Raw genomic sequence first — 125,779 nt, 5'->3', positions numbered from 1 at the left:
CCCTCTTACACATGGCTTGATACTTGGTCCCCACACCTACTTCCACTTTCCCTCTACCACTATTAATCAGCAGTGTTTTCTCAGATGTTCACTTCATCTAGATATATTGCTCTGTCCAACAGATCCTGGTTGCAGTTATCTACTGACTGTCCCTTGTCGCCACTCATCCCCTTCTAAACCTTAATCTCACTATTCACCTTCAGTCCTATTTGCATTGTAAGTGCTACTGGAGGAAATCATACCGCTTGGTCACTGGGTCCACTACAGATTGGTGGTTCTTGTGCACCAATTCTTCACTCTTCCCTGTTGACTTTATCACATACCCCATGTGTGTTGCGAACCTATCCACAAGCTACCTATGCTCTCTTCACTCCTCCTAATGTCCCCCTCCCATCACAACAAAAGATCTTGTCTCTTAATTTACTGGGCGGAAATGAGCCTGTTTCAGGCTCCCTCTCCTGTACCTCATCATCTCTACCCATTCCCATATCCCCTGGTAGATTGCCTCTTGTGCAGTCCTCTCTCTGATTTTCAGTCTGCTGCTTCCCTTCTTTCTATAGACGTGTTCTGACTCTGTCATCCTTAATCTTCCCTCAATAATACCATTTCCTAAAACTGTCATTTTATACCTCCTTTCCACTGCCAGACTCCTAAAAAAAGCTGTCTGTGCTGATTGCTTCTACTTCCTTCCTTCCTACACCCTTCTCAATCTGATGGTTTTCAACCTGCATAGGTTCTAAAACTGCTGTCTTCAAGGTTATGAGCAGTCTGAATTGCTAAAACTGACTTTTCTTAGTCCTCATCCTTTTAAAAAAAATTTTTATAATTTTTTTCAAATTTTTATTGATAATTTTTTTCACATGACCATTGTCCTTTCCCCTCCTCCCTCCCAGAGAACCCTTCCATATAATAAACAATATTTAAAGGGAAAAAGAAAAAAAAATAACTGATTGATACATTAAAAAAACTGAAAATAAATACAATATACCATACCCGTAGACCACTCTTATCTGCAAAGAAATGAGGTGGAGAGGTCATATCTCTTCTGGAGCCATGCTTGTTGTAATTTTGCAATAATTCACTTTTGATTGTTTTGTGATTCTTTCCATTTACATTGTTGTAATGTATATTTTTGGGAAGGGCTGCATACTTTACTCTGTATCAGATTATATAAATCTGTCCATACTTCTCTGTACTCAGCCAATTTGTAGTTTCTTACAGCACACAGTACATTCATATACCACAGTTTATTTAGTACTTTGTTTGCAAAACTTTGTTACCACAAAAAATGATGCTATAAATTTTGGGGGAGACTTCCTTATCAATGAACTCCTTGGGGTATAAGCCCAGTTGCAGGATCTCTAGGTCAAAGGGTATGAACATTTTAGTCACTTTATTTGCATAATTCCAAATTGTTTTCCATATTGGTTGTACTGCCTCACAGCCCCACCAGCAGTACCCTGGTGTATCTCTGTTCCTACAAACCCCTCCAGCATTGTTCCCGTTAGTGTTGAGTTTTGTGCTGTTGCTTGGGGTTCTTTTGATTGCATTTCTCCTATTAATCATTTGGAGCAATCTTTCATCTGGTTGTTAATAGTTTGCAGTTCTTTTGAGAACTATTCTCAACCTTAGACTGTTTATTGGGAATGGTTTTTGGTCTTTTATAGAAACAACGTATTCATACATATATTTGTGTGTATATGTGTATACACAGATATATAGATATATATAATATTAATACCAAACTTTTTTTCTGAGGAATTTGATACAAAGATTTTTTTGCTATTTGCTTTCCTTATCCTGATTACATTAATTTTGTTTGGCAAAATGAGGGAAATCTCTAAGAGAAGGAAAGTGATGAAAAATGACTCATAATTTAGAAGGTTATGCTCTTTCAAAGTGAAGGTAGCCTTTGACTTGGGCCTCTAAGTATAGGCATAAACTGCAAGATAGAAAGTGGAAATATTCTTCAGGTGGGCTTTGGGAAGTTGCCTGAGTGGCCTTTTCCATTTGATGTGTTCATCTACCTCCTCTTATCAATAAGTATTAATGATGTCTTCGCTGAGTATATTTTTAAGGTATTGACATTGATACAGTGTTGTTGGATTAGTGTTGATTAATGCTTCCCCTGTAAGTATAAAAGTCCCCAGTAACCATCAAGCACTGGCTCTTAGAGCAATGATGTCATGAGACATGTTAGTCTTAAAGTCTAGAAACTTGAATTCAAATCCCACCCCTGAGACCTTAGCTGTGTGTGATAGTGTATGTCCCCTCATCGCTACAGTGGGAAGAACACCTGTGTTAGCCATATCACAGAATTGTTGCATGGTAAGCATTTTCTGAACATGCTACAGAACTATAGTGGCTCATTCTCTACCCTTCAGCTGTTTCCCTCACTCTTAATCCACTTCGATGTTGTTGCATATTATATAGTATCTATGTATGTATTCCCTTACCAGACCTTAAGCTCCTAGAAGGCAGGGGCTGCTTCTTATCTAAAGGGAGTATTCTATCCCCACCCCACCCAGTACACTGCACAGCTGTTTGATAGAATCATAGAGCTCAAAGGGATCAATCAGTTTCCCCCTTAGGGTTCTTAGTGTTGGTAGAGATTCTCAACCTTTTTTTGGTGTGTGTCCTAGCCCTCTCTGGCAGTCTGGTGAAGCCTGTGAATCTCCTCAGAATAGTGTTTTAAAATAAAAGTACATAGGATTACAAAGGAAATCAATTGTATTGAAATATTATTTTATATGTATTTTACATATATAAAACATTTCATCATAATAACTGAAATCTACAAAGAGTTTTAAAGTTTCTAAAATGCTTTGCATGTCCTGTCTTATTTGCACCTCCTAACAATCCTATGAGGTAAGTATTACAGGCTTCCCCAAAGGGAACTTAGGCACTGTTGACACAAATATCTACTTTCTCATCTCTATAATATTTGTTTAGAATGGTCTCCTTATTCACCTCTGCCTGTTAGAAACTTTGGTTTCCTTCAAGACTCCTCTCAAAAACCATGTTCTGCAGTATGCCTTTCCCCATCTCCTAGTTCTAGAGTCTTCCTGTCTAAGGTTATTGGCCATCTATCAGACTTTTTCAAAAACAAATTTACAGTTGTCCTTCCCTGCCTCCTTTTTCCCCACACACACACTCGAGGGTAAGGACTATCTTTTTTTAAAAGTTGTATTATTCCAATTACATGTAAAAACTATTTTAAACATTTTTTTCCTTAATTTTTAGTTCCAAATTCCCTCCCTCATTGAGAAAGCAAACAGTTTTATTTAGGTTATACATGTGCAGGCATAATAAAACATATTTCCATTTTAGCCATATTGTTAAAGAAAAAGCCCCCCCCCCAAAAAAATTAATAAAGTTTAAAAAGTATGCTTCAATCTACATTCAGGCTCCATTAGTTCTTTCTCTGGAGATGGATAGCATTTTTCCATCAAAAGACCTTCAGAGTTATCTTGGATCATTGCATTGCTAAGAACAGCTAAGTCATTCACAGTTCATCATCGTACATTATTGCTATTACTGTGTTCAGTGTTCTGGTTCTGTTCATTTCATTTTGTATCAGTTCATGTAAGTCCAGGTTTTTCAGAAATCACCCTGCTTCCATCACAATCCTATACCTCAACTTGTTCAGCCATTCCCCAGTTGATAGGAATCTCTTCAGTTTCCACGTAGAGACTCTCTTTTGCCTTTCCCTGTATCCCAGGGGCTTGTTAAGAACCTCCGAATTAAGGGATGATAGGTCTCCACATTTCCTACCGCATCTAATACTAAGTCAGCCTCTTAGTGATGTTTAAATAGTGCTTTTATAGTTAGGAACTCTTTTGTATGCATTTCTATATATGATATCCTTTGACCTCCTAGTAAAGTCATTACTGCAAATGGCACCTCCATTTTGCAGGGGGAAATGTCCATTCTTTATTTTGGAGAAATGAAGTAATTTGTCCAAACAACACTGTACTATTCCTCACTGACGCCATTCTGTCATACTTGGTCAGCTCGGGGCCCTTGCCTTCAAAACCCACCTCAAAATACTTCCAAGGAAACACCTGACAGATAATTTCTTTACCTATGATGTGGCCTCTTAATAGGTCCACATTAATTTTCAGATAGGCAGCTAAGTGTCACAGTGGGTAGAGCACTGGACTTGGAGTCAGGAAGACCTGAGTTCAAAACTTGGCTCAGACTTAGTAATTGGGTGACCCTGGGCAAGTCGAAACCTTTCTCAGAGTCGGTTCCCATATTTGTAAAACTTCACAGAATTGTTAAGAAATTTTAAATGTGCATCAAGTTCTTTGCAAACATTAAAGTGCCATTTAAATGTTAATACGTTATTTTGTTCAAAGATATTTCCCCAAAGACATTAAGCTGGGAGATAGTTTCTTCTTTTCTATGTCATCCCAGTGCCCTAATCCCTTGCCAAATGCCTAAAAGAGATTCTTCCTTACAGTCTCATGATTTTCACCAGCTTTATTCAGCGGCTTATAAATAGGAATGAAGGAAGCAGATGAAGGGAGTAATCCGAGGTTGGGGTTTAGCAAGGCATGAAGGACAAGAGTCTGAGTGTAGAAGATAGCATAGAGGGATATCTACAAGGAGGAGAATGTAGTCATTACTGAGGTGATAGCGTGGGGAAAAATTGAGAGATCAGGGGAATGGAATGAGGATAAAGAACAGGGTTAGAGGTCATAAGGTATAGGGGAAATGGCATGACAGAAGGTTATCAGATAAAAGAATTAAAGAGCTTGCGAACGCTAACGTAGAACACTCATGGTAGTGAAATCACCATCTCTGTGTGTAGCTGACGGAAAGTGTGTGGGAGTAGAGTGGTCATGGAGATTTGTGGATTAAGGGATTGGGAACCTGGTTATTTGAGGGAACAGCAAATATGTCTGTTGAATTCCACTATTACCAGGGCAGGAGTTTGGGTGGAAAAAGAGACTGGGAGCCAGGCACTGAACTCGTTGAGGAAGGAAGGAGTATGTCCTAGGTGGTCAATAGATAATGGCCATCAGGTCTGGATGAGGTGATGCGTTTGAATAGCTCAAACCTCAAAAGAGAAGTTGCTGAATGATGCTGGTGGAGGAAGAATCTGGAGATGTCATTGAGAAGCCAGGAGTATTCTGACTCCCCCTGACCTCCATGACCAGCAAGTTGGGAGCATGAGTTAAAGTGCAAACTGGTGCAGAAAAGGGTTGTCTAGGGATGCAGTGACACCAGGAGGGAGCCAGATCTCGGTGAAAGCCAGAAGATAGAGGGAATGAGAAGAGAAAATGTTCAGGATGAAAGCTAAATCTGCACATCTCATGTTTCTTTTGAGCTACTTCAATTCTACTTTGCTTTTCTAAGGGCACCCCATGCCAGGCAGTCCTGTGACAGTGTTTCCTATATCCCACAATCAATTCCAAAGTTCTTAAGAGAGAACTTGAGAGTGTCCTTGTATCGCTTTTTCTGATCACCATGTGAACACTTGACCTGTGTGAGTTCTCCATAAAATGATCTTTTTGGCAAGTCAGTGTTAGGCATTTGAACAACGTGACCAGCCCATCGAAGATCTCTGCAGTAGAGTTGGAATGCTTGGCAGTTTAGTTTGAGAAAGGAACAGGAGTACTGAAGGAATATTGAACTTTGGAGTTAGACCTGGGTTTTAATCTCATCAGAGAGCCCTGTGATCATGAAGAATCACTTCCTTTATATGAGTCTTAGTTTCCTCATCAGTGAAATAGAGTTAGTAATGCTTGTATCTCACAGGGTTGCTATGAAAAAAAAAAAGCATTTTGTAAAACAAAACAAAAAACTATGTAAGTGTGAATTGTGATTGGAAGAGCATCATGGGTGGGGAACATGTGGCACTCTTAAGTCCTCGAGTACAGCCCTTTGACTAAATCCAAACTTCACAGAACAAATCCCCTTAATAAAAAGATTTGTTCTGTAAAACCTGGACTGAGTCAAAAGGCTGCACCCAAGGACCTAGAAGGCCACATGTGGCCTCGAGGCCCCAGGTTTTCCACCCTGGAAGGTAGTGGTCTTAGCATCTGAAGACCTACATTCAATTCTGGGCTTGGATATATACTAATAATAGCTAACAGTGCTCTGTGGTTTATAAAGTATTTTGTACATTCTATCTCAATGGAGCCTCCCAACAGCCTTGTGAGTGCTATCATTACCGCACGTTACAGATGAGGAATCTGAGACCACTTGCTAAGGTCACATAGTAAGCATCCAAAGCAACATTTGAATTCAGTTCTTCCTGACTCCGAAGTTAAGCACCACTGTGCCACCTAGCAGCAAGACTTGGAGTGCACATCATTTAACCTCAGTTCCAATTTCTTCACCTGTAAAATGGAGATAATAATGCTTGTATCATCTACCTCATAGAGATGTTGTGAGAGAATGCTGTATAAATCGCAAGTCAGTCCAGATGACAGATGAATTATTGGAGGTTTTTGAGAGACTTCTAATTTATCCTTCTGTGTTCTGGCCAAGATACAGTTAAAATATTTCTGACTGATGTGAATCTATCTCCCCCCTACCCGCTTTTTTTTTTTTCCAAAAAGAGGATGTTTCCCTTCTCCATATTTTTGGATAGTCATTTCTAACGTTTCCTGACCCTCCTTGTCAGATCCTATCTGAAAGGCATCTTAGACAAAGGTCTTGGAAGAACATTGTACTGGTAGTTGGCTTCTAATGCTCATGATCCTTGCTTTGCCAAGAATTTAGATCATAGTCAAGGGGGCTTAGAGATAGATGGTTCAGTCCAAGCCCCTCATCTTGGAAATGAAAAATATCAAAACCCAGGGAAGTTGTGTCTTGTAGGAGGTCACATAGGTGGTAAATAACATACCCAGGACTCAGATGCAGGTCCTTTTTTCTACTATGACATGATAAATGACTTGGGGTAAATCACTCCTCTCTCTGGGTTTCAGTTCCCTCATCTGTCAAAATAAATTGGACCTAGCTGTTTCTCCAGCTCCCAGTATTTTCACTGGCTGTCCCCCATGCCTGAAATGTTCTCCCTCCTCATCTCTGCCAACATTCCCTGGTTTCCTTCAAGTCTCAGCTCGAATCTCATCTTCTACAAGAATCTTTTCCTATATCCCCTTAATGCTAGTGACTTCCCTCTGTGGATGATCTACAATTTGTTTGTATGCAGTTGTATGTTGTTGCTCCTCCCCTTTCCCCGTTAAACTGGGAATTTCTTGAGAACAGGGATTGTTTTTTGTTTGTTTTTGCCTACTTAGCATAGTGCCTGGCACATTCTAGGCCTTTAATAAATCCTTGTCTATTTGATCAGATGAATTTGGAAGATCTCCTCCTGTCTCCCTTGATGGTCTCATCAGCTTCTGTGGGTTTAATTATATCTCCAAATGATTCCTAGATCCATATATCCAGTCCTAATCTTTCTCCTGAGCTCCGGTCTCATATCCCTAACTGCCTTTTAGATATCTAGAATCTATTATCATGTCCAAAATAGAATTCATTCTTTCCCTACCACTCTAACCTTTCTCTTTTCCAAACTTCCCAATTACTTTTTTTGTTTTGTTGGCAATGGGGATTAAGTGACCAGGATCACACAGCTAGTAAGTGTCTATGGTCATATTTGAACTCAGGTCCTCTTGACTCCAACCAAGGCCGGTGCTCTCTCTACTGCGCCATCTAGCTGCCACCATTTCTCAATTACTTTTGAGGGTGATAACCATCTTCCTATTCACTCAGGCTAGCCACCCTTGTGTTATCTTCACCTCCTCACTCTCACACACCCCACAAAATCTGATCAGTTGCCAAATCTTATCATTTTTATCTTTGTAACATTTCTTTTATGTATCCTCTTCTTCCTACCCTACTTCCAGCCTTCATCACCTCTACCCTGGACTATTGCAATAGCCTCCCATCTTGTCTCCCCACTACCATCTGTCTTCCACTCAGTTGCCAAAGTATAGGTCTGACCTTTTCAATCTTCCTTCCTTCCTCCCTCAATAAACTCCAGACTCTCCCTATGGCCTCTAGGATCAAATATGAAATCCTCTGTTTGGTATTTGAAGCCCTTTATTACCTGGCCCCATCCTACCTTTCCGCTCTTCATAGGCTTTATTCCCATCCATGTACCCTACCATCCAGAGACATTGGGCCATTCCTCATACCTGGAAGCCTCTCATTCACCAATCCTAACCTTCATCTCTTAGATCTCTGGCTTCATTTGAGACTCCTGCCTTTTGCCAGAAGCCTTTCCTGATCTCCTCCAGCTGGTAGAGCCTTTTTTCTTCTTTGTAGATATCCTGTATGTACCCAGTTATTTACATTCTGGGTCCCTTAAATAGACATGAGCTCCCTGAGGGTAAAGACTATTTTTGCCATTCTCTATGCTTGCCTTGATAAATGCCTGTTGATTGACTGACTGAAGGACTGACTCCAGCCCTAAAACATAGGATGTTTCACTTTGTTTTTGTAAATAAGGGTGAGATAAATAATCTTTTTCCCTTCCCCATAGAGGAGCCTTTGAAGGGTCCATTCTTTGCTACATTTGGAAGTATGTATTCCTGGCATTGATCAGAACAAACCTTTTAAGTCACAAGGGCCATCAACCCACACTGGAAAAAAACAACTTGCCTGTTTAAAGAACTATTTAAAGCTTGGCTTCCAAAGGCAAACTGAGTGCTAAACTCAGATTATTATAAGCATCTTAATTTTGTGTTTTGGGAAGAGTTCAACAATTTCCCACTCTCTGTGTGTGTGTGTGTGTGTGTGTGTGTGTGTGTGCTTTTTGTGAGCGGTAGTTAATTTTTAAATACAGCTGCTGCTTTGGTAGAACTGTTAGCAGCCTGTGGTATGTTACATCTGCCCTTGATATTTCAAATATTTGGCCCAGCTTAATGGAGAACTCTTTTTTTTTCCCCCCACAAACTTTGAGTCATGTATTAAATAGTAGCCTGGGATTAAGCTCTGGAATATGTGGGAAAACAAATATGCCTTCAACTATATTTAAACTTCGCCAGTAGATACAAATGAGAGTCAAGAGGCAGTTACAGAATCCTTGAATGTCACAGGGGTAAATGTCACAGGTCCAATCTCTGCCATGTACTACCTGTGTGACCTTTGAAAAGTCACACTCTCTGGGCCTCAGTATCCTCATCTGTAAAATGAAGGGGTAGGCCTACATGGCTTCTACGATTCCTTTCAGCTTTAGATATATCAACATAGAATGTGACTTTCAGGGAACCTCAAATACATTGAGTCTGTCTCTACATATTTAGGGGGGCTTTGTTTTCTTCGCTTTTTTCAGTGGAAGAGAAAACTAAGATCCAAGAGAGTGGAATGCCCAAGGTCACCCATCTAATGAACACTGGAACTGGAACCCACATCCTGTCAGATTCACAGAAGAGTAAGAAGCCCCAGAATTCATCTATTCCAATTTGTCTGTACATGAACACCAATCTCCTCTAGTCATCTTTGACAAATGATAGTCTTCCAGCATCTGCCTTAGGGATGGGGAATCCACCATCTCCGGAAGCAACTTGTTCTACTTTGGACTCTAATTATTAGGAAGTTATGGGGTTTTCCATAGATCGAGCCAGATCTGACTCTGTTACGTTCACCCATTGCTGCTATATCTACCCTCAGTAAACATGCCGAACATGTCTGATTTTTCTACATGGTAGCCCTTCAGATACGTCTGTTCTTCAGACTAAACATCTCTTACCTGCCCCTCTAATGGCATGTTCTCCATCGCCTTCACTGTCTTGGCCAGTCACTTAGACAAGCTCCAATCATCAGCTCATCCTTCCTCAAATGTAGCATCTTAAACAAAGCGCCACACTCACAGTGCCTTGGCAGAGTCAATCAGAACTGTCTCCTCTTTTTTTCTGGACCTTGGAGTGTTGGAGAGTGTTGGAACTAGAGCCAGGATAATCCTGAGTTCAAATCCAGGCTCAGACATTTAATAGCTGTGTGACCCTGGTGAAGACATTTAACCTCTGTTTATCCTCAGTTTCCTCATCTGTAAATTGGGTACGATAATAATAGCCCCTACTTCCCGGGGTTCTTGTGAGGATCACATGAGATAATATTTGTTAAAGCACTTTGCAAGTCTTAAGATATTATATAAATGTGAGCTACCATTATCCCCTCATTTACTTAGGAGAAAACCAAGACCCAAAGAAGTGACCCAAGTAATCATCACAGGCAGGTTTTGAACCCTGATCCTCTCATTTCGTAGTCCGTTCTCATCACAACACATCCCTTAACAAGTTAGCTTCTTTGGCTACCATGTCACAATTTTAACTTCATTGGAGCTAGGGGTTTACGAAAACTCCAAGATCTCTTTCTTTCAAACAAAAGCAAAACCAATGCCTTTGATTTTCACATCACAGTCAGTCTCCCCACTTTGAACCCTTGTAGCAAAGAAAAGTAGCTAATCAAAGCCAACTGATGTCAATGCAGCATTCTCCTCTTGCAGTTCCACTGACCTCCCACCTCTACCAAGTGGAAGGATATGTGTCTCATTATCTATTCTCTTGGACTAAGTTTAATCAATATAATAATCAAAGTTCAGCTGCATTTCAGTATTGGTTTTGTTTACATCCTTTAGTTACTCTATATATTGTTTTCCTGGGTCTGCTTACTTTACTCTATGTTGATTCATATCATCAGACTTCCCATGTTTCTCTAAATTCTTCATATTCGTCATTTCTTATGGAGTAGTAAGCAGCATGCCATTCCATTCCATTTGTTCAGCCCTTCCAAATCAGTGGGCTCCTACTTTGCTTCTGAATTTTTTCTACTTCAAAAAAGTGCTGCTATGTCTATTTTGGTATATATAGGGGATTTCTGTCTGTGGTACCCTCCTCCTAGGTCTTTTTCACGTGAACTATTATCTAGTTATGTTTCCAAAATCCTATATTTACTAAGTTGTTATATTTTTTAAAATTCAGACATCTTATCCTGCTAGCCTTTGAGATCTTGTAAAATCCTGTCTTCCCTTCATGTTAGCCATGCCACCCACTGTGTCATTTGCAAATATCATAAGCATGCATATATTTTTCTAATTTTATTTTTATTCTGAATTTCATGAATGCCCAAAAAGAGAACATTTCCGCACACAAAGTAGAATAGACAAGGAGGATTATATGTAAAGACAAGAATCTCTATTACACACAGCTTGCTTTTTAAAAAAAAATTAATTCATTACGTTAATTTCAAAGCTCTCCTGTTTGTGTTTCCTTCTGAAATTCCTTCAGTTGTCTTCTGTGCATTTTTTTTTAAAGTATGTATTTATGCCTTCGTTCAAGTCATTGGCAGAATATTAAAGAGCAAAGGACCATGGATTGATCCCTAGGGTGCTAACCTAGAGATCTCCCTTCAGAGTGACATTAATTACCTCCAAGAATGATTCCCCTTTGAGTCTAATCCTTCAGCATCTGCGAGTCCATCTAACCATGCTATCAGCTGGTCCAGATCTCCATCTTGTCTGCTAAGATATTAGGAGAAGCTTATCAAATACCTTGCTGTCAGACCCCATTTCTGCCTGACTCTGGAGTTCATGGCTCTATCCACTACTCCAACATTGCCTCTCTATTCCCCCTCCCTCACGTTACAGATGAGGAAATGGGAAGCATCAACCAACCAATCAATAAACATTTATTAAGCACCTACTATGTGCCAGGCACTGTGCTAATTTCGAGGGATACAAAAAAGAGGCAAAAGACAGTCCCTACCCTCAAGGAGCTTGCTGTCTAATGGAGAGAAGATGAATCGCCAAAGATCACAGCCCGAGCTCCTGACTTCTAGTCCCAATGGTTTCTTTAAGAATTTTGTTGATACTTAAAAAAAACACACCTTAATAATTTCTAGATGCACTGTTCCCCTTTCTTGGCTCTTCCATCATCCTTTAAGCTTCCCCTATAGCAAATGACAAAACTAACAGTTAAGCAAACCCACCCAGCATTGACCCTTTCTGACAGTAAGATGCAACATTCTATACTGATTGTCTACCTATTAAGCCAACCCCCTTTCCTCCCTTGCAGGACTCACTTAAGGAAGAGGGTGTGTTTCCTTGTCTCTTCTTGGGGCCATGTTTACTTATTATAATGACTCATCCTTTTACTGTTCTTTCCATTTGCGTTGTTATAGTCATCATGTCGTTTCCCGGTTCTGCTTTATTTCACTTTTTTTATGTTCACATAATAGCATTTTTTAGAAAACTATTCCCATGTTGATCAGCACCCACTTTGTTTCTGGTCCCTTGCTACCAACAAAAAGTATTTCTATGAATAAATTGACTGATATGGAATCCTTTCAGTTTTTGGTCTCTTTGGGGTATATAACCAATAGTAGGATCCCTGAGCCAAAGTCAGTGCCTTTTATACTGTACAATATTGTCAGAAAAGTGACATAATGGGAGTGCTGAAAAGTTATTTTGGTATTGGGAATCAGGATACCTGGGTTTGCGTTTTGGCTCCTGAATTACTACCTTTTTTTGTTGGTAGGCAACTAACTTAACCTGCTTGGCTGATTTCTCTGAGCCTATTTCCTCACTTATTTGTAACTGGGGCTTGTGTAAAGCTGAGTTTCTAGATTCTGGCTGACCAGATGTGCTGGCTAGTTCAGCATTTAGGTACACTAGGAATAGTGAAGCCCTTACTTGCTGTCAGCCACGTGTGAATCCTTGCTAATGGCTACTTTGACCTTGAAAAAGCAATCCCTTTATTAGCCACTGAGCAGGAAGAACCAATGACTAAGTGGAATTTTAAACGAACTGACTATCCATTCTTTTCCTCCTGGCTACAGGGTATATATGTGAATATCCATTGAGTGCCTCACTATAGGGATGAATGTCCTTTCCCTATCCCAATATCACTTTAAAAAAAAATTATTTCTTTTCAATTCACGGAATAAAGCAAGCATTTCCAAATCACAGTATGATAAAAAAAAAAGATGGCACATGAAACTGCCATTAGTACAGCTTGCTATTCCCTCCAAATATACAGCAAAGTTATCACGTAAATCTTTTTTCTCCTTTTTTTCTTCCCTCCCTTCTCCCTCCCCCTAGAGATGGATACCATTAGACCTAAATAGGCATATATACATATATACATAAAAAATATGTATATGTATATGTATGTATGTATGTGTGTATGTATGTATATATGTATGTATATGTATATGTAAAATTATTCTATACATACTTCTATTTATCAGTTCTTTCTCCAGATGCAAATAGCATCTTTCTACATAGGTCCTTTATTTTTAATTTGCGTATTTATAATAGTCAAAATGACTTAGTCACTCAAAGTCATTCTTAAAATAATATTACTGTTAACTGTATACAATGTTTTCTTGGTTCTGCTCACTTTGCTCTTCATCATTTCCTGCAAGTCTTTCCATGCCTTTCTAAGATCATTGAGCTCTTCATTTCTTATAGCACAGTAGAATTCTGTCACAACCATACACCACAGCTTGTTCAGCCACTCCCCAATTGAGAGGGATGCATGCAATTTCCACTGCCACCACAAAGAGAGCTGCTAAAAACATCCCATTCACATTCAAAGTTATAATTATTATTTGTGAATTTCCTTCCAATTGTCTATCCCGACATCACGGCTATTTCTCCCAAAAGGCACCTAGAACAGAGGGACTCAACCAGGCAAATGTAAGCCTGGGCCCTGGCTACCTTTCCAGCTCTGTGCTTCCTTTTCTGTGTAGGTGACTGAATACTGATCTCAAGGTGGCTGTATATGGGTTTGGAGGTGACCTTATGAGTTTGAGAGGCCGAGTAGTCCTGAGTCCATTGGGGGGAGGTGACTGTTAGCATCAGAGAAGACAACTACCGACAAGAGGAAGGCGCTAGGGCCTGATATGGTTGGCTTGAAGAAATGGATTTTGAGGGAACAGCGTCAAGCCAAAGGGAAACATAAACTCAGCAGTCCTGCAAAGTGCATTATGCTTTATTGATGTCTAAGTCTCGGTCTCTTTGGAGAGTTTGACAATAGTTATGTTAAGTTACTGGATCCTCTTTTTAAATCTTTTTGTCAGTAAACAATTGTGAGTGTTTCTTGTTTATCATTCTTTTGTATGTAAGAAATACCTGTCATACTCGGTATATACTGAGCCCCCATTTTGTCTCACTTTGGGGAGACTCTACATGTGAACTAAAACCTAAGCCTTAAGTGACTTTTCCCCAGAGAGTCAAATGGTTTAAGAAAAAGGGTCTGACTCTTCTCACCTGCAACTGGGTTTAGAGTAGATGGGCCTCTTAGGGGAGAGGGAAATGACAGCGTGCCATTGGGCCCAGCAGTGGGTTCATATTATTAGATATTAAATGGGGACAAGAATATATGCAATACATATCTAACAGAGTTAGTGTGAAGAAACTCCCTATAAACGTGAGTTTCATCATAGATACTGCCTTTTCTGTTCTGTTCTCCCTTTCATACCCCATAGTCACATATTCAAGAGTTTTATAAAAGGTTTCAACTGATCTTTATAGATGGGTTGGAATGGTAGGCAAAATGTTGGGATCCTTGAATTCCTTGAGGGCAGGGACTGAGTTTTAGAATTCTTTTCAATCTGCCACAGCACCTAGTATAGTGCTAGGCATTTAGGAGATGCTAACTGGTTGGCTGATGGCTTTAAAGCATTATTGAACCCATGAACTAGCAGCCTAGCACCAGACCTACAACTATACCTAATGGTCTATTAGGATTGAAATGAGGGAAGTCTAAAACTACTAATATGTCTTCTTCTTAATACATGCTTATTGATTCATTGGCTTGTAAACTCTCAGGAACCTTTTTTTTGGCCTCTCAGGCATAAAATATGCCAGTTTGATCCTATTTGTTTTAGGACCTTGGCAGGGAATCATCAGACAAATTGATTACATAGAGGCTTCAGTGGGGTCTTATCATTAAAGATGACTCGGGATATCAGACCTAGAAGGAATTTTGTTGAACATTTACTCTAGCTCCCTATGATGATGAAGTGGTAGAAGTGCCTTGTCCACATTCACTGAGAAAATTAGTGGCAGAACTGGAAGGAAAACCAAAGGTTATTTCTTTCCAGAATTTTTGTTTTAAAAGAGGATGTTTGGAGAGGCCATGGCTTCAGCCCAATGGCCAGATGTAAAATGATAGAATTTTAGGTCCAGTGTCCAGCCAGCTGGATGGGAAAGTTATTTTGGGGAAAAGAGACCGCTCAGCTTTCCTCCCATCTCATTAATTCAATTCAGCGAACACATTCAATGCTTACTACAAGGCATCTTGGTATAGTGGAAAGACCAGTGGAACTAGAGTCAAGAGAAAAATGCTTTCAAATCACTCCTCTGCCATTTGCTAGTTTATGACCTTTAGACAAGTAATGTAACCTCTCTACATTGATGAATGAAAACCTCAAGAGACAGAGTTTCTGGGTAATTAATAATCAATGTATTAATTAGCCTAGCTGACAATCAATAAATCAGCAGTTAGTAGTTTTTCTGGGTAAACAAAGCCACCGAGGTAGATCCTGAAACACCTTAAATCCCTTCTGAAAGGGAACTCCCCTAACAAGTACAACTTGACCCACTGAGGAAGTGGGCTAAAAGTCTTCAGTATTGCCTGTAGAATGTGGCTTAATCATCAGACTCAATAGCCTCCAGGCATCTAGGCAGAGGGAAATCATCTCCATTCAGGCCCCTCTAGATAGTTTTCTCCTTGTTAAGCTGAGTTGCCTTAAACTCTAATGGAGGGGCCTAAGGACAGAGGGTTCCCCTTCCAGCAAAGGCTTGCCTGGCTGGATTCTGTTTATACTCTAAACTGAAATTTGGTCTTCCAGTTCCTTGTAGGCTAGGAACAAATCTTATCACTCAGCCAAGCCCTTCAGAGGCACTGACCTTTTCAGGAGATAGGTTTTTAACAGAAATAAGAGGGAAGAGGATGGATCACAAATTAATAATTATTAATACAATAATATAATATCAATTTCTCTCACAACCTCAGTTTCCTTTTCTGTAAAGTAGGGAAAATAATATCCATAAAACCTATTTCACAGGGTTCAGATGAAGTATTATATGTAAAATGTTTTCTGGAAGAATGTACTTGAGGGCAGGGACTATTTTTTTACTTTTATCCCTGCCACTTAGCACTGTGCCATGCATGCAAATCCTTGTTGAATTGAAGGCACTCTGTTAGAAACAGAATAGAAAAGTAGACATAATATAGACCCTACCACTCTCTAGGAGGTCACAACCTAATAGGGAGGATGAGACAGTGACCAAATGACTGTTGAACAAGGAGAAATGAGAAAAATGCAAAAGAGAGAGCCAAAGTATTATGAGAAACTTGAGGAGGAAAAGATCATTTTTCACCCTGGGGGAGAAAATGGTGAAAGGATTCTTAGAGGAGGTGACATCCCCACTCTTTGGCAGGCCTCATTTCCCATTATAGTTAGCTCTTAATTATTCAGGCCAGTAGAGAAGAACTTGGATGAGTTATACCTTAAGTCTGAACTTTTAAATTAACCTTCTAACCGGTCTCCCTCTCTCCAAGTTCAACAAATTAGCCTTGCTAAAACACTGTATCATGAATGCCACTCCCTTCATTGGCTTCCCCAATGGCTACAAAATCCAAAGTTCTTAGTTTGGAATTCCAGGACCTCAACTATCTAACCCCAACATGCTTTCTCAGGTTTATCTCTTTCATGTCCTATACCGACTCTTCCGTCCAGCCAAACTGAACTACTCACTGTCTTGTGAGCTCCACAAATATTCCTCCTTCTACCTCTGTTCTGCCAGGATTAAGATACTCTTAATTGGACATTTACCAAGTTCTAACAAACATTTGTTAAATCCAAGGTGCTGGAGATGCAAAAATAAAAAATATCTCAGTCCCTGCCCTCAAGGAGCTTACGTTCTCCTAGGGAAAAGAAGGGATCTCAGTGGAGAATGGAAATACAACATCCATACAGGTAAGTACAATACAAGGCACAGAGAGACAGGTACAAAGGAGAACCAGGAAATGTGTCCTAGGACAATAATGAGAGATACAAATTAAAGTAATTCTGAGGTTACACAAAGATGACCAAAAAAAAAAAAGGAAAGGAAAACTACAGCTATTGGAGGCGCTAAGAAAAGACAAGCATGCCAAAGCATTGTTGGTGCAGCTGATCCAACCACTCTAGAAGGCAATTTGAACTATACCCAAAAAGTCACCAACCTGAAGCATATGGCATTGTTGTGATACTGCTACTAGGAATATACCCCAAAGAAGTCAAAGATAGAGAAAAAGGACCCATCCTTACAAAAACATGCAAAGTAGAATTTTTTTTTGTAATTGCAAATAACCGGAAACAAGAGATTATCCCTCCATCCAGTATATGAATGGAATGGAATGTTAATTATGAAGTGACAAAAGGGATGGATTCAGAGAGAAGTGAGAAGACTTGTTTGAACAGATATTGAATGAACTGAACTGAACAGAGCCAGATGATCACATTATACCATGACTACAATAATGTAAAGGAAAACAACTTTGAAGGACTTGAGAATTCTGATGGATGCAGTGACTAATCACAATTTCAGAAGACCAATGATGAGCCATGCTTTCCACCTCTTGGCAGAGAGGTGATGGACTAGAGATATAGAACTGAGACATCCATTGTTCAGAAATGATCAAGGTGTGGATTTGTTTTGCTTAATCGTGCTTACTTGTTACAATGGAGGGCTTTTATACGAGGGGAGAGGAAAGAAAATTGTCAGGAGGGGAGTGGATAGGTAATGAAAGTGATGCAAAAAAAAAATAAAGAAGAAAGAAAAGAGCATCAATGAAACACTAAAAATAGGAAAGAGCAAAACGAGGTTCAGAAGGGGACATGGAAAAGCAGGGCAATGTTGGTCTGTCATTTAAATTGAATATATACTTTTTAAAAAGCTGTACATAAAAGAGATTCATGGTTTCATATATAATCCCCTTCTGTTCTTTGTACATATAATATTCATGTTCATTGATGTTAAGTTCGTAAATTTTTTTTTTTTAAATCAAATGCTCTAGGACAATATGAGGAGCGGAAGGCCATTTTCAGGTTATTATGGAAGGTGTTGTGCTTCATAGATTATATAGGAACTGAGCTAAGTCTTGAAGGAAGAAAAAGATTCTTAAAAACAGGAGATGAAGAGGAAGGGCATTCCAGCCACAGTGGATGGAGTTGGAGACTAGAGTCATCAGGTCAGTACCTTGGTTTGGTTGGAGCTTAGCCTGCATGAGGGGAATCACGTGGGGCCTACTTCCCTGATTATCTGAGTCCTACTTATCCTTCAATGCCCAACTCAAGTCTCCTATCTTCCTAGGAAGCTTCTCTGGATCATTCTAGCCCACAGTGAGCATTTTTTCTGCTAACTTCCTGCAAGCCACTCATTGGTCACTCCACATATGCCACCTAGATTTCTTGTTTTTACCCACAAAGTCATGGGACTCCTCCAGAGTGTCTCCATTACAAAAGCAGATTGACTGGATTTGTTCTGAGTCATAAGAAAGTGAAAGAATGTCAAACTAGGAAATCCCAGCAAATTAGTGACAGTTTCCAGGGAATATTCAAGTGCAGAGATGATAGTGAGTTTATCCTGTCTCATTATCATTATTCTTAACATTTAGATGGCATTTTGAAAGTGATACCCTTCTTCAGTCCTGGGAGTCAGGGAGGGCACATATTGTCCCCATTTTAAAGATAGATGAACCGAGATTCAGAGAAAACAAGAACTTGTCCCTGGCCACATAAATAATCAATAGCAGAGTGAGGCCTCAAAGCTAGGCTATCTTATTCTATCTGTATTCTATGAGATTGTAAGGTCCTTGAGAGCAAAGACAGTTCTTTATATCCCAGGACCTTAGGCACAGTAATTTTCACACATGTTTGGTTGTTTTTCAGTTATGTCTGAATCTTTGTGACCCCATTTGGGGTTTTCTCGGCAAAGGTACTGGAATGCATTGCCATTTCCTTCTCCAGCTCATTTATGGATGAGGAAACTGAGGCAAACAGGGTGAAGTGACTTGTTTGGGATCACACAGCTAGTAACTATCTGAGGCCAGAGTTGAACTCAGGAAAATGCATCTTTCTGACTCCAGGTCCAGCACTCTATCCATTGCATCACCTAACTGCCCTGTTTGCACATGGTAGGTCCTCAGTATGAGAGGTTAAGAATGTTGAAGAAGATAGAAAATGGTTCTGGAGTTAGAGTTTCACCCTGACCCTCACAGCTGTGTGACCTTGAACATGTCATGAAACCACCTTCTGCCTCAATTTCCTATTTCCTAAAATGATGATAAGAATCCCAGTACAGGTAGTGAGGGTTAGCGGACAGAGAGGCAGCCTCAAAGTTAGGAAGACCTGGGTTCAAGTCCTGCCTCTGACATAATGACTGTATGACCCTGGTCAATAGTACTGGCCAATGCCAAGCTCAAATAGAAAAAGAAACAGCAAAATTGAACATGAGGATCCTTGTGGGCCACATATTGACTTAGAAAACAACATATTAACATTATGTATGTCTTACTGTATTTTGTTTATTTAGTTAAATATTTCCCAATTACATCTTAATCTGGTTCAGGCCACATGTTGGTCACTGTTTGACATCTCTGGTCTTGGCAACTTTCTAAGACTTTTTGAGAGAAGGTGTCCACTTGCATCAGTAGAGAGAATTTCATCACCTGTGTAGAAGATAATACCGTACCTTTTAGTCTAGAGCTCACCAGAAACAATTTTATCCATTTAAATTAAACTAATTCTAAACATGGGCAGTTAGGTGGTGCAGCGGATAGAGCTCTGGGCCTGGAGTCAGGAAGCTCTAAATTCAAATCTGTCCTCAAACTAGCTGGATGACCCTAGACAAGTCACTTAACTCTGTCTGCCTCAGTTTCCTCATCTGTAAAATGAACTGGAGAAGGAAATGGAAAACCACTTCAGTATCTTTGCCGAGAAAACCCCAAATGGGGTCATGAAGAGTTGGACACAACTGAAAAACAACTAAACAACAAATTCTAAACATTTCAAGGTGGGGAGGGAGAGTGGGAAGGAAGGAGAGAGGGAAGGAGAGAAAGAGATACAGAGGAGGGGGAAAGAAAGGGAGAGAGAGAGAGGGAGAAGGAAAGAGAGGGGAGAGGGGGGAGTGAGAGAGAGAGGGAGAGAGACAGAGACAGAGACAGAGAAGGGGGAAACAGGGAGGAAGAGGGAGGAAGGCGAAAGAGTTTGAAGGAGAGATAGAGCACAGTTTCCATATGCCTTTGAAAAATCTAACACAAGTCATTTTGGAATGGCAGCTTATAATATTCTCAAACAATAGACAAAAGTCCACAGTCAAGATTAGTAAGGGATCAGAATTCTCAGAACAATAGTAACTCAAAATGTCAGTGTGCCCTGAAGCGCACTGACACGTTATACTAAAACTTCTCAATCCTTCCTTTCGACCATTACTTCTAAGGACTTTCCTTTACACCTCATCAAAGGTGAGCTCAAGAGATACTTCCATTAACTGAAGAAATCAAAGATTTATTCCTTCTAAGAGCAAGGATAGTCAGCTAGACAATGTAGTGGAGAGAGAGCTATCTTTGCCAAAAAAAAAAAACCCCAGATGAGGTCATGAAGAGTCAGACACAACTGAAACAACTGAACATCAGCAAAATTATTTTAGAATATGTAGCCTAAAGAGGTAAAGGGTTGTGTGTGTGTGTGTGGGGGGGTGTCCCTGATGCTCCACATTTGGGAATTCCCTCTATCCATTAAATCACAGGTCCAGGCCCTAATCTCAAATGCCTGTAGTACCTACCTCACAGATTTGCTATGAAGCTGAACTGAAATAATATCTATAATGCTTTTTGTAAACTTGAAAGTGCTTTACAAAAATCAGCTAAATATACGTATGTGTAACCCAAGTCCCAAAGCCCATTGGTATGGGACTCTCTCCACACTAGAGACTTTGAAATTTTCCCCCTGGGTGAGGTCTAGGAGCTCTCCCATTGGGAGTGAGGTAATAGCTCAACCAAGAGAGAATCCCATATTTTACCTAAGGGGAAAGTTCCCTGAAGTCTCTAGTGTATAGCAAGTTGTAGACAGGGACATGATGGAGAATGCCACCTCCTCTTATTATCAACTTTTTCCCAGAATCTTATTCTCTCAGCAGCAACCTAAGTGGGTTTTGGCATCTCCCATCTTCTCTTTCAAAGCTGGAAGCCAGAAGCACCCAAAGTGACCATAGACCTTGAATTGATTCAGAAGACTGGAGCCTCTTTCCTTCCACTCTCAACTCCAACCCCTAATGATAGCACAAAGCATTGATCCCTACCAAAGAGAGAATCCCATAGTAATGAGCTTTGGAACTCAGTTTACATATGTTTGCTGATGATGATGGCTCTAGTTTATCTAGCACTTTATAATTAAACCTTTTGCCCGCACAGGCCCATTTTACAGATGAGAAAATAGAGTCAAAAAATTTTTGACTTGTCCAAGGTCATACAGCCAGTAATCATAATGTCTAAGTACTTCAAGGATATGTGGGTCCTCCTCCCACTGAGACAGATTGCAACTCCTCTATGACTTAGAAGATCATCCCTGAGAGCTGCTGTAGCCAAAAATTCACCAGACTGGTAATGACCCCTTTTGAACTTCACTAGATTGATCCTGGGACAACAAAATGCACAGTACGGTTCTGAGCCAATACTCAAAGTTATGTCCCCAACCAATCATTATTAAGGCAACAAGCATTTATTAAGTGCTTGTTGTTGTTGTTCAGTCATATCCAACTCTTCGTGACCCTATGGACCGTAGCACACCAATATTGTCCCTGGGGTTTTCTTGTCAAAGATACCGGAGTAGTTTGCCATTTCCTTCTCCAGTGGATTAAGGCAGAAAGAGGTTAAGTGACTTGCCCAGGGTCACCCAGCTAGTAAGTGTCTGAAGCCAGATTTGAACTCAGGTCTTCTTGACTCCAGGTCCAGTGTTCTATCCACTTAGCCACCTAGCTACACTATTAAGGGTTTACTATGTGCCAAATATTTGTACTTGTATCCCTAGCTTTTTACTGTACTAAGCACAGGGAATACAAATATAAGCAAAAATAAAGACAGTTCCTGCTCTCAAGGAGCTTATGTTCTAATGGGGAAAAACAATACACAAAAGGGAGCCAAGAAGCCAGAAGGGGGGGAAAAGGTATCCAAGTTGGGGGCTTATGGTGAAATAATGGAAAGTCCAAAATAGGGATAGGATGGGAATGAAGATTGTGGGGCCTGGGCACTTCCCTCAAAAGAGAACCCCGGAGCAGCTTACCGTTTGGAGAAAGCAGCCGGCATGGCAGAGAGATGTTCCAGGGTGAGACGGCGGCTAAAAGATCATGATGTCAAAGACTGGAAGGTCAGACGCAGACCCACAGGGTGGAATGAAGGTTGTTCGGTCTGCGTGTCTCCCCAAAATGAAAGCCCCAGGAGGAACTAACTCACCAACGAGAGAAGGAAGCTACCATAGTGGACCGACGCTGTAAGGTAAGGAGCGGCAGGTGCTGGGCACTGGGGGGATGCAAGTATAAAGTATGAAATAATCCCCACAAGGAGCTGATACTCTCATGAGGGAGACGAGTACCTATGAGAATGCAGACAGCATAAATGTGGAGTTACTAAGTAAAAATAGACCAAGTAGTTTGGGAGGGAGGGCACTAGCAGGTGGAAGGGCCTGGAAAGGCATTTGCCAATGATCTTACAGGAAGGTCCTCAGCTGCATCTTCAAGGAGCGGAGGAAAGGGGAGGAGTCAATTCTAAGGATGTGGGATGGCCACTGCAAAGGAACAGAGAAGAGTATGTATTTCATCCCAAGGCAATAAGAAGCCGCCAGAGTTGACTGAGTGGGGGAGTCATACGGTCAGATCTCTGTTTAAGGCAGCAGTGTGGAGAATGGATCGGAGAGGGTAGAGACTTGAAGCAGAGACACCAATTAGAAGGCTGTTGCAATGACCTAGAAGAGAAACGATAAGGGTCTGGACTAAGGTGTCAGCTGTTTGAGGAAGAATGGGTCAGATGTGAGGGATGTCGTGAAGGTAGAAATGACAAGATTTGGTAACAAACTGGATACATTGGGAAAGGGAGAGCGAAAATTCCAGGATAATGCCAAGATTACGGATTTGGGAAACTGCCAAAGTAGTGGGGCCATCAACAGAAATAGGGACATTGAGCAGAGCATTTAGCTCAGTGCCTTCCACAGAGTTGTGAATGGAATTTGTTGAATTTCTAGCTTAAATCTGCCAGAGTTGATGTAGCCTTCAAAAACCCAGATTAAATTCTATACCACCATGAAGCATGACAGGAGGTATTTCAGTGGGGGAATAATGACTCATATTCTTTTGTGCTTTAGGGCTTACAAAAGACTTTCCTCATAATAACCCTGTAAGGTAAGTCATCCAAACCACATAATATAGCCTGAGTGTTTTACAAAACTTAATGGGACTATATAAATGTAGGGTAGGAAACTCCCCCTAACAGTACAAGCTCTGGCACCTGTCTACAAGCCCTAGCATATTCATTTCGTTGATAAGAGAACCGAGACTCAAGTTAGGTGACACTAGCTCCAGTGTTAGAGAACCTAGGTTCAAATCTCATTTCTCATGTTTGTGACCTGTATGACCTTGGGCAAGTTATTTAATTTCTGTGGGCCTCAATTTCCTCATCTGTAAAATTAAGAAATTGGACTAGATGACCTTTGAGGTTCTTTCCAGCTTCAACTCTGTGATCCACTGACTCTACGTTCAGTTTTCTTTCCACTCCACCATGTTTGGCCGACATTGCCTGGCTCCAAATATAGTGAATGTTCTCTCTTACTACATGTAGTAGTGGGTGGTGCAGTGCTTAGAGCACTGGGCCTGGAGTCAGGAAGACCTGAGTTCAAATCCAGCCTCCGACACTAGCTGTGTAACCCTAGGCAAGTCACTTAACCCTGTTTGCCTCAGTTTCCTCAGCTGTAAAATGATCTGGAAAAGGAAATGGCAAGCCACATCAGTATCTTTGCCAAGAAAACCCCAAATGGGGTCATGAAGAGTCTGAAACTGAACAATAACCACCCTCTACTACATCACCGTGATGACCTTGATTAGTGTGAGGAGCACAACTGTGAATGAAACCTACTGAAAATCCCCAAACCTTATCATGGCCAAACTTTAATCAGTTTTCCCTAGAATTCTTTTGATTATCATAGCATTTACATAGCACTTTGAGGTTTGCAAAGTGCTTCACAAATATGATCTCATTTTATCCTCAAATCAACTCTGGAAGATAGGTGCTATCATTCCTATCATTTTACAGATAAGGAAACTGAGGCAGACAGAAGTTAAATAGCTTGTCTAGGATCATACAGCTAATAAGTGTCTCTGAGCCTGGATTTGAACTTGTTTTTTCCTCCTTCCATCACTTTATCCATATTCTTTTCCTTCTCTCTGTAAAAAAAAAAAGTCAAAATGTAGTCTACCAGATATGGTGAAGGAGGGAGACTGAATAAAAGAGATAATCAGAGCTTGAATAATGAAGGGCTGGCTCTAACCCAAGTGAGCAAGAAACCATGAATTTAACATAGAGCCCTGGGATTCCCATAGGGATTGCTGTGGTGAAAAAGTTGTTTGAGTATGTCCTTAGTCATAAGAAAGTGAAAGAATGTCAAACTGGAAAATCCCAACTGATGGGTTTTTTTGGTGGCAATTTCCAGCGCATTTCCAAGGGAGGAGATGGAAAGGGCACATTCTTTCTTAAGGTACAGTTAATTATAATCGCTGCTCAGCTTTGCCTTGGAATTTGACCGAGAACCAGAGGCCCTTTTCCTCAGTAGGTCATGTGGAAACATTGAGAGAGGAAGTCAAGCTGGGCATTTTTGCTAAGTGGCAGTTCTTTCAAACCCTGAAGTGGATTTGTATTTATTCCAATTACATCCTGATTGCCTTGGCTTTTATTTGGTATCCTCTCAAGAGGGACATTTTGGAAATACAAGTTGTTAGAAACCAAGGTTTTCAATATCTGAACATTAAAATCAATAGGAGTTTTCATTTTCCAAGTTTCTTTGTTGTAGTTGTTTATTGCTTGTACTTAGAATCACTGTTAAATTACTTTAAATTGTATTTTAGTGTCTCAACATAACCATCTTTTGCATGAGTGCTAGGCAATAGTCAATAAACATTTATTAAGCACCTACTATATGCCAGGCATTGTGCTAAGGGCTAGAGATACAAATATGACCCCAATCCTAATATAGGCCTATTGATGGTGTTATTGTTACACCTAGCTGGCTTCACGTTGATAGCCTTTGTTAGAACTTTTCATTGATTACTGTGTAGTGTAGATATACATGGACTTCTGAAATATGCATGCATTATGTATCTAGCATAGAGTTAGGCATGCTGTCACTGTGGTATTATCCCAGGTGATGCTTTGCATAATGCTATGTCTATGGTGTGTACTGGTTCTTGTGTTATTTATTTTCATTTTAAAAGTAAGTTTTTGTTGTTATTTTCTGTTTCTTATCTCATCGTGGTATAGCATGTGTCCTTCCTCTCTCCCTCCCAGAAAGCCATCCCATGTGACAAATAGTATTTTTTTAGAGAGAAAAAAGAAAAAAAAATATAAACACATCTGATAGATACATTGAAGAAGTATAAAAATGTTTGCAATATGTCACATCTGTGGAACTCTCCCTTCCACAAAGGGATTGGTTGGGGGTGTCTTCTCATACCACTTCATTTCAGTTTCACTTGATTTTTACAATTTTGTCATATTTACTTTTGATTTTTTTGGTGTGTTGTTCTTTTTATTTGCATTGTTGCAGTTAGTGTATGCTGTTCTCTTTGCTCTGCTTACTTTATTTTGAACCAGTTTATATAAATCTTCCTATGATTCTCTATATTCATCACACCCATCATTTCTTATAGCACAGTAATATTCCATTGCATTCATGTACCACAGTTTAGCCATTCCTCAGCTGATGAGCATCTACTTTGTTTCCAATTTTTAGCTATCACAAAAAGTGCTGCTACAAATATTTCAGAGTATATGGGGACTTTTTCTTATCAAAGGCTTCCTTGGGGTATAAACTGAATAATGGAGTCTCTGGTAAGAGGGAAGGGACGTTTTAACCACTTTATTTGCAGATTTCCAAAATGGTTGTACCATTTTATTCCCCCATCAATGTATAGTGCCTATTTTCCAATAACTCCTCCAACATTAACTGTTTCCATTTTTGTAATTTTTTTTGCCCATTTGTAGGGCGTGAGGTAAAATGTGAGGATTGTTTTGATTTGCACCTCTCTTACTATTAATGATTTGGAGTATTTGAAAAATGTGGTTGCGAATACTTTGTAGTTCTTTTGAGGACTGTTAATGCATATTCACTGACCATTTATCTATTGGGAAATGGCTATTAGTTTTACATATATATTTATATATGTACACACACTCACATAACTTATTTATTTTGAATACCAAGCCCTTATCAGAGAAATATGATACAAGATTATTTCACATTTGACCATTTCCCCTCTGATCCTAGATGCATTAATATGTTTGTACAGAAGCTTTCCAGTTTCAAGTTCTCTCTTCTGCTATAGACAAAGTATTATGTTTTTTCAATTACATTAATCTTTTTTAAAGGTGGACCTGTTCTCACTGATCATGGGGATTGGAGAAAATGTTTAGTCTGCCATCTTGTTGCTCATGTGATCTGGTATTATATGTACTGTCAATATGCATTTGTTTTATGTCCATTTCAGTGGTAGCAAAGGTTGGTTACTTAGGATACCAGAAAAAACCATCCTTGTTGTTTTTAAGCATTGATGCTTATGTTTAGACCATATACTTGCAGATTTTGGACTTGCTTCAGCTGATCTTTGTAAGGGACTGTTTCAGCCCTTGTAAGGGAGTTTCAGCCCTGGGGAAGAATGTAATCCCAGTCCCACAGCCTATTGGTATGGGACTTCTTATTGGTGGAGAAAAGTATTCTGCACCTGCATGAGGTGTGGTACAGAATTAGCAAGAGTGAGAGAGAAGGGAGCTCTTCAGTTTTTTTCTCAAACTTCTAATCCCTTCAGGTCACTTTAAGTCTCTTCAGGCTCCGTAGTCACTTTGAGTGCTTCTGGATTCCAGCTTCAGGAGAGAATATGGCGGTATCCATCATGTCCCTATCCCCAACGTGCTACACCACAGACTTTGAGGACTCTCTTTTTTTCTCTGTCTTCTCTCTGTCTCTCTCTGCCTCTCTCTGTCTCTGTCTCTTTCTCTCTCTCTCTCTCTCTCTGGTAAGCTGAGTTTCTTTCACTCCCAATGGGAGAGCTCCTTCATTCTGTATCATCTGGTATACATACTCCAATTTATGTTTTACTATCAAATTAGATAAATGGGTTTCTTTGCTAAGTGCAATGAGTGTGCATTGGGGAATTGGTATTTGCTGTGAAGGCAGTTGAGCCTTGGATGTAAAGCTTAGGATCCTGCTTCTCCTAATAATGAAACAGTGATCAGAATTTATCTTGAACCTGAAAATCACGTTCCCTAGACTAACAATATTTAAGGAACTAGATAGTTATAATTCTAGCCCTCTGAGGAGATCAGAGTCCATGTCTGATCCCAACCTCCTGCTTTTCCTCCTGACAGGAATTAAAGTCTCCCTTAAAGAAGGGGGCAGGGGAGAAGAGGCTAGAGATGTCTCTTTTGCCTGCCTCTGAGCCATATAATGACACCCCAGGACTACACGTGGGAGACAGCCCCTCGACACAAATAAGAAAAAGTCCCTGTCCTCAAGGTGTTTACAATCTAATGCTGCCTCCATTAGAGCCAACCGAGAGTCCTCCATGCTTCTTATCCTATGTAATTCTTGCCCATGTCCTTCTTTAAACCTTCTATAAATCCTTCAGGGAAAATTTTCCAGCACAGTGGGGACCTTCCTCTGGTAATTTTACTGTTTTATGGATATCGGTGCATCACTCCAGTTGTCTATTACCCCTCACTTACACGACTGCTCCACCTTCCTGGTATTTCTCTTATACCACTTCTCAAGCCGCAGTAGGTCATTGCTGATAATGTGCTCCAGCCTTCTGATTACAGCTATGTTTCTACTCATTGCCCTTTGCTATATTGATTCTCCTGCCATCACAATGTTGCCTGTTTTTCAGCCATATGGAACTATATGGAAAATGTTAAGGCAACTAGATGCAGGTAGATGGCAAAGTGGATAGAGTGGTAGGCCTGAAGTCAAGGAGACTTGAGTTCAAAATCCAGCCTCAGATACTTATCAGCTGCATGACTCTAAGCAAGTCACTTAACTTTTGTCTGTCTCAGTTTCCTCAACTGTAAAATAGGAAAAATAATAGTACTTCCTCCTAGGGTTGTTACGAGAATCAAATGAGATGGCATTTGTAAAGTGCTTAACCCAGTGCCTGGCATATAGTAGTCACTTAATAAATGCTTGTTTCCTTCTTTTCCTCAAGGAGATGGGACCTTTCAACTTTATATTGAAAAATATTCCTGCTACTTATTTTATACCTTAAATTTTCTGTTCATCATTATCTATATTTGTTTAGAGATTAATATTTTCAATTTATATTTTGTGTAACACTAAAATTTATATTTAAAAAAACCCTTATTTACTGCAACCTTGTGATTTGGATAGCACAAGTATCATAATCCCTGTTTTACAAATAAGGAAAAGGAAGCTCCAAAGGATGAAGGAACTTACCCAAGGACACACTTATAGATAAGAGTAGAGCTGGGCTTTGAATCCAGTTCCAAGTACGATGGTCCTTTTTAGAGTGGCCATATCACCCAGTCTCTCAAGTGAGAATGACTGAGTTGTGCCCTGCCCCCCAGAATAGAAGAATTGTCAGATCTAGAGCTGGAAATCATTTTAAAGGACATCTATCCCAACCCTCTCACTTTACAGAAGAAGAAACTAAAGCCCAAAGAAGGGAAGGTTGAAAAAGACTAATAGCATAGATGAACTGGATTGGATGATGAAGCTTAGTCACCCACTGTAGTCCATTTACAAAGTAGGATGCCAGTTCAGAAACAAAGTTATTGAAACATCACACACTTATGTGTGAAAGGGCAAGATACCTCACCTCTCTAAATCTCCTATTTCCTCATCTTCAAAATGGGGCTAGTAATCTGTGTGTCAGGTACCTCGCAAGAGTGTTGTGAAAAAGCGTAAAGAGCTGTTTAGAACTGGAAAGGATCTTACAAACTTTATTGTCTGACCTTTTCATTTTTACAGGGATAACAAATGAGGCACGAGATTTGCCTATCCCAAAGCACTTTAGTGGCAGAGCAGAAACTTTAAGCCAGTCTCCTGAGTCACAGGGCACTGTCCTTTATGTCGTACCACATTGGCTCTCACTTTCTCAAGTTGTAGAGATACTTAATAAATATTCCTGATCTGAGTCTTTCACCACTGGCTAATTCACATGTATCAAGATTGTGGACTCACTCTCCCAACCCACATGGTTACTAGCAGTTTGAGTTTTCACACCTAGACTAGCGACATCTCCTTCTCAGGGTACAAGGGATACCCCTGGGAGGTCAGGGAGTGTCTTTCTAATGCTGTAGCTCAGAAGCCCCTACATTGTTCTCTTCCCACCATGATTATCAGTGCCAGACTTGAGTAGTTTTTGGAAAGGAGTATGTGCTAAGTGGTATAGTAAGAACGTTTGGTACAAACCACCACCCCCCCCCCCCCCCCCCCCGCAGTGGGTTCAAGTTTAGAGAGTTGGAAGGCCTTTTCTCCTTTGTGGGTGCTCAAGAAGAAGTCAGACTCTTTGTAGAGTTGTGAATCTGTATCCTCTCTGTCCTTGGTTCCTGATACAAACCCTGCTGCCTGCCTATCAGGGAGAAGGAGCAGAGACAGTGCTAGGATGCTGATGGAAATATAGGAAGTCCAAAATCCACCCGTCTTCAAAGCTTGCAAAGTTCTCTTCTGGCCAAGGGGTGGGGGTAGAAGATTAAGGCCAAGACTGATGTGCTTCTCTTTCCTCCAAGGGAATCCTTCCTGGGGGATATAAGTGGAATGTCCTCTCCTCATTCACCTCTGAATCACATCTGAATAATACCAGATGCTCAAATCACTTCAGCTCTGAATTGATATTCTGTTTTATATATGACCTTCCCCTTCCCCTAGGCATGACTATGTTTCTTCAACCAATCTAGTTCATTCAAGGACTTTTCACAAAATCTAAAGGCTTTGATTGATTGAGACTTGTTCTTGATTGGATGAAGTATTTGTAAAGCACTTAGCACAGTGCCTGGCACAAAACAATGTTTAATTAAAATAAATGTTTATTCCCTCTGCTCTCTTGTTTTCACAATGTTAAGATATCAGTGCATCTTATTCTGCACTTTAAGTGAATGGGGTGACTTTATTGACTCCTTCCTAACATATAAATCACAGTATGGAAGGTATGTACTATTTTGACTCTGGACATTACCTGTGGTTTGGGACCTCCCTAGAATGCACAGCCATTTAAACTCTGAAAGATTGTGGATTTCTGCTGGAGGCCAAAAAAAAAAAAAAAAGGATTCACGAGTCTCCCCTCTCTGCCCCTAGAAATAGACTTGTTAGAGGTAAAGATGAAAAGGACTCATCAGTTCTGAGTTACTTTTAAAAAAAAAACCAATTCTTGTATATGCCTCCTTCTCTCCTCTGACACTGTCAGCCCCTTCTGCAGAACCTTATCACCTCAAATCTGGACTACTGTAATAGCCCTGGTTGGTCTTCAGGCCATAGCCAGTTCATCCACTAAACAGCTGTCAAAATGATCTTCTTAAAGCCCAGGTCTGACTACATCACCTCCTTACTCAGTAAATTCCATTGGCTCCCTATCACCTCTAGGGGCAAATACAAAACCCTCTGTTTGGCATTCAAAGCCCTTCATTACGTGCCTCTCTCCCTCTACCTCTTCATCTCCCAGTTCTTTTCACCACTCCCTCCCCCCGCATTTATCTCATGTTCTCTGCAATCCAGTACACTGGCCTCTTTACCATTCCTTGCACTAGACACTTTATCCCCAGTTTCCAGGCTTCCCAGCCTTCCTTGAAGTCTCAGCTAAAATCCTTCCTTCTAGAAGAAGCATTTCCCAATCCTCCTTAATTCTAGTGCCTTCTCTCTATTGATTATTTTCAATTTATCCTGTACATATATGTTTGTACATGGTTGTTTGCATGTTGGGTTATTTGAATGTTCTTTGTTTCTGTATTTGTTTATGGACTCCTGTGAGGACTTTGCATCTTATGTATTTCCTCTGTTGGCTGGTTGAAATAAAAGCTTGTCCCATTACCTGATATTCATATTGTATATTGAGTACCTTTCTGGGAAAAAAGAAATTAGCTTTGTTTGATTACTTCGATTTATTTTTAGTTAGATTATAGGATTAGGCTCTCCCCTTTAGGAAGAGCTAGCCCTAAAACTAAATCAGACTTACATAGATAGTCTCTAAAGTCTAGGTTGCCTATAGACTTAGTGACTAGGTAGATTGAGAAGACTTTGTCATTTAGTAGCAGATAATTTAGAAGAAGAAAATAATCATAAGACTATAAGGTTTTTCAAAAAGCTAAGTCCCCCTTTCTAGCAGAAAGGGGAGTTGACCAGAGGCCAAGTTCCCCTTTCTGGCTGCTGAAGAAAGGTGAGCCAGAAGTTAAGCCCCCTTTTATTTTTCTTTAGCTAGATTCGAAGTTGAGCCATGGACTCTGCTAAGGAAGATAGGGGTGGGGGGGCAGTGACTGCTAATCACTGCCTACAAGTTCCTCTTTCCTAGTATACTTTCCGGTTACCTGGAGGAAAGGATTTCTGGCATAGGATTAAGAAAGTCTGGGAGAACTAACTAGTCAGATGACTTGCCTTGTCCAATTGAATTATGTTCAAAACAAGTCTCTATAAGTTTTTTCCAATTCTTCTTTCTTGTTGTAAAAACCATATCTCCTCCTCCGAGGAGTCAAGTGACCTGGTTTGATATGCAAATGCTAACTTTACAGATTAAATCACAGATAGCTTGGTAATTTTGTCCTTGGTTTCCTTTTTATTTTAGATAATTTTAACATGTGGGGCTTTGGGGGCGTGGTGGTGGAGTCCTTTTGTTCACCTTTGGGGAAATCTAAATACAAGCCATACCTAAGCTTTGTTCAGATATACCTGAAATTTTACTCTGGAATGGGGGCATTTAAACAAAAATAGAACCCAACACTCTTGGGATCAGTCCCCAGAATTGGAATGGGGTCTGTGCAAGCCCAGAATCCTTTGAGTCACATTAATGTACAAGTTAATGTGTAAGCATCTATCACAACAGAATTACAAATAGGACCCTGATTAATGTTCTTAATTAGCCTTGACTGAATATTTAGGGAGAGATGACAAAACAATTTCAAATCTGCTGGGGAGTTTCTGTACCTGGAATTTGCCTGTAATAAATTCCCCCTGGATTTTTAAAAAATTAATAAACATTTATTGAGCATCACCCTAACAGCATTATATCAGCTATGTCCCTAAATTCAGTTCAATTCAACAAACATGTATTAGGTACTTTCTGGGTGCAAAGGCATTCTGTTTACTGGGCACTGGTGAGAACAGGACCCCAAGGAAACATATGCCTGCTTTCAAGGAAGATATATTCAATTTGGTTGGGGGCGAGAGGAAGAGGTAGTAAGTTCACTATGTATACGAATAGGTGTATACAAGAAAATTTGAGGAAGAAGAGGATTCTAACAATTGGGGTGATCAGGGAAGGCGTCATGGAGGTGTCACTTGAGCTGAGCCTTGAAGGAAGACAAGGCTTCTGGAAGGAGTGCATTCAAAGCATGAAGTTTAGCTTATGCTAATGCATGGAGGTGGAAGATGGAATGTTGAGGTCTGGGAAAAGTCCATTGTTTAGGGGAGGAATATAAAATAAGGCAGGAAAGGTAGGTGCCAGTCAGGTTTTGGGGAGGCTTTACATGTTATGCCATTGGCAATGAGGGGACACAGGAGATTTTATTTTATTTTTTAGCAGGTGACACTTATGCCTTAGGAAGATTATTTTTGGCAGCTGTTTGGATGCTGGATTGGTGAACAGAGAGACGGGAAACTAGAATATCAGTTAGAAGCATATTGCAAAAGCAGAAGTGAGAGGTGATGAGGCCCTGAACCAGGATAGTGGCAAAAACTGGGAATTTTAAAGGAGTGGCAAGTTTAGTGCGGGAAGATCATGCTTCGGACACACTGAATTTGAGGTGCATGTGTGATTTCCAGGAGGAGATATCTAACAGGCAGTTGATGTTGCATGACTGGAGTCAGATTTGTAGCTCTGGGAATTATCCATGGACAGGTGATACTTAAACTCATGGGAGCTAATGAGATCTATGAGGAAAAGTGCTTAAAGAAAGAAGAGAGGAGGAATGGGGACAGAACCCTGGCAGACACCCATATTCAGGGGTCTAGGAGATGGATGAAGATCCTGTGAAAGAAGAACAAGAAGGAACAAGTCAACCTTCAAAAATCTGGGTTACCCTCATGAATTTTTTCCTGAAGAGTTTGAGTACAGGGTCATTTGCTTCATAGTAATACTAGCTGTGCCATAAGAAATAATGAATATGAGAAATTCAGAGTATTGGGGGAAATATAAATAATGTACTCTGGGTTTTAGGCACAAGTATGCCAGAAACAATTTTTTAAAACTGATCATTCTTCTGAATTGAAGTAATCCAAGAATTTCTAAGAGAGAGAGAGAGAGAGAGAGAGAGAGAGAGAGAGAGAGAGAGGGAGAGAGGGATGGCCAAACCAGTAGTCTCCTCATTCCCTCAGATGCCTCTAACATTAAACATTTTTTAGTAGATGAGATAAATGAGATAACATCTGTAAAGCACTTAGTTAGCATGGTGCCTGGCACATAAAAGACACCATATAAATGTTAGCTATTATTATTGTTATTATTATGAACACTTACAGGAATACAGAAGAAAAATGTCACAATATGATTTAAAAAAACAAGTTTTGGGTTAAGTCTCTATTCCATCTAATTGAACAATAGTCACTAGATCTTTCTGGAGAATCACCTTCTAAAACCACTCATCCATCTTTGACCATTCCCTGTAAAGGTACCTTCAGAATAGGAAAAGAGGGTCCTGCCCTTGGGTGCATCTAATTCACATCCTTTCAGGGAATGGGGAGGGCAAAGATCGTAACTAAAAGGAGGAATTTCTTGTTCAAAGTTTGCTTACCACCCTTAACCCCATTTCCCAGGGCCTTAGCTTTCATTCTTGACCTTTTACATACTTTCTTAAAAGAAAAGAGTGAGGCCTAAGGGAAAGCAGAAATAGTCCAGAAAAGGACTTTAGACTAGAGAAATATTTATTTCTTAATATTTTCATTTGAATTGAAAGGGAGATTTTGAATATACTTCCACAAGAGAAGCATGAGAAGACTTGTATGAACTGAAGCAGAGTGAGAAAAGTAAGTAGACCCAGAAAAATATATGTAATCACTACAATACTGAAGAGGTTAAAGGTAAAAATGAAGATCGTATGGAACTATAGGTTTCTAGGGTCGCTCAAGACCCCAAAATACCTACATGCTGGGTCCTGCCAAAAGAATTCGACTCAAGCCTTCTCAGCCAAGGGAAAAGAGAAAGTTTATTAGGGATTCACCATAATGGGCTGTCTTAAGAAATCCCACCCTTTGTGACGCCTGTTTTCACAAGCGGGCCAGATTCAACCTACTGAATTAGATTGAATCTGAACACCTTCATGGAGGCAAGATGGAGATTATATACACAAAGATTGTAGGAGGGATTGAGGGGTAGTCTAGGGTGACTAGAGGAGGGGTTTAGGGAGGGTCTTGAGGGGAAGTCTAAGGAAGATAAGGTGGGGTCAGAGTCCAGGAACCTAGAGAATGGAATTAAGGATGGGAAATAGCTGAAGGCATGGATACTGATATATCAAGGGTGGGGAAGTAGCTGGACAATAAAGGGTGAGGCTAGGTAGAGATTTGGGCCTAATGATAATGTGAGGCTTGTGGCCTTAGGGGAAGGCCAGATCCAGTTGGAAGATTCAAGGACAGTTCAAGGGGGCTCCCAGAGACTGTATTCCAGATTCAAGGGGGTTCCCAGAGACTGTGCCCTCATCAATACCATGAAGGAAAACAATGCTGAGGCAGTCAGGCTGATTAACCTTAATGACCAAGCTCAGTTGCATAGAACTGATGATGAAATACATCTCCCTCCCCTCAGCAGAGAGGGTAGGGAACTAACAGATATAGAATGTTGTATACAATATAGTCAGTTGTGTCCCTAGGTTTTTCTTAAATATTTTTCCTTCTTAGGAGAAGGCGGGGCTATTGGGGGTAATAGTTGAAGAGGAAATTACTATGGAAGAAAGAGCATTAGAAAAAATCGAAAATATTAATGGCTCACCTCTATGCAATACTTTTTAAAAGCATTTTTCTCACAACAAACCTATAAGAGAAAATTGGAGATTAATGTGAAATCTTGCACTTGGGTTCATAAATCAACTTGCACTAGTATAAGATGTTTCCCATGTACATTCAGTACAATTCAACAAGCACTTGCTATGTTCTAGGCACTGGGGATACAAACATAAAAATGAAACCATTCTTGTCCTCAGAGAGCTTACATTTGTAAGAAATGGGAGGAGGAGTTTTGTTTCCACAGAACTAAAGGTGTGCTTCCCCGCCCTCCCCCACCCCAGCTTTAGCAGAGACCAGGCCTCAAGGTCGGTCAGGTGAGGTCAGAGGCTTGTACGCATGTGCATACATTTTGAGAAGTCAGTCTAGGGAATTAGAGAGACCAAACCCACATGAACCAGTTCAAGTTTATCTAGGGTCTGGTCTTGGTCAAGAATCCAGGCCTACTGATTTGCATAATTTGCATACATTAAAGAGGGAAAGTAGGGGAAGTAAAAGAATATAGTTTAATCCTAAACTAAGACAAGGAAAATCTAATTAACTTCACTTTTGCTTCTGTATCCTTATTATCCTATTTATATAAACTGTATAACCTAGGAAAACTATGTAAAAAACAAAGACTGTAAACTAACCATGACTCTAGCAGGAGTGGAGGGAATGGTTACCCCTGCTCCTGCAGCTATATCGGTATGAGTGGTTTCATGAGCACTGTACCTGCTCTCTCAAGGAACATAATAAAATGCTTTTCTCTGCCCACTTTAATCACCCGTTCTTTGGGTGAAAATGGGCAAGTCACATGGATTTTCCTAAGGTGAAGTGCCCAGATCTTGTCTTGGGGTGCCCTGTGATCCCTGCTGCAATGTTAAGGGGGCTACCACTCGGGATTCTCTTGGGGAACCCTGTGGTCTGCATGGCCTTCATAGGGGGACATCACTTGGGACTTTCAGCTTCCAGCCCTGTCTTGGGAGCCTTGTGATCTTAATTGCCCTCCTAAGGGGCAATCTCTTGGGTTCTCCTTAGGGTCTGACCCCTAGGAGGCCCTGTGGTCTCCACAGATTAAGGGGTAGCTACCACTTGGTCTTCCTCAGGGAGTTCTGTGGTCTGTACAGCCTTCCCTAGGGATTATCACAGGGTTCTTCCTCAGGACTTTGGCCCTGCCTAGGAAGTCCAATGATCCCCAAAGCTGTGTGTTCTCACAATTTGGGGAAGTCCAGTGATCCCCAAAACTACATTTCTCACACATTAAAATGGAAAGACTAGCCAGTAGTTTGAAAAAAGATCTGGGGTTGAGGTGGAGCCAAAATGGCAGAATAGCAAGAAGAGGTACAGGTAACTCCCCACCTCCCCAAATACCTCTAAACATATCTAGAAAACACAATAGATCACATCCTTACAAGGAAATCAAAGAAGAAAAATCACAATGAGTCATTTTTCCAGCCCAAGTCAGCACAGGGAGACAGAAAGAGAGGTTTATTGACACTGGGGGCAGTCTCCCCAGAAATGTTCCAGGGAAGGGAGAGGCTGTGTGCCAGGGCAAGAAAAGTACCCGACCCAGCACAAAGGGGCCTAATCTTATGTACTGTTCAGGAACAGAGCCAAAATGGCAATTCAATTTCCTACTACTCAGTTCCAAGTCACAGATCCAGGGTATAACGAGGAGAGGACCTGAGCCTAGGGGTGATATTACAGGGTGAAGAGTGATTTCCAGTATAGGTTGGGTACTGGGCAAGTAGGAAGTTTAGATATAAACAGTAGTTGCAGTCTACAAGCCATTCTGAAGCCTGCAGCTAAATAACCTGAGTGCAAACCCCAGACGAAAGGGAAGCCTATAGTTCTGACACTGAAGCAGCAGAGCTTTCCAGCTGGCTGATAATTGGGGAGTCCAGCAGTAATAGTGTACTGACACTACAAAGAGAGTGAGCCAACAATCTTGTTGCTCAGACCCAAACTCATAAAACTTTCAGAGCTCATACTAGGGGGCCAGTGATCTATCCTGCATCAAACTACTTTGAAAGCACTGAAAACTTTCAGGTCTCCAAACTAAGCCATACATTATTAGATCCCAATCTGACACAATACTCAGTACCTTCAAGAAGGCAAAATTAGGCATTCCCTCAAGAAGTACTGAGACTGGCCTTAACCAAAAAGCCAAAACAAATTTAAAAAAAATGACCTCAGGGTGTAAGTAAGCTGGAAGAATGATCCAAGCCCTCAAAAGAATCCCACCATAAAAAGCTATTATGGTGACAGGGATACTCAAGACCCAAACCATCAAGAGAATGACTCCCAAACATCTGTAAGCAAAGTCTCAAAGAAAAACATAGCTTGGGCACAAGCTCAACTAGAATTCTTAGAAGAGCTGAAGCCCAGAGAGGCTACGACTTGCCTAAAGTCAAACAGCTACTACAAACCAAACCAAGTTCTTCCCACTTCTAATCCCCACCAGCCACTAATCTCCCAAACCAATTATGTATTCTCCTACTTTCACCTCTCCTTCCACTCCAAAAGGAACCATTCATTCTAAGGAAATTCCAGAATTTCTTCAAGTCAGATTCCCTCGAACCATACATAGCAAGCTCCCTTTGCTCTCAAGAGGCAGACCCTGACTCAGTCCACAAGCATTACTTTAGCAAGAATTTAATAGTTATACAGAGCCTTAAGGTTTGCAAAGCGCTTCACAAAAATTATCAAATTTTATCCTCACAACAACCCTTGGAGGTAAGAACCATTATTATCCAAGTTTTACAAATGAGGAAACTGAGGCAGAGAGAATTGATTTGTCCAAGGTCATACAGAGGATGAGATGGATAGATAGTGTCGTGAAAACTAGGAACATGAACTTGGACAGACTCTGAGAAATAGTGGAGGATTGAAGGGCCTGGCGTGCTATGGTCCAGGGGGTGAGGGCACCAAGAGGCGGACGTGATTGAACACCACATAGCTTGTGTCAGAGGCAGAATTTGAATTTAGGCCCACCCTACTCGTTAAGGAGTCCTGCTCTATGTTTCAGGCCTCCCTTTCCTTCTACAACTCTGCTCAGAAAGCAGCCCCCTCAGTTCCTTGCCATTACCCCCAGCCTCAATCCAGTGGGTCATGTCCCCAGCAAACTTTTCTCTTTAGTTACCCGGAGGAGGTGGCTAGTCTCTCCTCAGCCCCCTCCCCTCTTCAGCTCCCTCCCTGGAAGGCAGCTGCCCCTCCCCCCTCAGCTTTTCTCCCGAGGCTGTCCAGGCATGCCCCCTCTGCGAAGCGGAGCCCCCTCCTTTCCTTCTACGGCTAACTCCAGTCCCTTCCTCTCTCCTGCGGTCCTGGGGCACAGGCCTCCTTCAGTCCCCACCCTCGCTAGGTATGGCTCCACTCCTCTGGCTCCCCGCAACCCCCTTCCCTCCTCTACCCTCTGGGTTTGGCGGGGAAGGGCCACGGCGCCCCCTCTCTTTCCCCTTTCCCCCGCCCCCGTGCTCATGCTCGGGGTGGGCGGGGCCCCAGGTCTCGCGGTGGGGGGGAGGGGGCGGGGGCTGGAGGCGGGGCGGCCGCGGCAGGTGAGCGGGCGGGGGAGGGAGGGAGGTGCCCAGCGACTGCCGCGGAGCAGCGGACGCCCCCTCCCCCCCTTCCCGCCCTCCCCTCCCTCGCTCCTCCCGCCCCTGCCGCCCCTCCCTCCCTTTCCGCCGCCGAGAGGAGGCGGCGCCCGAACGCCAGGAGCCCCGGGAGCCCGAGGAGGCGGCAACGGCGGCTGCGGCCTCGCGGCATCGGCTCCGGCTCCCTCCGCCCAGGCCGGGCCGGGCCGGGCCCGCGATGCAGCCGGCGCGGCCCCGCTGAGGGAGGCCCGCCGCCCGGGGAGCCAGCATGCGGAGCGGCGAGGAACTGGACGGCTTCGAGGGCGAGGCCTCGAGCACCTCCATGATCTCGGGGGCCAGCAGCCCCTATCAGCCCACCACGGAGCCCGTGAGCCAGCGCCGCGGGCTGGGCGGCCTCCGCTGCCACCCCGACTACCTGCGCCGCGCCCCGGGCCGCCTCAAGCTGGCCCAAGTGGTAGGTGCCGCACCGGGGGGCCGGGAGACCCCCCCACCCCAAGCCAGCGCCTCTCCAGGACCCCCCAGAACCAGAGGGAGTCCCCCCGACCCAGGAGGATCCTCCCAGCCAGCCCTGCCCCCAAGCCAAGGGATTCCCCTCCCCCTCTGACCCCCTACTCCCCAGTGCCGCACAAGTCAAGGGGTCCCCTCAACCCTGTCGATGTCCCCGCCTGAGGCAAAGGGTCCGCCTCCCAGCGCTGCCCTGGCCAAATTTCCCCTCCTCTCCCCCTTCAGTCAGCCAGGGGATTCTCCTCACGCAAGGGAGTATCACCCCCTTGCCCCTGCCAGGGGACCCCATTCTGCTCAAATGCTGTTTTCCTATTCCAGTTCCTCTTCCCTCCCCCTAGACATCGGTTTTCGCTCCCTTGCCCCAGCAGACCCCCAAAGTAAGGTCTCCCCACTCCCCAGGAATAGATTCCCACTCCCTCGCCCCACACGGGGGTTCCTTTCCTTGTGGTCCCTCTAGGTCTTGTTGTCTTCCCCTTCGAGGCAACTCGTTCTTCTTTTTTCGGGTTACTTCCCCGAGCTAGTGTGTTGTTCTTGGCTATCTCCTTCCTTCCCTCCCCCCCATGGGCCTCATCTTCCTTCCATTCTCCCTCAGGTATTAATTCCTCACTCTTTTCCATTCCCGGTGCCCATCCCCTGGTGTCACAAATAAGGAAATTGAGACTCAGCCAGGTGAAACGACCGGTCCAAAGCCACACTGTGAATCGTTGGTATAACTGGGTGTCCTGACTTTTCGCTACTGTGCTATCTTCTCTAGCCCTGGTACCTGTGAATTTGCGTTTGGTATAGCCCCTAAGAAGACTCTTTATGGTGGTGCCTTTTGTACTTCTTCACATCTGGGTCCAGGCAGGGCACACCCAGTCCTCTTTCTCCTCCTCCTTTTCCTTCTCCTTCCAGTGGGCACCAGTCCCACCCTGCCTTCTCTAGGCCAGTTCAGTTCTTTTCTCTTTCACAAGGAGTTTCAAAACAACCTGAAGTGGAGTAGCTAGGTTTAAAGCCCCAAGGAAGAGCAACCTTCTCCTTGGCTATCCCTGTGCGTCTCTGCCTGGTTCCCAGGTCTGTTCTTCCTCATGCTTCCACAACAGATACTGCTCTTACTGACAGCAGGGATCAGTTTTCAGCTGCGTTTTAAGTCCTCTTCCTTCCCACTCATTAACAGTCTCCAGGGTCAGACTTCAGCCCAGTCTGTGAAGTAAACACCCAGTAAAGGATGCTTATTTTTCTTTTAGTCTTCTCCTAGGCACAAACATATCTTTCTTCACTGCCTTGCTTCTTCCTCAGTTCTGTTTTTTCTTCCATTTCCATATATTTCAAGCCCTGCCTGTTTTCCCTCCCAGGTTCCAGTTTCTAACTGGCTCATGGACTGTTCAAATCCTATACTTATGGCATGATGTCAATCAAGCTCTACCTTCTATTCCAGGAAGCCTTTCCATAATGGTACTTCTCTTACCTTGAATTTCTATACCCTTGAATTGTTATTCAGTTGTTTTGTGCATTTACTAGAAAGGTAGCTGTGGTGTAATGGGAAAAGCCCTGAGTTTGGCATCTAGTTTATCATCTATTGCTTACCTGTGTGGCCTTGGTCTAGACATGCATGCCCTTCTCTGTGCCTCAGTTTCCTCATCTGTAAAATGAGAGGACTGGGGATCTCTAAAATTCCCCAGCCCCCAAAACAATTCTGACAGTGATGCCTGTTTGTGGTAGGGACAAAGAACCTGTTTTCAGTGTAGGATACTTAACTATACACCTAGCATTTTGGTTTTTCTAAGTGTTGAGCTCCTTGTGCTTTAGAGAGGACACAGACATTCCTTGGGAATAATACAATTTGTCAGCACCTTTAAATAAAGATCTCAGGATTGTAGATAACACAGTTACAGAGTAAGGGTTATCTCCTCTGTGTGAAAAAAAAATGCATTCTCCTGAGTCCTGCAGAAATGTTTGAGAGATTTTAAAGAAAGAAAATGGGTCTGTCTTTGAATTTAGGATAGACTTTATCTGGTAAAGATTGAAATGTTTACCAAGATTTATTAGGTCTCTTTGCTGTGTGTATATTATCATTGATGAGCTTGGATTGGGAAGAGGGAAGGAAGATAGGGATGCATTTTTTTAAAGGACTAAAATTAGTATTAGTTGTGTGAGCAGAAGTTAATTAAATATCCCAGTACTTGGGTCACTTGGGCAGTTGAAATACATGTGCAACATTAAATGACTTGAATTATTTGCCCTGTGGATTTTTGCAAATAAATGAGAGACTTCAACTGGGACACTTGAATTGGCCATCTTAAATAGCTTTTAAAATGATGCTTATTATCACCTTATTGCTGAATTCTTTAGCATTAATAAATTTTGAAAATTTACGTAAGACCAGAAATTGAAGCTAATAGTATTTATTATTGCCTTTTGGTAAAGTGACATTGGATCACGTCAGGTATATCAGAGATGTGTTTTGTTTCGGCCTCAGAGAATCACACCCTTTGAAATGCAACTTTATAGTTATTTGTCTCATTTCTGGAGTGGGGACACAGGGGAAGTATGGGTTATGGGATGGAAGGGACAGAGACAATTAGGTTTAGAGATCTCAGACTTCACTTGACAAATTCAGTTTAACAAACAACTGCTGTATAGCGACAAGAACATAGAATTTGGAGTAAGAAGACCTGGGTTTGAATCTTGGCTCTGTCTGACCTTGTCATGTTACTTCCCTTCTCTGGGACTGAGCTTCCTCCTACATTAAAAAGAAGAGACCGAACTAGATATTGCTCAAGTTCCTTCTTTAAGTCCTGTGCCTTCTATGAATACTTAGATGTTTATTATATTCAAGATACCTTGCTATGCCCTGGGGATCATGCTTGATTTGCTTTTTACTAGCTATGTGATTTTGGGCAATTCAATTAACTGCTCTGGGGCCTCAGTTTTACAATTTGTTAGTTGGGGGGGATTGGATTAGATAACCTCTAAATATTTGATCCTATGAATATAAAGAGGGAAGACAGTTCTTTCACACCAGCAACTTACCTTCTTGGGGGCATAAAAAGATAGGGTTCTAGTCCTTTCCCCCCCCAAAGACAACTCATAGGTTCTAAGAAAAAAAAGTAGCATTGTTGGTTAAAGTTAGGGTAAGCAGTAGCCAAGTGACACAGCAGAGTGCTAGACCTGGAGTAGGAAGGCCTAAGTTCAGATTCAGCTTTAGATACTCACTAGCTCTATGACCCAGGGCAAGCCATTTAACCTCTGTCTGCCTCTGGCTCCTTATCTGAAAAATGGAAATAATCATAGCATCTACATCCTAGGGTTGTTTAATAAGCTAATATTTGTAAAGCCCTTTGCAAGCCTCAAAGCAATATAGAAATGCTAGCTATTATTGTTGTTGTTATGCAATTATAATAAAGATTAAAATCAGCTAAGTTAAAAAGAAAGTTCTAGAAAAATACTGTGAGGCTAGATAGAAGAAAGGCAACTTGAAGCTGAGTGATATGGGAAGGCTTTATGGAGGAGGTGGCCTTCAAGGTAGGCCTTGAGGAGACTAAATTGGGTGGGGAGTTGTAACAACAGTGCTACTTGCAGCTGCTATGGGGGTGTAAGACCAATAACACCAGCACACAGGAAGGCTGCTAGCATACGTTCTTTGATCTGCTTTTCTAAAGGGAAGCAACTTTAAAGGGGTCAACAATCTTACCCCTTGAGGTCCCTCAGCCCCCCAGCTTTGGAAAGCTCTACTGTTTGGGATCTTTCCATTTCAGCCTTGTAAGAGACAATGAAACAACTCCTATCCCCGTTTACCCAGGCACTGGGGATACAAACAAATACAATATATATATATATAACATGTATATATAAAATTCAGTTAGTTCAGGGGAAAAGTCAGCACCCTGAATTTCAGAGAAAATACAAACAGAAATTACAAGCAGAAATTATATAAACAGAACAAGTACAAACAGCAAAGACCAAAAGACAGGCTTCCATCTGTCTGACTAAAAGCAATACATACATGGTTACCAGAGACAGAAGCCCCAGCATCTGGGTTTTTCAAAGCTGGGGGGGCTCCTTAACAGCTACCTAGAGTCTAGTTTGGATGCGTCACACACCCTTCCAGTGAGTGAGCCCCAAAGCAAGATGCTAACCTTAAAGTATATATACCCTTCTTCAGGGCCAGAGGGCATCAGAACACTTGGGACCTAGGCTCATGTGACACAGCCTTCTGTGTGACTCAGGTTCAAAGCAGGTCACATAGGTCTATTAAGCGTTGGAGAAGATCTTCAAAATGTATTAACATTATAGGAGTCAATGCCAGGTGTAGGAGATGGGATGGATGGGAGAGGCAGGAGAGGACAGAATGGAGAACAATTTTTTTTTTTTTATAATGCAATTTATTTATTTAACATATTTGGTTTTCAGCATTGATTTTCACAACAGTTTGAATTACAAATTTTCTCCCCATTTCTGCCCTCCCCCCCCACTCCAAGATGGCGTATATTCTGGTTGCCCTGTTCCCCAGTCAGCCCTCCCCTCTATCACCCCCCTCCCCTCTCATCCCCTTTTCCCTTCCTTTCTTGTAGGGCAAGATAAATTTCTACGCCCCATTGCCTGTGTATCTTATTTTTTAGTTGCATACAAAAAGTTTTTTTGTTTTTGAACATCTGATTTTAAAACTTTGAGTTCCAAATTCCCTTCCCTCTTCCCTTCCCACCCACCCTCCCTAAGAAGTTGAGCAATTCAACCTAGGCCACACATGTATTATTATGTATAACCCTTCCACAATATTCATGTTGTGAAAGGCTAACTACATTTTGCTCCTTCCCAACCCATCCCGCTTTATTGAATTTTCTTCCTTGACCCTGTCCCCTTTCCAAAGTGTTTGTTTTGATTACCTCCACCCCCATCTGCCCTCCACTCCATCATCCCCCTGCCTTTTATTTTTTTTTTTATCTTCCTCCCTCTTCTTTCCTGTGGGGTAAGATACCCAACTGAGTATGTATGGTATTCCCCCTCAGGCCAAATCTGATGAGAGCAAGGTTCACTCATTCCCCCCTCACCTGCCCACTCCCCTCCTCTCCTAGAACTGCTTCCTCTTGCCACCTTTATGGGAGATAATCCACCCCATTCTATCTCTCCCTATCTCCCTCTCTCAGTAAGTTACTCTCTCGTCCCTTAATTTCATTTTATTTCTTTTAGCTATCTTCCCTTCATCCTCAACTCACCCTGTGTCTGCTCTCTTTCTTTTACATATATATATATACACATACATACACATACATACATATACACATAGATACATGCATACATACACATTCACTTATATATATACATAAACATATATATATGCATATGTATATATGCATATTCCCTTCAACTACCCTAATACTGAGGTCTCATGAATCATACTCATCATCTTTCCATGTAGGAATGTAAACAAAACAGTTCAACTTTAGTAAGTCCCTTGCAATTTCCGTTTCTTGATTACCTTTTCATGCTTCTCTTGATTCTTGTGTTTGAAAGTCAAATTTTCTATTCAGTTCTGGTCTTTTCACTGAGAAAGCTTGAAAGTCCTCCATTTTATTGAAAGTCCATATTTTGCCTTGGAACATGATACTCAGTTTTGCTGGGTAGGTGATTCTAGGTTTTAATCCTAGCTCCATTGACCTCCGGAATATCGCATTCCACGCCCTTCGATCTCTTAATGTAGAAGCTGCCAGGTCTTGGGTTATTCTGATTGGGTTTCCACAATATTCAAATTGTTTCTTTCTGGCTGCTTGCAGTATTTTCTCCTTGATCTGGGAGCTCTGGAATTTGGCAACAATATTCCTAGGAGATTTCTTTTTGGGATCTATTTGCGGAGGCGATCGATGGATTCTTTCAATTTCTATTTTGCCCTGTGGCTCTAGAATATCAGGGCAGTTCTCCTTGATAATTTCCTGAAAGATGGTATCTAGGCTCTTTTTTTGATCATGGCTTTCAGGTAGTCCAATAATTTTTAAATTATCTCTCCTGGATCTATTTTCCAGGTCAGTGGTTTTTCCAAGGAGATATTTCACATTGTCTTCCATTTTTTCATTCCTCTGGTTCTGTTTTATAATATCCTGATTTCTCATAAAGTCACTAGCTTCCACTTGCTCCAATCTAATTTTTAAAGTAGTATTTTCTTCAGTGGTCTTTTGGACCTCCTTTTCCATTTGGCTAATTCTGCCTTTCAAGGAATTCTTCTCCTCATTGGCTTTTTGGAGCTCTTTTGCCATTTGAGTTAGTCTATTTTGTAAGGTGTTGTTTTCTTCAGTGTATTTTTCAGTATTTTTTTGGGTCTCCTTTAGCAAGTCATTGACTTGTTTTTCATGGTTTTCTCGCATCCTTCTTATTTCTCTTCCCAATTTTTCCTCTACTTCTCTAACTTGCTTTTCCAAATCCTTTTTGAGTTCTTCTATGGTCTGGGGCCAGTTCATGTTTTTCTTGGAGGTTTTGGTTGTAGGCTCTATGACTTTGCTGTCTTCTTTAGGCTGTATGTTTTGGTCTTCTTTGTCACCAAAGAAAGAATCCAAAGTCTGAGACTGAATCTGGGCGCGTTTTCGCGTCCTGGCCATATTCCCAACCAACTAACTTGACCCTTGAGCTTTTCAGTGGGGTATGACTGCTTGTAGATTACAGAGTTCTATGTTCTACGTTTGGGGGGGAGGTGCCAGCTCTGTCAGAGCCGCACTCCTCCTTCCCCAAGGACCCCCAGTCCAGACTGGGCTCAGATCTTCGGCAGGCTGTGCACCCCTGCTCTGATCCGCCACTTAATTCCTCCCACCAGGTGGGCCTGGAGCCAGAAGTAACAACAGCTGTAGCTGCCCCACCTCCGCTGCCCCCGGGGCTGGAAGCCGAACTGCGAACTCCTTCCACTCCCGCAGCTTTTCCCACTAACCTTCTCCGCAGTCTTTGGTGTTTGTGGGTCGAGGGGTCTGGTAACTGCTCACGTATTCAGGGCGCTAGGGCCCCCTCCGCCCGGCTTCCGGTCTGGATCGTCCGCGCCGCTCAGGCTGGGCTCTGCTCCACTCCGTTCCCAGCTCCCAGCTCCCAGCTCCGTGTGGAACAGAGCTCACCCAGAGACCATCCGGGCTGTCCTGGGCTGGAGCCCTGCTTCCCTCTGCTGTTCTGTGGGTTCTGCCGTTCCAGAATTGGTTCAGAGCCATTTTTATAGGTTTTTGGAGGGACTCGGGTACGGAGCTCACTCTAGTCCGTGCTTACCAGCCGCCATCTTGGCTCCGCCCCCCGAGAACAATTATTAATACGTTTGCTGGGGATGAAAGTGTGAAGGGGAATAGTTAATGATGTGGCCAAAAAGGTAAGTGAGGTGGAAGCCAAATTGTGGAGAACCTTGAATGCTTTTGGAAAAATAAACAAACCCCACATAAAGATAATTAAAACTCAATTGCATCATTACAGAATAGTGATGATAACTCTTCATTGTATATTTTCAGCCTTTTTAGAGAAGTCTTATAAATTGGCAAAAACAAGCTGTTCCCTCTCCTCAGATCATATTCTCCATGTTGGTAGCCTTATCAGTCCTCCTTAGCTGCCGAAGAAGGATGAGCTATGATGTTGGCATTTAACAGTCATTTTGCCCCAATACTAACAAACACACATTTGAAGGTTAAGGGCAAAAATAAGAATCCAAGAAGTGCATTTTGGACTGAAGAGGACTGGAAGGAAAGAGGAAACAGATGTATTTTGTTGTCCCCCAGAAACTAGGGAGAAAAGCTATAAAGGATAGCAAGATTTGGCTCAATATGAGAGAGAGAGAGAGAGAGAGAGAGAGAGAGATTTCCATCGATTGGTGGTCTGTGTACTTGGAGTAGGTTTCCTTAGCTAAGAGAGAGAGCTTTGCCATCACTTCCAGGTTCCTCACTGGAAGGTGTGGATGGCCCCTGGTGGGGGAATGTCTTAGAGGGGAGATACATTGCAGCCGAGGGTTAGACTAGACACCCCTTGAGGTCCCTGCACTGCCAAGCTTGATGGCAGGTAGGTTGTGCCTCAGCCCCCCAGCTTTGGAAAGCTCTACTGTTTGGGATCTTTCCATTTCAGCCTTGTAAGAGACAATGAAACTAACTCCTATCCCCGTTTACCTAGACACTGGGGATACAAACAAATACAATTTTACTGGAAGGATGCAACATAGCCCCAGCTAAATAAAGGTAGGATAATTGAAAACAACAACAAAAAGATAGTTATTGATATGTGGGGGGAGGGGGATCCTTGTACGCTAAGGGAAATAGGAAAAGCCAAGGCTTAGCGCAACTATTACGGAAGGTTGAGATGAGGAGGGAAATATTCTAGGCATGGGGGAGGGGCTGCCCACGCAAAGGTTTGGATGCCTGAATGGAACATAGGATATAATGTGTAATGTCAGTTCAAGCAAACAAACATTTATTAAGGGCCCACGGTGTGCCAGGCACTGTGCTAAACTGGGGATACAAAGAAAGGCAAAAACCAGCCTCTTCTGTCAAGGAACTCACAGTCCAATGGGGGAGACAACAACCAGCTGTACTGGGTATCCCAAAAGTCTTAGTGCAGTTTTAAGTTACTACAAACAGAAGATTTCTGTAGAGATACGTAAGATAATTTCAGAGTGAAAGCACTAGCATAAAGTGAGGACAGGGAAAAGCTTCTTGCAGCAGGTGGTTTTAGCTGAGACTTAAGGGAGGCCAGGGAAGCCAGGATTTTAGGCATGGGGGCCAGCCAGTGAAAGTAGAATCCTCATTTGTATGAGGGACCCAGAGTGGGGCCAGGGGAGTGAGGTGTAAGAAGACTGGAAAGGTAGGAGGGGGCAGGTTTTGAGGGGCTTCCAGAGCCAACAAGATTTTCTATTTGATCCTTGAGGTAATCGGGAGCCACCAGTGTTTATTGCATGGGGATGAGGGTGACAAGGTCAGACTTGTACTTTAGAAAAATCACCTTGCTAGCTGAATGAGGGATGGACTGGATGAGGGAGAGCCTTGAAGGCAGTGATGTGTTATTAGCCAGGTTGTGCCTAATGAGGAGTTGGCATTTGGTATTTTAACCAAAGGGCAGCCAAGAGGAAGCTAGGGAGGCTTCTATAGCAAAGGAGGAAGGTTGAGGATGGTAGCCCATGGTATTAACCATTGAGGTTTGGATTTTGGTGGTCATGTACTCTCCAGTGTTACGTCTACACAAATATCACTAGTTGTAAATCTCCCTTTCTCCGCCTCCACATTGTTTTGTATTTATTTTGTGCTTGTGTATGTCCATATTCTTTGCTCCACTTCCCCCAGTGGGGACGGACAGAGGTACAATTTCAATTTTGAATTTGTATCTCCAGTAGCTGGAGAAGTTCTTCGTACACAGTAGGCATTTAATAAATACTTAGTGAATTGAATTGAATACTAATTGAAATTTATTGATGGTGATCATGTTTCTGTTCCTTGAGAAGAATTGAAAAGTCAGGGCTACGCTGACATTTATCTTCTTAATAAGGTCTTAGTTTGTTCAAAGTTATGTAGCTAAAGTGTCACTAGGAAACAGTGCTGTTAAGTGTGTCATACCCCGCCCCCCGGTCTGCTTGTTACTCTGTTGACAGCATTCAGAGCATTTCACTCATTATTGGGAAATATAGAAATAATGACCAGGTTAGCAGAGGCCTAGCGCAGTGCCTTGCACGTAACTCATAAATGCCTAATAGTCCCAGCTCCGCCACTGAGGGGAAGTCATTTCCTTTGCAAGGCCTCGGCTTCCTCATCCAGAAAATGAGGGGGTCAGAATGGAACATCCCACAGACCCTTCCAGCCTTTTATGAATTGTATTAGGGACACATGAGAAAGAACTTCAAAATCTGTCATATTGAACAGCAGAGACAGTCATAAAACAGCATCCTAACTATAATGATCTTGCTGCCTTTGTCTGAAGAGCTTGAAAGAAATTAGGGAATTGTTATGTGAGACATAAAAACAGGCTACACGTGAAATAGTTAAATAAAAGGCAATATATAATCAGATGTTAGATTATGTGCTACAGACTATTAAAAGGGCAGTCAGTGGGGATTGAAATAGTTGGGGAAGGCTGGGCCTTGAAAGATGGGGAGGGGATTCAGGTTGTATATGGGGGGAAAACATGAGCAACATCTTGTGTGTTAAACAAAAGCCAAATAGAATAATGTAATGAGACAGCCCAGTAGAGTGGAAAGAACCCTTGTGTTTGAGTCAGGAGGCCTGGGTTTGGGTCTCACCTTTGATACTTGGTACTTAACAATTTTGTCATTTTTATTGTGTTCCTGGGCAAGTAATAATTCTAATTAGAACATGAAGTGCAAATGTTGAAAACATGCAGGAAGAAAAGCTAGAAACAATGTTCCTTTTAGTAAACTTTATATTGAAAAAGAATGGATCTAGTAGGAAACAGCGACTTTTGCTTAGGAGGCAACTTTCTATGTTTGGAGGGGGAGAGAGATTGCTGGCTTTGCCTGGCATTATACTCAGTAAATATTGGATAAAAAATGGGGAATGTGGTTGTTGAAATTGTGCAGTGACTGCAGTTTGCAAAGAGATTGTCACACTCATGTCCAGGTGACCTTTTCCGTTAGGTTTATTAAGATAAATGTATGTACAGCAAGGGGGCATCATGTATAGAGTACTAGGCATGGAGTCAGGAAGATCTGAGTTCAAATCCAGCCTCAGACATTTAATAGCCGTGTGACTCTGGGCAAGACACTTAACTGCTACCTGCTTCAGATTCTTTATCTGTTCTGAGGATAAAATACTTTAAAGCATTTTGTACATACGACTTAAAACTGTATAAATGCTGGCTATTATAACTACACTCTGCTAGGTGCTGGGGAAACAAAATAATTAACATTTATATAGCATTTAACATTTGGAAAGATCTTTCCTTATAAGAACCCTTTGAATATAGTTATCACTATTTGTATTTTCTGTTATTTTATTATTTATTTAATATTTTAGTTTTCAACATTGAATTCCACAAGATTTTGAGTTCCAAGTTTTCTCCCCATTTCTACCCTCCCCCCACTCCAAGATGGCATATATTCTGATTGCGCCATTCCCCAGTCAGCCCTCCCTTCTGTCACCCCACTCCCACCTCCCATCCTCTTTCCCCTTTCTTATAGAACAGGATAGATTTCTGTGTCCCAATTCTGTATATATCTTATTTCTCAGTTGCATACAAAAACAACTTTTTCTTTTGAGCATCTGATTTTAAAACTTTGAGTTCCAAATTCTCTCCCCTCTTCCCTTCCCACCCACCCTCCCTAAGAAGGTAAGCAATTCAACATAGGCCACACATGTATCATTATGTAAAACACTTCCACAATACTCATGTTGTGAAAGACTAACTATATTTCCCTCCATCCTATCCCGTCCCTCTTTATTCAGTTTTCTCCCTTGACCCTGTCCCTTTTCAAAAGTGTTTGCTTTTGATTACCTCCTCCCCCTATCTGTCCTCCCTTCTATCATCCTCCCTTTCTTATCCCCTTCTGCCTACTTTTCTGTGGGGTAAGATACCCAATTGAGTATGTATGTTATTCCCTTCTCAAGTCAAATCCGATGAGAGCAAGATTCACTCATTTCCCCTCACCTGCCCCCTCTTCCCTTCCAACAGAACTGCTTTTTCTTGCCACTTTTATGTGAGATAATTTACCCCATTCTATCTTTCCCTTTTTCCCTCTCTCAATATATTCCTCTCTCATCCCTTAATTTAATTTTATTGTTTTAGATATCATCCCTTCATATTCAGCTCACCCTGTGCCCTCTGTCTTTATATATGTATATTCTCTTCAACTACCCTAATGCTGACAAAGGTCTCATGAATTACACACATCATCTTTCCATGTAGGAATGTAAATAAAACAGTTCAACTTTAGTAAGTCCCTTGTGATTTCTCTTTCTTGTTTACCTTTTCATGCTTCTCTTGATTCTTGTGTTTGAAAGTCAGATTTTCTATTCAGCTCTGGTCTTTTCACTGAGAAAGCTTAAAAGTCCTCTATTTTATTGAAAGTGCATATTTTGCCTTGGAGCCTGATACTCAGTTTTGATGGGTAGGTGATTCTTGGTTTTAATTCTAGCTCCTTTGACCTCCGGAATACTGTATTCCAAGCCCTTCGATCTCTTAATGTAGAAGCTGCTAGATCTTAGGTTATTCTGATTGGGTTTCCACAATACTCAAATTGTTTCTTTCTGGCTGCTTGCAATATTTTCTCCTTGACCTGGAAACTCTGGAATTTGGTGACAATATTTCTAGGAGATTTCTTTTTGGGATCTATTTGAGGAGGTGATCTGTGGATTCTTTCAATTTCTGTTTTGCCCTGTGGCTCTAGAATATCAGGGCAGTTCTCCTTGCTAATTTCTTGAAAGATGATATCTAGGCTCTTTTTTTAATCATGGCTTTCAGGTAGTCCAATAATTTTTAAATTATCTCTCCTGGATCTATCCTCCAGGTCAGTGGTTTTTCCAATGAGATATTTGACATTGTCTTCCATTTTTTCATTCCTTTGGTTCTGTTTTATAATATCTTGATTTCTCATCAAGTCACTAGCTTCCACTTGCTGCAATCTAATTTTTAAGGTAGTATTTTCTTCAGTGGTCTTTTGGACCTCCTTTTCCATTTGGCTAATTCTGCCTTTCAAGGCATTCTTCTCCTCATTGGCTTTTTGGAGCTCTTTTGCCATTTGAGTTAGTCTATTTTTTCAGTATATTTTTCAGTATTTTTTGGGGTCTCCTTTAGCAAGTCATTGACTTGTTTTTCATGGTTTTCTCGCATCCTTCTCATTTCTCTTCCCAGTTTTTCCTCTACTTCTCTAACTTGCTTTTCCAAATCCTTTTTGAGCTCTTCCATGGCCTGAGACCAGTTCATGTTTTTCTTGGAGGCTTCTGTTGTAGGCTCTTTGACTTTGTTGACTTCTTCTGGCTGTATGTTTTGGTCTTCTTTGTCACCAAAGAAGGATTCCAGAGTCTGAGACTGAATCTGGGTGTGTTTTCGCTGCCTGGCCATGTTCCCAGCCAGCTTACTTGACACTTGAGTTTTTCGTCGGGGTATAACTGCTTGTAGACTAAAGAGTTCTATGTTCCGAGCTTGGGGGGATGCGCCTGCTCTGCCACACCAGCACTCCTCCTTCCCCAAGAACCCCCAACCTGGACTGGACTTAGATCTTCAGCAGGCTGTGCACTCCTGCTCTGATCTGCCACTTAATTCCTCCCACCAGGTGGGCCTGGGGCCAGAAGCAACTGCAGCTGTAGTTCTGTAGCTGCCCCACCTCTGCTGCCCCCTGGGTGGTGGCTGAACAGCAAACTCTATCCCAGTCCCCAGAAGCTTTTCCCACTAACCTCCTCTGTTGTCTTTGATGTTTGTGGGTTGAGAAGTCTGGTAACTGCTGCAGCTCACTGATTCAGGGTGCTAGGGCACACTCCGCCTGGCTCCTGGCCTGGTTGGTCCATGCTGCCCATGCTGGGCTCAGCTCCGCTCACCTCTGCTTGTGTGGGATAGACCTTACCCAGAGTATATCCAGGCTGTCCTGGGCTAGAGCCCTGCTTCCCTCCGTCACTTTGTGAATTCTGCAGTTCTAGAATTGGTTCAGAGCCATTTTTTATAGGTTTTTGGAGGGACTTGGTGGGGAGCTCACTCTAGTCCCTGCTTTCCAGCCACCATCTTGGCTCTGCCCCCTCCGACATTCGATTTGTGTGAATCTTAATGGTAGTAGAAGTGAGTGGATGAGAAGTTAGGGTGTAGGCACTTCAGATAGAAACAGCATATGCTAAGGGACTGAGGTAGGGATTAAAATATTCTCTATGAGGAACATTGTACTGGGGTTGGGGGTAGGAAGGGGTACTCAGTAGGGTCTAGACTTTTGTCTTGCCACTGGACTCTGAGGACTCTGGAGAAGAGAGTGAGGCTGGTGACTTTGCATAGCTCTGTCTCACTTAAATTCATGATGTCATTGTTCCTTCTTGAATGAATGAAAAAGCATTTATTATTCCTTATTATTTTACTGAACTGTTCTCTCCAAAATCCTAATGATGTCTTAGTTGCTAAATCCAATGGCTTTTTCTCAATCTTTTCTCCTTGACCTCTTTTGCAGTCTTTGACACTGTCGATCACTCTACCTTGATACTCTCTTCTCTCTACGTTTTTGGGATACCACTCTTTCCTGATTTTCTTCCTTATCTATCTGATCACTCCTCAGTCACCTTTGCTGGATCCTTCTCTAGATCAAGCCCTCTAACCATAGGGGTCCCTCAGGGTTTTGTCCTTGACTCATTTCTTTTCTCCCCCTCTTCTACTTCATTTGGTTATCTTATGCTTTTAATTACCATCTCTATGTTGATGATTCTCAAATCTATCTTTCCTGCCCCAAACTCTCTGCTGACCTTCAATCTCACATCTTTAGTTGCCTCTCAGACATATTGAATTGGATGTCCTGTAGACATCTTAAACTCATTGTGACAGAAACAGAACTCATTATCTTTCCTTCACCTTCTACCTTCCCCATTACTGTAGAGGAGAACAACATCCTCCCAGTCCCTTAGGTTCCCAACCTAGGAGTCATCCTCCATTCCTCTCTACCTCTCACACACCCCCTGCCCCCATATCCAAGCTGTTGCCAAGACTTTTAGATTTCACCTCTGCAACATCTCTTACATGCTTCCCCTTCAGTCTTCTGACACTGCCACCACTCTAGTGCACCATTCTATCAACTCACACTTTTATTACTCCAGTAGCCCACCTGGTGGGTCTGCCTGTCTCAAGTCTCTCCTCATTCCATTCCATTCTTCATTCAGCCATTAAAGTGATTTTTGTAAAACACCTCTCTGATCATGTCACCACCACCTTGCCCTTCCCCCTGCTTGATAAACTCCAGTGGCTTCCTATGGCCTCTAGTAGCAAACACAAAATGCTTTGGTCTTCAAAGCCCTTCATAACCTAGCCCTCTCTTACCTTTCCAGTCTTCTTACACCTTACTCCTCAACACATACTCTTTGATGCAGTGACACTGGCCTCCTGGCTGTTCCATTAACAACACATTCCCATCCTTTGACTCTGGGAATTTTCTCTGGCTGTCTCCCATACCTGGAACATTCTCTTTCCTCTGATCCCAGCTACTGGCCTCCCTGGCTTCTTTTAAGTCCCACATAAAATCCCACCTTCTCCAGGAAGTCTTCTTCAAATGCGGTTATAATGCCTTTCCTTTTAATTATTTCATATTTGTTCCATAGCCTGCTTCATATTGTTTGCATGTTATCTCCCCCATTAGATTGCAAACTTCTTGAGGGCAGGGACTGCCTTTTGCCTCTTTTTGTATCCCCAGCACTTATCACAGTGTCTGGCACATGGTTGTCCATTAATAAATATTTCTTGAAGTTATTAAGCTCTTATTATGTGCCAAGGTCTGTGCTACATACTAGTGATATAAACAGAAAATTGAGACAATCTCTGCTCTCAAGGACCTTATATTCCAATAGAGAGAATTAATTCATATAGGAAGGTTCAGCTTCAGGGCAGATGACAAGGTTTGGTGGTCCTTTGGGGGAGCAAGGGATGACCTGGGGGCCTTGAAGGAATATTAGAGCTGCCCAAAACTGGATTGCCTTGGGAGGCAGTGAAGGTCTCATTGTAACTGAGTGATCTCTTGTCATGGATGTTGAAGCAGAGACTGGATAATTACTTTTTGGGGATGTTATAGATGCAATTTTGTAGTTTCTTCCAATTCTGATATCAGCATGTCTTAGAAATGCATCATTTTGGGGGGATATGATACCCAGTCATGAAGTGGTTAAAAAAAAAAAGTAAGGCAATAGTGATTAAGTGCCAAAAGCAGTGTTACAGACAGTAAATGCAGTAAAGAATTAGTGAGACGTGTGTGGGATGACAAACAGATTGGTCTGCTTGAAACAGGGGCTGTCTTGTGGGAGTGAGAGCTGAGCTTGGAAAGGGAGGAGAAAGCAGTTGATCGAGTGTCTTGAATGTAAAGCCAAGGATACTGTATTTGATATGATGGTGGTGGATAGCTAGGCTAGGGTGAAGGGTAAAACCAATCAAACTGCTAGGGACAGCTAAAGTTATTACTGAATACAAACTTTCTCAGCCTCTTCCTATGGACCCTAGTTATGTTTATGGTCCTGATATTTAATTCAGTAAATAAAATATTCATTAAGTGTCTACTTTGTGCAAGGCACTGCACTATGCATTGGGAACTGCACTAGGCATATGAAAATAAAATCCCTCAAGGAATTTGCATTCTCCTGGGGGAAGACAGTATGCAAATAGGTAAGCAAAACCCAAAGGGACTTTGAGAGGGAGATCACTGGGCTGTATGTGGGGAGGTGCTCCAGAGCAGCTGAACCTTGAGGGAAGCTGGGGGATTCTAAGAAATGGAGGTGAAGAAGTCCTTTGAAGGGAGAGAATCACAGCCATTAGAGAGACAAGTGATTAGCCAGGGTAACTCTTTATAACTCTCTAAATGAGTGAAACTGCTTTTTGAGACTTGGGCTCCAGCTTTACCATTCTTCCTTGTTACTCATTCCATTCCCTCTCCTGTCCTGTGCATTCTTCCCCCCCCCCCCCCCATTTTGATATGTGGAGCATACATTGCTTTTTGGAGGGAGAGAGGATTTAGTTGTTTTAACGTGAAAACTTGGAACTTTTTGTTCTAAGACCTTCTGATTGTTGGTGAGAAATTCATGATGTCAGTGAAGAAATGGCTTGATCATTATTGGTGATCCAGGAACATTTCTAGTGACTTCAATTGGGGTACAATGGATAATCAAGAAATACTATTTTTGGCTGAGAGAATTAATTTTGTATGTAATCTAAAAGTATGCAATTGAAAAGGTCACTGATCATGATTCATAGTACCAATGAAGGGATGCTTCATGGCTTCTCCATGTTAAGGCTGTGGGATGCTTCTTTCCTTTCTCACATGCCTTGGTATCTTCTCTCCTGCATTGTTAGCTCCCTGCATTGGTCTCTGCCTCCATCTGATTGGTTCTTCCTCTCCTGGGGTTAGGGGGCATCTCTATGTATGCACAGGCCTCTCTCAAGAGATTTGAAACTGTGCCTTTATGGAGCCTTTCTGCTTTCTGTATCAGATCTCCCAGAATGGTTGTGGCTCATTTTAAAGGCTCAGTCTTAAGGATCAGGACTAGTGTGTGAACTTCATCAGCTATGTATTATCAACTCATTGGTCTTTGTTACTTCTGAAACCCTGAAGTTGGGAATTTAAGTCAATACCAGAGGGCCAAGTGGACTGGGTAACAGGGACACAAGTGAGTTCATCCCTTGTCAAAGACTTCACACTTTGTCATACTTTGAGGACAAAGAGGGCCTTTCCTAGCCCCTAGGACATGCATGGGCATGCCTGCTGAACTGAATGAGTCAGTCTTGGCAGTAATAGTTTACTTTCTCCACCTCATTTCTCTCCATTGCTAGAGGTACCTTTGATTTTGGTTATTAGTCACATTTATATGGTACTTTGTAAACTCTAAAGAATTTTCCTCACAACCAGGAACAAATATAAAGCCCTTTATAACCTAGTCTCTAATTTCCCCTCCCCCATTTCCAAACTTCCTAACCCCACCCCCTCCATTCCTCTATCCAGTGATGCTGGCCTCCTTGCCCACCCTTCATCTCCAGACTCTGGTATTTTCACTGGCCGTCTCCATGCCTGGAATGCTTTCACTTCTCAACTCTGTCTCCTGGCTTCCCTGATTTCCTTGGCTTCCTTCAAGTCCCAGCTAAAATTCCACACCAGGAAGCTGATCCCCTTAAATCCTAGTGTCTTCCCTCTGTTGATTATTTCCACTTATCCTGTCTATAGTTTCTTTGTACATAGTTGTTTGCATGTTGTCTCCTCCATTAGACTGCGATCTACTTGAAAGAAGAGACTGTTCAGCTTTTTCTGTTTGTATCTTTGGAATGTAGCACATAGAGTAACTACATAATAAATGTTCTTCATTCACTCCTTTATTCATTCATCTTTTCCTTGATTTTCATTTGGAGGAAAACAGGCCTTTCTTGGACAGCAATGTCATTCTTCATAATGTACAGCTGACAAAGCACAGGCAGACACCAAACAAATTACCCGAGTGAATCCTTAACTACAGGTGAGGCTGCCCAAGTAAGACAGGCTGGTCCACAGGCCACTTTCTCTAAGTTTAGAGGGCTGCACTAGTTATTGAACTTCTTATGCAAGGACCAACACCAACCCTCCCTCTTCTCTCCACTGCTAGCCCAGGCTGGAGAGCTCTGCACTGCAGAGCTTCCTCCCCAGTCCCTCCGGTGCCTTTTCCTCTCATTCTCCCAAACTATAAACTCAGGCTGTGAAGCTTCAGGACACTCCTCCCTGACACCACTCCAGCAATACCTTTACTTATACCAGGGTCTTGGTTTTTGGCGCTGTTTCCCAGTTCCCAGCAGTTTTGGGTTCCCCAGCAACTGACCCAGCTTGCATAATGGTAAGCTGGCCTCCTTGCCTTTCTACTTAACCCACTGTGACCAGGATCATTGATGCTTATTGGGTAGTTTCCTGTGAGCTCCTTCTGGTCACCTGATAACAATGCTCAGTAGTTATAAACCTCTTTGTGTACATGTCACAGTGGTGTTTTGGGGGGAAAAAACCTACAGAGTCCAGAGTCACAAAACCTGGGTTCCAGTCCCATCTCTCATGTTTATGAGCTGTCATGTAACTTCTCCATTTTCTTCTCTGTTCAAGGAAGATTGTACTTCATGATACCTATTTCATAGGTCCTGTGTGAAGAAAGCACTACAAAAATCATGAGCTGTTATTATTCCTCAGAAGAAATGCTCAGTTTTGTATATTTTAAATGTATTTTAAATTAAATTCATAATTGATCAAAGGTTCTTAGAGATTAAAATGAAAGTGCCTTTTATTTGTAGCCCCTTTACAATAGCAAGCCTCTTAAAATACTGGGCATTCCAGTGGGTAGTTTAAAGCTGGAATTATTAACTATAGGACTTGGCCATGTGACTTCAGTTTTGATGCAACAACTTTCCAGATCACTGCACAGAAAGTCTCTACCTTTTATAAATTTCTTACTTCTTGATCGTTTTGGCACTGGAAATTTATTTAATAACTATGTCATAGCTGTAATCTTCTTATGCCGGGAGTGGTAATATATTTTAGAGTAAGGCATTCCCAAACAAACCAGAACAACAAACTAAAAACAATTTCTTGATTTTAGTTTCTAAAAATAATTTTGCCCATTTTGAAGTAGGGAACCTTGTAATGAATTTGTGGCTAAGGAACTCTAGGACTTTGTAAACATTCCACTGGTGATATGCAGCAAGTAAACAGTCACGTTTTTATAGACAGATTCAGTTAAACTGCTACAAATCTGTTAGAATTACACAGGTTTAAATTAAAAGCTTTTGCTCCTATTACATTTAATTTAGTTTTTGTCATTAAATCACTTATCAAGCAATTGATTGTATGTGATCTGCCATGGGACAGTGCATATAATTAGACTACTTTTCTTTTAGGAGTTCACAATCGTGGAATGAAATACCATGGTGGAGGTGGGGGTGGGGTTGAGGAAGGAATATAACTTAGAGCCAGAAGGTTCCTTAGAGATCTTCTAGCCTAACCCTATAATTTTATAGAGGAGGAAACAGTACCAGAGAGGGGAATAATTTACTTAAGCTCTGTAGGAATTTCACCAGTTTCTTTCTACCCAGCACAATTCTTCTCTAGTCAAGTCCAGTCACTTCTTCAAAGTCACTTATTTCATGCCATTCCTCATGCTCCTCAATACCCTGAAGTTACTTTGCCATTCTGTACGTATAGACAAAGATGCTTACCTTTTCTTTCAACTTCCCTCTTGCTTCTACCTAAATTTGTTTGTTTTCTCCAAATTCCATGCACGTACTTTTGTTCTACCTCAATAAACCATCATAGATCAAGGGTCATAGAACTTTGGGACTGGACAGGCCTTAGAGATGATTATATCAGACCTCTTCTGGGGCAGCCTAGAGAAGGGGAATTTATTTGATAATAAGTGGTAAAGTTAGGCCTGGTCTCCTGACTCCTAGTCCAGTGTACTCTGTACTACCCCTTCTCTCTGTACTACTACCTCTCTCACTGGACACTCCAATTTACCAAAATTATCCCTAAACTGTGATACGTAGACCTGAACACGATACTCCAGATGAGGTCTGACTAGGACATGATCCAGAGGGACCATCACTTCCATCCATGTTCCTGTGGGAGCCAGACCTCTTAAAGCAGCCCAAAATCCCATTAGCTTTTTTGGGCTGCCACATCACATTGTGGCACATATTCTTAACTGTGCTTGCAGTCCACTAAACCCTCTTCCTATTGGACAAGTCTTTACCCATCCTGTCCTCGTGAGACTGGGTTTTGAACCCAATTGTAAGCCTTTACATTCTTCCCTGTTCAATTGCATCTTATTAGATTTAGCCCTGTGCTCTATAGGCAAGATCTTTTTAGATCCTGACAGCCATCCCACTGTATTAGCTGTCCCTCCCAGCCTTATGTCATTTTCAGACTTGATGAGCATAACATCTCTGCCTTTGTCCCAGTCATTGATAGCAAAGTTAACCATTAGCACAGAGCCAAGCAAAATTTTAATTTAAGTACACTTCATGGGAGCCTTCTTTCCAAGTTCATATTGAACTGTTAATAACTACTTCTTGATTTGGGTCATTCAGCCGGTTCTAAATCCATCTAATTACATTACTTTCTAGTCTGAATCTGGTTATTTTCTCTTTAAGAATGAGATACTTCATTAAATCTAGGTAAACTGTATTTGCTATATTCTAATAATCTACTAGTTTAGCCCTAATAGGACTAGTCTGGCATGACCCTATTCTCTTCATTTTTAAATTTTTTTTGTTATTCATTACTTTACAAACATCCTCAAATTTCCATACACATAGAAGAACAGATAGAGAGGATTGTGGATGAAACCAGGAACCTCTATTATATACATTTCACATTAAAAAAAAAAAGTTCAACATGTTAATTTGAAAGCTGCACACTTCCTCTTCAAATTAAAAAAAAAGTCACAAAAATTCTCACCATGAGCAGAGTTAAGTGAATCTATATTGGTCTCTGAAAATATATATATCTTGACTGGCCTGAGTCCCTCACCTCTCAGTTAGATGATGGGTAACATGTTTCACCACTAGTCCTTTAAAGCAGTGGTTGGTCATTGCATTGGTCAGAGTTTTACTAAGTATTTCAGAGTTGTTTTCATTTACAGCGTTGACGTTACTATAGAAATTGTTCTTCTGGTTCTGTTCACTTCACTCTGCGTCAATTCATATGAATCTTCCTGTATTTCTCTGATCCATTTCTCTTGTTGTTTCTTAGGGAGCAACAATAGTCCATTACAATCATATACCATGATTTGTTCAGCCAGACATTCCTCAATTGATAGATGATATGACAAAATGTGTTATTATGAATATTTTTGTGCATAAAGGGCCTTCCCTTTTTTGCTTGATCTCTTTGGGGTATGAGTATGGTAATGATAGTACTGTGTCAAAAACTAGGCACAGTTTAATAACTTTTTGCATACCAGACCAATTCACAACTCCACTGACAGTATATTTCAACCTACAGCCCTTCTTACAATTTTAATTTTCGATTTTATCATCTTTTTCAATTTTATGAATATCAATCCCAGAGTAGTTTTAGTTAATGTTTCTCAAATTAGTGATTTAGAACATTTTTTTCAAATGTCTGTTGATAGTTTAGATTTCTTACTTTGAGAACCACCTGTTATAGCCTCTAGTCATTTATCTGTAGGGAAATGGCCATGATTCTTAGATATATTTATACATACATCCTTATATATTGGCTATCAGATCTCAGAGAAACTTACTATAAATTTTTTCCCCTGGTTAACTGTTTTCCTTCTAATTTTAACTGCTTTAATTTTGTTTGTGAAAAAGCTTTTCCATTTTAAATACTAAAATTTTTATATTTTATATTCTTTAATCTTCTTTATACCTTCTTCGATCATAGATTCTTCTCCTTTCAATAGCTGGAAAAGCTACCTCCTTCCTTGCTCTTATAATTTATTTGTGATATTATCATTCACATCTATACCATGTATCCATTTAGAGCTCATTGGGACACGTGGTGGGATATGTTAGTATAAGCTGATTTTTTTTGCCAGACTGTTTCCCAATATTTCTAGTAGCGAGTCCTTGCTCCAGTAGTTGTCTTTGTATTTATCAAATACTATGCTACTATTTTTTAAAATTAAATTTTGTTTTATTTTTGGATATCCCCCTTCCCCTCCCTCCATTGAGAAAACAAGAAGAACAAAACTCCTGTCACAAACAGGTGTAGTAAAAAAACAAACAAATTTCTGCATTAGCCATATTAAAAAAAAACAACAAAAAAAACCTCAAATTGTACTGGGTCCAACACTTCTCTTTCAGGAGGTCAGTAGCATATTTCATCTTGTGTCCTCTGGGATTGTGGTGGGTTATAGTGGTGATCAGAGTCCCTAAGTCCGTCTTTACAGTATTACAGTTATTGTGTAGATTGTTTTCCTGGTTCTGCTCATTTTGTTCATCGGATCCTACAAATCTTTCCATGCTTCAGACTACTATAATAACTTGCTCCTATGTGTTGTGTCTCTAATCTATGAGACAGCTGGCATAGTGAACAGAACTGTAGACTCAGAGTCAAGAAGACCTGAGTTCACAATCTCTCAGATACTTAGCTGTATGACCTAAGGCAAGTCATTCGACTTTTCAGTTTTAGTGTCCTCATCTGTAAAATGACATCTCTAGAGTCTTCCAGCTCCAAACCTATGATTCTATCAACTTACAATCTGTTCTGATTATTTTACTTTTCTAGCTTATAACTAGCTCCAAGTGGTTTTGAGGATTACTGCTTTGTAATATAGTTTGGAATCTGGTACTACTAGGTCCCCTTTTGTCTCCCCCTACCCCACTGTTTCCTTTGAGAGTCTTGATCCTTAGTTCCTCCTGATAGATTTAATTTTTCTCTAGTCTTTAAAGTAATCCTTTGTTAGTTTGATTGGCATGGCATTGACTAAATTAATTTAGGTGTTACTGTGATTTTTATTATTGGTACAGGACAATCATGAGGAATTACTATATTTCAGTATTTCTGTAATGAGTACTTAGTAGTTGTATTCATGTAATTACTGTGTATGTTGGTAGGTCAGCTCCCCAATATTTTATGTATTCTGTAGTTATTTTGATTAGAATTTCTCTATCTCTTCCTGCTGAGTTTTGTTGGTAATATAGAGGAAAAATTGCTGATTTATTTAGTATCCCATTACTTGCTGAAGTTATGTTTTAACTAATTTTTAGTTGAATCTCTAGTGTTCTCCATATAATTTGCAAAAGTGATAATTTTGTTTCTTTGCCTAATGCATATTTTCCCAATTCCTTTTTTCTTATTGCTCTAGCTAGCATTTCTAAAACTGGATCAAGTATTAGTGATGATAATGGACACCCTTACTTTACCCTTGATCCTATTAGAAAGACTCCATTACATGTGATATTGGCTTTAGGTTTTAGCTAGATGGTATTTAACATGTTAAGGAAAGGTCAATTTATAACTTTTTTTCACTGTTTTAACGGAAATGGGTTGTACCTTGTCAAAAGATTTTTCAGCATCTACTGATAGATTCGTGTGATTTTTATTATTAATATAGTTGTATAAATGTCTGTAGTTTGTGATTATTTTGTTAAATATGTTCGAAGCATCACCAGTCTTAATTGATCCCTACTGATTCTTTGTATTTGCTACTTCCTTTTTCAGATGTTCACTTCACAGTACTTTAATGATCTGTCTACAATTTTGTCAGAAACTGAAGTCTGGATCACTGGCCTCTAGTTTGTAGGCTGTTTTCTTCCGTTTTTGAAAGTCAGGACATTTACTCTTTCCCATCCTTTGACACTTTTCCTGTTGTCCGCATCTTTTGAGTTATCATTGATAGTATTTCAACAATCACATCTGCCAATTCTTAGAGCATACAAGGCTGTGTATACATTTAAGCAGGTGATAAGAATTCATCAAGGGCAACTAAGTTCTCTTACTGTGTGTCCTGTCTTATCGTGGTTATGGTTATTAACCCCATTCATAGCCATTTTTCTTCTGACATTTTTAGTGCAAAGGTCATTATCTGTGGGAGAAAAAACAAAAACAGCATAGGGATTGTATAACATTTCTCTGCTATCAGACATCATAGTCCCATCCCTGCTGAGTAGCTGTCCTTTCCCTTCTTTGTTCCTCCTCTTTTTTCAGATGTTACTTTAAAAACTTTTTGCTCTTCTTTTCTCTTGCCAGCCTTAAATCATTCTTACCCTTGCTTGGCTTAAGATTCTGATGCTTTTTACAATGTCCTGCAACAGTCATATTCATCTTCTTTTACCTCCCTGTGCTTCCATTGGCCATACATATTTTTTTTTCCAAATCCAAGTTAGTTGATTGGTTTCCTGTGCATCCACATCGGTCTTTTTAGACAAATCCTTTATTATGTTTTTCCCTAGAACTATTTTCTTTTGTGTCTTCAGAATTTCTTTCTTTGTTTCCTATCTCTCATGTGCTGACTTCCCTTTTAGAATATGAGAACATGGTATCGTAACAATCTTCCTTTTGAACCCTTTGAAATATCTGCTTTCCCCCAGTCTAGGATTTATGCTGGACCATGCACAGCTTTCCCGTTCTCATTCCAAATTCTAGGAGGGAATAGGCCTTGCCTCTCAAGGTTCCCATCATTGTCTGCCAGCAACCTGCACTGACTACCTAATTAGGTAGAATCAGATGCAGTATAGAATTTCCCCTTGTTTGTTTCTCTACTTTTTGAAGGATGAAATTATTATTAAACAAGTAAGGAAGTTGTTAGCTTCTCTATTCCCAGATTCCTTTTTTAGTTCTTCTTTTTAGAAATCCAGGGAGTCCATTGTATAATTTTGGCAAGATTGTTTCTCTTTCAATTGATTTCCACACAAATACTCTCCATCATGCTGCCCACTTCTGCTTTCTGGATTTGCTCACATAATATACTTTTAAAATAAATAATACTACTCCACCCATGCCCTTATACACATTATATTTCTTTCTAACAAATTATACCCATCTAAAGCTATATTTCAGTCATGAGTTTCATCCCACAGAGCCAAAGCCCAAGTGATACTTAAATTTGCCTCCATACTTAGACCTTTAGTTCCTCTTTCCTAAACTTTGGCTATTTGTGCATAGATATTTGAAGCCATGGGTTTTACTATTGGCTCCTTTCTTAGATATTGTCTCCTGCAAACTTATGAGTATCTACCTTAACTGTTATATTTCTTCTACTTCTCTGGTATCTAGCTTGATGGACAATTTTCTCCCTGCTTCTTCATTTAAAAATTTCTAACACTTGATTGGATTGGCAAAATACCCAGCAAGTAAGTACAGTCTTACCAACTTTTGTTAAGTGCGTGCCACCCTGTGGCTGGGAATCTGCCTCCTTATGTTTTAATCCATATTTCAGAAGTCCAAATCCTATTCTCAGTCATCTTCTTGTTAGGTGTTCATTTTCCAGATTATTTTTTCTCTTCTACTAACTTTGCTTTCAGTGGTCATTAGGAAACACAACCTGTGCCCCTTTGGTGTTTAGTTTTTTGACCAAGACTTCATAACATTTGACAATTTTTTTAATTCCTTCTGGCCTTATCATTTTTGCCCACACAATTCACCAAAAGTGCGTAGTAGTCATTGGTTTTGACAGTTGGCTGCTTCTCCTTCCGCATATCTTCTATTCAAATTCCTCTTGAAGTTTATTCTCTTTCAAGAAGCCTTCTTATTTTCCCTTAGTCCAGGAATTCTTAACTTTTTTGTGTGTCTTGGACCCCTTTGGCAATCTGGCGAAGCCTGTGGATCCCTTCTCAGAATAATATTTTTAAATACACAAAATAAAATACATAGGATTACAAAGGATACACTTATATTGAAATACAGTTACTGAACTATATACACATTTATGTATATGTGTGAGTGTGTATGTGTGGATAGATTGTGTGTATTTTTTTTCAAGTTCTTGGAACCGAGATTAAGAAATCCTGATAGAATGTAAGCTCTGTAAGGGTATGGACTGTTTTGCTTCTATATTTAAATTCTCATCATATGCATGGCATATTTTAGGCACTTAATACTTGCTGTTTGATTAATTCTTGCCTACGTGGAAGTAACTTCTAACTACAAGTTTGACAAAGAAGCCTCTTGTTTCAGCTTTCTGCCCTCAGAGAGCTTGTATTATAACAATAATTTACATCTGGCATTTTAAGGTTTGAAAAATGTTTCTTTAAAGCACCCTTTTAAGATTGGTAGTTTTTTTTTAATAGATGAGAGAACAGGCTTACATAGTAGAATGACTTGCAGCAAGCAGGTCCCATAGCTAGTAAGCATCGCAGCCAGGATTCAGACCTTGATCTTCTGATATCCGATGATCTTTCTACTAATATCCAAAACCCACTGTCTTTTAAACCTTTTCTGACTGGCCCTTTCCCAACTTTCTAGTTTTTTGGTACCTTGATCCCCTCCACATACTTTATGATCCAAGGTCGATAGCCTTGCTGTTTCTTGCAAACAACGCTCCATCTCTGGACTCTGAGAAGCTTTTGTGGCTCTCCCCCATGCCTGGAACACTAGTCCTCCTCAACTGTACCTGCTTGCTTTCCTCGGGTCTCAGTGAAAGTCCTACTTTCTGCAAGAAGCCTTTCTACCTTAATCTTAGTGCCTACCCCAAATTTATCCCATGTCTATCTTGTTTGCACATAGTTCTTTGCATATTGTCTTCCCCATTAGATTATGAACTCCTTGAGAGCAGGGAATGTTTTTTGCCTTTCTTAGTATCCCCAGTGCTTAGTACAGTGTCTGGCATAGGGTAGATGCTTAATAAGTGCTTGTAGACTGATAATAGATGATATTTTTAACCTTGACAATGATATTTTAGTTTTAAATATCTCTTGATATTTATTATCCTACATAGTTTTTTTTTTCTTTCCATATCTGCTTAGAGAATTACAGAATTTCACCTGAAAGGGACTTCAGAAGCTATCTAGGCCTTCTGATACCTGTAAAGAAATCCTCACCATAAAAAACATGGTAAATGGTCAGTCATCTGACTTCTGCTGAAGACTTAAGGTGAAGAGAGCCTTTGGAGGCAGGCTGTTCCACCTCTGGAGTTCTCTGATTATTAACAAGTTTTTTCTGACATGCAGCTTTAATTTGCCTCTTTACAACTTCCTTCCATTGCTCCTACCTAGTTCTGTCTTTTGAGGCTAAGTAGAACAGGTCCAACCCCTCTTGATTATGACAGCCTTTCAGGAACTTGAAGATGGCTAGCATATTTGCCTCGAGCATCCCAAGGCTCCCAACTGGTCTTCATAAAACAAGGACTCAAGGTCCTTCACAATCCTTGTTGACTTCCTCTGAACATTCTCCCACTTATTAATGTTATTGTTTAAACTGTGGAGACCAGAGCTAAATAAACACAAGATTCCAGATAGGGTCGGACTAGGGCAGAAGTACAGTGGGACTATCATCTTTTTTTGTCCTAGACATGAAGACTCTTAATGCAACCCAAGTTCTCATGAGCTTTTTTGTTCATTATCAGAGTAAGTTTGTTGAACTTGTGGTCCATTAAAACCCCCAGATCTGTTTTTGACAGGTGCCTTCCCTATCTTACCCTTGGGAAATTGAACCTAAGTGTATTCCTATTAAATTCTAACTTATTCAGCTCAGCCCAATATTCTTGACTCTTCTTGGTGAAGCAGTGATGGCTCGTTGTGGTCACTGGTTTCTTTTCTAAGTGTTCAGAGACCCCTTTAATTCTAACATTTCTATAATGATTCTAAAATTTCAACAAGGTTCTAACATCAAACTCATTGGCTTATCCTTTGTAGGCTATATTCTTTCCACCTTTTTTGAAAATTTGTTCATTTGCCTTTCAGCATTCCTGAGCTTCCTCTCTTATTTCCCCGAGTTTTTCAGATATTACTGATAATGATTTGGCAGTCACATTCAACAATTCTTTCAATGTTGGAGGAGTTCATTTGGGCCTAGTGACTTGAATTCATCAAGAACAGCTTGGTACTTTCTTACTCCCCTTATTTATATTGAGCCTCAACTTTCTTTTAGCCATTTTTGTTCTGTCCTTTCCAGTCCATTCTCCCTGGAAGAAAAGACAGAATCAAAATCAAAATCTAACATTTCTGCCTTTTCTCTGCTATTACTTATCATTATTCTGTCTACTCTAAGTAGTGATCCTATAATTTTTATCCTCTTCCCTTATATAGATTAAAAGAAACAACAAACCCCCATAATTTCCTTCCTTCTTTTTTTTCTTCTCTTTCCAGCCTCAGCTCATTCTTAGTCCTAAGACCTTTTATAATTCAACTTCTTTTACCTGCCTTTGCTTCCACAGATGGCCTAAAAAAAAAACCAAAGTTAGTCATCCAGCTTTCTGTATCCACATAGGTCTATCCAGATACTTGCCATTATTCTGCATTGAGATCATAAGCAATTTTGAAATTATAGTCCTAGTTAATGATGAGTCATTCAAAATTTTTCTCAACCTTCTCCCCCTCAATTTTTTTTAAAGACTTTGGATATATTTAAAGGAGTGTGTGGAATGGGCAGAAGGATTTTGTGTGTTTTGGAGGAGACAGAAAGCTGTACACTGCAAATTTCAGTACATCCTGGCTCTGAAAAATCTAGCGTAGCATGAGCTGCCTTCACATACTTATTCTTGGTTGGTTTTTGCTGGAATGTATTTTGCTTTTAGAATCTCAGTCATAGATGGCCAGAACTGGAAGGGACCTTGGAATACCTTAGAACATAGAATGTTAAATCATAGAGTTACAAAATATTAGAAATGGAGGGAACCTAAGAGAGATTACCTGGTTCCAGCCTCCTTATTATAGAGAAGAGGAAATCGAGGCCTACAAAGGGAAGTGACTGTACTGTCCAGACTAACAGAGTGAATCTCTGGTAGAACCAGGACTAGAGATTAGACCTCTACCCATCCATTGTTCTTTCTCCTTCATTTTACCATTTTCCCTCCCCTGCAACTCTCTTTGTAAATTCCCTGTTGTGGTTGAGGTTACCGCCCTTCCAGTCACAAGATGGAAGCAATGGCAAGTAAAGGAAGGTGAAACCCATTTGGCATCCTGAAGCCCTCATTCCATCTCATCCTGCACATCTCATTAGTGGTCAAGGCCTGTCCTTCCTTCCTTTGTCGCATCTCTCCCATATGTCCCTTCTTTCCTGACATTGCAGCTGCCCTGCAGCAGGCCCTTAGCACCTTATGCTTGGACATGGTAATGGCTGTTAGCTGGTCTCTCTCTCTATTCTAATCCAACCCCCATTCAGCTATCAGATCCATCTCCCTAAAAAGTGAGCCTGCCCATGTCATCTCCCTTATTCAGTGAACTCCCCTATTACCTCCGGGATGAAATATAAAATCTTCTGGCTTCCAAAGCCCTTCGTGAGCTGGCCCCTTCCTACCTTTCCAGTCTTCTTGCACCTTGCTTTCCTCCACATACTCTGTGATCCAGTGACACTGGCCTCCTGTCTGTTTCTTGAACAGAGCACTCCATAACTGGACTATAAGAATTTTTACTGGCTATCCCCTCATAGCGCTGATCCTCCTCATGTCTACCCCTGGCTTCCTTTAAGTCTCAGCTAAAGCCTACCTTCTACAGGAAACCTGTCCAAGTCCTCCTTAGTCTTGGTGCCTTCCCTCTGAGATTACCCCCCAATTTAAGCTGTACATATCTTGTTTGTACATAGTTGCTTGCTTGTTGTCTTTTCCATTAGACTGTGGCTCCTTGAGAGTAGGGACTATTTTTCCCCCTTTTTTATATCCGCACAGTGCCTGGCAATAGTAGGCACTTAATAAATGGTAGTTGAGGCTTTCTGGAAGTTACGCTATACCATTAGGACAAAAATAAGCATAGGAAAAGAGTAAACAGCATCCTCACTTTTTGTAGATAACATGATAGGATGGTTCACATAGAAAATCCTGGAGAGTCAACTAAAAACTAATTTAAATGGTTAACAACTTCAGCACAGTTGTAGGATATGAAATAATTTCATACAAATCATTAGCATTTCTGTATATGACAAAAATATCCAAGAAGAGATAGAGAAATTATATTTAAGATTACTACAGAAGGTATAAAATATTTAGTAGTCTGCCCACACACACAAAAGAACTATAATTTACAAAATACTCTTTACACAAATAAGACAGACATAATTGGACATATATTAATTGCTCATGGGTAAGTCAAGCCAAGGCAGCTACAGGGCTCAGTGGATAGAGTGCCAGGCCTAGAATCAGGAAGACTCATCTTCCAGAGTTCAAATCTGACTGCAGACACTTAGCTGTGTGACCCTGAGCAAGTCACTTAGCCCTGTTTGCCTTGGTTTCCTTATCTGTAAAATTAGCTGGAGAAGGAAATGTCAAATCACTACAGTGTCTTTGCTAAGAAAACCCCAAATGGGGTCACAAAGAGTCAGACACAACTAAAAGATGACTGAACAAGTCAGGCCAATATCATAAACACGATAATATTACTTAAGTTAATTTACTTATTTAATGCTATAGCAATCAAACTTCCAAAGGATTACTTTATAGAACTAGAATCAAAATAGCAAAATTCATCTGGAGGAATAAAAGATCAAGAATCTCAAGGAAATAAATGAAAAATGTGGAAAAGAAGGGGGCCTTAAAGTATCAAATTTCAAACTATACTACAAAGCAATAATCATGAAAGAATTTGGTATTGGTTAAGAAATGAAGAGCTTAATCAGTGGAACAGATTAGATTAGGCACACAGTATATAGAAGCAAATGAGCACAGAAGCTAAGTGTATGATAAACCCGCAAATCCCAGCTATTTGACTGTTTGACAAAAATTGTTGGGAAAATTGGAAAGCATCCTGGCAGAAACTAGGTATAGACCAATATCTCACACTCTGTAGATGAGACAAGCCCCGTGGGTACATGACGCAAGCGTGGCACTATAAATAAGTTAGAGGAGCAAGGAAGAAAATCCCTGTCAGATCTGTGGAGAGGAGAGTTCAAGACCAAATAAGAGATTGAGAGGGTCACAGAAGGTAAAATGGACCATTTTGATTATACAAACAGTTTTGCTAAAACAAAACTATAAGCTAAAATTAGAAAAGAAGCTGGTAGATGGGAAAACCTTTGCAGGAAATTTCTCTGATAAAGGTCTCATTTCTAATATACATAGGGGACTGTTTCAAATTTACAAGAATAAGAGTAATTTCCCAATTGATAAATGGTGAAATGATATGAATGAGCAGTCGTCAGAGGAAGAAATCCAAGCTATCAATAGCCATATGAAAAAATGATCTAAGTCACTAATAATTAGAGAAATGCAAATTAAAATGACTTTGAGGTACCACCCCACACATATCAGATTGGCAAAACTGACCCCCTCTCCCCAAAAAGGAAAAAGACACACGCTGGAGCATCTGTGGAGAAACAGGTACAATAATGCATTGTTGGTGGAGTTCTGAAGTGGTAGAACCATTCTATTCGGAACTATGACCAAAAAAACCTATTAATCTGAATATCCTCTGACTCAGCAATACCGCTGCCGGGTATATACCCCAGAGAGATAAAATAAAAGACCTATCTGTACAAAAATATTTATAGCAGGGGTGTGTGTGTGTGTGTGTGTGTGTGTGTGTGTGTGTGTGTTGGCAAAGAATTGAAAATGGAGGGAGTGCCCATCCACTGGGAAATGGCTGAACAAATTATGATATATAAATGTGATAGAATTCTGTTAGGCCGTGAGAAATGATGAAGGGGATTACCTGGAGTGACTTGTTTGAACCCATGTCTAGTGGAGTGAACAGAGCTAGGAGAACAATTTATACAGTAATAGCAATATTATAAAGATAAATGACTTTGAAGGACTGAGGAACTTTGGTCAGTGAACCAACCACAGTTCCAGACAACTCAAGTGGAAACATGCTGCCCACCCCTTGATAGAGAAGAGGTGATGATTTCAAAGGGGAGACTGAGACATTTTTCTTTTCTGGAAATGGCTAATGCAGGAATTTATTTTATGTGACTATATTTGTTTATAAAAGGAGGTTTTTTTTTTGTTTGTTTTTTGCTTTCTCAATTGGGGCAGGTAGTGATGGGAGGGAGAGAATGTGAATCCCAAAATAAAATTTAGTTACAAAAAACCTTAAATATTAGTTGCTATTATTATTTAGTATTTATAGAACCAGAAAACTCAACTAAAATGTTTTCTCTTTCACAAGGATAGTTAATATTTATAATGCTGACCCCAAGGGCACAGTATATGAAAATGTTTTCCTTATTGTCTTTTTTTGCCAATACAGTATAGCCTCTCTTTAGCTTATATAATGTTTAATTAATTATATTCCATAAAGAAAAGTTAGTTAATGTAAAACTAATAAAAAAGACTGATTTAGAGAATGTGATATTAGTAGAAAACTCCTAACTTGGAGTAAGGAGACCTGAATACAGAGCCTGACTTTGGCACTTACGGGTTGTGTGCCTGACTGCACATTATTCCGCCTCTCTGAGCCTCAATTTTTCTCATTTGTAAAACAGGCACAATAATTTTTGAACTACCTACTGTGTTGTAAGGGAAATATTATGTAATCTGGAAAGACTTACATGAACTGATGCTGAGTGAGGGGAGCAGAACCAGGAGATCATTATACATGATTACAGACACATGGAATCTGTAAGGACTAACTTTGATAGACTTGACTCCTCTCATCAATACAAGGTTCAAAGGCAGCTCCAAAAGACTCATGATGGAAAAGGCTGTGCACATCCAGAGAAAGAACTATGGAGTCTGAATTTAGATAGAGGCAAACTATTTGCTCTCTTTTTTTTTCCTTCTTTGTTGGGTTCGTTTCTCCTTTCTCATAATTCATTCCATTGGTTATAATTCATCTTTGCAACTGGACTATTATGTAAATAAGTTCAATGTGGAGGTATATGTAGAACCTACATTGGATTACCTGCTGTCTTGGTGGGGAGGGGAGAGAAGAGGGAGGGAGAGAAAATGTAGAACTCAAAAACTTGTGGAACTGAATGTTGTAAACTAAAAATAAAAATAAATTTATAAAAAAAGGAAGTGTTATGTAAACTTTAAAGTACTATGGAAATGTGAATTATATTCAGTTTGGTTTTATTGATGAAAAGTATTTTATTTTAATCTACTTTTAAAACAGTATTGGTGTTGTGTGATAAATTTTAGTTAATTCAAATCTCCTGTTAGAGTAGCATATTCCTCTCTACTATTCATTGGAAAAATTTAATTTAATTTGATTTTGTTTCCACTAACACAAATCCCTGTTCCCTTCCTCCCTCCCCGTTTTTGTAATGCAGGACCTTTCCCCTTTGCCCTGTGCAAATCCCTTGCAGCCAGTATGCATAGTCAAGCAAAAATATGACTGTATTGACCCTGTCCAAAAAGTATAAATGTCCCAGTATGCACCCCGAGTCCATCATCTTTCTGATAGGAGATTGGTAACATATTTTATCATCAGTTCTCTGGGACTGTGATTTGTCTTTGTGTTGATAGAGTTCTTAAATCTTTCAGAGTTGATTGTTTTTACAACATTGTTGTCATATAAATTGTTCTGGTTCTGCTCACTTCACTCTGCATCAGTTCATTCAAGTCTTCCCAGGTTTTTCTGAAACCATCTCTTTCATCTGTTCTCACAGAGCAATAGTATTCTGTTACAAGCATAAATCTTAATTTATTCTACCATTCTTCAGTTGATGGGCAAACCCCCAGTTTCTATTTCTTTCCCAACACAAAAAAGAATTTCTATGAATATTCTTTCTACAAATGGGTCATTTTTATCTTTCTTTGATCTCTTTGAGGTATAGGCCTAATAGTACTATCACTGAGTCAAAGGGTAGGCACAGTTTAGTAGCTTTTTGGGCATAGTTCCAAATTGTTTTCCAGCATAATTTGGCCAATTCGCTGCCCGTAAGTATACCTGTTTTCCCGCAACCCCCTCAGCTAAGTTACTGGAGACATTTTTATTAATTTGTAATATTATTTTCACTTTGCTTTCTGTTTCTCGTTAATCAGTTACTCTAAGCAAAGTTGGCTTGCTTCTTTTTGAAGCTGGTACAACAGCTTCTTTACAACATGGGTTAGAGTTTAAGTCTCATAAAAGAGATGTTAAACAGCTATTGAACCAACTTCAAAAGAAAGTTAAAAATAAAAGTTTTCAGCCCTCTCCTTCCTGAAAGCCTTGTCTGCTCACTTCAGTGATACTGTTCCAATCTGGGGCCCTGAGCAAAAATGTCCGAAAGTGCCTTTTTACCCTTGGTTAATTACAGAATAAACAGAAGGAACCACCCATTAGCTGGCTAATTGTAGAGGCATCTTGAGCAGTAGTTGACCCTACTTTCATCAGAACTAAAATAGTTTTCAGAAAATAGAGTCTTTTTGTTCAGCATAAAAAGCATATTCTTAAATTTCTTTCATTTATAATAAAAACCAATAGTAATAAGAGCTTCAAGGTTTCTAAAGCTTTACAAATATTATCTCATTTGGTCCTCACAAAAACCTTGGGAGGTAGGTGCTGTTATACTCAGTATAGATGATGAAACTGAGGCAGGCAGGGTAAATGGCTTGTCCATTGTCACACAGCTAGTAAGTGTCTGAGGCTAGATTTGAATTCAGGTCCTTCTGACTCCAGGCCGAGTGTTTTTATCTACTATGACACCTACGTATTATAGTATTAGTATAGCTGTTCCCATTTCAAGTGTTATACTTAAGAGAGTTGCATTTTCTTTTAATTAACAAAACTAGACTTCTCACTGATACATTTATTGTGTATTAATAATTATCCATATTTCACTGCCTAAAGAGCATTGGGAAGATTTGCATTGGGTTTAAGTAGGCTACATTTAATTAGCAGTGATGACTTCTGTGAGAAGTAGTATAAAATATAGCACCAAGGGTATGTATGACTGGAAATGGAGATAGTCTGGTCATGTAGTAAAATGATAACATATCCTGCCTGGTACTTGATTCAAGAATTGGAAGGCTGGATCCTCTGTGGTGGGTTTTCAGAAAGACATGGACAAAACTGAATTGGATGAGAAGATGTGAACAGGGGTTATTCATTATTGATGGAGTATCCCTATCAATTGAAGTGTAGTTTAAAAAGGTATCTTTAATTCCAATTAGCCTATAAGCTCTATGAGAGCAGGGACTATCTTATCAAAATCTTGTTTCTCCTTCTACCGGAGCCTAATAGAGCTCAGAAAGGTGTTGTCCACACAGTGAATGCTTAATAATTATTTATCTATTTGAATTCTTGAATAACTGGAAGCCGGGGACTTTAAATGAGGAAATCATAGTGCAGTGCAAAAGCCTATGAGGATAGGTATGCCTGATTTGAATATCCAAGGAAAGTACACTTCTTGGATTGTCTTACTTTTTATTTCAGCAGTTCAGTTTGGTAACTGTATAGCAAGTGTTAGCTGAGTTACAAAGCCCCATGCCAGGTGCTGGGGATACAGAGACAAAGATGAAACAGTTCTTGTCATCATGGAGCTTGTATTCTACTGGGGGAGATACAAAATGTGTGCAAGTAAGTAAATAGATAGTGATTTCAAGCCAGAGAAGATCTTAACAATCCAGAGAGAGGAGCAGAGTGGAGGGGACCAGAGCTTCATCAGCGTTGTGAGAAGCACTTGGTAGTTGTTCGGTTGTTTTTCAGTCATGTCACACTCTTTGTGATCCTGTTTGGGCTTTTCTTGGCAGAGATCCTGGAGCGGTTTGGCCATCTCCTTCTCCAGCTCAATTTACAGATGAGGAAACTGAGGCAAACAGGGCTAAGTGACTTGCCCAGGGTCACACAGCTATTAAGGGTCTGAGGCTGGAACTCATGAAGATGAGTCTTGCTGACTCCAGGCCCAGCACTCTATCCACTGCACCTCTTTACCGTCCTCTTCCTCATACCAGCCCCGTGATTTAGGGAGACTGGTCCCTGGTTTGCAAAGAAGTAAAATGAGGCTTAGTGAGGGAAGTCACTTGTCTGGAGTCACCCCACTCCCAGGTGTGGGGCTTGAGGTTGTGAACCCCAGATTTCTGCCTCCGAGGGATTCAAGTCCAGATCTTCTGCCACTAAGACCAGGGGTCACATCCTTATCTTGAACTTGCTCTGTGACCCTGGGCAAATCATCTGACTTCTCAGCCTATTTACTGGTATGTGAAATGGAGAGAACACTTAGCTAACAATGTTCCTATAAGGTGGTAAGTGCTTTATAAAGTCTTGTAAATGTGAATTATTCATAATCGTAATAATTATCATTATTACACCTGACTTTAACATCTGTTAATTGAAGCTGGGAATTTGACTTGAGTCTTCTGACTTTGAATCCAGTGTCCTTCTCCCTACAAATACACATATCTACCTTACTTTCCAATATATTGACTTTCTTTTCTATACTTGTCTTTCTTGTAGAAACTTCTCTTCCTATGATCTCTTTTCTCTCTCAACTATTAACTTCTCTGGGACTCTCCTTCCAGTTCAGTTTTACCTCCCCGTTTTCCTTAAGCTGTAACCCCTCACTGCTTTCCTTTTACTGTGTCCTATAGTGGTCTGGCTTCTTTGTAGACAGATTCTCTTTTGTCTTCAAACTTTTCCTTGAGCTTCTTCTACTACCTTGACTTACCAGATAGCTGATTTTCCACAGATGACATCCCATCCCCTGAAGAGGTCCCACTCCCCTTGATTCAGTAGTGGAGGTAAAACGTTTAGTCAGCTTAGTGTTCTGTAGGTTCTCTTAGAGACCTTTGAATTGGCGTCATTATCATTACGTTGTTTTCTTTTTCTAGAACATTTTTTATTTATACATTTTCACACAGTAGCCACCTAACAAACACTCACATAAACCGTTCCACAATGTTTTGGTTTTTTTTGAGGCAGTTGGGGTTAAGTGACTTGCCCAGGGTCAAACAGTAAGTGTCTGGATTTGAACTCAGGTTCCCCTGACTTCAGGGCCAGTACAGCATCTTAAAAAATTTTTTTATATCGTTGTCGCCCTTGTATATATTGTTCTGATTCTGCGTCTCCTACCATGACTTCTTGAAGGCTGCTCCAGTGGAGTCCATGTTCTGCTTCCATTCATAAATGTTAGAATTGTGAAGAGCCTAAATGAACTCTATTTTTTTCCAACCTGCTCATTTTACAGATGTGAAAATAGAGGGGGGGCAGGAATAAGTTGCTAAGGTCAATGATAGATAGTATTAGAACCCAGGACTCCTGGTCTCAAACTCTTTCCAATGCCCCCACACTAACAAAAAAGAATTAATAATTTACATTAACATTTATTTCATTAAAAGTAAGTTACAAATCAAACTGAAAAGACTTTGTATATTGGCTCAGCGATTGATTGTGTAGTAATCATTGGAGGACCCCCCCCCAGTTAAGTTTGGAAAGAATCAACTGTATGTGGGTTACTTTGTTGTTCAGTCATTTCAGTAATGTCTAAGTCTTTGTGACCCTGTTTGGGATTTTCTTGGCAAACATACTGGAGTGGTTTACTATTTCCATCTCCCAACTCATTTTACAGATGGAAGACCTGAGCGAGGCAAACAGAGTTAAATGGCTTGCCCAGAGACACACAGCTAATAAGTGCCTGAGGCCAGATTTGAACTGGAAGATGAGTCTTCCTGACTCCAGGCCAGGCTCTCCCTCCACTGCACCACCTAGCTGCTAATGTTGGCCACTAGGGGGAATATTTTTCAGCCATAGCAACTCACAAAGACCATCGATTAAGAGAGCTATAGTCTTTATCAGTGGAAGACAATTCCCATAGAATACCCACTGAAATCAGGGCTTTTTAGAATATATGGGAAACATGTGCTTTGCAAGGAGTGAAAAATACTAGGGAAGTTTTATTTATGGAGATTGAACCCTGCAAAATGAAAAGGGATGGGGGCAACGATACCAGAATATCAACAGTATGGCTAAACATCTTCAGATGGATGTGGTTGAAGGCAGCTGGTTTCCTGTATATTCTGTGCATGTATTGTTTGTTCTTTAGTACTAATTTAAACAGTCTGAGTATGCAGCCATTTGGGGAGGATGGCATTTATACTCAAATTCTGTGGGTATTCTTCCTGGCAGGGAAAATGCTGACCATTTTGTGGTTTTCATAGGATCTTAGGACTTAAGAGCTGCAAAGCTCTCATTTTACACATGAGGAAACAGCAACCCAAAGAGGGATGACTTGGTTGAGGTCACAAAGGTAGTAGACCAGCTCCTTTTACTTCCAATCCATTGTTCTTTCCCTACATACAGAAATTAGCTACAGTTTTGTCATTAAACCACATGAAGAAAATTTTCTGTAGTGCTTCTTATTTAAAACATTTTTTTTACTGATATGTTTTGTTCTTATGTTGTTTTCACTGGTGAATGTATCTTCTCCCCATGTCCTAGAATTCCTAGTCTCTTTCAAGATTCAGTTCTCCTGCTACCTTATAGTAGGGAAGACTCTGGATCCACCCAGGTGTTAGTGCCCTTTCCTCAAATTACTTTGTATTTGTTTTGTTGCCCTTATAGCAGAGAAATTTTAAAAATAACAGTTCAGCAAAACTAACATATTAATAAAATTTTATATTACATACAGTGTTTCACATCCAAAGCCTACCAGCCATGCGAAGAAAGGAGTTATATTTTCTCATTTCCTCTTTTATTCCAAGTTTGCTTATGATAGTCGCCATATTTTTTGTCGTGCTTTTAAGGTCTTTATCGCTCTCCTTAATTTTACTATTTCTATTGAGGGTGGCACCATCCTCCCAGCCTCCAGGGTTTGCAGTCTTGGTGACATCCTTGACTGTCCTTGACATCCTCATTTCTCACTTCTAATAAGTAGGTCTTGTCAACTCTGCTTCCGCAGTATCTTGCATCCTTTCCCTTTTACCGAGGCTCTCTTCACTTTTCCCCTGGACTATTTCAAGAGCCTCCTAATTGGTGTCTACTTCTAGTCTCTCTGCTTTCTCAGCCATACTCTATACAGCTATCAAATTAATATTCCTAAAGCACAGGTATGACCGTATTATTCAGTGTTCAAGAAACTTCTTCCCTCCAGATAAAACTCAAACTCCTTTGTTTGGCTTTTAGAACCCTTTACAATCTGGCCCCAATCTTCTTTCTGAGGTTTTTTTGCACATTAGTCTCTTTCACGTGCTCTATATTTCATCCAAAGCATCCTATTTCCTGTTCCCCACACACAACATCCCACCTCCATGCCTTTGCATAGGCTGTTCTCCATGCCTGGAATTTACCTCCTCCTTGCCTGCCACTTAGCAGTGCTTGATTCCTTCAAAGCTTACCTCAAGTGCCATCTTCTACAAAGAAACTGTCCTGATACTTCCAGGTGGCAGTACATTTCTCTTCTCTGATATTACTTCATATATGCACACATATTACATATAGTACTTCATTTTCTATGTACATGTTCCCCTCCCCCCCTGCCCGAATAGAATGTAATCTCCTTGAGGACAGAGACTTGTTTCATTTTTTGAATTGGTGCTTAGCACAGTGTCTGGAACACAGTAGGCACTTACTGAATGCTTATTGAATTGTTTTGAATGGATAGATCAGCAAGTATTTGCCTTCTTTCCCTCTCCTCGTTCCCCCACTGAGAATGAAAGAACAAGATCCTTGTAACAAACGTGTAATCAAAAAACCCCAAATTTCACATTGGCCCTGTCCAAAAGAGATATATTGCACGTGCCTCTGTGTGTGTGTGTGTGTGTGTGTGCGCGCGCGCGTTCTCTCATTTTGTACTGTCTTTCACCTTTCTATGAGGAACATAGGTAGTATGTTTAATCATTAGTCCTCTGGAATCATGATTGGTAATTAAACTTATCAGAATTCCTAAGTCTTTCCGAGTTATTTGTCTGTATCATATTGTTGTCATTGCATAATTTGTTGTCATTGTATAATTTAATCTCCTGGTTCTGTTTACTTCACTTCAAATCAACCCATGCATATTTTTCTCTGAAACCATCCCCTTTATCATTTCTTGCAGTATAATAGTATTCCATCAGATATTTATGTGCCGTTTACTTGTTTAGTCATTCCCCAATGGATGGGTATCCCCACACACACCCCATTCCCATTCTTTGCCACCTTAAAAAGAGTTTTTAAATATTTTTGTATGTCTTTACTTAGAGTTTGTTTTTGTTAGGACTAATCCCTTATCTACCCTTCCTTTAATTTTCCTTTCTCCCTTATTTCCTTTTTGAGTGAAATGTGTACAATAGATCTATTTTCTACTTTATTTATTGAATGACCATATTTATGTGTATGTATGTACATGCATGCATGTGCAAGTTCTTGGATATAAAAAAATGATCCTGTTTTATTTCTCTGATTGTTAGGCACCATGTCTAGCCTTTGGAAAGTAACTTCTGAGTTACTAAAATCCTGAGAGTAGAATTTATGGTAAAGATGGAAGTGTTGCCAAGGCAGAATTGAAATTCAAGTCATTTGCATAGCCATAGGGCAGATCCCAGCTCCACTAAGTGCTACCTTTACTTATTTTGGGGTTTAGGGAATTCTGAAATAGAAAAAAATATTTACACAGTCAAAAGCAGCTTGAAAAATCTGATGGAATCACAACTGGGTTGTGGCACAAGCAAACCTAAGACCAAGACAGGCTGACAGCTTTATAACGTGGCAGCAACCAGAACCACCCTCAACCAAAAACAAATGTTTGTTTAAAAAAAATTCTTGAACAAAATATTAGAAGTCTAAATGATTAAAGTTAGAAGAAACCATAGAGATTATCTGGTCTAATCTTCTCATTTTGCATATGGGGATGCTGAGGCCCCATGGGACTTGATAGACCTACGGTCATAATAACTAGTTAGCCCTCATGGGTTCAATTATTATCTCTAAGCAGGTGTCTCTAATATACATAATACACCCCGCACCCTAATCTCTCTTGTGAACTTTAGTCTCATATTACCAGTTGCCTACTAGATACCTCCACCTAAATGTTCCATTGTAATTGCAGACTGATCATATCCAAAATAGAAATTATATTTTCCCCTAAACCCATTCCTTCTCCAGATTTCTTTCTTTCTTTCTTTCTTTTTGTACCACCATCTTTGCAGTCATTCAAATTGGCAGTTTTGGAGTTCCTTGACTCTTCTTTCTCTTTCAGTACTATATCTAACTTATTCCTAAGTACATTGCCAAGTCTTACTGATTCTATGTACATGATGATATCTTTGGGATCCATTCCCTTTTCCTCTACTACATAGCTCCTACTTTAGTTCACACCATCATCACCCTTGCCTGGACTATTGAAATGGCCTTTTCTTTGGTCCCCTGCTTCCAATCTTTTCCCTCTCTTCCATTCATTGTCTCTTCTGACTCTGCCCCTTTTTGATGACTATTTCCCATGCCTGGAATGTCCTTGTTCCCCATCTCCACTTCCTGCCTTCATTGGCGTTCTTAAAGACAGCTCAGATCCTACCTTCTGCAGGAGACTTTTTCTGTTTTCTCCTTTAGCACCTTCCCTCTAAGAATACGTTCCATTGACACTGTCTCTTGAATGTTCAGATGTTTGCATGTTGTCTCCCACCTTAGAATGGGTTCCAATCCTCCCCTCAATCTATTACTGTATGTGTGATCTTTCACTTAAACTCTCTGGCCTCAGTTTCCTCATATGTAGGATAAGAGGATTATACTTGATGACCTCTGGGTTTCCTTTTTAGCTCTTAAGTCTATGACCCTTTGTTTGACCTTTTGTTGTATTTCCCCAGTAGAATGTAAGATTCTTGAAGGTAGGGGCTATTTTGTTTTTTGCCTTTGTATCCCTAGCACCTAGATTAATGCTTTACATATAAAAGGCACTTAATATAAATTTATTAAATTGAAAAAAGATAGCAAAATCAGGACTGTAACCCAGGTCTTCTGATTCCTGTGTATCATTATGGTAGGGAAAATGGGATACATCAGGGTATAGTGGTAGAAGAGAACACAGGTGTCAACTTGTGTGGCTCTTGGGAAATTCTCCTCGGATGCTCCCATGGTACTGGGCCCACAGGAGCAGCTGGGTGGAGTCATGGACGTGTTGCAACAGCACTTCTTCCAGGCTATCTCAGGCAGTCAGCGTATAACAAAGAGACCTTCAGACCATCCTATAAGTGGTTTGGAGTAAGAGTGAGTGGTGTCATTGCTAAGCAGGGGGTCTGGTTGAGGCTGGAGAAGCAAAGCAGCAGGATAGCCCACTGGCTCCTGGGCCCTTCTTTCTCCCTTGGTATCTGTATTGTGGGGATTGAACATGCTCATGGATGTCAGTGGTCAATAGTTGACTTTTGTGTCATTCCACAGTCTGATGCACTGCATGCTAGAATTGTAGGCTTAATGGACAATGAAGCTATGTACAGATCCAGCTTAGTGCTGCTTATCTGAATTGTACTGGCTGAGCTCATTCTTGGCTTCCCATCCTCAGAGGACTGTCCAGGAGCAGGCGGCAGGAAGCAACACTAGGCCTCTGTTCTGTCCATTATATGAGCCTGCTCTCCCCCTCAGAATGAGGATGGCAGAATACTGAATAGAGGGGCACAAATGTTTACATTTCCAGGCACTGTTGATAAATGTAGAAATTGCCAGAATTCCTTTATTTCTACTTTTTGGCCCTTATTTCTCCCTTTCTTGAGTGTTTCAGTGCTGTTGACTCTGAAACTATTGAATTTAATTATATCTACCGTTTTTCCTTTTCCTTGCCAGGTTTTATCTCAACCTCAGTTCTCTTGGACCTTAACGTGTTCTATTTTCAGGAATAGGCCATTTTTCTTTTCACTCCGTAGCAGTAGTCACATTTCTAGCCCTACCCCTATTTGGCAAAAGGAAAACAAAGAAAGAAAAGATTACATAGGAAACCATTGATACCTGGTAAATGATTTACCTGTACAATCTTCTCTGTAAGCACAGGAACAAAAAGGAAACTAACCATACTGTTTAAGTGGGAGAGGCTAATTTCTAGCTTTCCCCTGGAGAAAGTAGTAGTTTGAAATGACCTCCTCTATCCAATATCCTCTCTAGAGAGAGACTTCATATCACAGGAATCATAAATAGCACAATGAACTCATAGTTGACAATTCTTTTAAGTATTACAGGAGCTTCACTGAACTCCTTGTCGTGGTTATAGAAATGATTATGATTTTCAAAGGTTTTCTCAACAGAGGGCAAGCTTCAGCTGGAATAGCTTCATAGTCAGGTCTAGGGGTGCATTGTTTGGCTTTGCTCCAAGGACCAGCTTATTACCAATGATGGTGGCTAGAGGGTGATGATTTTTATCCCCTCAGACACTCATTAAGACCATCTGCTAAGCTGAAGAACTATTGAAAGGTGTGTATCTATAGCACACTTGACAGTTTACAAGTGCTGTACTTATACTACAGGTCAGGAGCACAAATAGCTCCTTGTTATAGAGAAGGAAATGGAAGTTCAAATGAGGGAAATGGTTTGTCCAAGAGCACCCAACTTGTAAGTAGTAAAGCTTGGAATTAATTCCTGGGCTTCCAACTCAAGTCCATTGTGCTGTCCATAACACCAGTTACAGGTTAGAAGTCACATAGTAAGACTGAGTTATTTAGGTTCACATACTCTGTCAGATGCTTTGTAGGCCACATTTCCCTGATCTTTAGGAATCTACCTTTTAGGATAGTATAACATACATAGTATAACCTACATAGAACAGACAGGGCACAGATCTGAACTTTCCTCATCTACACAGCTTAAGAAAGGTCTTATAGAATAGGTACACATGTATATCTGTATTGATATAGATATAAATGTGTGAATATTTTATCTTCTAGCATATATCTTTCAGCAATTCAAAAGCCTCTAATAAAACGTGGTACTAAATCGATATTGCTTTTCACTTATGAAAGAATCTAAATTCTGTACTTTTTTTTGAAATCCATAAATTTGTTGGTATGAGTACTCCCTTGCCAATGTAGCTCTTAATTCCTTTTTACGTGTATGTGTAGGCTTGTATGCATGCATATAATATGAGCATATATTCACACATCTCATTGATACCCTAGGCTACTTGGAGCTATTTTAGTTATTATATAGTATGGTATAATAAAAGGAACATTGGCTTTGTAATCAGAAGACGTAGAGTTGAATGTCACGGTGCGACATTGATTTTTGAGTCTATTTGCTTATATGTAATAGGAACTGCTTACCCTTCAGCCTTCTAGTCAGTCAAAAAACCATTTATTTCTTTTTTTAAAATAAAATTTCATTGAAATCTTTTGTTTTTGCATTACAAAACTTGTCCTAATATCTCTCCTCCCCCTGCCCTCTCCTAGTGGGTCATTCCATATAACAAAGATCATTTTTTTTTTTTTTTTTAGGAAAAGGAGAGAGGAAAAAACCCCAGCAATATCAATCAATACATGGGAAGAGTATTGATTGGTATTGCTGATTTTGATTGAAAATTTGTACAGTGTTCCAGTGGACTTCCCACATTTGTAAAGGAGTGAAATGGGAATGTCTTCTAGCATCTCTTCTTTGGGGCCATGGTTTCTATGGCATTTATTTCAAGCATTTATAAAGTACTTCTTATGCTCAGGTCACCGTGTCACTGTAGTGTTGGGTATATAAAGAAAGGCAAACGTTTCTGGATATTTCCCCTCCCCAGCGATAAAACCTTTTCTGGTCACAAAAATATGAATGAAACCTGACCAACAGATATGTTTCAGACAGTATATGAAGCATTTGGTATCCTCAGATCTCCCTCATATTGTTTATTGTATTTAATTGGAGTTTAGCTGCCTTTTACGGTTGTTTTAATTTATGTTATTTGAGCCATTGTGTATGTTGTTCTCTTGGTTCTGCTTTCTTCATTCTGTGTCAGTTCATGCGTTTTCCCCAAACTCCCTTAATTGACAGATAAGGAAACTGTCCAGAGCCTAATTTATCCAGTCAAACAAATAGTAACTAACAGAGTTAAAATTCATACCTAGATCTTCTGCGTCCAGATTTAATTTTCTTTCTTCTGTAGTTTCCAAGGCTTGGGTTTGGATGTTGGCTCTGCTCTTTATATAAACTTTAGGTGACTTAGGGCAAGTCCCAGCTCCACTTTGGGTACCAGTTTTCTCTTTTGTAAAAGGGTGGGGTGGAGTTTGAATTTTATGATTTCTAATGTCTATTCCTGCTTTTAGTTCTATTAACCACAGACCTCATCGGTCATATTAATCCTACCTGTATCTGAGCAAGAATTTCCTCTACAGCAGTCCTGTTATGGTGTGCTTAAAGATTCCCCTTGACAGAGATGACGAATCTACTACCTCCTAAGTCAGCCCATCCTACTTTTAGACAGCTCTGATTATTAGGAAGTTGATGTTAATGGTGGATGAAGATTGCTATTTTTATTGAATATCATCGGACTGTCATCCTCTCTCCCTCCCATTGGAACTTGAGGAGCCTGCCTTGGGGTTTCTGGGGCTTTGATTTCTTGCCACCTCCTCTTCTAGTGCCAGTGTCCTCTAACTCTGACCTCCCTTTCTAATACCTTTTCATAGGTTGTCTTCCCCCATTAGAATATAAGTACCTTTGATAAACCAATCAACAAGTATTTATTAAATGCTAGACACTGTTTTGGGTGCTGGGGATACAAGAAGAATTAGTGAAACAAACCCTACTCAGGATACTCTTATGTTCCAGTGGAGGAGGCAACACACGCATATGAAATGCATACAGTATAAGCATACAATTAATAAATATAAATATATACAAAGTAGTTAAATACAAGATAGTTAGGAAAGAGGGGCACTAGCATTTGGGAGAAAAAGGAGAGGCATCATGCAAAAGATGGTTCCTGGTCAGTATTTTAAAGGAAGAGAGAGACTCTGTGAGTCAGAGGTGAGGAGGTTTTATTGAAGATTGTGGGAAGGAGAGTAATACCCAATGAGTCTGGAAAGATAAGTTGGAGCTAAGTTGTCATAGGGCTTTAAAAGCTAAGCAGAAGAATTTGTATTTTATTTTGGAGAAAATAGGAAGCCACTGGAGTTGAGGAGAGGAGTTATATGGCCAGATGTACAATTAAGGAAAATGGCGGCAATGGTTGGACTGGATTGGGGAGAGACAAAATAGAGAAATTAGGAGGCTGTTGCAGTAATCTAGGCAAGAAGTAAAGAGGGCCTGAATGAAGGAAGTGGCTGTATGAGTGAAGAGGGGAGGTAAGATAGGAGATGTCACAAAGAAACTGCAAGATGTGGCAACTGATTGGGTATGGAGAGTGGTGAGGGAAAGTGAGCAATTCAGGATGATTCCAAGGTTAGGGATTCCTCCAAGAATGGTGATGCCTTCAACAGAGGTAGGAATATTGGAAGAGAGGAGGATTTCGGGGGAAAGATAATGGGTGAGTTGGAGATCTCTCTCAGACATCCAGTTTGAAATGTTTGAGAGATCCTTGGTTTTGTAAGATTAAAGGTCTGGTGAAATTGGGGGTGGATATTTTGAGCTCTAAAAAGTTTGAGATACATAGTTGCTGGGTAATTAATCATTTTATTGTGTTCATGAATAATTAATCAAAGGGTGGTCATTTGGCTGTTTCTCCTTAATCAAAGACCCCTCATGGAACCCACTTAATGCTTATATGTATGCCCTTGGAAGAGTGGGTATTCCTGAGGGTGGAAATCAACGCTGATTGGTTAAGAAATAATGAGAGAATGAATATTATGAGAGGTGGGTTTATTCTAATGAGGGTCTGATGGTCGGGGCACAGGACTTTGATCACTCAGTCTCTAAGAGACTTGTCTATATCCTCACCACCCATCTAGGGTAATCTAGACAAAAGGGGAATGCACTTTCACCCAGACTATCTGACTAAAACACAATGGGCTGGAATCTACCAATTCACCTAAACTACAATTTCTTTGCCTAAGTTTTCTGGGTTTTGCCCAAGATTTCATGTCATTATCAGCCCTGTACTTCAAAGGCTGGCTAGTTAAACTGCAAAGGCTGATTTCTGAATAGAAAAGAGGAAAAGCCTTAGTCCTAATTCAGTAATTGGCTATTAATATGAGAGAAATAATCATTTCTCTCAATAGGTAGATCTGAGAGTCATTTACTTAGAGCTGATAATTAAATGAGAGAGAGGGGAGGGGGAGAAGGGGGGCCAGAGAGAGAGAAAAGAGAATCCAGCATAAATTTTGGGGAGCACCTATGTTTAGGGAGAATGATGTGGATGATGAGACTGAGGAAGACAGGTAGGAGGTGAGCCAAGAGAGAATATTGTAAAAAGGAAAATACACCAACCTCGAGGAGATATTCAGGAGGGAGAGAGTGGTCCATAGTGAGATGCAGCAAATTAGTCAAAAAGAATTAGAACTGAGAAAAGACTATCAAATTAGTCAATTAAGAGATCATTGGAATCTTTAGAGAGAGCAGTTTCATTTGAGTGATAAAATTGGAAGACACATTTTGAGGAATCAGTGAAAGGATAGGAAGTGGAGACAGTGGCAGGGATTGTCTTGCTTGCTAGTATTTGTGTCTGCAGCACTTAATACTGGGTCTGATGCATAGCATAGCAAGAGTTTTATTCGCTCTCTCTGTCTCTTTCTATGTCTATATTTTGTCTTTCTCTGTCTCTCTCTCTCTCTGTCTCCCTGTCTCTGTCTCTTTCTCTCTCCATTATAACACTGTGAGCAACTTTTTCACTCTACAAGGGAAAAATTTCCCATTTTTAAACTTCTGCCTTTCAAGTCACTTTTCTAGTTTATTCTAAAATACCTTTTTGATGTTGCAAATCCTACAAAATGATTAGAAAAATCCAATTTTTATTTTTTGTGCTATGTTAGGTTGCTTGTGAACATGTGTTTGTGATTTCCATTTTATTTGGTTGTAAAATGTGACCTTCAGATATGGTCTTCAGAGGTGGGTGGGGCTGCCTGTTCTAGGAATGCGGTGCTGGATTTTGATAAAGCTTATGAATTGCTTAGCACTTACATTGATTGGCTCATTGCACTTAAACAGTGGAATGTTTGAAGGTCTCATAAGTTAGTACTAAATTTGAACTAGTCACCAAATATTTATTTAGAGCCTGATGAATATAAGTAATTCTTGTGAATAAAAATTATTATTCAGTATACCATAGGATCAGATTTATATTTGGAAGGGACTTTGAAGGCAAAGATCCATAATTTCATTCATGAGAATACTCTGGCAATTCGTGCCATTTGCTCCCCTTTCTATGCCTCTTTACTTTAAATATTCTTTATGAGTTGTGTCAGTTTAAAAAAAAATCAGTGATGAGTTTCTCCCAGCTTAACTAAGCTTTGTACTCAGAGTCTTTCTGTCTTGATTGAATTTGCCAGAGCCTGTGCTGCACTCATAGAGCCTTCCAGAAGCCAGATTTTCTTCTGGGGCACAATGAATGATAATTAATGATAAGGCACTCTTAAGTCTTAAGCTCAAATCCTACCTTCTGCCAGAAGCCTTTTCTAGTCCTCCTTAATCGTTATACCCTCCCTCTAAGATTACTCCCATTTTATGCTGTTTATATCTTGTTTGTACGTAGTTGTTTGCATACTGTCTTTTCCCATTAGTCTGAGCTGCTTGAGGGCAGAGACTGTCTTTTGCCTTTCTTTGTATCCCTAGTGCTTAGCAGAGGGTAGATATTTTAGCAAATAGTAGGCATGTAATAAATGCTTATTGGCTAACTCTTCATTTGAAAAATATGTTAGGAGAAAGTGAGGAAAACCTCTAGCTGCTTTAGTTGGGTGGACTTCCTGTGGTGGACTTTTGGGAGTACATAGACTAGAGTCACAATGGATGAGTGGGCATGGATGGGTTGTTATCTCAATTACTGGAGATCTTGAATGGATGAAATTGCAGACGTTTGAGTGTGTGTAGCGGCCCTGTGCTAGAGACTAGAATGTAACATCATTTTGTTCTGTTATCTCTCAACATCATGACAACCAATTGTCAATAATATATTTATCATTCTTTGTCTTCAAAGTGCGTCCTACTAGGGGTTTTATTGCCTACAAAAGACTCCAACGTTAGTCTTGCTGCATAATGCTCATGGTTTATGACATTCACAAATAGTATTTTGATATTGTGGCCATCATAAGGAAAAACATTACCATTATGCTTGAGGCCTTCGAAGATGATGAACTCTTCAAAGAAATGCATCAATTAAAAAAAAAATCAAGCTTATTAAGTGCCTACCCCTGTGCTAAACCACTGAGGATATAAACAGAAAAGCAAGATAGCTTTTGCTCTTCAAGAGCTTATGTTCAAATAGAGGAGAAAACAGTTGGGCTGTAGGGCAAATGGTAATACACAGGGTGTGGAGAATACAGTGGTAAGGTAGATTGTAAAGCTGCAGAGTTCTCTCTTTGCTTAGGAGGAAATGTATGTCACCAGAACAACAAGAAGAAGAATAATGACATGTGGGGCTTTGTAAAGTGTCTTTACAAATATTATCTCATATAATAATAATAATAATAATAATAATAATAATGACAGCTAACATTTATATAGCACTTACTATATGCCAGGCACTGTGCTAAGCTCTTTACAAATATTGTCTCATTTGATCCTCACAAGAACCCTAGGATGGAGATGTTATTATTATCCCCATTGTACAGTTAAGGAAACTGAGGCAGAGATCAAATTATTTACAACTGCTAAGTGTCTGAGGCGTGATTTGAATTCAGGCCTTGCTGACTCCAGGTCTCCACTCCTAACACCTCTTTGTTGGTTGCAAACTTCCTTTCCTTCCTCACGGAGAGGCCATCAAGCTGTGGCACCAGCTGGAGGAAAGAAGTGGCTCCCACCTTGGCAGAGTGGTTTTAGTTTTCCACTAAGTTTTTAGTTTCATCTTAAAATATTCATGAATTAGTTTCAAAATGGGTTTGTTCTTAGTCCCAACTATTTAATTCATGATAAGCCAGGATGCTTGAAAGCATTTTGAACACTGTCATAATTCTAGTTCATTAGATTAATGTTTCCATTTAGTTCTGCATAATAAACTGGAAAGTTTTCTCTGAGCAATAGAGAAAGTATGGTGCTTCATCTCTTCCAAACAAAGCTTCTCCAATAAGCTTATTCTTATTTTGTTTAAAAAAATAAAAGGACATCTAACGAGAAGGTGCTTTCAGCTCTCTTATGTAAGTCCAGATGTTAGACTGTGACAGATGTAGTGGCAGTTACCTGGGACCCCCTCTCAAGTTGTGCTGGTGTCTCTCTGTGCTGGGAAGGTTCTCCTGGCTTCCTAGGGGCTGTGCCAGTAGAGCCCAAGCTCTGGCCATGTGCACCAAATTGGTAATATTTGAAGAATGGCACAATTCCAGTAATGACGTTCCCTGTTTTCAGGCTTATGCTGATAACCCTCATGCGTACGTCGCTTTAAATGTATAATATACCTTCCTAAAACAAGTGCGTAAGGCAGTCAGCACAGATATTATTATTCTCCTTTTATAGATAAGGAAACAGAGGCTTAGAGAAGTGATTTATTCACAGTTGCCCAAGATAGTTAAATGCCAGAGCTAGGGTTCAGACCCGTGTCTTCTAACTCAGAGCCCGCTGTGCTGGGTGGTTTCACTATACTGATTTGTCCTCAGCAGTTCAGTTTGTTGTCATTCACTTATTTTAGTTGTGTCCGACTCTTCATGATCCCATGTAGGGTTTTCTTGGTAAAGATACTGCATTGGCTGGCCATTTCCTTCTCCAGCGAGGCCATCAGGGTTAAGTGACTTGCCCAGGGTCACACAGCAAGCATCTGAAGCCAGATTTGAACTCAGGAAGATGAGTTTTCCCGACTTCAGGCCCAGTGTGCCACCTAGCTGCTCCTCACAAGTTCATTTACCAGGGGGTGAATTTTTCCAGCCACAGCCAATGTGTGATTAGTGGAAAGAGTGTTAGATTTGGAGTCAAAGGACCTATGTCAAAATCCTGGCTTCTGCCCCTTATTACTTCTGTGAATTTGGGCAACACACTCAGCCTTTTTGGACCTCATATCCTCGTATGTAAAGTGAAGAAGTCAGATGGAATCCCCTGTCACATCTCTAAACCTGCAATCTCGTGTAATCATGAAGACGGTCTTCTGAGGCACAGAAAGGTTGTGATCTTATGTTGGTGGAAGAAATACACATGCTGATTAAATAAAGGATCCTTGAAAGTATCTACTTACTCGAAAGAGGCCACTAATGCCAGGATGATGAGTTAGGGGACACACACTTTCTTCCCCTTGGTACTCATTGGGTAGCTCTGACTAGTATTGTTGCTTTTGGGCTGCTGCTGCTGTTCCTACCATCCAGAAACAGCTTTCAGTGCCAGGGCATAGGGTCAGAAGCCCAAACTGCTTCAGGATCCAGCTTGGCAGTCAGAGCCCACTTTTGTGTATCAAGAACATTTGCCATGGGAGACTTCAAGTGTTTTACTACGTTTATTCTCCATCTTTAATCCTAGTTCCTTGAGTCTGTATCATAACCCTTTGTCTATCGCAGTTATGTTGTAAGTTCCTTACAGGTGGAGATTGTGTGATCCCCACCCCCTTATCCTCAGTGTCTTGTGCATACACAAACACATAAATACTCAAAGAGCTCTGACTTTGTCAGCTCCTTCCCAGCGTGGAAGTTCCCTCCACAAACAGATTAGCGTGCTGGGGCTCATCTTAGTAATTAAAATCTGAGGTACATACATAGAGATTAAGTGATTTGCCCAGGGTTACATTGCTAGTATCAGAGGCTTTGGTTGAACCCAGTCCTTACTGATTCCAAATGTAGTTTTCTCTCCAGTCCACTATAAATGCTATACATGCCTTGCACATGCTTAATGTTTTTGAGTTTGTTAAAGAAATGGTTGACTCTAGGGATAATCTTTAGTGCTGATACTGGGAGTTTGCTTTAACAAAAAACTAATCTAGAAAGCTATTTTACGTGCTGTATTCCAACCAAAGTGGGTGGTTTTAACTTTGTGCTTCTTGATTCTTGACTTAAAATTTTTTCTGCTTCAATTTTGTAAGGTCAGGGAAACGGAAGTAAGAATGACTATTTAGTTCTCAAATATTGTGGATTCTAGTGATTTTTGCAAGTTATTCTTGAGATTTTCATTTGATTACAATAAATTAGTATTTTTTTAAAATTAGGACTGGAAAACTGATATTTTACAATGAACTTCCATAGATCACTGTTTACTTGTATCCTTTTTGTGCTGTTGAGATGAGCATACTGAATTCAAAGAATCCATACTGTCTAGTGTCAGTATCTTGGGACAGGCAGGCCATAGGAGAAGAGAAAGACTCTTGAGTGGTACAAATTTTTTTTTAAGGATCAATCTGTTGAGCTTTTACATTTTTCATAAAATGTCCTGCTGTTTCTCTGTCTTATGGAATGTGCAGGTGACTTTGGCATTTTCAAGGCTATTCCAGAGAATACAAACTGATAAATTCTACGAAACTGGAAAGGATTTGAGTACATGCCTTGTGACAACATGTATGTCTGTCTTAGGACCTGCCTCTAAATGAACCTATAGAGTGGAGGGGCTTTAATCTGCATTGGTTCAGGGAGGGAGGAATCCATGCTGATGAAATTGCAGATCCTTGATGTATTAAAATAAACTGGAGTACAAGCTTGAAACTAGAATACCAGAGGCATTTGCAATTCATCAGTACAATATGTTATTTCTTACTAAAGATTAGTAGATCTTGTTACAGAAAATATAAAAAAAAAACTCGAGGAGTTTCCCTTATGTGGTCCCTTCTCAGCTGACTTGTAGGCATGTTGTCATTCAGTTCAGGAACTTATGTAGCTTTATGAAGAGTGACTTTGGGAAGGACACATAGAGAAACATGGATGAGTTTTTGGACTTTAGAGGTGAAACCTGAAATCAGTATTAGGTTGGGATAGGAATGTGAAATAAAATATTTTTTGCTCTTAGTGTACAAGTGCCTTTTAGGAGTTTCATGCAGAATTATTTACAATTATAACGGTGTAAGCACGAATAGAAATAGAAAAGACAGGATGAGGAGCTGGTTTGGACTGTAGAAACTGGAGAGGAAGAGTTCCATTTCAGACACTGTACTCTATTATTGTACCATGAGCTATTGGCAGGAACCTTTGAACTCTTCATAGTCATAAGTGGGCATCTAATTCTGGATGATCTACTAATGATACTTCCAAATGAACAGCCCAGAGTCCAGTTGAGCTCCTATGACCTGGCCTGCTTTTTGCTGTTGCAAGGCAATGAATGCTCAGTGTTTTACACAACCCCCCTCCTCACTTCTGCCTTCTACCCTCCTTGTCTTTTTTAAAGCAAAGCTCACGTGCCACTTCCTACACAGGGCCTTTCCCAGGTGTTTGCACTCCCTTCCTCTTGGAATGACTTTGGATTTGCTTGTTGTATTTATCCCAGTAGAAGGTAAGCTTTTTGAAGGCAGGTGCTATTTTGTTTTGTCTTTCTATGGTGCCAAATGATGTCTTCTTCCACACGATGGGCACTTAACAAATGTTGACTTGTGCTGACCCAGAGGGTTAAGAGCTGGAATAGTGTTCAGCAGCCATCTAACCTTACCCCTCATTTTGCAGATCAAGAAAGGGAAAAATGACATGCTCATGGCCCCATAGAAGTAAGTAGTAGAGCTGGAATTGGAACCCAGATCCTGTGACATGCCTCCTCTATTCTTCATGGATATGCTAAAAGATCTCCTGTTATGTTTAAGTATAGGAAGCTTATGTGTCTACTGATGTGCTAGACAAACATGCGCAGATATATGCTTATATACTATGGATCTTTCTGTTTATCTTTCTAGGTTTTGGCTCTGATTGCATTCATCTGCATAGAGACTATCATGGAATGTTCCCCATGTGAAGGGCTCTATTTCTTTGAGTTTGTGAGCTGTAGTGCATTTGTAATTACTGGAGTTTTGCTGCTTATGTTCAGTCTCAATCTTCACACAAGGATACCACAGATCAACTGGAATATTACAGTAAGTACAAGTATTATCTCCAAAAATGCTCTGTCTTTAAATAACATCTGAAATTTTCATTAGCACTGTGTACTCTGATTTTGGGTGATTTTTCATACTCTAAATGCTGTTCCTATAATCCTGTTTTTGATTTATTTACTTATTTAGCTCATTAGAGATTATAGAATTTCAAAACTGGAGAGAATCTTAGAGACCATCTAGTCCAATCCCCTCATTTGACATAGAAGACATAGGTCCAGTGAGGGAAAGTCACCCAAATTGCTGACGCAGTCAGTCAGCAAGCATTTGTGAAGTACCTACTGTGTGCCAGGGGCAGTGCTGAGAGCTGGTGATACAAAGAGACTAGAATAGTGCTTGCCTTCATGGAGCTTGTCTTCTAATCGAGGAGAAAACATGTAAATAACTAGGTACATATGAGCCATGTGCTGAGTGAGCTAGTTTCAGAGCCGGGATGAGGGCATGGGTCGGGGCTTCTCTTTTCTGATCTCAACATTCTTAGTTCCTTCATTCTGTGCTTTCAGGATCTATGGCACAGACACACTCTGGAGCATAGGGCAGGGCCCAGAAGAGGTTGTCAAGGTGTTGTCACTGGCACTGACCTTGTGACAAAGCCATCATTGCCAGACCTTTTCGAGTTTGTTTTTTGCCAAAGACCTTAGGCACTCTGTAGCACAGCCTAATGCACAAAATTTCCTCATTGTCTCACAAAAAACAAAGGCACACAGACACTGGGGAAGGCATGCAGATTAACACCGTGCCCACAGCTGCAGTGCTGTGCCATGAAATGACCTCATCTGCAGCAGGATGGCTCAGCCTCCCCAGCAGCTCGGAGTCCAGGGCTCTGCTTGCTTTAATTGGCTGTCTGAGAGGAGTTGGTGCCCTCTTTAGGTTATTAGCAGCAAATCCGTTTACCAGCTTCCTTAGCTGTGGCAGCTGATGGCATCTTAATCCCCTTTCTTTGAATGAGTGGCGCTGTTAGCTCTTGTCCCTGCTCTTATCAGTGGAGCCTAAAATTCCAAAGCATGTTGATGTCTCAATGAAAACTCAGGCCCTAAGATTTCCAGATGTTTTCCATATGGACTGCTTCCTAGTTTTATCATCTCTTATCTTATTAGACTAGTACAGCAGATTTTTTAACCTTACTGCAAGACTTTACATTTATCTCTATTAAATTTAATCTCTATCCTTCCCCTGTAGAGACTATTGCCTTTAAGGAAGTGATAGGAAAAGAAGCAAATTGCTGAGTTAATTAGAACAGTTGAAAAAAATTTTTTTTTCTCATCTTGGCTTTGGTTCAACATTTAGAAGAATAAATGTGTGCCTGGCACTTTTTATTTAAGCTTTGCAGCTTCAAGATACTTGTACTATTTTGTCTGTGACTTTATGACAGATTATAGATATATGTTCCAGACACTTCCTAAGATAAAATATTGTAGTCCTATGGCTTCTTGTAATATACCTATTCCAGGAAATCTTTTTTTTCCTGTAGTTTTTTCATCAAATATTGCTCTATAATAAAATCTCATTTATTTATCATTGAATCAAAGAATTTAGAGGTTGAAGTGATCTTGTAAATCACTAGGCTGTCCCCTTGAAATCATGTCACAGAAACCTGTAGTGGACCCAGTTTTCATAGTTTTGTGGTTTTTCTCCAGTTTCATTTGGTAGCATGTGAATAGAAAGGAAGGTAGCAAATAGTGAGACTAAAATATACCATGTTGCCCTCCCCCAGTTTGCCCAATTGTCAATCAGTCTTTTTCTGAATTAAAGAAATTTAGTTCAGACTGGCTTTTCTCCTTAGTCGTTCAGTTATAAGAGGCCTTTTAAAAATAAAGGTTTACTGTTAATTTTTCTAGTTTCTATAACACCTTTGATACCTACTAGTGGCACTGCCCTGGGCAAGTCACTTAGGGTCTGTAGTACGCCTTAGTGTGGCTTGAACCAGATTAAAATGTCATTGGGAAAAATTGCACAAAAAATAGAATAAAACATGGATAACATGACATTTTAAAACTATGTCATCATGCAGCCCACAGGGATCCTTATATATGTTTTAGTGGCTCTCATTTCCATTCAGGTTTGACACTACAACTCTCGACTATTCTATGAGACATAAGTTGTGGAAGAGGCCCTGGTTTGCACTAGTAGGAGGGGTTTCCTCACCTGGGAATTCCTCATACCTATGAAATTTCAGGTCTAGGCCCTATCCCTACTTTTTTCCCTCCCTTGGGTCACTATTACATGAGATTAATTTGCTCCGGTCTCCTGTCTGCTCCCCACTGAGATTATTATTTTAAAAAACAAAACAAAACAAAACCACAAGTCACATTTCTGTAAGTGCTTTATGACATAAAGTACAATGTGCTTTCCTCAAAATAACCCTGTGAGGAAAGTCAGCAAGAATTATTATCCCCATGTTAGAGATAAGCAAACTAAAGCCCAGAGAGGTAGTTATTTGTTAGTAAATAGCAGAATTACGACTCAGACCCAGGTCTTTGACTCCAAGTACAGAACCCTGTCTCACCCAGGCAGCTAGGTGGCCCAGTAAGAACACTGGACTTGAAGTCAGGAAGATGTCAGTTAAAATCCCACCCCAGACAATTACTAGTTGTATAACATGACCCTATCACATAAACTCTCTCTGCCTCAGTTTCCTCATCCATAAATTGGGGATAATAATATTACTTACCTCAAAGGATTTTTGTGAGGATCAAACGAGATGTGTGCGTGCTTTGTAGTCCTTTGAAGTGCTAGTTCTTATTTATTGCACGCCCTGTTCTTAACCTTCCTCTATTCCTGAGTTGTCTCTTTTCCTTTGAATTGCAGTCCGAATAACAGCATATCTGTACCTTGTTTTACTCTACTTAAAGGTATAGCCTCTTAATAAAGCTGCTGAATTTAATGAAAATCAGTGTAATTGTTTTATAGGAAACTAGGAGAGAATGGGTCTCCAGAGGTTCCTCTTAGCACATAAGTTTATTGTGGTGATGTTTATTCTACTCATGCCATAGCTCTATGAAAAGATTGCATGGGGCCATATCTCTGGGCTACAGCTTGGATGGGGAACTTCATAAGGGGTGAATTGAGCAGATCTGGAAAGAATAGTTACTCTGACTTTAGGCTGCATTTGGAGTCTGAAGTCTTGACTTCAATACTAGCTCTGTTATCTTGGTTGACTTTTACCTTTGGGTCTTGGTTTTCTTATATGAGGACATTGAGTAGATTTCTAAGGCCTTCCCAGCATTTGTGTTTGACTTGTCAGTGTCCAGCCTAACAGATAGTTCCTGGAACTAGACCCATTTCTCCAAATGTGGTCTGATCATGGGCAGAGGTCAGTGGAACCATTATCTACCATTGTTCTCTTCTCCATATACTCTACAGTCTGACTGGCATCCTTTTTTCTATATCTCTTCCTCTCTTTCATCCTGAGCAAATTATTCATTACTTCCCCTGGATTGCTCAGAAATTGTTTGCTGTAAGATTGTCATATTAGCCCTCATTGTGTTAATGATTCTGAGATTGAATTTACATAGCCCTTGGAATAAGGTTCCCTTTAACTTCTTAAAGTTACAAATAGATGTCCATGCCAAGTGAGTATCAGATCCATGAAAACTAAGCATCCATGAATAATTTGGATACTGTGAGCAATTAAAATTTGGAACAGAGCTGATCTGACATGGTCAATAATAATTGTTGCTTTGCTTGTAAATGGTAAGCAGAGAACACGTCAAAGTTCTGAAGTTTTCTCAATGTGGATTCTCTCCAGGGGTGCAGACAAGACCCTTTGCTTAATGTGGAAAGATAGTCTTACTGATGAGCTTCTTCCAGCTTAAACTGATCTTTGGGTTGTAGTTTTATGGTGTTATACTGGCATAGCCTTTGAAGATCACTTTATTGGATTGGATATTATGGGATATTATACTTAGTACAGGTATTCTTAACCTTTTTTGTGGCATGGATCCCTTTTACATAGGAAACCTATGTACCCTTTCCCTGAATAATATTTTTAAATGCATAAAAAGAAATTATATGGAATTACAAAGTTGAGCCAATTAGATTTTAATACATATTATAATTTTTAAAAAATTTTATAGACCTTAGGTCAAGAAACTCATGCTTTAATGAAGTTTCCTCTTAAATATCTCCAATTCATATTACTTTTGCATAGTGAGATCAAACCTTTTTGCAGTTAGCTTAAGGAGTTAGAATAGGCAGATTGCTTGGAGGCCCATTCTGAAGATCCCCAGTCTGATAACCTAGTTGGACCCAGTTAGGTCTAGACAGCTAGACTTCATCATATTTCTGACAGAAAGTACCCATGGTCGGAGTATTATAGGAGCTATAGACTGAAAATCTAGGTTAGCCTAGTGTTTGTTGTTTGGAAGTGGAACAAGTAAGGAGGGGATGGTGTAGCCTTTGGCTTTGGCACCTGTATTGGAGAATGATGGATTTTTAGATTTAGGTCAGTAGGGTACTTTCTGACTTTTGAGTTGTTCCCCTTTATGGTTAAAGATTGGATGTGGACAACCCACATCTTAGACTAAACTGGAGCCTATCAGAAGACATGGAATCATTATGTCTCATCATAGCTGGGGAAAGAAGTAAAAAGGAAGAATTTGTTACCTTCCATTCAGGAAAAAAAGATGGCAGAGGACAGGTTGTTTTCTTTTCTCTTCCCCCACAACAGGATTGACCTTATTTAGGGGAATAGCTAGATTAGTAGGATTTAAGGACTAGCCGCCTGCCCCTGACTCTTTGCCTGAAGTGTTACTAATTAGAGATTCATTTAGGTTAATAAACACTCCCAAAAGATGGAGAGGCTAGACTATCAGTCACTATTATACCTTGGTGAGAATTAGCTCAGTTTGTCTCCCTATCAATTAGGCAGACTGAGAAAATAGTAGTTTTGGTGGAGTGGGTTAAAGAGGAAAGGGCAGAATTTGGGTGTAGGATGCTACAGTGGAAAGTTTTAGATGTCCAAATAATGTGAAGGTCCTGGGTCAAGACAAAAAGCAACAACAGAGAAAACAGTTCCTAAAAAGTGAGGTGGGAGAATGCCCCAAGACCAATGTAGCCTGTTTTGAAATTTTGCCTAGAATGGGCCCTATACCCTCTGTGGGTCACAGAAAAGAGCAGATACAAAGCTTAGGTATAATTAACATTTATCAAATTTCTGCCTCCCCAGTCTTCTGCCAGGAATGGTAAAGCAAGGAGATAGGAAAGAAGGGGAGAGCCATGTTCCCAATTTCTAGAGTTTACCACCATATTTCACCTTAGCGGAGCAGCTCTCTACCCTCCTTTAGTGGCTCCTTTTTTGTTGAATGCTTGAGATTTATGTAGCAAACATAAATTGGTGGAATTGCCAGTGAAATTGTTGGGGGTTGACGAAGTCCAGGAACCCCAAGACTGAAGTTCCCAGACAGGGTTGGAGCTGTCTGGAATGAATTCTCCATCCCAGGCATTCTTTAAATCCAGGTGGCAAAGATTTATTGTTATGCTTTTCAGCAGGCAAGAGTTCTTAGGGAACTTGCAACCTTGGAGGGTTAGGGTTAATTTTATATAGGACAAACTATAGTAAAATATGTGCCAAATATGCTAACCAGATGATTCAGGGTGGGGTTAGGGAGTGGTTAAGGAGTGGTAAATTCTTAAAGGAATGTGCACTTTTTGTATCTACTGAGCAGGTATTTTATCCAAGGGGGGTAAGGCTACATGGAGGTATGGTCTTCAGCCTGAAATGTCACTAAGTCAGCTAACAGTTAGGGCTGACTGAGAGATACCCAGACTGCCCTCCATCAATGTCTTGTTAGACTAGGTAAACATAAGGAAGTATACATACATCTAAGTCTAGGATATATATAATAGCTCGGTGAGTAGTAAATATCTCTATGAGCCAGTATACAGCCAGTTCAGTCAGTACACAGCCAGTTCAAACTAATAAATTCTATAGGTGCAGCTGGCTGCTGTATCAGGAAGAGAGATAAGTGTTTTCTGCTAGGGCATGCTGTCCTGTTTTGCCAGAGCATGCTGTCCTTGTGCTGGAGAGAAACTGCCAGGGACGTGTTTTGAGGCTAGGGAGAAAAGTAATTTTAGAATTGGGGTCTAAACACAGACACCTAAGCACCCCAACAAAATCATGCATTCTTGAATTGAATTGTATTGCAAGCATTTATTATAGCTGGGATTGTTAAGGTATCCCATCATATATGACTAAATCTATGTCATTTGGCTTGGCCTGCCCTTGTACTGGTAGAAATTGCTATAATGGAAAGGTCAGAACTCTTCCCTACCACAAATTTTTCTTTCTTAAAGCAGGATGGGTGGGAGGTGGAAAGACCAGTGGCTAAACTAAGCAAAAATGCCTGGCAAGGGAACAAGAAGACCTTTCTGATCTCCAACAAGGTACAGCTTTATTGAGGGCCATCAACCAAATGATTTGCCACAAATTATTAATGGCTAAGAAAACAATTTTGTCATTTGGTGATTCTATGTACTCTGAACTACAATACAACCAAATGGAATGGAATGATAGGCACCAAATACTTAATGTGATAATTTTCTGTTATCTTGGCCCATTAAGAAGTATGCCCTTCCAGTGTAGTACATAAAACCTACAAAGAGCCTTTGGCTTTTTTACATACAGGACTGTGGTTTGGCAGAATTCACCTTTAAAAAAAATTGTATATGTTTCTTTTCTTTTTTTTTTTAATAGTCATTTAAAATTTTTTTGAGTTCTAAATTTTCTTCCTCCCTCTAGCCCTTCTTCCACCCACTAAGAAGGCAAGCAATGTGATACCCATTATACATATGAAGTTAAGCAAAACATATTTCTATAGTATTGGCAGAATTAGTCTTTTTTTAAAATTTATTTATTTAATATATTTAGTTTTCAGCATTGATTTTCACAAGAGTTTGAATTACAAATTTTCTCCCCATTTCTACCCTCCCCTCCACTCCAAGATGGCATATATTCTGGTTGCCCTGTTCCCCAGTCAGCCCTCCCCTCTATTATCCCACTTCCCTCCCATCCCCTTTTCCCTTCCTTTCTTGAGGGCAAGATAAATTTCTATGCCCCGTTGCCTGTGTATCTTATTTTCTAGTTGCATGCAAAAACTTTTTTTTTGTTTTTGAACATCTGTTTTTAAAACTTTGAGTTCCAAATTCTCTCCCCTCTTCCCTTCTCACCCACCCTCCCTAAGAAGTCAAGCAATTCAACATAGGCCACATGTGTATCATTATGTATAACCCTTCCACAATATGTATGCTGTGAAAAACTAACTATATTTTGCTCCTTCCCAACCCATCCCACTTTATTGAATTTTCTCCCTTGACCCTGTCCCCTTTCGAAAGTGTTTGTTTTTGATTACCTCCACCCCCATCTGTCCTCCCCTCCATCATCCCCCCTTTTTTAAATCTTCTTCCCTCTTCTTTCCTGTGGGGCAAGATACCCAATTGAGTATGTATGGTATTCCCTCCTCACGTCAAATCCGATGAGAGCAAGATTCGCTCACTCTCCCTCACCTGCCCTCTCCCCTCCTCCCACAGAACTGCTTCCTCTTGCCACCTTTATGCGAGATAATCCACCCCATTCTATCTCTCCCTATCTCCCTTTGTCGATATATTCCTCTCTCATCCCTTAATTTGATTTTATTTCTCTTAGATATTTTCCCTTCATCTTCAACTCACCCTGTGTCTGCTCGCTCTCTCTCTCTCTCTCTCTCTCTCTCTCCCTCTCCATATATATATATACATATATATATATATATACACGCACATACATATATACGTACATACACATTCACTTATATATACATACATAAACATATATATGTATACACACACACACACACACACACACACACATTCCCTTTGGCTACCCTAATACTGAGGTCTCATGAATCATATACATCATCTTTCCATGTAGGAATGTAAACAAAACAGTTCAACTTTAGTAAGTCCCTTGCAATTTCTTTTTCTTGATTACCTTTTCATGCTTCTCTTGATTCTTGTATTTGAAAGTCAAATTTTCTCTTCAGCTCTGATCTTTTCATTGAGAAAGCTTGAAAGTCCTCTATTTTATTGAAAGTCCATATTTCGCCTTGGAGCGTGATACTCAGTTTTGCTGGATAGGTGATTCTTGATTTTAATCCTAGCTCCATTGACCTCCGGAATATCGTATTCCAAGCCCTTCGATCTCTTAATGTAGAAGCTGCCAGATCTTGGGTTATTCTGATTGGGTTTCCACAATACTCAAATTGTTTCTTTCTGGCTGCTTGCAGTATTTTCTCCTTGACCTGGGAGCTCTGGAATTTGGTGACAATATTCCTAGGAGATTTCTTTTTGGGATCTATTTGAGGAGGCGATCGATGGATTCTTTCAATTTCTATTTTGTCCTGTGGCTCTAGAATATCAGGGCAGTTCTCCTTGATAATTTCTTGAAAGATGATATCTAGGCTCTTTTTTTGATCATGGCTTTCAAGTAGTCCAATAATTTTTAAATTATCTCTCCTGCATCTATTTTCTAGGTCAGTGGTTTTTCCAATGAGATATTCCACATTGTCTTCCATTTTTTCATTCCTTTGGTTCTGTTTTATAATATCCTGATTTCTCATCAAGTCACTAGCTTCCACTTGCTGCAATCTAATTTTTAAGGTAGTATTTTCTTCAGTGGTCTTTTGGACCTCCTTTTCCATTTGGCTAATTCTGCCTTTCAAGGCATTCTTCTCCTCATTGGCTTTTTGGAGCTCTTTTGCCATTTGAGTTAGTCTATTTTTTAAGGTGTTGTTTTCTTCAGTATATTTTTCAGTATTTTTTTGGGTCTCCTTTAGCAAGTCATTGACTTTTTTTTCATGGTTTTCTCACCTCCTTCTCATTTCTCATCCCAATTTTTCCTCTACTTCTCTAACCTGCTTTTCCAAATCCTTTTTGAGCTCTTCCATGGCCTGAGACCAGTTCATGTTTTTCTTGGAGGCTTTTGTTGTAGGCTCTATGACTTTGTTGACTACTTCTGGCTGTATGTTTTGGTCTTCTTTGTCACCAAAGAAGGATTCCAGAGTCTGAGACTGAATCTGGGTGCGTTTTCGCTGCCTGACTATATTCCCAACCAACTAACTTGACTCTTGAGTTTTTCGTCAGGGTATGACTGCTTGTAGACTAAAGAGTTCTATGTTCCGAGCTTGGGGGGATGCGCCAGCTCTGCCACACCAGCACTCCTTCTTCCCCAAGAACCCCCAACCTGGACTGGACTTAGATCTTCAGCAGGCTGTTGCACTCCTGCTCTGATCTGCCACTTAATTCTTCCCACCAGCTGGGCCTGGGGCCAGAAGCAACTGCAGCTGTAGTTCTGTAGCTGCCCCACCTCCACTGCCCCGGGTCAGTGGCTGAACTTCGAACTCCTTCCAACTCCTTCCACTCCTGCAGCTTTTCCCACCAACCTTCTCTGTTGTCTTTGATGTTTGTGGGTTGAGAAGTCTGGTAACTGCTGCAGCTCACTGATTCAGGGTGCTAGGGCACACTCCGCCCGGCTCCTGGTCTGGTAGGTCTGCTCCGCTCCGCTCTGCTTCCAGCTCTGTGCGGGATGGACCTCAGCCAGAGACCATCCAGACTGTCCTGGACTGGAGCCCTGCTTCCCTCTGTTGTTTTGTGGGTTCTGAAGTTCTAGAATTGGTTCATAGCCATTTTTTATAGGTTTTTGGAGGGACTCGGTGGGGAGCTCATGCTAGTCCCTGCTTTCCAGCCGCCATCTTGGCCGGCAGAATTAGTCTTAAGTACAGAGGACAACTTATGTTGAAGGGGAGTGTTTGATGAGTGAATGCCTATGTGCCAAGATTATTATAATGCTTAATCTTTTCCTATAGCAACCTGGTTTAGTGTTATTTTTCATGTTTCTTGGAGGAAGCATTAAGATCTAGAGAATTTATTTATTCATGGAAGGTGATGAGGGATTATGAGTTTGTAGCTTCTCTTCTTGGTCTTTAACTTTTAGCTTATTGGAGAATAGATGATGAACTCGTCAGGGAATCCCAGGTAGGTAACTTATGTTGGCTGTTTTTTTTTGTGGTGCATTAAGGAGAGGGACACTGTAAGTGAAGTAAAAAATGTCATTTAAAAGTTTTAAAAATGTGTTAGGTTCTGAGAATACAACAGTCCCCGTCCTCAAAGAACTTGCAGATGGGGAATGGGAAAGGACCATGACACTTACACAGATCAGTGTGATACAATAAAGAATGTCTTGAGAATAAATCAGAGCCAGGCATGAAAACATGAAATGTCTGAAGAGTGGGATATGACTTTTATTTGGGGTGGGGGGAGAGATAGGTTAAGGAGTGCTTTATGGAGAAGGTGGCATCTGAGTTGGGACTTGGAGGAATGGAAAAGCTTCAATAGATGAAGGTAAGTGAAATTCCAGTCTTGGGAGATAGGATTGACCAAGACAGAGACAGAGTGTAGCCAATAGTGGGGGAAATAAGCATAGTATGGTGTGGCTGAAATGTAGAGAATGTTAAAGGGAAGAGCACCAGTTTATGAAAGGCCTTGAATGTCAGGGTTAGGAACTCAGCTTGTATTCAAAAGGCTATGGAGAGCCACTGAAAGTTTTCCCATAATATAATGTTATTTTGTCTCTTCAGCCTTATCTCTAACTTCTCCCGAAATCAACCTTTTATTCCAGTTAGGCAAGTCTCCTTAATGTCTCCTGCTTATGTCGTACTTGTTCCCCAAATCTTTACCGGGGCTGCTGCTGCTCTCACTTGTCTACTATTTGAGCTGAGTTAGCAAATTACCATAGGAAAAAGCAACAGCTATCATCGGTTTAAATTTTTTAAAATAACAGCTCCGCACATTTTACATAGTTACAGGACACTTTCCTCAGCCAGTCTTACAAGATAAGTTACAGAAATATTGCTATCATTTTCCAGATGAGGAAACCTGATTATCAGAGAAGTCTAGTGTCCTATCTATGGTTACATCATTAGTATTTGGCTACAATTCTTGGCTACACAGAATTATCCCCGTAAGGTCTTTGAACTCCAATTATAGTGTCTTGATGTTGCAGTTTAATAATTTCTTATAGAAATAGTAAATAAAACCATGAACCTATCAGTTTACTGTAACCAGTTACTATTTATTAGCATACTGTTGTTCAGCTTGAAAATCCTTCCAAAGCAGCTTGGCAGAACCCAGTTTCAAATCCCCTATCCCTTTGCCCTTTCCTCAAGTCCTAGTTAAACTTTTTTGACTACTCCAACCTACTTATGTTGATAGGTCTTTTCACCAGACTACAGTACTTTGAGTCTATGCCCTGTAATTTGGCTCCTAACTGTATATGGTATAGTCTTGTTAACTAAATGCTTCCTATGTGTTACTCTTGTCTTTATTGATCCCTGAGGGCACAGACCTTGGCTTATATTCATGTAGAATAGGGGTGGGCCAATTACAGCCCAGCCAAATGGCCAAATCCAAACTACCACCTGTACAGCTGAGCTAAGAGTGATTTTTATGTTTTTAAATTCAATAAGACTTTATTTAAAAATTTAAAAACCATTCTTAGTTCACAGTGGGTAACAAACAGACAGCTGCAGGTTGCTGATTGCTCTTGAAGAGGCTTGTGTACTTGTTTCCATGGGGCTCTGCTGAACTGTTTTTACTGACAACTTCTTTAAGAATCAGTTTTTCAAGGACCTGGCTTAGTGCTTGGAATTAGTAGCCTCCCAATAAATGACTGCTGATTGATTTTACCTGTATGGTTGTCCCTTAGCTAGCTTATGCATTCATGGTGGTATTAGGTTCCCATTTCTTCATTGCCTTGGGGTTTATATAGTTTTGGACACCAAGACATTCATTTAAATATTGTTAATTTGATGTTCTTTGGTACATGAAGTACCATGTTTTGCTGTGGTTTGTATTTTTGTATTGCTTTCTTCTAGGAACAGTTTAATTGTTATTTCTGAAGGTATCAGCTATTTTTTATGTTGCATTAAACATTTCATTCATTTAGTTAACTTATTAGGTACTTAATGTATCAGGCACTGGGGCAGGTGCTGTAGATAGAGACAAAAGTGAAAGCGATTCCTTATCTTCATGGAACCTGTATTCTTTGGGGAGGTGAGGTGAACAGAATGAGCCCAGATTAGTCAATATAAGTTATATATAAAGTCAGTGCCAAGTGATTTTAGGGTAGGTGATTGCCTTGGAGGGGATCAGTATGGGCCTTGTGTTAGAATTATCACTTGAGCCAAGCTTTGAAGGAAGTTTGAGATTCCAAGAGATGGAGGTAAGGATCACTGCTCCAAAAGTGTGGAGGTGGGAAATGGAGCATCATGTGTGAGGAATAGGGAGAAGGGTGGTTTAGCTGGAATGAGGTATGTGAAGGAGAGTAGCATGCAGTATGTCTGGGGAGGAGAGGTTGTCTCAAGTCACCTTCTGAAGGGCATTGAGTACCAAATTAAAAGAGTCTGTAGCCACTGCAGCTTCTTGAGCAAGGGAGTGATGAGTTGATCTCACCTATGCTTTAGGAATCTGTCTGGCAGTTGTGGGATGTATGGATTGTAAATAGCAAAGGCAGGGAGACAAGCTTGCAGGAAGATGACAGGTGATTAGGGCTTGAATTAGGACTTAACACTCTGTGGGTGGAGAGAAGGGGATGGGTGTGAGCGGTGCTATGGAGTTGGAATTGGTAGACCAGGACAATTAATTGGCTAAAAGTAGATTCCCCCTCACTTCCCCCTGCCCACCCCCTTTTAGAAATATTATGAAAACATTTTTCCTCAATATTTTAGTTTGAAGCTTTTGAACCAATCTGAAAGAGAAGCCTTGAGGTGTCAGTTCAGAAACAATGCCCTGAACTTGTTCTTTTTCTTTTTTCAAAGGTCCAGGGGTAGGGAACCTGTAGCCTCAAGATCACATGTGGCCTTCTAGGTCCTTGGATGTGGCCTTTTGACTGAGTCCAAGTTTTACAGAAAAAAATCTTTCATTAAGGAGATTTGTCCTATGAGGTTTGGATTCAGTCAGAGGGCTGCACTTGAGTACCTAGAGGGCCACATGTGGCCATGAGGCTGCAGGTTCCCCACCCCTGCTGAGTAATCACTTTCTTTGAGAAAACTAGGTAAACAGCTGAGGTTGGTGCTCTGTTTTCTCTTTTGATAGAATTAAGATGGTGTCCTGTGACTGGACTAGTCTACAAAATACAGCAGGACCTCTTTCCCAAGCCTCAGCCAGATTAGGGTCATAATTTGCCCAGGAGAAGGAAAAAAGTCTTTGATTACTTCAGTTAATGGAATCATCTCTTGAGTTCATTGAGACCATCTAGAAAAGAGACTTCATGGAGAGGGAGTATTCAGTGGCTTTAGGGATATAAATCTTCAAACTGTGCTGAAAGTTTAATAAGTGTTTGGTTTGAACTTGAACCTTTGATTTTTCTTGAATGTGTAATGTTTTCTGGGATGCTGTAACTCTACAGTGGCTTGTGTTAGAGAGATTTCCAAAGGCGTGAGGAGATTCTGCCAGTTTGGACTTTTTATGTTTCTGAAAAGAGAAATGCTTAAATTAGAAAATCTAAATTAATAAAAAAAATGTTCGTGGTAGACTTGTGCTTAAAAAGAAGGTATTGGACTTTCACATACATTGTGAAAGAGTGAAAAGTGGAGAAACATGATGGGAACTCAGATGATCAGAAGGGTGGTGGTCTTCAAAATATGGAATTTAGGAAGGGGAAGATAGTGAGACTCCTAGGGGAAATGTAACTGGGAATGTGCAATAGATCCATGGTTAGATAGATCTATAGTTTATGTTTATCAGCCCTCTCACGCTGATGGCTGAAGACCTTGCATAAATGTAAGCTCCTTGGTTTGTTGTTTTTTTCTTGCATCTCCAGGTCTTAATATGCTGTATTGCTCATGATGAGTACTTGATGACTGGAGATGGTGTTGTGGAAAGATCAAGGATTGGCGATAGAAATCAGGATTCAGATTCCACCTTTATTGTTAGTTTTGTGGCCATGGGCAGTAACTTTACCTTTGAGTTTCTTCATCTGTGAAATAATAATGTCTGTAACATCTTCCTTGCAGGGTTGTTATAAGGGCTAAATGAGATAATATCTGTAAAGTGCTTTGAAAACCTGAAAGCATATTAATGTGAGCTCTTATTGCTTCTGTACATGTGACCTTGGAAGAGCACTAACTCTTTGAGCCTCAGTTTTCTCATTTGTAAAATGAGAATAATGCACTGTGGCCCTCATTGGGTTGCTACGTCAGGTACTTCAAAAGTGCTGCTAATAACAATAACGACAATTTTGCAAATCAATAGCATCACCAGAAAACTATTAGTATTAAAAGATGGGCTTTTGTGTCAGGGAGCGTCTTGAGTTCACTGAAAGAACTGCGCAGTTTCCCCAAACACAATCCTACTCTTCCCTCGTTTTATTCCGATCATAGTTTGCTGTCAGTGCAAGAGCACACCATGTGTTCTGTCTTCTCTCTAATGGACCAACTCACAAATTGCCCGTCCTGCCGCATGTCCTACCCTCCCCCCAAATCCCCACAGCGTCCCAGTCTAAGGTTATCCACTCCTTCCTCTGGGCTCTCTGGAATTCTGGTCCCTAGGTAACAAATTTACTTTCATCTTAAATCTTTTCCTTTTCTACTCCTTTCATCATCGTACTCCCATTGAGGCCTGGCTTCCCTCAGGGTACAAAGCCTGTCTTTCCAGCATTGGCTGCACTTGCTCTTCCTGCCTCACTGATTGAGGTGGGAGAGTTGGAATACTCCTTGCTCCCCATTTCCACTTCCAGATTCACCCTCTACTTCCATCACTCAGTACCCTCTCTTCCTTTGAGGTTCATGCTGTTCACATCTACCATCCAATCAAAATCAAGGTAGCTGTTGTATATAGACCTCCAGGACACTCCTCTTCTTTTTTCAGTGAATTCAGTGCCTGGCTCACCATTTTGCAGTCCTCCTCATCTCCTGCCATCATACTAGAGGATTTCAAGATATGTGATTGATACTCCCATCGACACCCTGACCTCCCAGTTCCTCAATTTAATCATTTCTCGTATCCTACTCTACCCCACCTCAGCCAAATACAAAGATACCCTCAGTTATGCTGTCACCAGCAAACATACTTCTATATTCACGAACTCTGAAATTCTTTTATCTGATTACAATCTATCACTTGTCACCTTTTCCTCTACCTTGTAACCCCAAATTCTTTTCTTCTTCTACACTGACCTCCAATCCTTTGACCCCTCAGTCCTTTTCCGGGCCATTATCACTGCACGAGCTACACTTTTTTACCTTCCTCATCTTGACCCCTTGATGAGCCAGGTCAAATCTACACTGTCCTCTTGTCTTAGGTCCCTTTTCCCCAATACCTCCTTCTCTTCTCTGATACTGTCATCACTCTGCTGTGAGCTCTCATTGCATCATACCTGGACTGCTGCAGTAGCTTTCTCCTTGGTCTCTGTGTTGGTAAGAAAAATGGGCTCCTTAGCACTTAGTTCAACAGGTGCCCTTAAAGAGTTTGGCTTTTGTTTGCTTTGATTAATTCAGTGTATTTCATTGAGTCTTACTAAGTGCTAAGCCCCAGGGCCCAAACCCCTATTAGGTGTAAAACCTTAGTGGGTGTGGATTGGCAACTAAGGTGGGGCCCAAGGTAGGGCTAACTCCAGGGAGGGCCTAGTTTACATGTCTGGGAGAGCAGAGGCTTTTAGACCACGTGGCTTTAAGTCTGCCTCTTTGTGACGATTCTAGGTCACGTGGGCGAGTCCGCATGTGTGACTCACCCGACTCTGAAAAAGATATAAAAACCAAGGGTTGGCTGTCTGTTCTTTGGAGCTCATTCCTGAAGGAGTGGTGGCTCATGTGACTCTGGGCCAGCCCTTGTTCTGAGCTCCCGGGCTGAACCTAGATGTTGGTAACTATGAATCTGTATTGGGTCTGTCTGTTGATGTTTATAATTTGTTTGTATTTTGTTCTGAAGTTCAGGGTGCTGGTTTTTTCCTCTGAACTAAGTGAATGATATTTGTATGCTGAATTAAAGTAAGCTTGTCAACCCCTTCACCTTGCTTTCCTCAGTTAAGCAGATCAAAAGAACCTGTGCTGTTGGCAGCTTTCTGGGTGCTGGCTGTAGCCGGATTGTTGAAACAGTCTCCCTGCCACAAGCCTCTATCTTCCACTCATCTGTCAAAGGAATCTTCTTAAAGCACAGGACCACCATGTCACACTTCCCAACTCAATAGACTCCAGTGGCTCCTTATCACCTCCAGGAGTAAATACAAAATTATCTCTTTGGTTTTTGAAGCCCTGAATTTATAATTTGTCACCCTCTCACCTTTCCACTCTTTTTACACCTTAACTGCTTTGCCACCCCCAAGGTACTCTGTCTTCCAGTGACACTGGGATGAAGGGGGCATTTTCACTGGCTGCCCAACCCCCCATGTTTGGAATGCTTTCCCTGCTCATCTTTGCCTCCTGGCAGCAATTCCTTCAAGTCTCCGCTAAATCCTACCTTCTTCTACAAGGAGTCTTTTCTCAATCCAGCTCCCTTTGCCTGATTATTTCCCATTTCTCCTGTATATAACATGTTTGCATATTGTCTCCTCCATTAGACTGTGAGCTCCTTGAAAGCAGGGACTTCCTTGCCCATTTTGTATCCCAGCAGTGCTCAGCACAGTGCCTGGCACATCCTTAATAATGCTGATTGATTGATTGATTGATTGATTCACTAATGTCATAATCTGAGCATAGTCATCCTTTTAAAAATTGTCTTTCTTTTAAAAATTTTTAAAACATTTTTTATTTAAAGTTTTGAATTCCAAATTCTATCCTTTCCTCTCCACCCCCCCCCCCCCCCACCCCCAGACAGTAAGCAATCAGATACAGGTTATACATGTGCAATTATGTATCACATTTCCATATTAGTCATTTTGTACAAAGTGAAAAATAGCATGCTTCAGGGTGTATTCAAACAATATCATTTCTTTCTCTGGAGGCAGAGATCATTGTATCGTTGTATTGCTGAGAATAGCTAAGTCATTCACGATTCTTCATCAAATAATATTGCTGCTACTGTGTACAATGTTGTCCTGGTTCTGTTCATTTTAGTATGTATTAGTTCATGTCTGTCTTTCCAGGTGTTTCTGAAATCATCCTGCTTGTCATTCTTTACAGCACAATAATATTCCATTACAGTCATATACCACAGATTGTTTAGCAACATTCCCCAATTGATGGGCATTCCTTCAATGTCTAATTCTTAGCCACCACAAAAAGAGCTGCTATCAACATTTTTGTACATGTAGGTCCTTTCCCCTTTTTTTGGGGTATCTTTGGGATATAGACATAGTAGTGGCATTGCTGGATCAAAGGGTATGCACAGTTTTATAGCCCTTTGGGCATAGTTCCAAATTGTTCTTCAGAATGGTTGGATCAGTTCACAATTCCACCAGCAGTGCATTAGTGTCCCAGTTTTCCCACATCCCTTCCAACATCCAACATTTTCCTTTTTTGTCATATCAGCCAAGCTGATAGATGTGAGATGGTACCTCAGAGTTGTTTTAATTTGCATTTCCCTAATTAATAGTGATTAATTCCTTTGAAAACTGCCTGTTCATATCCTTTGACCATTTATCAATTGGGAAATGACTTGTATTTTTATAAATTTGACTCAGTTCTCTATATATTTGAGAGATGAGGCGTCTATCAGAGATACTTCTTGCAAAATTTCCCCCAATTTTCTTCTTTCCTTATAATTTTAGTTGCATTGGTTTTGTTTGCGCAAAAATGTTTTAATTAATTAATAATCTATTTAGCATTTTGTAATGCTCTCTACATCTCTTATGGCCCTAAGTTTTTCCTTTATCCATAAATCCGACAGATAAACTATTCTATGCTCTCTTAATTTGCTTATGTTGTCACCCTTTATATGTAAATCATGTACCCATTTTGACCAAATTGTGGTTTATGGTGTGAGGAATTATTCTATACCTAGTGTCTACTATATTGTTTTTCCAGTTTTCCCAGCATTTTTGGCGAAATAATGAGTTTTTGTTCCAAAAGTTTGGATCTTTGGGTTTATCATATACTAGATTATTATGGTCATTTACTATAATGTAATTTGTACCTAATCTGTTATTCTGATCCACCACTCTACTTTTTAGCAACTACCAGATTGCTTTGATAATTACTGCTTTGACATCAGTTTGAGATCTGGTATGGCTAGACCACCTTCCTTCTCATTTTTTCCCCCTTGATTCCCTTGATATCCTTGAGCTTTTGGATAATATAATTTACAAAAGCTATGAACATTTTGCTCCTATTTTAAATCTGGGAGTTTAGGTGACAAATTTAATTTGCTTGAATGATTTCGCATGATTGGATAGTAAAGAGTATACTTTGTTTAATTCTTCTCATTACTAGCTTTCTTTTTTTTTTTTTTTGGACCGGAGAATGCTTTTTCCTCCTATTTGGATACAATTTCTGAACCAGCGGATAGCTGCCTGTAATAAAATTTAACTTATATGAGTTTGGGTAGTGTATGCCTCAGTTTCCTCATCTGTAAAGTGAGCTGGAGGAGGAATCGCCAACTGTTCCAGTATCTCTGCAAGAAAACCGCAAACAGGGTCATGAAGAGTCAGACGCAATGAAATGACTGAACCAACAACAACAAAGTTAGGACTCAGGTGCCATAAGTGAGGCAGTTGTTAAATGTCCTGAATGCGGGGCCTGTGGCCTGATCTGGTATTCAAGAATCACAAAAGAAAATCTATATCAATATAAGGTTTGAAAGACTTTACATTAAGTGAAAGCATTGCCAGGTTAGATATTTTTGTATGTTTTATATTAAAACCAAGTTATCTTTAATTATGGGGATGGGGGGAGGGGCTTCTAAGCTTTTGAAGGTATGCTACCTTTGCTCCTGCAAATTCTAGGCTTATGTTGAGAGTGTAGGCACTGGGCTGTCTGTGCCGTAACTGGGTCCAGGCCATACTGGGTTGGGTCAAGTGTTTGAGTTTTATAATATAACTTTATTAAGGACAGTTGGTTGGTATGCCATTGATAGGTTTACTGTCAATTGCTATTTCTGCAAGAGAAATCACTTGAAAATTCCAGTATCATTTAGTGAACTGGTGAAATGTACTCACACTATGCTACAGCGATCTTACCCAGTTCACTTTAGTGGTATCCTCAGCTGTATGTCTCTGATTACTTCTGTGCTCACCGTTGCCTCTGTTGCATAAAATGCAAAATATGTCACATTCCAGAAAATGGGATATCGTCGTTCTTATTTTGAATGTTCTCTGTTTACTTTAAGAGCAAAAACTAGGATGATCCTTTTCAAGTAATTCCACCACTTTCCCCCCTTTTAGGATTTGGTCAACACTGGACTCAGCACCTTCTTCTTCTTTATTGCCTCCATAGTACTTGCTGCTTTGAACCATAAAGCTGGAGCAGAAATTGCTGCTGTGGTAAGAGAACAAAGTAGTTAAAACCGTATGACTCATCCTGGTTTGCATCCCCACCCCAGGGGATTTTGATCTAATTTTCCTTTAACCAATTTTTAAAAAATGATACTGTCATTTGAACTGTAGAGATCCCAGTTGGCAGTGAGGAACAGCTACCACCTTTATTATATACTTACTGTATTCAGAATCCTGAGTTATGTACTAAGGGAGATATAAAGTTTAAATATGATGAAATTCTAGTCCTCAGGAAATTTATGTTCTAGTAAGATACATGCATGGAAAGCTTTGCTATACAATATTGCATGAGAGATGCTATGTAAGTGCCATGTGGGATCTCATGGGCATGTTGGTTGTTACCGCTGAGGGGAGATCTTTGTGAAGGAGGTAGCTTTTGAGCTGGGCTTTTAAAAAGTGGATTAATAAGAATTCAGGAAGTATAGAGGGGGGATAAGAGTTTTCCCTTCCTGATGAGTTTTGGGGTCTGGTAGAGAATCATGGAGTACAGTTTCCAAATTCAAAGCTCCGAAAGGAAAGGTTTTTAGAGACTTTCTTGTAACAAGCACAAGTTTATAGCTGAAAATCAGTTACTTAGAATCCTGAGCTAGATTTGTTACTGCTCCCTTCCTCTGAATAGATTCCGTTATAGGGGTACAAACTCAAATCCCCCCAACTCCAAAATTTTTTTATGTGGATAAAGATATATATATATACACACACACACATGTACACATATATACATACATACATACACACACATACATATATATGTATGTATATATGTATGTATGTATATACACACACACATATATGTACTCACTTGCTTAACTGTAGTTGGAATGAAAGAATGCAACATATGTGTGAATGTGAAATATATATATTTACATTTTTCACAAAGAATGAAATTTATATGTACATACACACATTAATATTGGGACAGCTAGGTGGTGCAGTGATGGAGTGTTGGGCCTGGAGTTAGGAAGACTCATCTTTGTGAGTTCAAATTTGGTCTCAGATACTTATTACTTATGTGACCCTGGTAACAGCATTCATGGTTAAGCTGGGTCATTAGGAGATCCCACATAAAATTCATTTGTATAGTGCCTTGCACTCCATGACTTGTCTGTTTCCAGAGAACTGGTATACAGTTGACATGCTCTGGAGAACTTATGATAGGTGTTTCTTTTAGGTTTTTGGCTTCTTGGCAACAGCAGTGTATGCTGCAAATACCTACTTAGCTGTGCAGAAATGGAGAATGAACATTCGACAGCAGAGCACCAACGAATACATTCGTGCACGGACAGAATCACGAGAAGTGGACAGCCGTCCTGAGATACAGCGTTTAGACACCTGAGAAAAGAAGCATCTGAGTAGGACTGTGGGCTGAGAGAGAAGTCACCAACAAAGAAAACTCCCTCCTCTCTCCTCCCTGTCCTAATTTCCCCCCCAAGTTCCCACCATCATTTCTCATTATTTCATCATATCAAACTGTCATACAATTTTTAATTTTATCCTTAAAGAAAACAGCTGGCCTTGGCAAAGTGCATTCACAGCAGCATCATTAAGGAGCTTCATTTCATCAGATGTCCCGGCTGCAAACCCAGAGATCTCAACAGCTCTGAAGATGGAAGTGCTCTGGAGTGGGCATAGTATTATGGTGGCTGTTTTTTCAGCTTTTAACCTTAATTCTGTGTACAGGCTGCATGTGGTTTCATTATAAACTAGCTTTCAGTCAGATATTTTCATGACAAGGTCAGGAGTTTGAGGGCAGGTGAAAAATGTAACTCAAGTTTAGATGAAATGTGATTACCTAGAAAATAAGGGGTAAATGGCACCAGTTTAGGTCAGTCAGCAGCCTTCATGGGGTGACCACTGTGGACAGAGAACTGTTGTAGTTGCTCACAGCCAATGCAGCATAACCCCTTAGTTATTGTTGTCCATTTTTGTGGCCTGTGGATAGCTGAGACAAATTGTGAAGCAAATTATGGAATTGAAAACTTTGGTAGCATGGACAGAAGTAAGCTGGAGTCTGTTGGCTTTGGACCTTACAGATATGAAACACTGGTAATATCGTGGGGATAAAAAGCACCTAGCAATTCCCAACTAACTAATAATGAACTCTGTATTGGGAAGGCTACATTTTATTTCTGGCCATGACAGAAAGTCACTGTGCCATTTCCCATAAACAACTATCTTGAGTCTAACCTACAAAATTCCCACATTCCTGCCTAACCTGAATGCTGTGAGGCTGAATTTGGAGAATTTTCACAAGAATTCATAATGCAATCCCCTAGCCAAAACATATCACCACTATGTCCCATTAACCAGAGATGGGATGTTCGGGTATTTTTTTGTATGTGTGTATATTACAAATATGTGTGTATACCCATACCACATGCATATATGTCAACCTTTACACCATACCAAAATCAGTTCTTTGCCTGTGTGTTATACCCAAAAAGGTCTTTTAGGTTATATGAGTATGATGGTACTAGAACAAATTTCTACATATGATAAAGTACATTTTCTTTTGATCACAAGTACTGTGCATGACTAGTTGACCAAACGTGATTGGAAAAAAGCTCCCATTCATCCAGAAAGAATTGAGGGTATCCCAGTTAATTTAGTGTGCAGTATTACATTCCATGCATTTTCAACAGTGCAGGGATCCATGATTTTTTATCTGCGTGGGTCCTGCCTTCATTGATTGCAAATTGCAACCCATCCTATGCCTTAACCTAAGTCTTTATAAGTTTCTGTGGCTGAAAAAAGTTCATTTCCTTGTGGTCTTCCTTCTGGTGATGAGTCTTCCTCTGTCTGCTTCATTTGACTAGTTCTCAGACAGCAGATGTGCAGCATGACTCTGAGCCTGCAATCAAAATCAGATTTTGAATTGCTGTAGAACCTGCCAAATTGGGCTCCGCTCGCTTAGATTTGAAGAGCCTGGGTTTGCCTCCATGCCACAAGGAGTCATTAGACTAGGACTTACTAGGAGTTTACCATGCATAGACTGTCAATTCCCAAAGAACTAAGTACAATAAGATAACTCAGTAAGACTATATTAACGTAATATATTCACTCTTTCATTCATCAAATATTTATTAATTTTACTGTACTGTGCTTTGCACTTGGGGAGATAACAAAGACACATTCTTTGCCCTAAAGGATATTCTTTCTTTGATTCAAAAGTCATTCCAGTTTATCATAGGCCTCAGATTCTTTGTTATAAAGAGAAGTTACTATCATACAATTCTGTCAGAAAGTTCTATTTTGTGTTTTCTTTGTGGTTTAGATTCTGCAATTTATAGAGAGAAGTTGATGTAATTTATTGGGGTCTTTCTTCTCTTGAAGATTATATCTATGGAGTGGTGGTGGTGGGGACACCATTTAGTTTGTTGGATTGTCATAGTATGGATTGATTTAAATGTTTACAAATCTCTTTCCAGCTTGACAGTCGGTATTTGCCAAGGAAAAGAACATTTACTGCTGGTCAAAGAATCTGAATTTTTCACTAAGATGTGGGTATCTCTGGCATTTATTTACTGAAAGATTTAGTGCACAGCTTTGACTGTATATTATGTGTTAGCAGGTATGTGGGTGCATACATACCTGTGTACCTGCATGATTTAAATGCATTTCATTCATTGCATATCTTACTTAGTGTGACTTTATTGTGTGAGATTGATAAAATTATCCATTTTGGGCATCTGAAGTACCAAGTCTAGTTTTCCTATATTTAAAAGTATGTCAACTTAATGTTAACTTTCAGAACCTCATATGACATTTAGCTTCACTTGTGATGTTGCATTATTAAATAAGCATTTATTGTTCATTCTGTGTTTAGGTGGCCCATGCAGTATCTCCAAATCATTGCGTCTAACCTTGGGTAGAATTGTGTCATCTTCCACACCTGAAAGAACCCTGGGTATCTCCACTCTTCTATGAACCCACCCCACTAGTATTAATGTTTCCTTGACAACTTTTGATTTAATTTTCTTAGCAGTGACTTTAGGAAGAGTGTGACATCTGGATCTGATCGTTTAGTTCCACACATTGCTTTCACCTTCACTGCAAGCATATATAGAATGCAACTAGTGACTGGACTCCCACATGCTTAAGTGCTCTATCAGATTGTTTCATTTTATGTTTAATTTTTAAAAGAACAGAATCATGCCTGTTATCCATTACTTAGGTTCAAATTCATGTAAAAGGACCATTCCAACCTGTTGTTTTTCATTGATTATGGTTTATTTTCAAGTTTTTTCTACTATATATGTTCTTAGAAAACTACCTTTGAAATCAAATATAGAGGGAATACCAGACAGGACAATTAGTAGAGTTTTCTCAAGTGATCTGAAAATATATAGTTTACCATTGAGCTTTTCTTATATTTGAGAAAGGGAGTTGATTATAAAGTAAATTGCAGAGTGTAGATACATGACAAATATGAATACAGTCCATGGAAAGTCTTGATCTTTTGTTAGATCACAGAGTTAGAAATTATTACCTATATAATTGTATACCAGTGACAGAGTTTTTGGAAGTATCTATTTTCTTACAATTGTTTCTAAATCCTTTTTGCCATGGAAAGAACTACATGGGTTTTGTGTATGTATTTTCCTTGTAATTGCCTAGTTAACAAAAAGGAAATAAAACACATTTCAAATACAGCATAATATATAATCATATTTAAATATGGAGCATGTGGTCAATAAAGTAGGTCTAGTATGGGATGAAGGTAACACACTAGTATTCCTTCTATTATAATTCTTGTAAACAGACAATGAAGGCCACATGTAAATTTGAAACTGAAAATGAATATTTTGCTGGTTAAAATCCAGTATGTGAATAAATCTTCATTTTAATAATGATACCTACTTAAATTTATTATTTCCCACAAATCACAGACTGAACATATTTTTGTTGTAGTTTCAGGTGTTAAAAAGTTGAAGAAAATTTTGGTCATGCTTTTCTGTTTCCTGAAGTGGCAAATGTGTCATCAGAGGATAAACTGAATTTTAATAGCCTGCAGTTTCTTTAATAACTTACGTCAGCTGCTGCAGACTAAACAGTATACTGGCATTCTGAATGTGGGACTTCTCATAGCTTGAGAAGTGGATTGGGCATTAGTGATGTCATTAGTAAAAGTACTTTTACTTTCATGGCAAAAATGGAAAAGGCACTTTTCTCTCACATGGGTGATATATTCTTCCAGTTCTTTCCCTTCTCCAAATTACACCATTCAAACATATGTATTTAGTATTTCTTTAGACTATAGCAGTATGAGAAGAATGTTCCTTTTCTTTTTTGTCTAGAGACATCGTAGTCTCACAAACATGTTGGACTATTCCTGGCTCCAAATAAAGATAGGAAAAGACAAATACTATTGCAGATGAAGTTAATTAAATTGGGTACAATCCAAAATCAGTTAAGTGAAATATATTTTTAAAAAAAACAGCAATAGGAAAACCCCTGCTTTCTGAAAGAACTGTACACAGACTTGAGCTGTAGGATAGATTGCCATCTATGTTGGTCAATGGCACATCTGCACCCAAAAGATCTCTTCTTGGGAAGAAGAGAGGAAGGAAGTGGTTCTCATTCCCAAATACCCACTGCTGTATGGATTTGTTCAGTTTAGATCAGCTTAACCTTGAAGAATTCTAGGAGAGACAGACAATCTGACCCTTGCTAATGCCCTAATGATGTTTTTCCTCTTCTATAGTGTTACCTGTTTGCTCCTCTGTGTTAGACTCTGCATGGGATGCTTTGAGTATGACTTTTCTTGGTTCATTTAGGAACTGTTTTGTGGTCTCAAAGACTGGGATTTCATTCTGTCTTCCTGTGTGATTCAGACTTAGGTTGAACCACAGATGGTCTCTGTGGAGATGAAGCATGAAGTGTTTTGTCTGCACAAATATGTGAAGTCTCATTTGCAATGAATCAGCCGTAAAGGAAGGGAACTGTTTAGTTCTCCTTTTTTAAAAATATTGTTTTTATGAACCTTGAATAACCTCTAAGTCTCGCATGACTAGAATTTCTATACACTCTGGTATGGTAGAGGCTAGAGTTGTAGTTTTGTTGAAGAAGAGTCTTTAGATCTCCACATTTTCTACAAGGGTAGATCAAAGTTACTCTTATCCCATCCCCAGTTGAGGCAGAGTTTCCATGATTTGTCTCAGCAGCAGAATAGAAAATGTGCATGACTTTGGACCCATATTGATGACTTCCCACCTGGCAATCCTGTTTTTGCCATTTCTCCTTCTCTTTTGTTAGAAACAAAAAGAGGCCTTGACATTAAATTGTTGAGTTGTGGCAGCTGCTGCAGCAGGATAATCTAAAAGAAAGGAAAGGATATGAAACAGGCCAGCTCAGTAGGTAAAAGAGGCAGACAATGACAGAGGTCGATTGGTACTCAATACTCAGGAGCAGGATTAAGTGGAATTCCTTCTGGACTCTGTTGGTCCATTTGTTCTGGATATGTTGGTAGCCCTTGAGTACGGTACTAGGACCTGGACATCTTAATGTGACTTTCTGCTATCTGAAAACCTCCTTTCCCCTTTATTAATAACAAAAGGACCTAAAGAAAATACGTTTGCCTACTCAATAGTAATAGCTCATACTTCTATGCCACCAGTACATGATGTGGGGGATTTAGTATCAGATGAGCTGGGTACACACTCTGACCTTGTCCTTTACTTTCTCTTACTTTGGACAAATTACTTCCCTTGTGTGAACCCAAGTTCTTTAATCTGTAAGATAAGAGAGTAGGATTAGATGGCCTCGAAGGGTCCTTCCAGCTCTAAATCAATGATTCTAAGGTTTTACAAAGATCTTTCCTTAGGATGACCCAGCAAGGAAGGAGAGGTAAATTACTATCCCCATTTTATATGATGAGGAAACTGAGACCAAGAGAGAAGTGAAGTGCCTGCCTTACTCAAGGTCACAGTGCCTGACATATCCTAAGTGCTTAATAAATGTTCTAGCTTTCTATTGACTATTGGATCTAGGACCCGAGACCAGCTTTCTCACTACTCCAAGTAATATCCTTTTAGATGGAAGCAGTCTACGTGGGTGCTCTTTGGAAGCTAGAGCAGGGAGACAGATAGGAAATAGCTGCCTTGAATCTTTACTTCTCTTAACCTCATCTATAGAGTCAGGTTCCAGCTAAGCTGTAACAATAGGGCCCAGTGTAGACATGCTTAGCACTGTACTTCCTGAACTGGGATTGTGTCAGTAAAAGGAACCCAGGTGAAGTATTGCTACCAAACACCAGTGCAGTGGCAGGAAACTCTACTGTGACTAAATGCCCTTGGCTGGTCCACCTCTTGAAATGTTCCTATGGAATTATTGCTCTCCCATAATGTCATTCTGCTCAAAGAGTGTGCTTTCCCAGAACCAATCAGCATTAAATGGGATAGTCCTATACTAGACAGTTATTGACAGACTATCACCATACCTTGATGGGGTGCCCACACATTTTGGAAGGGTATCATCAAGATTGACTTTCTGTGCCTTTTTTGAATGCTTTAAGGGCCACACCTAAGACTGAATTCCTCTAAACCTTGTATACAGTTTCTCTTAGTAAGGATCAAATTGTTAGAATGATAAAAACTGCCTCACTGAGAGAATGTCACCAAAGTGACTAAGATATTTACATTTCTTAGAAACTGCCTTAGAAATAGTCATGTAAGTTGTCCAAATATATGGAATAATATAATTTGTAACAGCTATGAGCACTATGCTCCTATTTTAAATCTGGGAGTTTACATGACAAATTTAATTTGCTTGAATGATTTAGCAGGATTGGGTGGTAAAGCAGTATGCTCTGTTTAATTCTTCTCATTACTAGCTTTATTTTCCCTTTTTTTGGCCTGGAGAATGCTTCTCTCCCCCTTCCCCCCAATTTGGATACAATTTCTGAACCAGTGGGTAGCTGTCTGTAATCAAATATAACTTGTGTAAGCTTGGGTAGTGTATGGATGTTATGATATTATTTTGATTATTGTTTACTTATTTGATGGGAAATATACCTTATAGTCATATCATTTGCTAGCGCAACATTCCCTATGTTGGTACCATGTATAAACTAGCTAGGAGTTATAGACAAAGGTCAGGGAGTCTTAGAATATACGTGTAATTGCCCTATTTTCTAGATTCTGATGAAAGAAAACAGTGGGTTATCAGAAATGTTAACATCCTTTTCATTAAGAATTTGCCTAGAGCTAGAAGGCCTCATTTTTAATAGCAGTTTGTATATGTGTATTTTGGAATTAGGGCTGGTTCCCAAAGTTTCTCCTGATAATCTCACTTAAAATATGGAGATAAATGAACATAGATTTTTTATTTTGGAGGTAGGGAGGAGGGCATGGGATTTTCTTAATCTAGAAGTAGCAAAATCTCATTGGTTTAGGCGTGGGGGAAATAGGTCTTAGTAATTGAAGATCCTCATTGACGGTGGCCCTCATATCTTAAGCAACCCCAAAGACATGGTACTCTGATTCTGTTTTGGAAAGTGGGAAGCTCAGGTGAGGGGGGAGAAGAGGGACTTTAATCCCAGCATCTCTGTAAAGAACCAGTTCTTTATGTCTGCTTTCTTTGTGTTTCTGCCTTGGTTTTGCCTCCCTTACCTTCACATAAATGTATTCCAGAAGTGACTTCATTCCTTTCTGCAGATATGACAACAGCAAATGATCAGTGCTTGTAAATGTGAACTGGTCCATCCAAAGCCAGTAGTGGCAGCCAGGCTTTGCAGGGGGAAGGAGAATGGTTGTAGCAGCCTCCCCCAGTCTAGGTTCCAACCCAACTTGCAAACCCCATGAGCGCTGCTTCTCACCACTGTTGCTTTGTAAACTTTGTCTAGTTCCAAAGAGACAGTCGTCTTACTCTTGTTTCAGACTGTGACCCATTTTGAGATGCATTTTCAAATTCTCCCCTTTGTTGAAAACCAATTCTTCTGTACACCATGGAGGGAATCAGGCCTGTTATCATCTAGATTATGTCCATTTGGGCCCAGTTTTTCCTCTGATTAAAGTGGTAGGAAGTGAAACTATTTGTATATGTTGAGGTTTATAAGGGTTCAGGAACCCATGACAAAAATAATAAACTATTTATTACTCGTGTTTTGATTTGAAAATTTGATAACTGTTCTGTCTTTTCATGTTTTTTTTTAAACAAATATAAAGTAACTACTTCACCTTTGGTGCCTTCCAAGTTGTCGGATAAGCACTTGTTAATCATGAAGATGAAAAAGATGTAAATTTATTGTCAGTAAACACTATTTTTGTAGCATGGTCCTATGATCTTGTCTTTTTAATATTGCTTTCACTGATACCAGTTGTAATATTTAACCAGTTTTTCTTTTGTGAACTAGTTAGCCCGGTTGCTCCTCCTTTTTCCCCTTCATTGCTTCAGAAGGACTGACCCTTTATCCTGCTTCCTCTCAATCCCGTTTCCTCATTTTGTTTAAGCAAGGCTGAGGGTAAGATCATTTTTATGTAAAACAATTGATTATCAATTCAATTACATTTCTTTTTTGCAACCATTTTTGAAATCCACACATAGGGGTATTCTTCCTAATGTGTTTTTATAAAAGGATAAAAGTTGATTTCATGAGAGAAGGAAAAAATCTAGTCAGTCATCCATATCTGTATCTTCTTGGGGATTAAAGTTTTCACCCAAGTAAGTCATTCTAGGGAGCAGTGGTGTTTGAACTACTTACTTCTCAGAGTCAGATCTGCCCCTTTTCATCTTTATTGCTTATTTAAAATCATAGACTCATAGAATGTTAGATCTGAGGGAGAAGTATAGAGCCATCTAGTCTAACTCCTTCGTTTGATAGAGGAGGGGAAACCAAGTCCTAGAGGACTGCTTTATGAGGGTAATGGAAAGAACAAGGCCCATAGAGGCTGCCTCATTGGTAATGAGTTCCCTATCAAGTGCTGGGAGGGGTGGTGGTGGTGGTGTCAAATGAACACTAAATGTTTTTCGGTGTAGACAATTCCAGCTTCAGGGGGAAATTGGTTTAGATGACCTCTGGGGCTTCTTCCAAACTCATGATTCCATGAAGTGACTTGCCCAAGGTCATACAGCAAGTTTGTAGCAGAGCTGGAATGAAAACCTAGCCTCCTCACCCCCACTCCATCGAATTTTCTACTTTATAGTGCTTTCTCCACCCAGTGAGAAAAGTACAGGCTGCCAGCTAGAGCTACTAACATGCTATCTGGAGTCAAACTCATGTTTTTAGATTAGTCCGTTTATGCCATGAAAGGGTTTCATGGCTCTTTAAGTTTCTGGGTAAAATAAATTGCTTGGTTGTTTTTGTGTCTTCTAAAGAGGAGATGAATTGCTGGAGAATCGTTTTTTCCTTTTTGCTGTGGGGTCATTGAAATGTCTGGCCAAGGAAAAGTCTTGGAGATATGGCCAAGCCATTGCAAAACAATGCTAATGATTTTAAAGAAACATCACAAATATATTTTAGAAACAATTTTTTAATGTTTCTTTTCTCAAGTCTCATTTTTTCTCCCTTTTGGAGGGGAATGAGAAAGGGCAGGGTCAAAGTTAGTTGTAGGTATTTTACAGCAGGTGAAGTGTGCAGTCAAATGGCAAATTAATTATCATAGTTTTCCAGCAGCTACTTACCCAGATTTAAGCCAGTGATATTTTTTTCCTCTAGAAATACTATTAACTGGATCAAAATTAGGCTTGATGTAGTTTCTATTTTCTACAAATGATATATTTCTTTGACTCTCACTCTGAACCGTTTAAAGGTACAAGCATCCTACATTTCCAAGACTCATTTTATGAACTTGATTTTCTGAGTGTAACCTTTTTTAGGTTGTATTTTTTTTTCTGCTCTTACAGCCGAAGTTGAAGAATTGTAATTTCATAATGGTATTATAAAAGATGAATTCAAATTTACTTTTGATTTTGATTGTTTTAAGTATATGACATTCTAAAATAAAAATGACATATTTTGCTTGTTATATATTTTTTAAAAGGGCACAATATGAAGGGGTTTTTTTTTGGTAATTTCCTGATTTCAAATGAAGTATTATGTTCATTGATTTCTTTTTTGCTCTCCCCCCACCCACATTTTTACTCTCTTCCTTTTGATATACCAAGATGCCGAACTTCACAACCTTTCATGGTCCTTGTCTTGATCGTTTTCATAGTGGTAAAATCTGTATTTTTGTATGTAGGGGGAGACATTTTTCTCAATACTAATCTCTGATAAATATTGTATGAAATTGTTGTGAAGGATTTCTTGTTGAATAAATGGATATGGCTAAACAAACTAATGTGTTTTTCTCTCCTTTTAATCCACCTTCTGTCCTGCACATCCTTAAAGGGTGCAAGTCCATTTCCTGAAATGGAAAGGCTGACGCTTGGAAAACTAACTTATAGAGAACACAGAAAGATGAAGAAGAGCACCATGCCTGGCTGCCATGGCTGTTGACTCAACTGATATTTTCCTTCAGGAAAAAACCAGGCAAGCTGGAATTTACACAGATGCACTTATTTTAGGTGGCAGCCACATGAACCATAGATAACCAAACCTTTTAGTTTCTTGGGGCAACACAGTTGCCTGATTTGGAGCACTGTACTAGCAATCAGAAAACCTGAGTCTGAATTCTGGCCTTCACTTTCTCTGACTGTGAATACTGGGGGAGTTGGTCTAGATGGATCTCTTAAGGCCTAGCTTGGAGATTTCTGTGATTCTGAAGATACATATTGCAAATAATACATACAATTCTTTTGAGGTCTTAACTAACCCATATTGGTTAAAGTCTTAGGCACTCACCATGGTTCACAAACCACATGAGGCTCTTATAACAAACATTTTAAATTTCTCTTTTGGAATACCTTATTAGACACTACAAGGGATATGGTGGTCATGGCTCTTGGTTTGTGGTGATGGCATTGATTAATGGTGCAAGCACCAGTAGCATATGGTAAATGTGATTGCAGACGTGGCTTAGGAATCATAGAACTGTGAGGAGCCCTGGGATATAAGATTTTGTGAGTCATTTATTTATTGATTGACATAGGGTCATGTGGGCTGATGAATGGAAATTAATTTGTAAGCTTTATAATGTCAGTTGTCAGAGTAGTGTGATCACTAGTATTTATTAAGTACCTCTTATGTGCCAGGCAATGTGCTAAGTGCTAGTGATGCCAAAAAAAAAAGGAGGGGGTAAAAATGGTCCCTGCTCTCAAGGAACTTGGGGTCTAATGGGAGCGACAAGATGCAAAGAGTTAGGCATAAATTAGATGCAGGATAAACTGGGGGTAGAAGACACTAAGGAGGACTGGGAAAGGGAAATTATAGAAGCTGGGACTTTAGCTGAGGTTTGGAAGAAACCAGGAAAGCTAAGAGGCAGAAAAGGGAGGGAGAGCATTCTAGGCATAGAGAACAGCCAATGAAAATGCATAGAGTCAGGAGATGGAAGGTCTTGTCCAAGGAACTGCCAGGAGGTCAGTGTCAGATCTCACCAAGTATGTGGAGGGGAGTAAGTACAAGGACACTGGAAAGGTAGGAAAAGATCAGTTTATGAAGGGCTTTGAATGCCAGGCTGGAGATTTTTTATATTGGATCTTGGAAACTATAGGGAGCCACTAGAGTTTATTAAGTGGAGGCAGGGGCAGGAAGATCACTTTGACAAGAGAGTCAAAGATGGATTGGAGTGGAGAGAGACTTGTGGCAAGAAGTCCTACCAGCAGCTATTCCCATAGTCCAGCCTACATTTGATTTGAAGTCCTTTCTAGCCCTAAATCCTAAGATTTCATAATGAT

At 40.2% G+C, this 125,779-nt stretch overlaps 1 protein-coding gene across 2 annotated transcripts; it reads left to right on the top strand.

Moving 5' to 3' along the window:
- The first annotated feature begins 39,117 nt into the window (after positions 1 to 39,117).
- On the top strand, positions 39,118 to 117,578 carry CMTM4 (CKLF like MARVEL transmembrane domain containing 4). 2 transcript variants are annotated; one of them, XR_005009968.1, is made up of 5 exons: positions 39,118 to 39,447; positions 93,355 to 93,531; positions 112,895 to 112,993; positions 114,177 to 116,505; positions 116,832 to 117,578. XR_005009968.1 is itself a non-coding variant. In XM_036752304.1 (4 exons), exons 1-4 carry the CDS (start codon positions 39,262 to 39,264, stop codon positions 114,339 to 114,341), a joined length of 627 nt encoding a protein of 208 aa, XP_036608199.1. In that variant the 5' UTR covers positions 39,118 to 39,261; the 3' UTR covers positions 114,342 to 117,578. The 2 variants fall into 2 exon arrangements, 1 of the variants encoding a protein (XP_036608199.1); XM_036752304.1 differs by having other exon boundaries at positions 114,177 to 117,578.
- Positions 117,579 to 125,779: the final 8,201 nt, after the last annotated feature.

The sequence above is a fragment of the Trichosurus vulpecula genome, chromosome 3 (assembly GCF_011100635.1).
Source record: "Trichosurus vulpecula isolate mTriVul1 chromosome 3, mTriVul1.pri, whole genome shotgun sequence".
Classification (NCBI taxonomy): domain Eukaryota; kingdom Metazoa; phylum Chordata; class Mammalia; order Diprotodontia; family Phalangeridae; genus Trichosurus; species Trichosurus vulpecula.
The sequence above is the reverse complement of the archived record's forward strand: the minus strand, read 5'-3'. Positions and strand labels throughout refer to the sequence as shown.

What these genes read in the sequence shown, in the direction of transcription:
- CMTM4 (XM_036752304.1), top strand. Translation starts at nt 39,262, where the DNA reads ATGCGGAGCGGCGAGGAACTGGACGGCTTCGAGGGCGAGGCCTCGAGC. An exon ending in GCCTCAAGCTGGCCCAAGTG is followed by an intron (nt 39,448 to 93,354) that starts GTAGGTGCCGCA and finishes TTATCTTTCTAG; the next exon opens with GTTTTGGCTCTGATTGCATT. An exon ending in GAGCAGAAATTGCTGCTGTG is followed by an intron (nt 112,994 to 114,176) that starts GTAAGAGAACAA and finishes TGTTTCTTTTAG; the next exon opens with GTTTTTGGCTTCTTGGCAAC.